At 35.0% G+C, this 111,152-nt stretch overlaps 2 protein-coding genes across 6 annotated transcripts; one reads left to right on the top strand and one right to left on the bottom strand.

Annotated features, from left to right (window-relative positions):
* Positions 1–1,821: 1,821 nt before the first annotated feature.
* Positions 1,822–51,375, bottom strand: LOC121425589 (QWRF motif-containing protein 4-like). Its single transcript, XM_041621690.1, has 18 exons — positions 51,094–51,375; positions 47,812–47,906; positions 47,298–47,439; positions 46,191–46,311; positions 43,856–44,025; positions 38,105–38,286; positions 12,042–12,162; positions 10,649–10,701; positions 9,902–10,242; positions 8,917–9,202; positions 8,363–8,434; positions 7,794–7,879; positions 7,050–7,127; positions 5,799–5,837; positions 5,116–5,235; positions 3,844–3,985; positions 3,089–3,239; positions 1,822–2,296 (listed from the first exon to the last, which is right to left on the bottom strand). Exons 1-18 carry the CDS (start codon positions 51,159–51,161, stop codon positions 2,206–2,208), a joined length of 2,358 nt encoding a protein of 785 aa, XP_041477624.1. The 5' UTR covers positions 51,162–51,375; the 3' UTR covers positions 1,822–2,205.
* On the top strand, positions 39,150–108,025 carry LOC121425587 (SH3 domain-binding protein 2-like). Of its 5 annotated transcripts, XM_041621687.1 has the most exons (17): positions 39,150–39,164; positions 48,625–48,760; positions 59,303–59,384; positions 60,933–61,183; positions 83,624–83,867; positions 84,122–84,236; positions 91,377–91,438; positions 91,993–92,234; positions 93,021–93,110; positions 98,830–99,039; positions 100,911–101,136; positions 101,529–101,589; positions 102,593–102,688; positions 103,255–103,340; positions 103,771–103,834; positions 104,556–104,618; positions 105,454–108,025. In XM_041621687.1, the coding sequence occupies exons 4-17, from the start codon at positions 61,057–61,059 to the stop codon at positions 105,574–105,576; spliced, it is 1,809 nt and encodes a 602-aa protein (XP_041477621.1). In that variant the 5' UTR covers positions 39,150–39,164; positions 48,625–48,760; positions 59,303–59,384; positions 60,933–61,056; the 3' UTR covers positions 105,577–108,025. The 5 variants fall into 5 exon arrangements, with proteins under 5 accessions (XP_041477621.1, XP_041477620.1, XP_041477619.1 ...); XM_041621686.1 differs by lacking the exons at positions 39,150–39,164; positions 48,625–48,760 and adding an exon at positions 53,771–53,902; XM_041621685.1 differs by lacking the exons at positions 39,150–39,164; positions 48,625–48,760; positions 59,303–59,384; positions 60,933–61,183 and adding an exon at positions 65,739–66,967.
* The last annotated feature ends 3,127 nt before the right edge of the window (positions 108,026–111,152 follow it).

Genomic DNA, 111,152 nt, shown 5'->3' with positions numbered 1-111,152 from the left:
GATTAAGTAAGGCCAACATATCACCCATAACAAGGAATTCAAAGTGAGAAAATTGTGTGTTTTTTTAAAGCAGTAATAAAATTTTTTGTTTTGTTTTTTGGAATCTAAGAAAAGTATTGTAAAATTGGCCTTGTAGAAAAAAAGGGTCTTTCTGCTCCACCAATGTTTGGATCAACTAATGTAATAAAATAGAAAATTCTGCAAATTTACAGTAGCAATGTGCATGACTTTATTCATAATATATAACTTATCATGGAAGCCATTATATCTTTAATCTGGAAATAATGATGATTATAACCTGAATGAGGCATTTTGGAGACAAGATATACACACGTATTTGGTCTGTCTGATTAACTCAACACAAAATACGTCACAATGGCCAGCCAAAGGTTCAGCTGTATGAAAAGGGAGTGGGACCATAATATTCATGCACCCCTCGTCCAAGAATTTATCAATTTTTCTATTGCGGCCATGTAGTAAATTATCGGTCCATAAGATCTGTATCTCCATTCATCAAACCCAAGTGCAAGCCTTGTGTACGCACAAAGTATATGCACGCGCCATGCATGATGCACGACTGTGTTGTATACACTTATGTCACAATAACTTAGCCAGGATTACTTCATCAAATTCATGAATATCCTGAATTCAGAAGTACAAACAAGTAAACAAATATAAATTGCTACAAATAATAGCTTGAATTACACATCACACAGCTGTAGGCTTATACATCTTATAGGTAAAAATAATGATGATATTGACTGGCTTTGAGGAAGATACCATATACATTTATATTACCCTCAGTAAACCAATATTGACTTTGTCAACACTTAGGCAATATGAGACTACTTCGGGAAATATGAATATATATGGTATCTTCTTCACAGCCAGTCAATATTATATAAATATACAATCCATCTTGTACTGTTTTAATACCACTTTCTATTACAACTTGACATAGTGTGTCACATGTGGGTGCAAATGGTCCTAACTGAGCACTTCGAAATGTTGTTCAAACACGTAGTTCTGAACTGAAATAGTATTATTGATAACGACCTCACCAGGACCTCATCTTTCAAGTAATGTACATGCTAAATATTTTGCATTGTCATTTTTACGAATTAAACTGTGAAACTTCTGCTTCCTTACAAGCCTAAAGAAAATGAAGAATTTAGTAACATGGCTACTATCTTACACATCTCTTGGTTATAATTAACTTTCTTGGCAACCTATACTTCCAATTCACATAGTTTCCTATGATGTACAACCACAATGTAATCCAGGGCCACCAAGGCCATGACAATAGATACCTGTTTAATTTGCCTCATGCCCCACTCACTGGTCTTAGAAGTCTTTGTTGCTCTTTTTCTTTATCTTATTTATACTGTAATATTCAGATGTTCCCTTTAGAAAGGTAGCCTTTCCCGGAAAACATTAATAATTCAGGCCTGCAACTGATATGTATGAATGCAAAAAGCATCCATCAAGTGAGCGAATATAAACAGTCAGTATTATCTGCCTGTTGAATCAAAGATCATGGGTTAAAGAACACCTTTGGCAGATGAATGAAGCCCACGCCGTGTGGTTACATGCCCTCCCTTGTTTCATAGATGCTATCTTTCATAAGAAAATATTCCATTCCTTAGATTGGAGGTTAAAAGGAGATCCACCACCTATGCATGCTTAGATGAAAGAACCCACTGCAGTCGTCCCTCGGCACATTCCCTATCAATTACATCAGGGGGTGTTTCATCAATATTTTTGTCCGACAAGTTGTCAGATCTGACAACTTTTCTGGATTCTGATTGGTGGAGAAGCACTGTTACTATAGTAACTGTCGAGTAAACAGGACTTGTCGGATAAAACGTCTGACAAGTCCTTTCATGAAACGCTCCCAAGGAGGAGAGATCTACCGGTCACAGCGATTCCCCCCTCCCAGGCACAAGTAATGCCAAACAAATATTAATAAAGAGTTTGGTAGGTTTCTGTGGGTTCACATTATGAATTTCAATCTCTATAGATGATATGCTGAAAAGTCTCACAATTAAGACAATTTCCTTACACTTCACAACACATGGATTTGTGTAAACTTTGATCATCCAAAGTAGAATTCAACAATCCAGCAAATCCCTGTCGTTCGATGTAATTTCATCAAACCAGTCTATCATATTTGTTCATCAATTAACACGATTGCATCAAGCTTGGCTATTCAGCAGATCGTTGCTCTAAATCCTGAATCCTTAATGATGTTTCGTGCGTTGCTAACGACGATGTGGCAGCCAAGAGTTCCTGACATCTGTGATAAAGAAGAAAATTATCAAGAGTTTAAAGAATTCATAATACTGCTTGGTTTGATTGGTTTGATATTTGAAGGTTTGCAGGATAGAGTGAGGATAAGGTCACTTTGGTTTGGTAATCCTGAAAGAACTGTTGTTATTCTCATGACCCCTGTGATGTCACAATTACCATATGACCCATTTCCAATTTCATCCAGTTGGCTCTTTATTCCAAAATAGCGGCTTTTCAGTTACCAAAAAATAAAATATTAATATTTTTCTCACAGACATTTTGAACCATAAAGTAAATAATTTAAATGTTCAAAAAATATAGTAAATGCATTTGTTTAAATATCAAATCATACACAAATTATAATGTGTGCATTGTTCTTGACGCAAACATTTCCATATTCCCATTTGCTCCTCACATGACATCACACAGAATCATACATCTCCCAAGATGCTTTTCACCACACTTGGTAAAAGAACCAACATAACTGCTTCTGCCAAACTAGGATCAACCTACCCAGTTTATTTTTTGCAAGAAGCAATCTCTAAATAACTTTCCCAAAACATATCATGATTCATTACAACAGCAAGATTCTTAAGCAACATTTTAAGTGACATTTTCACAGCTTTTTCTATTACTTTTTCCATGGTTGTGACAGGGTGTGAAGGATGTGTACATGTTGTGTGTGGGAATAAATGATTGAATCCAATGACCTGGGTAATAATAAATCTGTAGCACCTAGAAATAACCAGATTATTATCATTATTATACTTATGACACACTTATTGGAGCTTTGTCTTACCTCCTCAGTTCTTCGCTCTCGCTAGCTACTGCATTCTCCAGCATGCTGATTGCAGATGAAAAGGCCTCGACCTTGGGTTGTTTGTTTCGTGTTGCCATGGAGATTTCACCCAACAAATGCTCACTCTCGTTTAGTGCTCTTTCTAGTGAATCTAAAAGAATGAAGGTAGAAGACAATTATGATGATAGAAAGAGCAGAAGAAGAAGAAAAGAAGACAAAGACAAGAAGGAGGAAATGGAGGAATAGGTGAATGATAAGATGAAAAATAAGAATTGAAATTCAAATTTAAAATTCAAATTCAATTCTGTTTTATCGAAATATAACCATCAAAATGTCTAAAAAGAGGAACAATGTGAGTTCACAATCAAATTCATGAAATGAAATAAATAAAATGATATGAGATGAAATGTGAATAAGAATAAGAAGAAAAAAACAACATAGAGAAAACAGAGAAAAAGAGCAATTCCATGAAATAATGAACTTCCACTTTCAACGTCCAACCCCAAATTATTCCATTCTTACTTCACTTCATGATCTGCTCAAACCATTTCATTTTCATCATGTTTATTTCCAATTCTCATATAAACATTCAAATACAACCATGCATAACCATGATTAATTGAGGGCAACACATCCTTTCATACGCACTAGAAAACAGGGACAAATCACTTCATAAAGGTCCCTGATATAGGGGGAGGTAGGACAGGTGCTTTATGGAATTGCCCAGACGAAAAAGATAAATTTTAACAACAAACCATGGAATGCATCTTTATCCTGCGGAAGTAAGATATCTGTCATTTCCACCTGGTGTCGTGTGGTGTCCAGAGCATGGGCTAAGGTACTGTATTCCTGCTTGAACTGAGACAGGTGAGCTGTGACTGGTCCAAGACCAGTTTCCTATCAATAAAATTATGTGAAAATAAAATCATAAACTTTGATTAATCAGAGGCTAGACTACAGACATTCTGATAAGTCAATAGTTGATTAGTTTATAATCATGGTTTCAATTTTTATACAATATATTTTGTGTTCTTAAAGACCTTGGAGCAAAAAACATATAGCTGTGATTGCATGCATCTGTATGTAGAAGTTGCTTGAAATTATTGCTTTAAAGATCATGGATTCAACTGTGTTCCAATTCTAAAATAAATATAAAATTGAAAATATTTATCAAATAAGTGGATGGAAAACAAAGTTCTAAACCATTTTTCCAGGCCAGTCAGATGCATAAAAGAGCCCCTTTTCCAAGCTTCCTAATTTGAGTGTTGTTCCTTAATAAGCAAAATGGTTGCATTCTACTGCATTATACCTTTACACTGAGATATGTAGTTGAATTGGCTTCTGATACATGCTTTAACACATGACCATCTGGCAAGATACACTGCAATATTGCAGATCTATACAATGCCACCAATATTTATTGTTCATTTTATGTATGACTGAACATCTGTCTTTTAATGAGTGTTTTCATGTTGGGCACTTTGTAATAATTTGCTTCATCCTGAACAATCGATGGGGGCAAGGGATGCCTTAGTCCAAAATATAGTACTAAACTATCCTGAGCGCACTTTCAGTTTGCACAAGTTTTTGCAAAAATGGGCTAGCAGCCCCATGGATAGTCCTGTTCTAGCTAAAGTAGGGCTACAAAACCAAACTGCAAAGCCAAGCAAGGAGATTATCTTTTATTTAGTATTCACACAACCATTCAGATCTTTTGAGAATATGAATTTCAAAGTTTGAGTGTTCATGTATTATAAACAATTGTAAAACTAGAAGAAAAAAGAAAAGAAAAAAAAAACCCAGATCACAGACAGAGTGTGCAGTATGAGAAGGGCTTTATAAATGCAATTTTCTCTTACCATTATGTCTAGATGATGGTCTAGTGTATTAGCGTGTTTTGATCTGCTAAGCTTCAATTTTAACTGTGAATTCTTTTTGTGAAGTTCATCATTCAATTGCCACATACCATACAGAATATATAAGTGTGTAGTATAAAGAGGGCTTTAATAATGGGATTTTTCTCTTACCATTATATCTAGATGATGGTCTAGTGTATTAGCATGTTTTAATCTAGCTAGCTTCAATTCTAACTGTGATTTCTTCTTACAAAGTTCATCATTCAATTGCCACATGCCATACAGATGATTCTGTAAACAAATTGAAAAATAAAACGACAGTTTTTTTATGATAGAAATTCAACTTATAAAAAAATGTACAATAAACATTTCATCTGACATCTACGTTTTTTACCTTCCAAGAGAAAGAAATGAGATATTCATAAATTGTCGTGTGAAAGTCTGAATAAACAAACATTCAGATTTTTTTTCAATGATACTAAAATAAATCATCACATGACATATACCTTATGGTTAAAAGGGAAAAAATTGACATATTTGCATTGACAGACATATTTACATATACATGAAATTTGCTTTAAAATAAGAATAATCAGCTAAGTTCCCAAATATGTTACTACTCTTCTGTCATTTCAACAGGATTGAACTTCAAGGATATAATTTATTCATAAATCTTCTAACTCAAAAGGAAAAAATTGCCAATAGATATTTCCAATTAAGATCTCATGGTCATATTTAAATTTCAATGAATTGACAATTGTTAAAATGGACATAATCAAGACAGACAATGTGGATAAAGTTTTATTAATGACACTTCTTGTGATTGAACATTACAAATATAAAAAAAATCTTACCATTGCTTCTTTCTCTTTGTCTGCTATCACTTTCTTCATCTGTTGAAAAAAAAAATGCAAGTAGAGTATCATAAATAAAAAGGAAATACAACATAAGTTTAATGGTCCCATGCCATTTGAATTCAAGTTGATTCCTATTAATTTTGTTGAAAGTTGCGTACTTTGTCTATCTGTTGTTTTTGTAAGCATTTCTATTCATTGTTTCGTTGTTTTTTGACTGATAACTGTGCGATTTTGATGTGATTTTCATTTAATAGTGGCAAATTAATGAATTGAAATTGAATTAATTCACTGTGCTGAATACAAATCATATGTTACTATTAAGTATGCAATTATGCTTTATGGAATTTTAACATTTTTTCAAAAAAAATACTTTTCAACTGGCAAAACTCCATCCCTAAAAAAGAGAGCTCGGATCTCATTCCCTTTTGGGATATCATAAGTTAATCTTCAGTCGATTCTTAGTGAGTTAACAAAGGGACAGTGGTATCCTGTTGCAATGCTCTTTGTCTGTTTAAAGATGAATAGAGTTGTGATAGGGTTTTCAGTTCAGAAATACATGTATATAACAGGGATTAGGGTAAGGTTTTAATTAATATAATAATTAGTATTACTATTGTCATTACGTTTATTGTTTGGTTTTAGTTTAGGTTGTAAATGATGTCATAAATCAACACTAAAAATCATTATTATTATCATTATTATTTGTTTGGCGTCATCTGTGCCTGGGAAACGAAAAGTGAACTGAATCACTGTGACCCGCGGGTCTCTCCTCCCGATATAACTGATTGGGGGGAATGCAGGTGGACCACTACACCGGGGTTTCCCCCTACTCCTATACAAATAGTGCAATGGGTTCTTAACGTGCAAAGGTGGTGACTCTCCTCTACACGGGGCCTCCATTTAACGTCCTATCCGAGGGACGGAGTGTTTTCCAATGTAACATAGCCAGCATCTATGAAACATGGGAGAGCCGTTTACACACAACGCACTGGCTTCAGTCATCCGCCCGGGGTGGACTCGAACCCACGATCTTTGGTTCGATGGGCAGACGCGTTACCGACTAAGCCAATAACAACAAATAATCCTGTTATTTTCAATTGATTTTTGCTAAACCATTACTCCTGTGTTTAATATATTTGTCTATTTTCATGAAAACCAAATTAATATCACGGTAAACTTTATCTATGCCACTTAAATAACTTTAAGAATGATTGCAGCTCTTGTTTTGAATGATAGGAATAGCCTTACCTTTGTGTCTAGGTAAACAGCCTGTAAATACCTGGCATACATCACATCAAGATCTGATTGGCTCCAATTCTTCACTTGCTGAAAGATCAAGAAAATACAAGTACAATAGAAAGGCAAGTAATTATTGTATAGTTGCTGGAAAAAAAAACCTAGAGTAAATATCAAAAGATAACTGAGTGTAATAAATGTATTATCATTAATCTGAAGAGAAGTGTAAATTCAAATTAATATAAGAATGTAATGCGAATTCAACATTCCAAAATCCATATAAACTAGTGCAAACTCAAATGGAAGGTAATGTTTTATGGAAATGTCTCCCTCTATAGACAAGATATGAACTGAATGTCCTATAGCCCCCCCCTCAAAAAAAAAAACTGAATGAAAAAAAAAGTATATATATATATCTAATGATAGTTGACAATAAAAAAATAAAATGAAATGGATTAAAAAATGATGATGATGACAATGATACACAAATATCCTGCCATCTAAAATCGAAAAAATTTGATCAAAAAGTAGAAACATTTTTGCAGAAATATTTGCCATTCCCACTCATGTTTCTTGTATGTTTCCAATGGTTTAGTAAAATCATGAAGGCAAGTCACACAATGTAGACAGACTGTCCAGGGATCTGTAACAAATGACAAGGGCCAATCAAGATAATTGTTGCATGCTAATTTTAATCAAAACATAGACCAGCAACCAATCAGAATGATGCTATCATAATTGGGTTACCTAACTAACCTTATGTCCTAAAGAGCTATAGGCTGAGTCTTGGGTTGGTGAGACTGAGAGACCAGAGAACTGTCCAGTCGTGTCTCCTGACATACCTGAATGAAATGGAGAATATGAATACAATAATGACCCAAGTCCATGAATGCTCATTCTTAAAAGGCAAAAAATTATTTAAAAATACTTCAAAATTAATAAACGTCATCCCCTTCCAGGCCTTCCCCTCGATCACCCAGTCATTCCATTCCCTCGCCAAGTCTACTGCTTTTTCTTTCATTGGGGTTTCGTGGTCTAGTGGGTACGACTACCGTCTTTCAATCAGAGTGACGTGGGTTTGAATCCGAGCCGTGGCATGTTCTTAGTCAGCAAGTAATTTAAACACACTGTGCTGCGCTCAACCCAGGTGAGGTGAATGGGTACCCGGCAGGATTAATTCCTTGAATGCACCAAGCACCTTTAGCAGATATACAGTGTGTCATTGAATAGGCGGGTAGATAATCAGCGCCTCATAAATGCTATATATTATTCATAAGAGTGTAATATTTATCAAGTTTATAATTGGGTAAAAAAAAAGATGTTACCTCTCTCTCGTCTTGAGCCATCCCTCATATCATGAGAATCTCTCATTTTATCCGACATCAGTTTGGAAGAATCTGGGAGGGGAATTAAATAACATCAGTCAGAGTGAAAAAAAAGCAGTATAAGAAACATTTTACAATGATATAAAGAAGAGGAAGAGAAGAATGAGATAAAGAAGAAAAGGAGAAAGGAAAAGGAGAATTAATAAAAAGAAGAGGAGGAAGAGGAAAGAGAAGAGGAATGAAAAGAGCAGAAGAGGAAGAGGAAAAAGGGAGAATAAAACGCAGAAGGAGAAGAAAAGAAGAGAAAGAAAAGGGAGAGAAAGAAGAATAGAAAGAAGAAAAGGGAAAAGGAGGAACAAAAGGAGAGAATGAAAAAGAACAAGAATAAGGTTGAGCATCATTCGTAGTGTAAACAAGTCATCAGCATAAACACAGTTTCAGCTTGGCAACATAAAATAAAGAAAGGAGTTTGCAAATCAAAAACGCTGAAGCAAAATAAACAAATAAAACACCATATCAACACTAACACTATCTCAAATTATCATGGCACTCACCAACGTGAGCAATGGCGGACATATTGGCCCCAAGAATGGACGTACTACCAATGGTTGATGCATTGATGTTAGGGGCACCAGGAAGATGAGAGGTATTGACAGAAGGGGTAGAGGCAAACCTCTTCTTGACATTGACAGGGGTGCTAAAATGACTGTCTCCACCGGTAGAGGGGTGTCTGTCCTGGTGGGTTGAGGTTACAGCAGGTGCAGCGGTGGTGGTGGTGGTGGAGGGTGCAGGGGCAAAGGATTTGGTAGCTTTCATTGGAGCTGGTTTTCCACTGGAAGCCTGAGGAAAAATGATCATTTACGATGGTGGTAATGATGACAATGATTCACAGCATGGGTAAAGTGTCATATATCATTGGTGGATCCAGCAAGATATGAAAGGAAACAATACGATTTCAGGGCCAGTATTGTTTGTGCACAACAGTCGACCCCTCTAAATTATTGTCTTATCCGGCTGGATACATATCTGTCATATGTGGCTATCCACCTCAAAACCCACAATAAATCATCAGACATGGTTCTCTGTGACTAGCCGACAGAATAATGCTTCTCCTCCTACTGTAAAAACTAAAGTTGCAAAGATTAACCAGAAACAAGTTTCATAAGACCAATTTTTTTCTCTTGGAGAGCTGAATTTTTCATCCACTCTGCACAGTAGTAAGCTTTTCTCCTTAATTAGTTTGTGCACTCTTTATAATAAATCAAGTAATTTCACTAGTAATATCAATAGCTATAATCAACTTCATCCATCTGTAAAATTAATTTCATCTCACTTAAATCAATTTCAACTACTGAAATGTGAATCATGCAATCAAATGCTATATCCTGGGAAGTATTTCATCAACGTTTTTATCTTAAAACTTTCCTTGATTCTAATTGGCTTAGAAGCACTGTTTCTATGGTAACTGTCAGATAAAACAGGACTTTTCGAATAAGTCCTTTTATGAAATGCTCCCCTGTATTGAACCAGTTCAAATACCTTTGATCTTCCAGCCCTTTTGACAGAGATATTGTTCGTAGCACTGCTACTGACACCAACCCCCGACCTCACTGTTCTGGCCCCAGCAGTACTGGCTGATTGGGCTCTAGCACCACTGGTGTTAGACCTGGACCCACTGGTGATAGACCTGGACCCACTGATGTTAGACCTGGACCCACTGATGTTAGACCTGGACCCGCTGAGGTTAGACCTTCCTCCTGTTACAGTGATATTAGACTTGGTCCCGCTCATGTTACGCATGGGTCCAGTCGTGGAGATGTTAGGTGCTGATGTTGCAGGCTTGGACAGACTCTGCATGTATCTGGACTGGACAAACTTCCCTAAGATATGATGGAAACCACCAAAACAAAAACTTGAGTTTTAGCGGTGAGCAATAATCATTCCAGAAAATCTTGAAATATTAAGAAAAATTTCATTGTATCATCAAAGTTCTCAATGTAGTAAGCATTGACGTAATATGAGGAAGTCAAACATTGCAAAATAACAAAAATAACTGCCAAATTATCCCAAATCAAGATTTAAAAAAAAAGATTTGCTTCCTTTTGTCATTGGATGGTAGTATTGATCTTATCCATTTAGTAATTCATGCAGCCTTCTATTCCTTCATATTGCAATACATTTCATATGGCATATTTACATTGTTACAGTATGCCTAATTATAATAATAATCATTTATGATTGGCAAAGACTCTTCATGTCTTGCACAGCAAAATGTTTGAGGCTTACCTTTGACCTTTTTCTTCTTCTTTGTTGACTCACTGCCTCTATGCTCGTCAATGCTGAACAGAAAATAATACAGATTTCATTCAATTCTTCTTTAACTTAAAAAGACTAATAGTAATAATAATAATAATACATAAGATTTATATAGTGCAATTTCCATCTATATCAGATGCTAAAGGCGCTTCAGAGCAGAACAACAAAAACTATTTACATGTAATACATGTCTGAATAATAAGTCAATGTCTATCAATAAACAATTATATACAGGTATGTTTTCAGGTTGCCTTTGAAGGTGGTCACTGAAGTCTGGGTTTTCACACTGTGCGGGAGAGAATTCCACAGGCTAGGCCCTGCATGAGCAAAGGCCTACTCCCCGCATGATTTCTTAGCAACTGGAATTTGTAAGAGATTAGATGATGAGGATTGTAAATTTCTTGAGGGTTGGTAATGATGCATCAAACACCTATTGTAATTGGGGGAAGTTCCATTGACTATATGAAAAATCAAAAGAAGGATTTAAAAGACTATGCGTTCCTTCAGGGGCAACCAGTGAAAAGTTTTCAATATAGGGGTGATGTGGCTGCACTTGCTAGATAGAGTTACATTACGCGCAGCTGCATTTTGCAACCTTTGCAATTTTCCCAGTTGAGAATCTGGTAAGTTGTAAAGGAGGCTATTACCAAAACTAGGCTATTTTGTACTTTAACAGCTAACAAGAATTGGGAGCAGTCAACTATTGACCATATGATCATCATTAAAAATTACACACTTGCTGCCTTTGGCGTGATTAAAAAACAATTTTTTTCCTGGAAAGTCATGTATTTTCTTGATTATTTTCACAATGCTAATCTATGCATGATATATTTTTAGGGGGCCCTCATTTATTAATATTAATACTAAAAAAGGGCTTATCTAAGTAATCTTTTGTTCAGACATGATATTCCCCTCTGAAAAAAATCTGAAAAATAGCGAAGGGTTGCAAAATCCGAGATGCCCCGGTCAGGGTTACAAGCTCTTGCATAGTAAAGAAATAGAAAGTAATTTTTCAAGGTGAGTCTCTGCATGTTAGCTTTATTATTTGACTTAAAACAGTGCAGTAAAAAACAGCATGTGAATGTTCTTGGGCAAATTATTTCATGTAAAAAAAAAAGTTTATTTTATTTATCTGAAAAAAAAACAACGGAATTCTGCTAGTAGTCAGGAGAATATCATGCTTGTTTGTTGCATCTACCAGAATTCACTTTTTTTTAAAATGCAGTATCAAATTACTCTATGCATTTTATTATTAATGTATTTCTTGGTTTTTTTTTAATCATCTTACTAGTATCAGTGTTTATTATCCAATCTTTTTCCACATTACTATTGTAGGGAAAGTAAATGAAAGAATTCCACCTACCTCATAACTGAGCTTGGGCGCTCTGATTCTGACATGAGATCATGCAGTGCATCCTGGGATAACTGTTTCTCATTCGGTTTGAGGGTGCTAGCTGTGGAATCAGAATCTCTTTGCCTTGAAGCTGTGAAGGAAAAGAAATAAAATTAAACATTCAATATGGTTGTTTTCAAATCCAAATGAACTTTGAATCAAAATAAGGAGTGAAAAGTTTATTTAAAAAATTGATGAAAGATAAAGATTAGAGCATATGTTGTTGAAGTGATATGATGTGGTTCAAAACATTACAACTAGTCAATCTTACACTAAAAAAGATACCACAAAATAAAAAATGGTACATGTATGTATTTAATATTTACAAAACATATTGAGACAAGAAATGAACTTAACTTTCAATGATTAATTTTTTACTGTCTAACTACCCCAAAAAAAATCTGTCTACCTAGCTTCTCTTTATTGATCCAAGAAATATATCTGATTAACTTCTGCTGTATAACTATTTGTTTGATTTTAATAAAAATTTTACTGTTAGTTTAATAAACTGAACAATGAATTGAAGACCAATAAAAAGTTCACTAATGATCTAACCATGATACTCATACTACAACCCAAAAAGAATGGTGATTAGGTATAGGAAGGGAGAAGAGACACTACGTTTCACAATGGAAATTGTGGGTGAAAGATGTCACGTGCTAACGATATTATGCTTGAAGAAGGATCACAAAATCATTTACTTGAGAGATGACATGAAAATAGAACAAAGGAAACTCCTTCATCCCATTAAGTTTGCATCCAATTTGTTGGAGGAAGGTTTCCATTAAAAACATGACAGGCCAATCAGGGGGTAGATTCATACCTTAATCTTGTTTTCTAATAATCTTTTTTAAAGGCCATAAATGAAGCCCACCTCAACAAGAAGTTGATTAGAAATAGAACTAAAATAGTATAGGTCAAATAAAAAAAATCATCCAAAACAGATGTGAAATCAGATTTTTAAACACATTTTTAATATGTGCTTAAATTCATAATATGGCAATGTGGCTTTTGCACAACATGGTCATTATGAGAGAGTTGATAAACTTGATATCACATTTTATTTCATTAAATTGAACATCAAATATTTCATTTTTTTTCCTCCAATAATGTAAACTTATTGTAATTCATTTCTAATTTTCAGTAAAGAAAATAATTATAGTGTAGTAGGTCTCATGGTACACCATGTACCTTTCTTGGGAAAGTGTTGGTCCTGAAAGGACCGACAAGTGTGTTCTTGACGACAAGAACAAACTTGTCGAAACATCGAGATTGGGTGGTCCTTTTCAGGACCAACATTTGCCCAAGAAAGATACATGGTGTACCGTGAAACCTACTACACTATTCTTCTTCGCCATGGAAACCTTCAGCAGTTACAAGTAAATGTACAGTGTGTTACATCATTAGCTCTCTCTTTTGCATAGCGTTCTGCCTATAATGTGCATATCACTATGAAACTAAAGCAAAAAAAAAACCTTTCCTAAATGTCGATTCCAATTTTGATGAAATTTACGATGGAATTTTCTTCATTTTATCAAATCAAAATATACACATACATGTAGTTTGAGTTGAATTGGCCTTTAAACATGATAAAAAAAATGATATTGAGTAATTAAAACTGAGTTATCATAAACAAACTCTGTACAGACTTTCTGACAAGACTGCACTAGGTCTCATAAGCTACCAATAAGGCTACCAATATAAATTTTAACGAGTTAATGAAGATGTCTCGTTAAAATAAGGGTGAGGTCTATACTACTGACAGAGAATAAATCAGATGAGTGCATGTTAATACGTACAGAGGGAAGGGGTGTGGTTATACATGTAAATATTCAACATTAAAAAATGAATGATGAGGAAGCAAACATACAAACTTAGTTACAGGATATTCATTGTACAGGTACACGATATTGAAATTTTACTTTTCTAAATATTTACAGTATAGCGCATTCATCATCATTTGAAAATAATTAGGAATGAATTTCAATCTATGATTGCTATTCTGAAACTGTTTCTTAATTGGGCTATTTCGGGACTATTAAAGACTTGAACAAGAAAAGAAACTTAGAAGTAACCTAATTTTTATGGTGGCAATATAAAGCATTTACTTACAGTATTCAGTTTTGTCACTATGGCGGTTGATGACACTCAAAATCACACACACACACACCCAGCCCGGCACAAAATAAATTTCCCTCTTAGAAAGAATATGATATGAAGATAATGTTTAATATTGAAGTCCATATCATATTCAAACCCTCAAATCCGCCTTCTTTTTTGGACCCCCTGAAAATAAAATGGCAGGTGATAAAATTTCTATTCATTTTCAGAAGTCCCTGGTGACAACCCTGATAGTAATACTTAAAAAAAAACCCAGTAAACTCATGATAAAAGATGGAGAATCAATATGTACATGTTTCTATCTACATGACTTGAATACAACTCATTCCAAGCATATAATAAATAAATAAATGAATAAATAAATAAATAAATAAATAAATAAATAAATAAATAAATAAATAAATGAATAAATAAATAAATAAATAAATAATTAAATGAACAGGGTTGGCGGATTTAAATCACGTTGATTTAAATCGTGATTTAAATCGCGATTTAAATCACCATGATTTTTTTAAAAAAATCATTGATTTAAATCACTTCCATTGAAACATGTACAAATCATGGACAAAGTATTTGTTCAATGCAGTTTTAATTCTTCAAGTCAACTGAAAAACTTTGAATTACTTTATATCAATAAAAGATCAACAAAGTCTTCATATCTACTTAAAACAAATTAAAATCAAATTAATAAAATCAGGTAATTCCTTAAAAACTACAGATGTATGTTCTCAATAGGTACTCATTTTTTGTAAATTATGTCGAGTTTTTCTTCTGAAATTTTACATTCTTTGTCAGTTATTATTAGTCAATTTCTTTCTTAACGTAAAGTTTTCACATAATCCAAAGACTTTTCAGAGAGCAGTTTGTAAAAAAAAATATATAATATATAAAAGTCGATGAGAAAAGGTTTGTTGGCAGTTTTCCAGTTTTGATCCTTCGCCTACACATAACTACTTCTGTCATGTAAAATAAAAAATGATACCTGCATGTAATCAACATATTTAACATGCCTCTTATTTAGTATTATTACATTTATCATACATTTGATGTTTTGAATAACATAATTATAAAAATCACATTAACATAATGCAGTACAGTCATAATTTGACTGTTGAGAAAAGCTTTCTCTTATAAACCTTTTAAGTCACTGCAGCCCATTTTATGTTCAGTGCTACAAATAATGGACGTTTTGTATCTGCATGTAATAATGGAAAGAGCTCTATAACAACAATTTGCAAAACTCAGAATAAACATTTAACACTGTATTTTAATGTTAAGATGCAGGTGCTTCAGTTACAATCATTGGCAGTTGTAAGCTGTGTCTCATTTAAAATAAAATACTTCTTTTTGTAATACATATGTTGTAATTTAAGCAGTTTTGCAGTTTTTATCCTTTAAGTTAAAAGTAAGTAGATTTTTTTTCATACTTCATGGATCAAACAGATATTTTTGTAAAGAATATGGGAATAAAAATTGTAGATTAATGTAAAAAAATCACAGTAACAGAATGTAGTATAGTCACCCTTTGACTAAGCTATCTCCTATATTGTTCTCCAAAACTGAGAGTTTTGCATCTATATCTGTAGCAAGAGAAGAGCTTTTTATCAAAAAGATCCTTAACATATACAGTTGTAGTCTCTCTTTGACTATTGTAAAGCTGTGACTAATTGAAAAAAATCATTGATGAGAAATAATTCTCTTACAATATACATGAATACTAGTAATTGGCAAAGGATTTGTTGGCAGTTTTGATAAGGGATTTTTTCTCTTGGATTTTTTAAAATATTTGAATGAAAAATCCCAGAGGGGAATTTTCTCTACTCACTGGGAATTCCCTATGGAATATTCCTTCATAGGCCTATGTATGATAGAATTAAGTTCAGATACATGATTCCTCAAATTTATTTTTAATTGTCCATTTTTACTGGATTTTAATTACAAAATATGTGGTTAAGAACAATATTAGGGGTGAAATGTATAACATCAATATTGATGTCATTGTAAGAGTAAGGGGGGGGGGGATAATTACCCTTTTTTTCGAAGGAACTTTAAAAAAATAAAAAAAATCAAAAAAATCTGATTTAAATCAAAAAAATCTGATTTAAATCAAATAAATCCGATTTTTTTGATTTTTTTAAAAAAATCAAAAAAATCGCCAACCCTGTAAATGAATGAATGAATAAATAAATGAATGAATAAATAAATAAATGAATTAATTAATAAATAAATTAATTAATTAATTACAAAATGAATAAATAAATAAATAATGAATGAATGAATAAATGTACTGGATATGTTCAATTCATTTCAAAATAGATTTATGATTATCAATTAAAGCAAACATGATGACTTGGTATAGAATTTTAAAAAGAGAAATTACATTCCACTGGACACTATGGATCATCAAATTAATGCAATAGTTTGATATTTTTTCATAAATATCTTGAGATTTTATTTTCTACAATACTGATTGATATTCAAGTTCAGCATGACTTGCATGTAATCACTAACCTTGTTCAATGATCTTTCCAGATTTCATGACGTCAATATTAATTCTCTTTATGAGAAATTTACATCATTCCATCAACATCAATTTCTATTTCACCATGGCAACAAGGGAACCAGGACATGAGACAAATCATCTTTAAATAGATCATAATCCATGTCTCCATGGATGCATTCAAGTCCGCATTCAAGTGGCCATTTGTTAAATTTATTTTTTTATTTTCTTGCTACAGGTTTCACTATTTTAAAAGACAAACATGACCATATTCAAGTGATTTCTTGTTGGTCAAATAATCATCTTGAAAAATACACATGAAACAGTTATTATTATATCCCTTACTTAAGATTGTCGCATAGAGAGTGTACACAAGAAGAAAAAGCATAGTTTTACTACGAAAAACGTTTGCCATGATATTCTTCATTTTCCTTGCTGACATCACGCATAGTCCACTTTTTCCCTAGGGAAAAAATGAACTATACATTTTTTCGACCCCCCCCTACTTGATTCGCGAGCTGTGTGCCGAGACGCGCTAGCTGAGCTAGTTTATGTACTCATGACCGGTACGGTATACGCGCTGCATGCCACGGGAAAGTTTCGGCGAGCTGCGCTGGGACGGTATGCACTAATCAAGTGCGCTTGCACTTGCAGAAACTGCCATCTTTTGATCATCGAGAGTATTTGATCGCTTTATTCTGCAACTTCATACAGGATAATTAAATTGAGAAGCAGCATAACAAGGTGAGTCAATTAAGATCCGATGTAACTAACGTTAGCCGGCCAGCGCGTTGGAATTTGACTCGAGTGAAAAAGCAGCTGCAGCAGCGGAGCGGACCTCTCAATAACCGGAGTCAGGTAGAAGCCGCGCACAGCCTACCCCATAGGAGCTGGAGCGCATTAGCTCAGGCGCAAGGTCTAGACCATCTGTTTTTAGCCAGGACGGTCTAACGTTTTTTGGTCCAGATTGGTTACTCAACAGTTCTCACTAAAAGAAGGGATATAAAAAAAATATATCAGGCGATTTCTTCGAAAGCACAGTGGGAATTATCAATCCTCGGTTGGACTGGCAATACTACTATTTTCGGGAAAAATAGTAATTGCCAGACCAACCTCGGATAGATATTTCCCGCTATACTTTCTCAAAGCCCGATATATTTGTATATTAAAGAAGGGATTTCTGTAAAATGATTCTGCAGAACCACTGTTGCTGAAAATTGCTTTGAAACAATCATGATTTAAAGATAAATTCCAGTTTTGGTAACGATCTGACTTTTTACAGAATCTAATATAATGACCACCCAAGTGTCTGTTTGTATGAATAAAAAATATGTGCCAAAGGATTCTGGAAGAAATTGTGTAATTGCAGAGAAATCAGCAAAATAAGCGCGGATTCGGTCACTTCCGTCGGGTCTTTATTCCAGCAATAATAATACACTGTCCCACGTGTGCCTATCTCTGTTGGTTATCTTCAGTGTGAACATTTTCAGCGTAGATTTCAAGATTTCACAAAGTTCAGTTAATGTAACTGTACCAGATCTAGATCCTCGATGGTATACTGACAATTAAGCCTTGTTTTACAGACTTTCTCATGAAATCAGTGTTTACTGCAACTGCTGGAATTTCTCTTTAATCTCACAATAGGGCCCTGCTTTGGGTTTGGATAGATCATGGTCCTGGAGAACCCATGTTTTATACTTACAGAAGTCAGTTCTGTATTAGACCTCTATTATGAGGTTTTGTAAGGCACACCCAGTCTATGATAATTCCAGTCCCCCCCCCTGAAACAAGTTAGTGATTTTCACCAACAAATTTACTCTGAGCCAATAAGATGAAAGGATATCATTTCAGTAGCCTAAACAAATAATCAGTGAAAAATCACATACTACTTGCTTAATTAAATGCTTCTCAGTTATGAGGGAAAAATGCTTGAATGCATCCCACATCAATAAAACAAGAGCAAGAAAATGTTGTGTCATGTCCTTTGAAAACTAAATCACATTTCATCTTCAATTCCTGTGTACTTGTTTCCTCTATGTCATACATCTCATGTCATACATCATACCCAGCTGGCAAAATTTTGTCACTCTCTAATCCCCGAAATGCAATGTATTTTCAACAGAGATTTGGACACACTTATGTGATTACATTTGTGGTTTTGTTTTGGAGGAAAGCAAGTTCATGTTTGTTTGTGGGACTATAGCAGAATGACTCAGTGTGAATAAAAGCGTGATGCATTGGTGATCTGTTAAAATCCGCAGGTACAAGGCTTGTCCAGCTCTGGCAAAATGAGGGAAACTGTTGATTTTTCAATGAGGATTATTCATAATAATCTGACAATGAATGAGATAGTTCTGTATCATTTCATAACAAGAAAGAAAATAGTTGTGAAATTTGGAAACATTTAAAGACCAAGCATGAACCCATAGAAGAAGTCAAATGGAATAAACAGATATTAAAACCCAACAATCATTTTAAATTGATTTGAGTATTATACTAATGTAAGAACTGGTGTCATGCACTCATGAATTCTAATCCGTTCTAATATGACATGAAACATTTCTTTGTTGAGTTAAAGGTAGAATTCAGTAGTTGCAGCAAGCAATTATTTTATGAGAAAGTCTTTTAAATCAAGTTTAATGGAAAAAATATTACAATATATCTAGATCTGGTACATTAAATAAATGAATAAATAAACAAATAAATGAATGAATAAATAAATAAAATAATGTTAACTTATATTTGTAAAATTATGAAATCTTTAATAGCTCAAAATCAATAATTCTGATGATCACTAACATAGAAAAGCATATGTGGGACAGAGTATCAAAATTGCTTTGAAAAATACCCGACATTTGATGGAATTCTGTGCTTATTTTGCTCATTTCTCAGCAATTACGCATTTTCTTTCAGAGCTATTTGGCACATACAAATACTTTATTATTAATTTTATTCATCTTTAAGGTTGTGATGCGGATTGGCAACCAGTAAGTGATTTGGGAATTTTATGCATTGATTGTTTCTGATTGCTAATTAGTGCTTGTAAGCAAGCAACTAAAGGATCAAAGGCATTAAGTCCTCTCAGAGGGTCCTGCCAGCCATCGTACTAAACTTAGCAATTGACCGTAAAAACTGATTTTCATGATTGATTGTACACTGACAAAATTGAAATCAATTGTAAAAATGTCTTCTCCGATCAATATTTAAGTTTTGCACTATGGAGCCCAGGTAATGAGGATAAACCGAATAAGCTGCAAATCCAAGCAAATACACATTCAGGAGTATTCCGTTCTCCCTCCCCAAATGCGAGCAAATTTGGGAGGGATTCAGAAAAAATCGTGGAGGAATTCGGCTCGTTTTGAAATGTTCAAAACCAGCCAAATACCCTCCAAAGTACTCCTGAATGTGGCATCTTCATTCAGGCCATATTAGAGATGTATTGGGATGGATTTCGATTGGATTCTGGGAGGCATTTGGGGGTTTCCTGGGCAGTCAATTCTTGGCGATTCTGCTCTGATTCAGGACCTATTTGTCTCTGATTCAAGGAGCTCCCCGAATCAGAGACAAATAGGTTCTGAATTCACTGAATCCATGCAATTCAGGCCATGTTTGGGCAGAAGAGAATTTGGTTCTGGTGTAACCATGGGTTTACCAAAGGGTACAAGCACACCAAGTGAGTGGGCCATGAAATGGATAGTAGGCTAAGCTTTGGGATAGTCCAGCACTATGAGTGGGACTAAGGCCTCCCTTGACCCCACCAATATTTGCGTGACTAAGTAAACATTTTTGCAAATCCTGATTCTTACCTTCGCACGTCAACTTGAAAACAATAATCAATATATGGCTAAAATGACAATGTGACCTGACCAAATATGTTGCTTCCCCCGTACCCCAATGACTCACATTACTATTCATTTTGAATGAAACGCAGAGTTGCCAAATGTTTATTTTATCAGCTTATGGAATAATGTCATATTAAGATGATGTCATCATGACAGTCAACATAGAACACAAAATGAATCATGGCAAGGGATTAATGTATGCTCAACAGAATCAAAGAAAAAACAGCCGTCGGTTAGTAAATTTCATGATTTTCTTGTTTTTTGCAAAGAAAGAACAAATATTAAAATGAGTCACATGAGAGATTTATTACTGAAGAGCCCAGGGGCATAAAGATATATGAAATGAAGCATGCATTGTTAAAATGAAGGGCTACTGCGATGTTTTTTGCATTCAGAATTTTGTTCTTTTATGATTGTTTCCCAGGGTACATTGTTAGAACAATTTATCATTCGAAGCGAAACAAATCAGTTTTTCTTCATTTTACTCTTTAAGAAAGAAAAACAACTGTTAATAGATTTACAACTTATGTGACGATGTGAAAAAACAATACCAAAATACAAGTAGCCACACACCATTTAGAATTTGTCAACCAGTTTACAGTATCAGTAAATGTTGGGAACATCACAAAGGTGCTAATAACATCTGGTGATTTCTTCTGTAGAACTCTTTCAAAGTACAATAAAAGAACATTTATCGTCATCATCACATTATCACACATTAAAACTGTTGTCTGTGGATCTATGAACCTGTGGCTCGTACTTTTAATTACAAAAGTATATTTGTTTATCTGACAATCTCAGACTGGTAATCGTGTTCCTATTGTCTAGCAGTCTTTGTACCACTGTCCTTGACTGGAAAACATGTCCTACAAGTCAAAGAATTTCTCCCTACATGTGTGTCATTCTCCCACATTTTTCCTCACCCTCTGTACCCTCAGCCCCCCAAAACCAAGATAAACAATTGATTGCAACCATACCAGAGAGTAAACTTCATGAAAGATAAAAAAAAAAAGCTTAAGCACTGCTGACAAAAGAATGACCACTCCATCAGCAAAATAAAGTAAAACAGACTGACTTACAATTGAGAAATAAGTTCAATATGATCATTGTTTTGTTTTTATTGCATCTTTTAATATCATATTCCAATATTTTTCAATATCACATTTTTTAACGACATGCTATAGGGCAGAGTTGTAAGCACTTTTTGACTGGATTGAATGCAGTCAATGTACTTACCCTGTACCCTTGATTTAAAAAAATGAATAAATACATAATTATAGAAAATATGATTTTATAAATTAATTAATGAAATGATAAACAAATAAATATGAATATACAAGTAACATAACAATGTAAAAACTATCAAACTCAAGATCACGTCTATAATGAAAGGAGAAGCTTAATTTAATTAGCACCAGAGTGATACCAATTTCATCTCCTTGTTAGGGCTATCACGACTCATTGACTCAGACACAATTCTGACAAAAGGACACAGAATCAGCAAAATTGCTGAGGAAACAACAACTGAATCTTTTAATTACATTGTGCTATAAGAGGTTTCGATTTTAATATATAACAGTATAGACATCAAGGCCTATACATTTATCTGATTCAAGATCACGTCTGCAGGGGAGGTACGGGGATTAGCACTGCTGAAATGTTTTCTTTGACTCTCTCTGATGTCTCTAACAAGAGGGCTATAGGCTTTGACAGTGTCAGACCGCTACCGTCCGAGGGTGTCTGTAAAACGGGGGACAGTGAGCGTCTTTCCACACAGCCATACCCAATGACTGTCACAACATGTTGTGTGGCGGGAGCAGATAGTCGGGATCTGCCGTCCAGTGTGCACATGTATGTACGAGGGGACTAGCTAGCTCGCACGCGACAAGGAATTAACAACTTGCCAAGCGTCTGAATGTTTAACACCAAGGACAGTGATCCCCCTCACAAGGGCTCTAATCGATACCTTCCTCTCAAAGAGGCTTCCTTTCATCCCTCATGCACCCCTTTTAATCCAATTTAGAACCTCGTGGAGCTCAAGTTTTACTCTTATGTGTCAATGTTGTTGTCGAGGAGAACAGAGAGGAGGTAAACGTGAAAGTTAATCCATTTAATGAAGTTTGAGGTACTTTCAGTTGACATAAAGTCGTGCTGTCTTCAAGATTAAAAGAGCTACGGGGATCCTTTCAAAAGGCTCTGCGTGAGATATATGAATACTTCAAGGATAATAGCATTCTCAATTAGGGATCATTCAGCTTGTTTTTCTCTGGAATAATTCATTCATAAAAGCATGGAAATATTTTGATTTTGCTTTCACTTTGAAGTGAGTGTTCACATCTCTTCAAAAAAAATAGTTCATGGAGTATCTTCCACCACTTCCTAAAAAAGTAAGTAAATGCCATTAAAAATGTTCTTTCTTTGAATCAAGCATGAACATAGAGTGTTACATAATAAGCATGCATGCACAAGCAACAGTTGATGAAGATATGGGCCCCGTTGCATAAAAGTTACCATTATGGTAACTTGCATGGAATCCTTGATTTTATATGACTGTTGATCATCATTTGGTACTTACCATTGGATGGCAAAGTTCATACCATAATTGTAACTTTTATGCAACAGGGTCCTGATGCAGTGTTTGTACCCTGTGGTACCAAATGAAAATACATCATTTTGTTGAATTATTTTTTTTCTTTTTTAGGGCATTACCCTGGCTACCCCAGAAGTGTGAAGTTATATCATGTCTGCTTTAGTTATGTTCCAAATTCATTTGTAGTGAAAGATTGATAGTAACATTGCAATGCAGCTTTGCATTTAGCTGACTATTTGTGCACGCAGAATATACATGCTCGTTTGGACTTATTTACATACGTATTACCAGCTGTCTCCATGATTTTTCAGCATTACACAGTTTTACATTGGATGAACACAATAAAGTGATATCCAATGTATCCCCTTACATCATGTCATTTTGCTTTACAAAGGCGGTGCTGCACCATCCCGAGTTTGCTCAATTTCAAGATTTTAGCCCGATCGGTCCTCTTCACGATTAATCTTGAAATTAAGAAACCCCATCTCCACTACCGCAAGAAGAGCGATTTGTCTTTGAGCGAGGCATCGATGCATTATGAAGTGACGCCGGGAATAAAAAATTTGAGTGCGTCTGCACCTGCGAATTAGCAGGATGATTTGTAAATAGCGCACAATTTTGCAAATAATCCTAGTTGACTTATGATTGCAATCTCGAGATCCAGCAAACAATCCCGATGATTGCATCATTTATAATCTTGAGATTGTTCAGATCAGGATAAGTTGGTGGATCAGAAATAGCGTGATTATTTGAAAACTCGGGCTAGTGTAGACAGACCTTACGATGGTTCTTTGTAACATGATGTAATGTACTGCATGGTGCACCATAGGCTGCTTGAAATAAAATGCAATATCCCATATATCTTGTCATTTTGCTTTACAAGAGAAAAACAATGACCTTATATTGTAATTCTATTGCATAACTTGTTTAGGGGTTCCATAAAAGGGGGAATGACATGCTGAGACAATGAGGTTCCTTCATATGAATGAAAATAATTATATTCATTTACAGCATGTTTCCAAAAGTTTGGAAAATCAAAAATTTCTAATACATACATCATGAGGATAATCTGATATTATTTCCCCAAATTCAGCGTGTCCAACATTGTTTGCTAAAAAGTCTACATTTATAAGTTGCTGCATGTAAAAAACAATTTATACATGTACCAAAATTCTGAGTACAACGAACTATAGGAATATATATATGCAAATTTGTTAAGTTCAAAATGGTGAACATACATGTACATGTATTATATCTGCACTAGAAGTTTGGGTAAATTATGTAAGTAAAGGGAATGAAACCTTTGAAACAGATAAGCTCGTGTCTAAACAGAAAAATAAAAGAAAAAGAACAAAGAAAATTTGAGAAAAATCGGACAAATAATGAGAAAGTTATGAGCATTTGAATATTGCAATCACTAATGCCATGAAGATCCTCCCATTGGCAATGCGACAAGGATGTGTGATGTCACATCTGAACAACTTTCCCTTTGATGGACTATAAAAAACCCAAAATGTCTCTTTTTGCCTTTTCTGATGATACAAACTCGTTATCCATGATGTATTCTTTAAAAATCTGTATTACATGCCCTCCTATAGAAAGAACACATGATCTACTGATAGATGTGATAAAAGAGGCAGTTTAAAGATCAAGTCCACCTCAGAAAAATGTTGATTTAAACCAATAGAGAAAAATCAGATGATCACAAATTCACAATGCTGAAAATTTCATCAAAAACGGATGTAAAATAAGAAAGTAATGACATTTCAAAGTTTCGCTTATTATTAACAAAATATTTATATGAACGAGCCAGTTACATCCAAATGAGAGAGTCGATGATGTCACTCACTCACTATTTCTTTTGTTTTTTTATAGTTTGAATTATACAATACTTCAATTTTTAAGAATTTGACGATTAGGACCTCCTTGTCTGAAGCACAAAATGTTAAAATAATGGAATTCCACGTGTTCAGGGAGGAATGAAACTTCATTTCACATGACAATGACGAGAAAATAAAAATATTTCATATAATAAAATACAAAAGAAATAGTGAGTGAGTAATGTCATCAGTTCCTTATTTGCATACCGACAGAGACAGAGATACATCTGATTTTGATGAAATTTTTAGTGTTATGCTTGTTGAATTTTTCTCTTTTTATTCAAATCAAGTTTTTGTTGGGGTGGACTTGTCCTTTAAATGAAATATATTCTAAAGTAATGGGAAGAGTTGTTCACAAGTGACATCACACATCTTTGTCGCATTGCCAATTTGAGGATCTCCATAGCATTAGTGATCGCAATATTCAAATGCTCGTAACCTAAATACTTGTCCGATTTTTCTCAAACTTTTGTTGATCTGTTTCTTTGATTTTTCTGTTTCCACACAAGCTATCTTGTTCCAAAGGTTTCATTCTCCTTTAATCTCCAAGCTCTGCTATCAAAAATATCTATTATGCAGACAGATGAATTTGTACCCATTTTATTTTCCTTCATGAATATATTTTGCTCTCTCTCTCTTCTCCCTCTTTTCTCTGTGACATCACATTCAAGATGCTCTACATGTGACCCCTATTAAACATTTATGATTGAAAAATAGAGATGATTTTGCTTAAAAATAGTGAAAAATATATTCCCCCATAACTGAAACTATGAAAGAAATATTAGGAAACTCTTATTCAAACAAGAAATATGAAAGGAAACATTTCAAATTCTTTTCTACGAATTCAGAATGGTTGAAAGGTCTGTATATTGTATGCTGTGTAACATCTATTCCATTAAGTATCAACTGCAACTTTTAAAGAAAATTGTTATTATTCTCACCTGCAAAAATATACACATTATACATGTGTGTATACAGTCAGTACTCTTCTATTCATTCATCCTTAACCATAAAAAAAATATAGGAACATGAAAACAGCATATCAGAAGTATTTTCTTACTTTCTCCACTCCATGTTAAAATTAACTTGGCAATGGTTTTAAGTTTGGCTTGAAAGAGTCTTTTAAGATGGCCCTTTGGAGAATAGCAGAAAACACAACTAGAAATTATATAGAGGAACTATGGATGTACTACAGTACCCTGGTGGAAATCCTCACTACAGCTTTGTGTCACAGATGATTCCAAGCTTTTGTTAAAGGGGAAGTCAGATGTCAAAATTGTTTTTAATGAAAGCAAGAAATAAACTAAGAAATTAACATTTCAATAAGGTTTTTACACACAAAAACAATACAAACAAGTAATTTGATGATTTCTTAAAGGATTTCTTTTGTAACATGCAAGCAGTTTTAGTGTAGTTCCATAAAACTATCTTCTCAAATTGTTTTTTTTTTCATTTATGAAATTATACATTTTTTTACTCTTCTATGATAAAAAAAATCAATTCATTCATCATGAACCATGAAAATGACAATCTATGACATTACAGTATAGCACACCGAATATTATCATTGCAATAATTTGACAGATTTTCATTTAACCTTTAATAATGCGTTTCTTTAATTTTTCTGCATTTTGCAAACCACCTTGACAACAAGGTAAATTCTCCCTTTAATGATAGCCCTTTAGAGTATCCATTAAAAGGAAACACTAAATTTAAGTGAAACCCTTATCTTTAAGCACAATTTAAAGCTTTTTCATCAGCGAAACTGAAACATTTTAGGAAAACCAATATATATGAAAACAAGAAATGGGGGTAAGCCAAGAAAATAACAATCAAAGTCGGTTGAAAGTGAGAGAGTTATGAAACTTTAAGTCTAAACTCAATGCATTTTTTATGGGTTTGTTCAATGTCAGGGGTCAATCTCTATATTATGACTTTATGCTTATATTACTCATCCATTCTTATTAAATCATTATTTATTAGCAATCATCTTGCAATGTGAGCCCTATGCAATTACATTAAAGTTGTACTGCAAGTTGATGCGAATGTTCCAAGTTTATTTTTTAATATGGATCAATAAAAGTATCAAATCTAGATGATAAACTAATCTAATCACCATTAATCAAGATTACGTTTTATAATTAACCACATTCACCAGTGTTGCACAAAACAATAAGATCAGAGTCCACTGATGAGTAGCACGGCAAAGAGTATCAACACCAATGCATACAATACATGTATAAACATAGGGGGATGTGTCCCCCCTAAATTTTTTTTCGATAACCTTTTTTTTTTGCTTGTCAATTTTTTTTCCTGTGTCCCCCTTAAATTCACGTGGACCCCCTGAAACGTGTGTTGTCCCCCCCCCCCGCCTAAAATTTAGGTTGATGACCTTTTTTCGGGGGGCTTGTCAAAAATTTTTGGTTAGCCACTTTCAAAATTTAGGTTTTTTTGGGGGGGCTTGTCCAATTTTTTTACCTGTGTCCATCCCAAAATTTCAGGTGGACTCCCCCTAAATTTTTTGGCTTCCGCTGCCAATGTGTATAAAGCATTATCATAACATTTCAAGCTTTTTAGTGATGCATTCAAAAAGCATATTTTGGTCTGCATCAATTGCCCATGCAGTATCAGAACACATCCCTAAATAGGACCGAAATCCGACGAATATCTCATAGGCTCCTGTACAAAACTTGCCCTGAAGTATGAGACCATATTTTACAGTCTAGTGCGCATGCACGAATGCGTGAAATATACAACGCGTACAACAATGAAAGCAATGCCATGCACAGAAAAAAAATCACAATTACGATCAATGATGTCATAATGAACAACATGAAAGTCACATATCAACAACCAAAATTGATCCTATGATAAGTGACATGACTAGTTAAATCAAATTTCTCCCTCTTTTTTTTTTTGGGGGGGGGGTGAAGGATAGATGATAATAATTAGGATTTTAGATGGCTATATTTCATGAAATACCAGAAATAGTCCACTCGTTAGGGCCAATATTTACTTATCTGCGATTCATGAACTATTTTCCCATACTCTTGGAATATTTCTGGTATTCCATTCTGAGCCAATATAAATATTAACAGTGAAATAAATTAATTCAAATTAAACAGGAATAGTAGAGGAGAGAAGGGAAATTGAAAACAAGGAGGGATATAATAAATTGATGAACTTAACTAATTACAATATGTGCATGGCCATGGCATTAAACAAGTTAGAACATTTCAACCCTGAAAATAATATTGTTGCACGTGTAGTAATTGTGAACTAAATGAGCCTAATAACAATAATAATAATCAATAATAATTAACATTATTTGTATCACGTTTATCACAAAACATGTCTCTAAGCGCTTAGGAAAAAATAGAAAGAGGATAAATTTCAGCAAAAAATTAAAGTAACTGGTAAGTGGTCACAAATAAAAAGATCTGAAAAAAGGTGAAGAGTATTGAAAAAGTCTGAAATATAAAGAGCTCCCATACTTTTTGTACAATTCAGCTGAAAAAAAAAAAAAAATCTGAAATCAGATAAAAATCTGAACACTCACACCCCTGTGTATAGTTCTTCACAGTAGACTTTAGACAATTGAGGGGCTTCACATGCGAAGGGAAAGGCTTTATAACAAAAAGTACTTTTCAACATGGATTTGAATTTCTCTGTTGAATCTGCTTGTTTTATACTTTGTGGCAGATTGTTCCAGAGTTAAAGGGATGCTGAATAAAAAGATTGTAAACCATAAGACTAGGTATTGGTGGCATGAACTACCAAGAGTGATTTGTTTCTTGAGCGCAAGTTGCGGGAGGGTGAATATTCTGATATCAACTCTTGGAAGACTATTGCACTCTAATAATTGTCGCAATCTTTGAAGTCAAGTTTTGAAAATGGGTATATCATAATACACAAGGGTTTATGGAAAGTATTTGAACTCAAGAAATTAGAACGTGCCAAAGAAAGTAATGTAAGGACTCTCAAAACTTACATAAATCTTTCAGCTTGCATAAATCTCTCAGCTTGCAATAGATTCTGGTGTAGCTCTTTTAATTGCATCTTAATATCCTTTTTATACCTTAAAGGGGTACCAACCCATAAGCTGCGAGCAATATGGACTATGAAAGCCATGAGCAATCATTTTCCAGAACTATGCAATATTAGATATGTTGCACAAAATCTGAAACATTATTCATGCATGCTTCTAGAAACAGCAAAAATTATCTGTTTCATCCTGAATCGGAAAGATTGAAATCATGGTCTGGCAGACAAGCTATTGGATAGCAGCAAACGTGTGACAAGAAAACACAAAGTTTTATACAAAATCATTTCCTCTCTAATCCTTTGTTTATGGATTCCCTATCATTTGCTATTTTTAAAACGATGCTTTCATTTTGGCTATTTCTGCTTTTTCACCAATATAACATCAGGGTTGACTGCCCCTTTAAGCAAGATTTTCCCCAGGGTTATGGCTTCCTTTAAACCTTTTTGAGTATGTACAGACAACTATTACATCATGTCATTCCTCAACAGTAGGGGGGCAAAGGGAAACTTTTCTAATTTCCTGTTTATGAGCTCCCCTCCTAAAGTAGCAATTCATTAACGAACCACCCAACCCCCTATAAATGTACATGGAAGAGTCCAACCTTGTGTGCCAAACCACAGGAATCTACATGGGGGTGTGATCATTTTTTTAGGAAAAAAGGGGTGAAGTTGGATAAGAGTAGGTGGTTTGGATTCGATCGTGTGTCGGATCTGCGATATGGAGGCCCAGCTTTCCACTCACATTTCCTTTCCAAGACTTTGCTCGAGATCCCTTTATGGTAAAGGGCAATATTTCATTAAAGGATAATATGGAAATCAACATTCATTTTGTACATACACAAGTACATTCATTTCTATACATTATACAGGTCGGTACAGTTCAATTACAATAACTTGTATTCTTGCAAATTTCACAGAATTAACACCCCTTCTTTCCTCTTAAAATCAATAAAACATATAGCAATGACTTAATGAAATCATTGATACCCTTATTAAGATCTTCCTCCCCCTCCTACATAAGATGTTTGTAATTTACTGGGGGAATTTTTTTTTAATTTCGCTTCTTACGAGAGACAACAGTCTGAATTGGAAATTTACCACTAACATGTTCAGTCTCTAATTAAATTTTCCACCCACATGATGATGATGAACACCATTTGTATAGCGCCACTCATCTGTATTAAAAAAAAAACATTCAAAGATGCCAGCTCCCAAATATGTCACACATGATTCACAAGGTTGCTGGAAAAGATGTATGTATCAAGAGTGCTAAGGGAGATTTTGAATAAGGATTCTGTGTGCAAAAAATAGTTCAACTTATCACTTTAATTCATATCTTAAGACACATCCTTCCTAATAATATTAGCTGCATTGTATCGCCCTGATGACTAGTACTATTTTTCAGAAACCCTGGATGAAATAAAAAACAAAATTGTATTTAGCAGGGGAAAAATTTCAAAGGGACTCTGGGCAAATTTGCCCCCAAAACGCCAACAAGAGCCCAAGAAAAATAAAAATGAGCCCCTGAAATTCCTTTAGGGTCCAATGTCAACTGGAATGCAATGTAGCAAAATCGGGCTGGTGAGACTAAAAAGTAGCCTCTGGAAATTTACATTATTTATTTTCCTGATATGTACACCGTCACCCTTAGGAAAACATTTTCGTGCTCTGCATCAGTGCAGAAATGCCCTTAGCAGCACGCATTAGTGCATTGCGGTGCAAGAAAAAGTGATGTTAAGGGTGTTCTTGAACTGACACTATGAATTACGTATGAAGGATAAACAATTTACATGGTCAATAAAACCAGATAGCAACATTGTGCAACAAGTACAAGTAAAGTAAATTGTATTCATTAGAATGTGGCATTTGCTGTATGTAATGGCTATTCTTGCTTTACTTTAATGAACATTTTGAGTTGTATGATGTATATTCTTTTTTATTATTTATGGCTTCATTTCAACATTAATGAGGACTAAAAATTAGTCCAATTATTGCGTTAAAAATGTCCCTTGTGCAACTTCCTTCTTCCAGACGATTCTCTCCATTGCTGCAAGGATTAGAGCAGAATCTAAAACCTTGGATATCTTTAGAATGACAATACTTCCTTGGACTTTAAGTCCTTAGTCAGTATTAACTCACCCCCAAAACCAACGTAGTGGCCCCCCATCCAGAAATGGTTTCTCTGTTGCCATGGAAACTGGCAAAAATGACTAAACCCAATGGATGGCTTAATCCTTTTGACAGTGTACATGTGCATGCTTTATATGTGTGCTACTTGTCAACACATGTGAATAGCATAGCCACCCTCTCAGGCAAACTGAAACAATTCTTGTACGAATTACACAATTACTAATTGCAAGCTAATTGCCTGTCCCCCTCCCCCTCCCTTCTATGCTGGCATCAATCACACTTACATAATGCAGCATTTTGCAGATTTTGATAATTTATTTTCTTGATTTCCCTTATTCCACAATGATATAAGGGTACACTTAAAGAGATTAAACCATCACAGGCTGTTTGTTCTTATGTAATGCAAGAAATACTACGTTCTGGCTCCAGATCCCATTTGGCCTCCAGGCTAATGAAATAGATATAAATATATTTTTCCCCATAATAAAAATAATAATAACAATAATAATAATTATAGGCATTTGCATAGCACCATCGATCCCGAAACAATCTATTCCGAGGCGCATTGTTGTTATTATTATTATTATCATTATTACCCCGGCTTTAGCTCAAGCTGCCTTTCAGTGCTTGTGCATCCAAGGAATTCATCCTGCCGGGTACCCATTCACCTCACCTGGGTCGAGTGCAGCACAGTGTGGATACATTTCTTGCTGAAGGAAAATATGCCATGGCTAGGATTCGATCCTACGACCCTCTGTTTGAAAGGCGAGAGTCAGAACCACTAGACCATGACACGCCCCACCCATATCCGTTGAAGCAGAGTGTAGCTAATAGTATCAGACTACGTAAAATGTTCAGTCAATTTTTAATGTTAATGTTTTAATGTTCTTTTGCAGTTTTACTTTTCTTCCATAACATAAGAACTTAAAACATGCATGTTTTCACCTTTCTAACAGCCCAAGTTCTCCTTTAATCATAAGTTAATTAAGACCACACCCCTATATGAAGTGCCTGTTTACAACTCATGCATAAAGTACAGATTATTTCATTCCTGCAATGGAAAGAGTCTGTACTTGGTAGTTGGTCCGGGAAAATGCTCCTGTTGGAATTCTAATTGGATATTGCGGTGGATTTAATGATGTTTTGAAATCATGCCTTTAAATTTAGCCGAGTCTGGTAAGCATACAGCACCTGTACCAGGGTAGAATGAAGGATATTCTAATATGTAATTGTGCAGGGTGAGTGATACTAAAAATATATGTGATTGTGAATACTAGCGCTGGTCGATACCGGCATTTGAAATTGATTTAAAAATTTGTTGAATACTGCCAGCAAAATATCGCTGACAACACAATACATCGCCGAGTCTGAAAATTCACTACATACTCAATAATATTTTGGGCATATCATATTTAATAACGCAATCAAAATAGTCATAAAACCATTATTGAATATTCAATATTTTGGGGGGATATTGCAAATTTGCAAAAATATTGAAATATCGCTCACCACCAGTCAATACAAAGTTTAATATCTCACTGAACTGCTTGATTTATTATCTCTGACATGAATACTGAGAAAGAATAAATCTAATGATGAAAACAGGGACTCTCTTTAAAGGTCAAGTCCACCCCAGAAAAAAAGTTGATTTAAATAATAGAGAAAAATCAAACATAAAACACTGAAAACTTCATCAAAATCGGATGTAAAATAAGAAAGTTATGACATTTTAGAGTTTCGCTTATTTTTCACAAAACAGTTCTATGCTCAACTCAGTGATATGCAAATGAGAGAGTCGATGATGTCACTCACTCACTATTTCTTTTGTTTTTTACTGTTTGAATTATACAATATTTCAATTTGCACGAATTTGACAATTGGGACCCCCTTGCTTGAACCACGAAATGTTAAAATAATGGAATTCCACGTGTTCAGGGAGGAATGAAACTTTGTTCACATGACAATGGCAAGAAAATAAAAATATTTCATATTATAAAATACAAAAGAAATAGTGATTGGGTGATGTCATCGGTCCCCAAATTTGTATACCGAACAGGATGTGCATATAACTGTTTTGAGAAAATAGGCGAAATTTTAAAATGTTATAACTTTCTTATTTTACATTCGATTTTGATGACATTTTCAGTGTTATGCTTGTTTGATTTTTCTCTTTCTCTTCAAATCAGCTTTTTGTTGGGATGGACTTGTCCTTTAACTTTTGTAACATTTGTTTAACCACATGGATCAAGAATATCCTTGAAGCTTACTCGAGTGCATTCTCTGGACTAAATTAATCAGATTTCAATCCAAAACATTCTAACCTACAATTTCTTGGCAACCATACACCAAGATATTTCTAAGCCTCCCCAAACACGCCCTAAAAAAGACTCTTCTGACAGCCAAAGATCTAGTAATATCTCATATCGGAAACATCTATTATCTCCTCTACGGCTCGGCCCACTCACTTTTTGAAAGCTTGTCCCCGAATTTTGTCATTTTTGGCAGGAGTATGCCGATCACGAGCGATTAAATATAGTAACATGGGGGTCATCCCAGATCCAGCAAGATGGTTTGTTTCTTATTGAAGAGATGACAGCGTGAGGAACTGTAACAGATTTTGTTTTAAAGCGTCTGAGTCGTTCAAAAAAGGCAATTTGTCAGACCGGTTTAAGCTCATTCACATTGATGAATAGCACTATACACAAGACCATAAGCAACTGTCTTTTTTCTGAAGTTCATAAAATGAAAATTAATGAACTGCTTCACTGTCCTTATTTCAGTGTGTCAACTTCCTAATCCTTCCTTTTATCAAATAAGAATTCATTTATCTTTTAAGTTTATTTTTTTTTTATAAATTTGATAAATTGAGATGAAAGGCAAGAGCTCCATGTACAGGCATGCTGTCTGATTATTCATCATTTGTTCTAAAATAATCATTTTGTTCTATAATAAATATTCTAAAATAAACTATTTATTGAGATGGATTGATATTTAGGGAAAGGGTTTACTCAGTTATCAACTTCAAGTGGAATGAATAGCATCAAAAAGCAAAAACAAAGAAGACAATTTTAATTTTCAACATAGACTGTAAAGTTTGACAGGTATGGGTTGGGATATACAGAAATAATTATATGGGCACATACTTTATACATGCACTTTCCTTTTGTATATTTTTATCTCATTTTTCAATTGTTTATAATGCAATTTTAATTCAAGAACACGAATCATTAATTGACATCTCTCAAAACTGGTTAAATTATTATTGAAAAAGTAAAAGAGAATTCTGTTCCACTATGTTCACAATTCTCTTCAAACAAACATTATACATGTAGATTGTCTTGCAAAGATTAAGAATTACACATAGCAATAGAATCATGCAGCCATTTCCAAATAAAGCAATGCCCCTAATTAAGACTTTTCTTTTAAAAAAAAATTTTCTAGGGGTAAATCTGTGCTTTACTTCCTTTAAGACAGTATTCACAATCATCTACATGTAATATCAATATTCATATGTACATGTATGCATGTTACTTCTATTAAACAGGGAATGAAGTCCACCGTCACCCAAATCTTTGACCTCAAGGACAACACAAATATTAATAGAAGGGACTGGAGGAAACAGATTGTATCACAAGTCATGAGGGAATATATTACAGTGATGAAAAATTCCCGTCCAGACTCCAAGAATTGCTTGTGATGTCATACCTAGTTTGTCAGATTTTTCTGGAAGATTATTTTGATGACGTAAATCCTCAGACCAAGAACAAACTCTCTCTAGCCAGTCCGACTACATGCTGACAGACTGGGTGACTGGAATGAGAAAGAACTGGAAACCTATTACAGATGATATTCTCTTACTCTCATAGCACTGAAGGGATAACCCTACGTATGCAACCCATTTTACATGGAAAGATTTTCTTATTCCTCAAGTGAAAACTGTCTAAAAGTCATTGCACAATGAAATAAGAAGAAAGTTTATAATGAAATCTGTCAATAAAAACACCTCAATAAAATAAGAAATTCAGTCCTTAAGAGTAGGTAATACACGATCTATTGTCAACGGAAAAGCAAACATTCTATTAGAAAAGGTTAGAAACATCATTGAGAAGTAGGTAAAATAATAGACATGCACATGTACACAGAAAAGGGATAAGACAAGAGTGTGTCAGAGAGAGAGAGAGAGGGAGAAAAAAATAGAGCAATGGGGGGGGGGGGGGGTGACACTAGCAGAAGGTGAAACACAGATACCAACATCATAGAGACAGATATGCTTTTCACACTGTACTTTTTGTCCTAAATTGGTGGGGCTAAGGGGGGTCTTAGCCCCACCAATTTCCCGGGGTTAAGCTTAGCCCACTTCGTTTTCACACTACGTTTTAGCAAAGAGGGCTAGCACGGTAAATAGTACAGTACTATCTGGCCCTGCAAAAAAGCAGGGTTAGCCGGCTTATTGTGGTGCTAGCATCACAATTGCAGTGCTAAGAGATGCAGTGTGAAAATGAAACAGGGCTAAGGGAAGTGGGGCTAAGCATTAACCAATCACAGAAGTCGAATTGCACGTTAATCACACTCTGTATGGTAAAATCATCAGTATTCATGAGCTGAGGGATAGTCCGGGGTTAAGGCATTAACCATGGTTGAGCAGATAGTATGGGGTTAAGAAAGACAGTGTGAATCGAAAAAAAGATAGTATGGGGTTAAGAAAGACAGTGTGAATCGAAAAAAAGATAGTATGGGGTTAAGATAGACAGTGTGAATCGAAAAAAAGATAGTATGGGGTTAAGGATAGTCCGGGGCTAAGGATAGTATGGGGTTAAGGAAATGCAATGTGAAAAGCATATTAGAGATAGAGGGAAATAGTGAGTGATTGAGAGAGATGTACAGTTTATTTGTCTAAGTACAAAATTTGACTAAGCATGTGATGTCATAATGAGCCTGAGGTAAATTAGATCTATGAAGTATGAACATGATTATGGCAGATATGCATCAATAGACCTACCACAAAGTATCACTGTCATCGTCATCATGTTGACAACATTAGAACTAGGTGGTCTTCTGAGCTGCTAAATATTACAAATAATCTTTTATATTGTAATTTACAACAGTAAGTACTGACAAATTTTTTATCTTAACCCTAAATAGACTGGGCTATTTCGACGCCTAAGACGGGGGGGGGGGGATCGATGGCTCGATCGCGACGAAAATTGGCACACGCGTTACCCATGGCATTATCTACAAAACTATAACATCAAATTCTGCAAAAAATCTCATGTCTCATTAATTATGCTAATTTATGCGTAAAATCATAAGTTTGCCCTAATCAATAAAATAATGCCCCTGAAATGCTAATTTTTGTTTCACATACTCTAGATAAGCATCTGATCAAATTGATTTTTTTTTTTAATTCAAAATCACATTTATTTTCTTATGTATTCTATTGTTTTCTCAATTTCTTATGTATTTCCATGTTTTTCGACTTTTTGTTTTTTTATTATTTTTCAAAGGAAATTGTCAGGGACTTTATTTTGACCATAAAAAAGATAAAATTAATTGATTTTAAGCAGTAAAAGGAAAAGTAATGATACATTTATGAATTTTGGCTAAGAACACTATTTGCATTGGATTTGTACACAAATTCACATTTTTTAGTAATTTTGGGTTTGCATGCTCTTACAAAATGTTGCGTAATTTTTGGACCGGTTACCCGGGGGTCACAATTTTGGTCTCAAAAGTTGCACAAGACTTGAAAGTAAAAAGTCAGCGAGCAACGCGGTTAAAAAATTTTCGCGCGGCGGATTTATCGCGAAAAATGTCGAGGGGGGGGCTGATTCAGCCCCCCCCAGTCTTTTCAGGGTTAATGCATGGCACTAAATGCAGGTGGTCTTAATTTCTAGATTATTGACATTTATCACGTAAGATGGAAACGAGCCGTATCAAATAGTACAAGAGTAGATGCAGCATCAGAAGCAGCAACAGTTGGGCCCTTTTCACAATACAATTATGGTAAATTTGCCATTACCATGGAGACCTAGATTTTGATTGGTTACCGAGTCCTCTTACCACAGTTGTCAGCATAACGGTAGAGTTACCATAATTGTAAGTAATTAACCCTACCTTAAAGCTCCTAGAAAGCTCATTTGAGGTGAAAATATTCTTTAAGGCATTCTTACAACTGTAAAAGAAATTTTGGAACTAAAATAAATTCCTCGTGTATTTTATTCTTTTTTATCTGTTATGTATTTCTTTGCTTTTCTATCTTTTTAGTTTTGTCGACAAATTTCATCGTGGAAAGTAAGGGTTAAATGAGATGGCCCCTTAAGTAAGAGTAGAACCAGCAAGGATAATAGTTCGAGCAATATAACAATATAATAACAACCATTACAGACAAAGGTGATCCAAATTACTATTCTGATTCTATTCACTGGCCAAAAAATGACCTCAGAAGTAGTAGTAGCAGTAAGGTGTAAAATATTGTGTAAAAAAAGTTGTAAAATATTGTGTAAAAAAAGAAGGAAGAAATCAGAAAATCATAAAACTTGATATGGCTAACCAACTCCAAGATCTAACAAGAGTTGATAAGCAAAACAGAAATTGACATCTCCAACTTATTTATGATGACCAATATGTTTGTTTACAATTACATAAAGGGAATTCGCCCTTCACTTCTAGAAAATTCTTGAAGAAGGGGTCGCTGTCAAACACTGTCAGTTCACAAATGGAATTCCAAGAAAACATATTGATGAGTTCGATAAAAAAATCTCCTAATACTATTGTGTTTCATAATGGCTGAGCTGGTATTACATCACAGGAATGCTAAATTTAACCTTGCCAAGTTTCCAACCGGAAGCCCCTTGCAGGCAACAGGTAGGGGGGCTACTGGGTAAATTGAGGGGAAAGGCGACTTACAAAAACGAAAATAAACTTACCAGCCATGGACGATTCCCGCGAGATGACGGATGATTCGTCGTTCTGCCCTGGGAAGCGTCCCTGAGTGCGCTGGTCGAGCTCGAAGGAAGCCCCTTCATCGGGATCTGCGTCAGTGAGGACCGTTACCGAGGGAACCGAGTCGATATGTACCCTGGCGGCTTCCTCTGTGTATCCCGCATTTCTGTGGGGTAGGAAATATCAGACTTGACAGGGGAGGATGTTATGCATTTCATAATGTACACACAAGATCTCACACACACACACACACATATAAACATGAAACCCACAAACATGTGCACAATTTAAAGAATCCCAAACATGATGAATACATCAACAACATATTTATTTAGTTCTCCACATATGTTCTAGAGCATCCAACCCGCCCACCAAGTACCAATAAGCAGTAGTCATCCACAGGTCTTTACAAAGTGAGCATTTGGTATCAATGCCTGTATTTCTTGGAATAATGTGGATATCTCTGGAGTGTAAAACAAGCCATCGCCTACAATCCTGGATTCTGCGAAGTCATTTGATGGAAACGAGTTTTGAAAGTTAGACTTCCCACATTTGCTCTACTCTGAAACCGAATGACCTATTATTTCAATTCGTCATAGAAGGACAACATCCTAGGAGTAAGTGAGATAGTTTATAGTCGGATGGCAGGATTATTGTGTGAATGACTGCATTTTATTGTCCACCACAGTGCAAAAAAGGCCTTTATAAACATAGTCTTTGGTACCAAAATTTCAGGAGATTCATTAATAGGACTTGCAAGTTCTGATTTGGTTGCTGGCTTCCTGATATATGCACTGACAGACAAATTCATCTTCTTTATTAAGGAAAGTCAATATATACATGTTCATCTTAGAAGTCCAAAGGAAACTTATTTTCAATATCATCAAGAGCTTGTGAGTGCCTTCAATGCTGTCTTTATCAGTCATTTTCTAGTGAAAAATCTTATGAAACATTATTATCAAGGATTATTGAGTGCCTTTACTGCTGTCTGAATCCTTTTTGTAGGTGATGAAAGAACAGGAAACACTTGGATTATTTTGAGAGGTACGTACATTCCTTGTCACAAATATTAGAGGTCAAGTTTTTCATGTCTCTAAAGCTATTCCACATGGTCAAGCACTCAAGCTTATCCCAAAGATTAAACTTAGGAATAATTAGATTATCCCATTTTCATTGCTTTAATTATCATGGTCATCCAAAAGTGTTGATCAACTCTGGCATAAGAGGGTCATGCCCCTCTTCTTCTCCGAGTTCAAGCCAAAAGTCAGCATTTTTAAAGTAACTGATCCTTGTCAGAACATCATGAACTATTCAACCAATTTTCTGTTCCCACTTATCTATGATCAGACCTAGCAGGGTGCTACATAAGCACTTGCCCGATTGCCCGGGGCAAGTAAAAGTTAGAGTCGGGGAAGTGTTTTGAAGTAAAGACCAAATTACTTGCCCGAATTGGACAAGCAAAATTCTCACAGTAGAATGACCAAAATTATGGTCAATTTATGATAGATCAGTTCATGTCAAAAGAGAGAAAAATGTCAATGGTTTATAAAACTGCAAAACTTTATTTTGAAGAGGTAAAACTTTATTTGCAATGATTTTTTTTTAGGCAAGTGAAATAGATTTTTGGGCAAGTATATTCCAACTTTTTAAAAATGTTACTTGCCCAACTGGGCAAGTGCTTCTAAAAAGTTATGTAGCACCCTGGACCTAGTCACCTTTGCTGTACATGGTTATTGTAGTGATGTCAATCAGCTGTCAAGGTAGACAATTACTGCAATTTTAATAATTGCTTGAACAATTTTGAACTTTTTTGTCAATTCAACAATAAGGGTATCATAGACTACAGTGACACTACCCGATCTCTCTTTTTATACTTTTCTTATCTTTTTTCTCCATTTTTATCCCTTCCCCCTCCCCCTTATTTCACTACTTGGTAGAATCATGTTCCCCCCTTTAAAGTCTATTTCATAAATCTTATCAAAATAAACAGGTATTATTCTGTATAGGGCTATGATCAAAATGTTGCATTCTGGGTAGGCAATTGTGGACAGTTTGACTATTTCAGAACAAGAGCTGATGCTAAATATTGCAAGTGGCTGTGGTGTATCGCCTTTAAACGACTGCGTGAGACCTGGTGTGTGGAGTGGGTTATTTCTTGAGGGATATCCCGAGCAGGAAATTGCCTTTCAGATCCAAGATCAATTTCATTTTGATGACTTCAAGGTGACACATGACTAAGTTCAGTTAAAACTAGAGCAAACTTGAGCTCATATCATAAAGCAGTCTCTCGAGTCATACTTTGTGTTCCATATCATTTTCAAAATCTCCTTTATTATATAAATTTTCATCAAGCCCGTCTCGTTATTGTGTCAATTTCATTAACCTAGAGAGGGATTCACTTAGCAGCCATTAATGCCAATTTTCAAAATATTTATCTGCAATATAGGTTTCCTGTTAGTGTAAAGAGCAGCATACACAATTTTGAAAAAGTTTTATACAAATAGATATACCGTATGAATATAAAGTTATAGACTCAGAGCATATTTTCTTTCATAGAAAGTTTGTAGTGTAATTCATAGCAACAACCTCCTACTACCCACCCCTCCTCTCTCTCTCCCTCTTGTTCCGCCTTTCTCATATTATCTACAAGTAAAAAAAAAAAAACCTGAAGCAATTTTTTCTCCTTTATTTTCATTCATTCTTTCTTTTTTTTTGATAGGCAGGGGGTAATCAAATTGGGAACACCACTCTTTGATGTGGATCATTTCTTTTCTATTTCACAATTTTTAACTCCCACCCCCCCCCCATGTGTTGCATTTCATTTTAAAGGAGAATGAAACCATTGGAACAAGATAGCTTGTGTGAAAACAGAAAAATCAAAGAAACGGATCAACAAAAGTTTGAGAAAAATCGGACAAATAATGAGAAAGTTATGAGCATTTGAATATTGCGATCACTATTGCTATGGAGATAGCAAATTGGCAATGCGACAAAGATGTGTGATGTCACTGATGAACAACTCTCCCCATTACTTTAGTATATATTTCACTTGAATTGCCTCTTTTATCACATCTATCCATAGATCATGTGTTCTTTCTACATGAGGGCATGTAATACATATTTTTTTAAGAATACATAATGGATATAGAGTTTGTATCATCGTAAGAAAAAGCAAAAAGAGACATTTTGAGGGTATTTTATAGTCCACCAAAGGGAAAGTTGTTCATCAGTGACATCACACATCCTTGTTGCATTGCCAATAGGAGGATCTCCATAGCATTAGTGATTGCAATATTCAAATGCTCATAACTTTCTCATTATTTGTCCGATTTTTCTCAAACTTTCTTTATTCTTATTCTTTGATTTTTCTGTTTCTACACAAGCCTATTTGTTCCAAAGGTTTCATTCCCCTTTAAAAAAAGGGGGAATCATGGTTCTTTCATATGTTCTGTAACCTTCTTCTAAAAAGGGCGATTCTATTTTTAAAAAGAAGGGGGGTCCAGTGATGGATAATAACCCTAATCCAGGGTTTGGACATATTCATTTTCTTGCAAGGAGATACTACAGAAGTCCAAAACCCTGAATATAACACCAATAAAAGATCAATAACAAATTCCTAGAGAGTAATTTACAGGTAGATTATAAGGATTTTAGACAGGACATTTGACATTTAAATGTAATTCAATAATGATTCTCCACTCCCAAAAATTCAGACACAGAAACCTGTTTAAATGAGGATGTCAATAGCTAAAACCATGGAAATTATTTAAAACCAGTCAATCTATGAAGAACCAATGTTTATACATGTATCTGAATCTGAGTAGGAATGCAGACGTTGTCAGATTCAACTCCACAACATTTGGCAAAATTTTGAAATATAGCCTCCTTAATTGTAAAGTAATTTTGGAGCAATGAAAAATAGCTCTCATTTAGATTTTCTTAGTTATGTAGGCTACACGTAGATGCAGCAACCACAGGATAGAACTAGATAGGCTTTTATGTAGGCGCTCAAGAAAAGGACATATATTATGAAAAAACAAAATAAGTAAACAATACCAATACAAAGTGCGCAGTCATACCACCCCCCCCCCCCTCATATAGAATTTGGGGCAATTTTGAGTTTTCAACTTTTGAATCCACAACACTCCTTCTTCTTCTTCTTCAAGTTTTAGAACTAGACTTTTTGTGTGTGTCTGAATGGGCTGTATGTTTACTATATTACACTTTGATAGAGGCATAGCCAAAACAAGTATCAAGTATCTGCTTCATAGCTACAAGGATTACAGATAAGCCAGACATAAGCCCCCAAACCAAGTGATTCCACGTAATTTGTATACCAAGTACCTGGGAAATGTGAACCAGACCCTGTTGAACAGGTTTAAAGGGGTACTCCAAGTTGAAAATATTAATATCTATAAAATAAATACAGCAAAATTCACTGAGCAGAACACTAAAAAATTTCATCAAAATATTTAAACAAACGTATTGAATTTCAAAGTTTAACAATACTTTGTGAAAACAGTTACATGTTCATGCCAATTGCTCCGGGCTTAATTTCGAATGAGATGTAGGGTTAGGGTTGCAATCGGGTTTTATGTAGGGCCTAGTTTTAGGTTAGGTTGAGGTTTAGGGTGGGGTATGGTGTTAAACCAAGGGTAGAAGTTGGTCATTTGATTAGTATGTGGAATATAGAGCGGAGCAATTGTCCTGGAGCAAATATCATGGAACCGCTCCCATATCGATGTAAAAGTGTAAATTAAAAAAGGCCAAACTGTACATCATGTGTGTAAAGCTTATCTAAAAGGTTAGAAGCATTTATCACCACATACTAGTAGTGGGTCATCGTTATTAGTAATGTAGACAAGAAAGTTTGGTTGGAGACAAAAGATGACATTACAACTCATTGCTGAGTTTTCATTAGTCACATCATTGGCCTGTTTCATAAGGACTTAAGAGTTATAATGACATATGCACGATTTCCATAACAACTACATGTACATTATCATCCAATCGAAGTACATGTAAATGCTTCAGTAGTTATTGCAAATATGTTATTGTATATTTTTTATGACACAGGCCCTATCTGTGTACATACTCTAACAACAATCACAACTAGAACCATCACTGAAGATGATTAATACCCCGCCGTATGCCATTACCATGGCAACAATTTCCATCACATGGAAAAAATATGTCTTGCCCAAGACCAATGTGTGAGCTAAATATGAGAATTGGTTAAAAACAGACAAGTACATGTAGTTAAACTGCAAGATTTTTGCCTATTTTTTTACATGTTTCCATGGCAACATGATTTCCAACACAGGGAAAAATATGTTTTGCACATCTTTACCTCAAGACAATGTGTGAGCCAAATTTCATGAGCATAGGTTGAAAACTGATAAAGTAGTACGAACTGCAAGATTTTTACCTAATTTGGGGCATATATGTTGTTACCATGGCAACTTGATTACCAACACATACAAAAAATGTGTCTTGCACATCTTTACCCCAACGACGTCAATATGTATATTAAGTTTCAGGAGAATTGATGAAAAACTTAGGGAAAAGTTCAAACTGAAAGAATTTACTTTATTTTTGCCATAATATACTATTACCATGGCAACACAATTTCTGACACATACAAAAAATGTATCTTGCACATCTTTACCCCAACACCAATATGCGTGCCAAATTTCATATAGAATTTGTTTGGCATTGGTATAACTAGGCCTTACCTGATGTCATTGTCCAAGCTGGACAGAGTGTGACAGACAACCTTAGCTGGAGATGAGACACTTGCTGTCCTGACTGCGACCTCTGTTTGACCCTCTCCAAGACGATGATCGCTTGCATCAACCACCAGGACTGGAGATCCGGGTGAAGCACGATGGTGTCTAACTGGAGTCTGTAAATAATGGACGAAATGTATTTTTTAACGGATTACAGCAATCTGTAGAAGTGTCAAAGTCAAGGGATTTTCACACTCCGTATAAATCATCTTTTATTTTATGATAAAATAGAGAAGACACAATTTACCCAGGTCTTTTGCCAGAGATGATTGGTTTAATCCCCCTTCCTATGCTTCTGCTGGAAAATGATAAGTTTGATTTCTGACCTTTGAGTCTTGGTATAGCTAAGTTTCTTCATAATCATGATTTTTTATTCACATCAAATCTATGTTTTGTACATGATGGTATTTGTGGAAATCACTAAACAATATTTAATTCATGTATGAAATAAAATCAATTATATTTTGCAATGTTCTGATTTGTTTATTTCCCTCAGAAACACAGACACACTAAATATAATGATTTCAAATTGGGTAAATTATAAATTTCATTATCAGAAATAGAGGAATTTGATAGTATTTTTTTTACAATTCATAATTGCAATCAATCCTGTCCAATAAGCAATGTCACTTTGAGAGTTACCTCAACGTTGTGACATCACGTAATTGTTTCAGCTATAAAACCCTTAAAAGAAACAGGTGCTGATGCAACTACTTGCTAATTAATATATCAACCTGTTCTGGATCTTGACTTCAACTATGTGACATAACAGAAAGTACAAGTAACCTCCCTTATGTAAGTTTGTTGTGTAATTATCATTCTATTCGACAAGAAGCTCTTATGTATACAGGATCAACAGTAAAAAAGCAGCCCTATGATCGATTCGGGGGATTCACAATACGGTGCGCGATCTATTAGTTGCAGTGGACAGGGTCGACATCGCGCACAGGCTGGGCTGTAATGTGACTATGATGCTTCAAAAATGAAAACCATACGGCAAAAGCAAAGGAAGAATTCAACGAAAATGGTCTCAATTTCACAAATAAATATGAGGCAAATTTGTCTCCCACCTCCTGGGTTCCGTAACACAAAGGTTAGCGATTGAGCGTACGCTTGATTTTCACGATTGATTGTACATTGTAGTCAATGGAATCAAGCGTAGAAAAATGTTGTACGATCATTGCTAAGCTTTGTGTTACGGGCCCCTGGACACAGGTAAACAGCATAATTTTATGCAAGCCGGCCAAATAGCACCAGCCAGTAATGAATGTAGGAGAGCATGCAACAGATTATGATGACTTTTCCCCATAAAGCATTGCCAATTTCGGCCTGTCTGCTGAAAATGATAGGTGGCGCACCGTATTGCGAATCCACCGAATTACTAAGCTTTTAATAGGTCACAGAGCCAAGAACCACGTTATAACTACTTGACCTTACAATAACCATTTCAACTATGACGAGTAGCTCATGTCATGTAATGGACCCAAATTTTGCTGATATTTATTTAATCCACCCCAGCGAACCCCCATCATGAGTAAGTGATGAGAGGAAGTTTGGGGGTCTATCCTCACTGAACTGTCATTGATGATACATTGAGACATCTTCACCCTGCCGAGTGATTGGCATGTTCAATACCTGACCTTGACAATTTCAGGAAGTCAAACAGAGGGCAATGTGAATTAGTTCAAGGGGGACTCAATCTCAAAGACCAATTCCTAGTATGACCTTAAAAACTGACCTCTATCATCAGTAAGATTCCAATTTGTGCAAATATATCATGGATAAATCCACACAAAAATTAACCGTTTGTTATTTCCTGGGAAGCATTTCATCAACATTTTCATCTGGCTAGTTGTTAGATCTGACAACTTTTCTTGATTTCAATTGGCTGAAAAGCACTTCACTATGCAAACTGTCAGATAAAACAAGACTTTTCCCATCCGACAAGTCCTTTCATGACACGCTGCCATGTACTATGACATGAAATTCTCAATGGTCATATTTATCATAGTAACCTTGCATTAAAATTGATCTTAATTCATGTCTGAACCAATATTACTCACATTGATCATCAGAATAAGGTGGTAATATTCCATTCTCACTATCAAAAAATATTAAACAAAAAGAAAAATACAAAATGTACAAAGCGAGGAAACTCCTGTGGGACCCTTATCTTTTATAGCATCAATTATCAATGACTCACAGGACATAGTGAACTTAAAATGGTCAGATTTCTGAATTAGACAACTTATATTCCCACCTGCTCTAATGATTGGCTTACCATATGACGATACTCTCTGTCCGAGTCCGACAATTCCAGGAAATCTGAAGGGGAGGGCTTGGAGGGGGACCTCGGAGGGGAGTAACTAGTCCTATCCACCCTGTAGTGATGATTTGGAGAACTGTTCCGGGGATAAAAAGACAACTTACATTACAATAATTTCTAGATTGTCTTGTTTTACTCTTGGTGCTAGTTGTGGTGGTGGTGGTGTAATGATGATGCAGATGACAGTGATGATGGTGATCTTAATGGTAATGATGACAGTGATAGAAAGGATGATGATAATGCTGGAGTGATAATGATGGTGATGATGTTGATGGTGATGATGATGATGGCAACGACGATGATAATGACAATGATGATGATGATAATGTTTCTAACGATAATGGTGATTATACAAGATGGTTCACTAACCACGAGATATGATCTATGACCCCTAGATGACCTTTGACCCTATCATTCTAAAGAACACACATGTGGTATTACCTAAAGATCATTTGTACAGAGTAATAACTCAATTGATGCAGATATAAGAAAGAGAAGAAATGAGAGCAAGTTGAACAAAAACTTGACAAAAAAATGGACCTGACTTCATATCATTTGAGCTTTAAAGCCCTAGATGACCTTTAAAATCATTATCTTCATAAACACATGTGATATTTATTACCCAAGGATCATATGTACCAAGTGTGAACATAATTGATGCAGAAAGAAAGAAATGAGAGCAAGTTGAACAAAAACTTGACTTTTGACTCCTAGATGACCTTTGTCCCTACCTTCCTCAACAACACATATGTTGTAATACCATTGGTCATTTCAACCATGAGAGCAAGTTGAACAAAAACTTTAACATTTTCAGGGAGGAATAGACCAACAGGAAAAGTGAATAACTAGGTCTCTGCCAAATTTTGTTCAGGCAAGACAAAAAAATTGGTTTGTGGATGACAATGATGATGATGATTTTTATTATCATCATAGTAATAACGAGGTTGTGATGACTATGGCGATTAAACTAAGGAGTACAGAAATGTAATGATGATAATCATGATTTAGATACAAAAGTAAGTGAAGGATTCTTTGGGGCATACATAGCGTGATCCTACCTACCTCCTTGGTAGAGAGGTTGAGATGTCACTTGAAAGTGACGGGGTGTGGTGACTGATGTTAAGACTAGCCATTGACTGACGAGGTGGGGTCATTGAACTTTCATTGAATCCTGAAGTATGGTGAGATATTCTTGCCACTGTGTCTTTTATTACAGAGAAAAAAAGAGACAATACAATTGCAGTTTTGAGATAGAGTATTGTATTGAAAATGCACATCAGTCAGACTTATAAAATAATATATAAATTTATAGTCAACTTTAATTTTTATGCACTAATTTCCCCACACTTACCAATTACTTAAGCAAACTAGACCTCAATCACATAATTACAATCTTTCAAAAATCTTTGCTGGAATAAAGTGGGCAATGGGCTAACACAAATATATTTGACATAACAGTCTGAAATATTCCATGAATAGAAATTATTCTTATCCCAGGTCATAAGTTTTTAGTTTGGAGAATGATACTTGAGTCTTTCTTGCTTTTTCACTACAATAATATGAAGTCTGGTCATACCTGGGTCAGAATGAACTGCAGAGGGTGAAGCATATACAGTAAGACTCTCTGGAAGAACAGTATCATTAGTGAGACGTCCTTGGGCCAAAGGTCTTCTGTAACAAAGAGAGAGAAAGAAAGAAAAACACGTATGGAGGATAAAAAATGAAATATATGCAAGGACCAACATAGATGGGTAAAATGAAGTTAAGGTACAACGTAGATAAACATGTAAACTGACAAGATGGAAAAAATCCAGCATCATTCATCTTTTAACATTGTGATCCAAGGGATCATTTGTGCAATCATTAAGGATTGGTATTAGAATGAAATGAAAAATAGTTAAGTAACTTGGAAGCTAATTTCACTCAGCCATGTTTTTCTCTATAAGATAAGGCTTTTTTAAGAAAAATTAATTTTTCAATGAATCTTTGAATTATGTAATCATGCATTTGGCAGACTAAAAACACAAAATAAAATATGGAAAAGTAGACAAATTATGTCTTAATTCTTAACACTCAAATTCTCATAGCAAATTGATGGCAATTTCTTTTAAAATTTGAGGCAAACCACCTCTATGCCAATTTCCTACCCAAGTATTTAAGTCCCTGAAAGCTGTAGCACGGTAAAAGTCATCATAAATCCAACCTCCAGAAATATGTTTCAAATACTAGAACATATCTACAGTTCTAATTGTTAATGAATATCAATCAGAACATACAGTTCACTTCAGAATTAATTGTTGTGGAATACATTAAAAATTATTCATGGTAGAATCTCCCATTGTAGATTCAAGAATTTCAATCTCTCTCTTATTATTTTATTATTCAACAGATCAATCTTAGATCACCTGGAATGCCTATGTCCTTGTAATCATCACTGACATCACATGTGGATTAATATTATCTTGTGAACATCTAGAAGTAGATCATTTGGATGAGTTTTCATACAGAAAAGGGATATATCAGAGGTAAGGATAAAAATTTGATATTTCACATTCTAAAATGTTTTCCAAAAGCCTGTGTGTGCTCCATCCCCAATGGAAAAATTCAGACTTTATAATCTGCCAAAGATTCAACTTTCCTGTAATGATGTGCTTAATATTTCAACTACTATGATTCTAAACAATATTTGCCTACTTTTCTCTACGTCAGAGATAATACCGCGTCTTTCTTACTGATTAATGTGAACACGAAATAGCTAGCACTTCAAAAACAATCTTGAAATATGTTCTGAACGATCACGCACTCTAACTAGATCTACGCCGATTTTTTCCTTCAAGGGGCATGATCGAAGATCGGCAAGTGATCGCCGGTTGGGGTGAAATCGAATGGAATCGGTTGCCGATTGCAAAATCGGTTACAAGCTTAACGGGGAGAATTAAAAAAAAATAAAATGTTGCAAAACTCCTTCTCGAAACAGACGGCTGCCATCTATTTATTTTCATTTATGTAATTTTCATGATTATTGTCTTTTTGAACTAATTTAATTTACAGTACAAACATGACAAACAACATGAATTTAAAGATGATCAATCATCAAATAACAATCTAGAGTCTGAGAGTAGACCTACACTAGGAAATCAACAAAATTGATTGTCTCATGTCACATCGGATTTTAGTAGTGCAGACATCTGGATCAAGCTCCAATAACACGCAAACCTCATTTCAACATCAGACAACAGCAACAAACATGACAAGCATGACTGTGACAAGCGCCTGGGGGGGGAGGGCACTCAGTATATAATGCATATTGGGTATGTGCCGCGGAGGAGACCCCCATTTTTACACTCAAATTTCCGTTCCAAGGCATAGCATTTTTGTCTTATTGAGAAAAAGAAAAAAAAAGCCGCTCCACGGCATAGCGTTTTCTTCTTATCGACAAAAAAAAGAAGAAAGAAATCCGCTCCAAAGCTTCGCATATTTTTCGTTACGCCGCTCCGATCGCATTGGTATGCTACAATGAGCCACAATTTGGGTGAAAAGCGGCCGCAGAGCACACCCGGCGGAGGCCGCGCTAGTTGCATGACTGTTCCTGGATGCATATACGCACTCACACGCCCATGCTGGTGATCCGTTCCAAGGACCCCCGTTTTCACAAACATTTGTCGTTCCGAAGCCCCTTCCGAGGACCCTCCTTTTTACAATAAGCCCACTCCGAGGCCCCCGTTTTTTGTCTCGCCTGCGGCACACCCCCACCATTTTTTGGTCGAGTGCCCCCCCGGGGACAAGCTCAGCTCAGACCGAGCAGGGCATAGGCTAGACCAAAAGCTTCGGTCTCTGTTTTGTTGGTTGTTCAGCTGAACTCCGTTGGCTTCACTCACCAAATACAGAGACCGAAGTTCTAGCGCGATCTGTACAGGGATTCAATGGCCATTTGTATATGTACTTAAGATCGGATAAAACGGGGAAGTGAATTTGCATGACAGCCGAGGTAAGTCACTGTTTTTGTTCCTTTCAACTTCATTTTTCTCTGTTTTTTGGCAATTAATGCCAAGTCCAAGAGGGAATATAATTATATGGTCAGTTCCCCCATGTCTGCGCGGTCTCCCAAGTCTGCGCACCCGCGTATCTGCGCGATTCTAGTAAAAGAAGATACGCAACGAGCACGAACTTTACCATGCAATACAAAGACAGGTATTCATAAAAAAATCCGACTCAAAATGATGGAAAAATAATGAATTCAGGGCATTTCATGTGACGGCCTCAAAATGCGGCCTTTCTCAACAAAATCCCTGAATCGTGTGCAAAGTGAATGAGTGCGCAGTCATGGGGTACCAATTTTTTTTTCAATCTGAAAATGACTGCCCGAGGGCGAGGCTTTTTAAAGAAAATCCTACATTTTCTTTCATTTTTTAATGAGAAATTTGGTACACTTACTCATAATAATATAAGGAACATTATTAACTGAAAGATTTCGTGAAATAAGAAGAAATTCATGTTAAATCTTAACTCAAATTGTTAGGTGCGCAGACTTGGCCCACAATCATAAATTTGCATTTTGGTCACGCGTCGCGTTAATTTTCAAATTATTTATTCATTAAAGACAAAAATTGAAGAGCCCCGATGGGGGATTTTACATTGCAAGTCCCCTAATGGTGGCTGCACGATAGCGAGCCGTCTGTGTATACGAGGAGAATAAAAAAAAATGTTAAAAAACTCCTCGAAACAGACGGCTGCCAGCTGTCTAGGCATAGGCCAACACAAAAATGAACAGGTGGGACTTCCGATCTAGATTCAAGTTAACGTTTTTATTATTTATTTTAAAAAGAGTGATGATATTTTATCGATGAATTATACATACCTTGGTTCTTTTGCGTTAAAATTTTCAATCGGTGCTGGTCTGTAGAGAGATCGTTTTGATGAATCCATGATAAAAAGGAGAATGTTAAATCGGTTAGCTGCGAAATTGTTGACGAATTTCCCGCTGATAAATTGACGGGAGAGGGCGCTTGACCACCGTTCGAAAATATTCAACTCGAGCTAGCTAGCGTATAGCTTCGATGTGAAATTGCTTTGATTTTCTTTGAGTATCGTTATGATTCAGCATTTTGTTTTCCCTTTTTTTATCTTCAATATAGCTTTGTATCAAGTTCAATTCATTTTTACATACCCCCCCTCCCCGAACACACCCCTGGGGTAGTCAACTAAACCATGGACCTATTACAAACAGGTCCATGACCATACGCCTGTTCTTGATTCAGATTTTATTTTTTAGATACTTCCCCTTAATGAAAGAAATTAGTGAGGTTTTTGTACCCCATTATTGACTTTTACCAAGAGAAGCCACCTGTGTATGTATTTAGAAGAAAAGTTGGCCGAATTATTAAAGGACAAGTCCACCCAAACAAAAACTTGATTTGAATAAAAAGAGGAAAATACAATAAGCATAAAGCTGAAAATTTCATCAAAATTGGGTGTAAAATAAGCAAGTTATGACATTTTGAAATTTCGCTTCATTTCATAGAACAGTTATATGCACATCTCGGTCGGTATGCAAATGAGGGAACTGATGACATCACTCACTCACTATTTCTTTTGTATTTTATTATATTATTTATTATTGTCATTTGAATGAAGCTTCATTCCTCCCTGAATACATGGAATTCCATAATTTTAACATTTTGTGGTTCAGGCAAGGGGGTCCTAATTGCCATTGTATAATTCAAACAATTAAAAAAAAGAAATAGTGAGTGAGTGACATCATCGACTCTCTCATTTGGATGTAACTGACTCGTTAATATAACTATTTTGTGAAAAATAAGCGAAACTTTTAAATGTCATAACTTTCTTATTTTACATCTGAATTTGATGATATTTTCAGCATTGTGCTTGTCTGATTTTTCTCTATTGATTCAAATCAACTTTTTTTTTCTGAGGTGGACTTGACCTTTAAGCTAATTCGGGAAATATTTGTACTCTAATATACCCCTGATAAAAATGTTTCCAGAAAATGCCCCCAAAGACTCCCCGTATGTCAATGATCCCCTGAACTGAGCCCCTACTTATATGCGGTGCAGAACACCAGAGTATTGTTGGGGCGGAGCAGAAACGTGACAATTTTCAATAAAAAAATTGATAACCACAAAGAAAGAAAAAAAGACTCTGACCTCCTCAAGTTTTAGTATTTTTTTTTTTTTTGGGGGGGGGGGGGGCTGATGCTATGTATTGAAGAAATGGGACACCCTTGAATCCAAACTTTTTAGGCGAGTATAAGAGCTACTTGGCATTTATTTCAAAATGCTCAGTTAGGGAACAATGCTTTAAAATATATTTGAAAAAAAAAATGCAAAATTTGCATTTTGTTTCTTCAAATATTTAATTCGAACATTTATAGTTTTTACTTCATAATGTCAACTTTGAGTAAATTCACCTATACCTATCAAAAAGAAATTATCACACATATCACCACAAAATTATTCTCCTCAAAATTCCATGTGCCAAAATCTGTCATCCTAAGATGAAATTGTGTTTACTTTTCGTTCAAGTGTGTCACTATCAGACAGAATTAACTATCCTATTAAGATGGTCGATACATAACAAATGGTTGTGTAAATCCCGAATAAAAAAAAATGATTAATTGAAATTTTTACACTCATACCCGCTCTCTTACCCATCTCTCAGTCCATAATGACATTTCGATTTTGGAGTCAAAGTCCCAGTCCAATTAAAGGGGACACTGACCGCACTGACTGAGTCTAATTATTGATAGGATAAAAAATGAAAACAATTACGACGGCAGGCAATGTATTAATAGACAAAAATAATAATAATTATAAATAAGATTGAGGAGCTGCATATTTTTATGGCTGCTGATGCATAATTTAAGAATTTGCGAGCTTGTGGAAATGAACAATATTGTGAAGGACTATGATACAATATTCAGAAAATCATTATTTATCTCCTTTTGTTTCCCTGAGTCTTTCGTTTTTTCTTCAGTTTCTTTTTTTTTCTTGGTCGTGAGGGGGGGGGGGGGTCCAGTGCAAAGGTCCAGGTCCTAAGCCCTACATTCATACGCAGGGGAGGATCCAGGATTTTCCAAAAGAGGAGGAAAAATTTGACAAGCAAAAAAATCTTCATTTTCAAAAGGGGACACACTTCTGTTTACATTACAGATTTAAATTGTGCCTCTAGAAAGGGCTGGCTTTGTCCCCCACCCCCCCCCCCCTCCCTGGATCCGCCAGTGTTCATTCGCCACAGATGGTCAACTCCTCGCAACGTTTTGCAGCTCCATGCTCCTCCCGTTTTCTTGAGAGGGGATTCCCCATAAAATTGGTTTACATATTCAGACTACTATTCAAATAATTTTTCATATTGCTTCCTATTTTAGTCTCCAAGATTTCATAAAGGGTGTATTTCATTCAACTTATTCAATATTTGGTATATATTTTTCTGAAATTCGTATTATATTTTTTACTACAATAAAACATTTTGAAAATTGAAAATTCTTATTTCATAATCGGCTTTTCTTGTGCAGACTAGACTATCAATTATCCCCGAATATGTTGTTTTTCGAGATTTGTGAATTTGATTTGGAATCACGCCAAATGTTATCAACATTAGATCCTTTATCTATAGTGAAAACGTTCAAAGTTCAATAGTGAATCTTTTGGGTAAGTTCCGCTTGTGTGTATTATTTAAAAATGTATCATGATAAAGTTAAACTTTAAAAGAATGAAAGTTGATGAGTAGCACAGGGCCACAGACTAAAAACCGCCGCGACTGAGAACGAATCTGTGAGCCGGGATTAGCTCCCGGAGCAAGATGAGCTCGCAGCAGGCTCAGTGGTGGGGCTGCGGCGAGGCTCCCAGCAATTAGGCCTGCATGACTGCGTCTTTTCGTACGAGGCTTGCCCTTGCTGCGAAAGGAGTAAAATGGAAGGAGATGAATCAAGTTGGTTTCCTTTGTAATTTGACCTAATGCTCCAAGCTTATAGTAGTGTTAGAATGTATGCAAACTGCAAATGCAATTTTCCAGAGTGGACTTGACCTTTAATTAAACTTTAAAGGTCAAGTCCATTTCAGAAAAATGTAATTGATATGATTAAGCCAGTTCGTAGTTCCTTTCTGCGCATGATCAAAAGATTCTACGCATGAACAGAAGAAGGTCATTTGTACTAAAGTGACATGGTGCTTTAAAATCTAATGAGATAAGCACCAACTTTGATGTCTTGATTATTCATATATTATGAATTGTCGTTTTCATTACATCCACAAAAAACAATGCTTCCACGAGCGACTGGTATTTCACAGTTTGTCAAGTACATTGTGGGACATGCTAAGATTTTCATTCACAGTAGGAATGCAACAAATACCTTCATTAAGTGTTCATTGATGTGCTATTCTAGTCACCTGCTCTATTCAATTTCTTCATCCTGCTATGTAAGGCAAGCTTACGTAATATCTTGCTTTGAAATCTGCCTATCATGATGAAAGAAATGAAAGGTCATTTGACCAAAATTGCCCATGAAGTAACTACGAACTGGTCTATTAAGACAGAGAAAAATCAGACAAGCATACATAATCAAAATCAAATGTAAAATAAAAAAGTATGACAGTTTGAAGTTTTGCTTTATTTTCGCAAAATATATGCACAGTTTAGTCAACGGCAAATCGATGCTATCTTGCCCTCACTTTTTCTTTTGTTTTTTTATTGTTTGAATTAAACAATATTTCTCTTTTTACAGAATTGAAAATAGGACCAACTTGATTGAACTATAAAATGTTAAACAATGGTAATTCCACATTTTCAGGGAGAAATAAAATTTTGTTTCACAGGACAATGAGCATGAAGAAGAGAAAATTAGAATATTTTGATATTTCACATATCATAAAAAAACAAAATAAATTATATAAAGTGATGTCATCAGTTCTGTCATTTGCATACTGATTGGGATGTGCTTATAACTGTTTTGTGATATTAAGCGCAGCTTAAAAGTATCAGAACTATTTTATTTTACATCTGATTTTTAAGAAATTTTCAGTGTTATGTTAGATTTTTCTCTTTTATTCAAATCAACTTAGGTTTAGCGAGATAGATAGTATAGACAGGGCTCCTTGGCAGAACAATACTTGATATTGAAAGGGCTACCCTGTATACAGAAGACCTAATAAATAAATATAAATAAATAAACTTTTTTGGGTGGACTTGTCCTTTAATGAAAGAATCAGTATTTTTCAATATTGCATGTAATTTTGATTATATAAAAATATCACCCAGCACTAGTCACTGATGAGTAGCTCCTCCATCTGTGATTATGAATTCCATAAAAATGCAATAAGCTCAGAAAATTGAAGGTGATCATATTGCCCGGTGGACATATCAATTATCATCACATATCATCAGATAGATGATTTCATTTTCATACCCCAAACTATCAGAAAATAGTAGTTTAATTTATCATCTTCCATGAAGGTCCATGTAATTTACATGATGTATGGGGGAGCACCTTGCATATACAGTGCATAGGATGCAGCATAGGAAATACATGAGAACAATGGGCAATTTCACTCTCATGACAGCCCAAATAGCCCCCACATTCCCCCTAAATGCATGTTATGGGGTGACCATTCTTTCTGGATTCACCCCAAGATCTGTTCAATCCAATATTCAATATTATTTAGAAAATCAATATTCTAACTGCAGCAGAAGAATATACTTTTACTGCACAATTACTTTTTACCCCTAAAAAGTAGCCCTTCAAATGAAAGAAAGGGCCCATAAATTCTGCAATCACCGCAATGTGGAAAAGGAAAATAAAATAGTCCCTAAAAATGAAATTATTTCCTACCCTGATATGATGTCACAAAATTAAAAAAAATTCATAACTGTTATCCTTTGTTTGATTTTCTGCAACCTTCACAAGTTCACGATATTCTAGAATTTTTCTGGTTTTATTAAAACCGACTTCCCACCTTCCCCTTTGATGTATAGATTTGTAAAAATTCAAACTCACACACACATACATGTAGTACCCAGTTTCAGACAGGGGGTTGGTGGACATTCCACATATGCCCCCCCCCCCAAAAAAAAAAAGAAGTAAACTGATCAACACTTGGAAACTGAGAAGATAGGCCTGATATGCAAAATTTGTAGTCCATATGAAAGTGAAGTCTCTCAGATGAGAATTTTTTTTAATGAATGTACATGTAATTTGTTGATATATTTAGCTTTGATACTGAAAGAATAATCACAAGTGGGATATGTTTATCTTATCGTTTCTCCTTAATTCCTTTTAAAACCTCCTCCTTCAGAACAAACTATTTTTGCTATATCAATTGTATTGTAATAGATTCCTATTAGCCCATAGTAATTGATTCAAAATATGATTAATGTTAATTGTCAAAGGCCCTTGAAGGATTTTCATTAGTTTGATTGGATATATTGCCTTGATAAGTGGTGTTGTAAAGCCCCTTTCACAATTGGTTGGGGGACTGCTTACAACTGTTGCAATTGTGTGCAACATCTATTGTGACCAAATGATTGCAAACGATCCCAAGAGCAATAGTGAAATCCCCTTAAATGTAACTTTAAAATGTTAAAAATACCTGTCTAAGCCATGATAATTGTTCAGTGATATAAATTATATTGAACAATTATTCTAACAATTTTTGCAATCTTACAAATTAAAATATATTTGTTTTGATATTTTTCTTAAATAACTGATTCTGCATGTATATGTTCAAATTTTAATCAGAGGTTATTGTTAGCATCTTCTTGATTGTTTCTATATAAGGTCCATTTGAACACCTACCTTATAAGGCTCTGTCACATCGTTGCAGGCAATCACCTGTAGCAAAGTTTTGAGCATGTTTTAAACTTTTCTGCATGCAAATCAGACTTGCGTTCTCTTCTGCAAGCAACTTTTTGCGAGATACGTGCGATATACTGTCAATGCGGGTGATCTGTGGGCAACCTGCTGGTAGCAAATACTATAGTAAAACACAAGTCACACACAAAGCTTGCACATAACAATGTGACAAGGACTTAACAAATCCAATGAGGCAATTACAACATACATGTATATATCAGAAAGCTAGCCTACATTGTAGGCCTATATTGTATCCAGCATTTTGCTTCATGAACTGTGCTTCAGAAGTTGGTTTTAATATCAAATAAGATAAGAACCAGTCAGAAAGATTTTCATACATTCATTCAATTTCCAATGGTAAGGTTTGTATTTAAGTTTATCTTGCACTTTAAATTCATTCATTTCTTCAGGAGATTATATTCACACAATTGAGTTAAACGATCAACTACTAAAACTTGAATTCATTCAAATTCTACATTGTAGAATCTATTGATCTTGATTTCAAGGAAGTTCAGTCTATTGATGCTTCTTGTTTATGTAGACAAAATGTAAATATTGAGATGGCTGATAGCAAAGTTTGAATTTCCACGCATGTTTGCTGTGTAAATTAGTATGAATGCTAGATTGTGTCAGGATTCTGGAATGTGGGATTTTTTAAAGATAATTTTGCAATAACTTGAAAATCTGTTGCTTATTGTGACTGGCCAGTGTCATTTTCTTTCAGATTATGCACCCTGCCCTCCTCTATTCCCTCTATACCCCTTCTTTGTCCCATGATGAAGCCAATTTTCTTTGTACGTTTATTTTTTTTACTCCTTGCGAGGCTTGCACTCATAGTGTAGTCCTAACTGGTCCTGAAAAAAAAACGGGGCTAATCCCAAAACAGCCACATTGCAAATAATTTGACTTTAACAGTGAATGCAAGACTTAAGAAATAATAATCTAGGGTCAATGATATAACAGTGTCAGAAAAAGCAATTATTGAAATTCTATTTAATTGTGTTTTAATACTATATCAAGACAAAATTTTCTTTATCTATGACTCTTCACATAATATATGCTAATCCTCATACACATTGTTTTTCTACTCTTACTTTTTGAAAAAAGTCATCTATACTTTTTGACTTGCATTAATGTCTTGTTCCCATTGACCCATTCACAAAATAAAGGCATGGAAACTACTTTGTTTTGTTACATGTATCTGCTCACCATTGAAATAAAAACTACTCTTGTCCCATTGAGTGGATTTGTTACAGCACATTTATGGTCTTATTAAATCTACTCTTGATATGTGATTATTAATACTGCATTTAACCAAGTTAAAAGGAGATGTGAATCAAGTCTTCTCTGTTTACTACATTTCAATGATTTCATAATTTGTGATTTAGATCATTTGAATGCATTTTAAAAGAAAGGATAAATATACTTTGTTGATGTACCCATGACCAAGTGTTAATTCTCAATCTATGTCTAATTCTCTACAGAATTCTCGAGGCATCCAACCTTTGCAATTACATGATGTGAAAGAAATAAATATTAGGAAAGCAGATCAGTGCTAGTATTGAATAAATAAATCTTACAAAGAATTCGAAAATGAGATAATTTAAAGACATTACGAATCTCCAATTGGCAGTTTTGTGAGTTGATTTTTGTAAGAAGAGCTCCCCCATTTATTCTTGGTATTCTAAGAACCTGGGGGTGCACCAGCTGGGAGCCTGAGATCATCACACCAGCAACTTCTTAAGACTCCCAAGACACGTGTAGCATATGGTGCACAAGCTTGCCTCGGCACCTTCTCTCTGGAATAATTTGCTGTTAAATTTAAAATCTAAACTGAAGTCTTATCTTTTCTAACAGTATTAGTTATTGGCACTTTGACACTCATCCAAACTTTCTCATTCTTTCTTTTCGTGTGTGCCTCGGAATAGAATATTTCTAGATAGATGGCGCTACATAAATGCCTATTATTTTTATTATTATAATTATCATACATGTGGCAATATGTCCTCATAAATGAGAGGGGGGGGGGGGAGTCAATAAAAATGAAAATAAGATCATATAATGGTAGAATGCTGGAGTTGTCTCTACTTCATAGCATCATTACATTTGTGGCCAATTTGAAAAAAAAAATTGAGTTGGATTACCCCTTTTAGTGTGTTTTCTAAGTTATATCAATTAATGGCTTTCTCTTTTCTCTTTGCAGGTAAGATGCTTATTTCCAGCCGTGAACCAAATTTCTTTGTTAAGGACAGCTCGTGGATGGGATTTCAATAAAGAAGTAAAAGGTATTTTCAATTCATTCAATGCACTCAAGTCAAAATAACAGACATTAATTTTATGAGCAAATTAATCATCCATTTTTTAAATAACTTTTATTGTAAATTTGATGTAACTGACACTCTGTATAAAGTGGTTTAAGGATTGCAGTATTGTCTTTCTTTAATGAGCGTCACTATTGTCTTTATGCCAGGATTGGAATGGGCAGTTGGCAATAATGCACTTGCAAGAGCTCAATATAATATCAATATTGATGTCATTGAATTTTCCCTGAGAATACTTACAACTATATATTTACTCATCACATTGATAAATTACCTATTCATGTAATTATTATTCCAACCACCAGGTGATTGTTAATTATGATTGAAAAACAATACACATTAATGTCTATGTACAATTTCTAACTTAAAATAATGACTAATTACTAAAATAACTTAGGTTATTATTCATTCGGTGAATGAGTTCCAGATTTTACATTATGAAGTATCCTAAGTTACTCACTTTGAAGATAAAATGTGAAACATTTTGATGATTTGCACCTTTCTTCGCCTGGTGGTAGATAAAGATATTTGATATCTAAAATTAATTCTTAAAAATGAAAAAATCCAAACATGTTTTAAAGATAAAGTCTGAAATGATTTAAAAATGCACCATCTCCATCAGATGGTAGAGATAAATGATGTTTAAAATTCTACTAAGTTACATTTTGAAATGTAGGTTCAGTTGTGATAGCTAAACAAAAATTGACCCAAAACTTATTAAAAATAAATATTGTCTGACTTCTATGAAAAGATTCATGTGAGATCATCTCTGTTATGGACGATGTTTTGTCATTGAAAATGTACACAGCACAAACCTGAATTCAGTTATGCAAAGGTGAATTCCATGAATTTTTACATGAAAAGTATAAAAACCAAACAGAATTTCTGTTTTATTTACCGGTAAAACGGAAAATAACAGTCCCTATTCTGTATACACATTATACAGGTACATGACATTTCACTATATAGGCACAAAGGAAATGATGTGAGTCCCTTTTTAACCTCACCATCATACTCAACTTTGCGTGTATATTGTTCAAATAAATAACACTATTTATTTTCAAGCTTCTGATTTAACAAAATATAAATACCAGTTGTGGTAACGATCTCAAAATGAGTTCGAAAAGAATACAATAAAATTACCACCCAAGTGTTTGTATGTTGTGAATAAAAAATATGTGCTAAATAGCTCTTTGGAAGAAAATGCATAATTGCTCAGAAAGGAGCCAAATAAGTATGGAATTCCATCAAATGTTTGGTATTTTTCCAAGTACACTGTCCCACACATGCTTTTTCTGTGCTGATGATCATCAGAATTGTTGGTTTTGAGCTAAGATTTCATGATTTTACAAAGATAGGTTTAGATTGATGTATAAGATCTAGATATATGATACTATAGTGACAGTTAACCTTGATTTAAAAACTTTCTCATGAAATAATTGTTCACTGCAACTACTCTCCTTTTCCTTTAAATGCAGTTAATCAAATTCAAGAATGTTTGATCGGTTACAGGGATGTAGCAGACTGGCATTGGTTGGCTAGGGTCTACATTGTGATTGCCACCTGTACAAGAGTCTAAGGTTTCTAACCAGAAAGAGTTTTTATCAGAGAGAGAGGCTACCACAGCAGCGATCCTATGGCTTGGAAAACGGGTAGGGAGTCGATGATCAGCATCAACTTCCCAACAAGCCTTCACCTACAACCCCTCCAGAGAACGACATCAGAATCGTGTCTACACTCCAGGGAAGGTCTTGAAAACATCAGTAAGTAGATGTAATTAATTTGAATTGAGAGTGTTTTCAAGCAAATTCATGTGTTTTATATTTACATACACGTATACAAGTGTGCCCTTACTATGACATCACTCATTTGTGTTTAATATTCTTGAGTGATTAGTCAAGCACAGTGTACTCAACACCATGCATTAATCACATTGTTCCTCTCTTTCAAATGATTACAAATTTCATTTACTGTCCCTTTCACACAGTAAAAAAAATTCGTAATTTGAATGATGATTCCATTGAAATAATAAGACTAATGACAAATTTGTAGCACATGTGAAACCAAACTAGAATCATGAATGCTTATCACAATCATGAATTCAAATTCTACCTGGGAGGTGAATTCCAGTTAAGTTTAACTCAAATTACGGTACAAATTTTCTGTGTGAAAGGTCTGATGATTCTAAAGACAAACTGTAATCATCATAACTATGATGATTCAAGATTCATGTGTGAAAAGGCCCTTGGATACTAGAGTTTTCCCGTGATCTCCCCTGTAGCTTTTTAACTTGAACCTGATTCTTCTGTGCTTCAGAATTATTAATTCAGTTAAGTATTAATGTAATTTTTCAATCCTCACTCACTGTCCATGTCTCTAGAGGAAAAAAGCGTTCGACCCAAAAGCCATGATCACTGGTGGCTCATGAAATTTTGAAATGCACAAATGAAAGAATCATGATTCAAGATCAAAGCAACAAATGTTTTGTAATCATCCAGGAGCTCATTCTTGCAATTTTATTCCAGTTTTGCTAAATTCTATGTTAGGTTTTTGCAAAAAGTAGTGCAAAAATTGACCTTGTGAATATGTATCAACTTCTGAGCACATGCTCTAAGTTGTATTATAGAAGCCTTCTTTGATGTCATTATGAACATGATTGATTGAGCAAAATCACTTAAAACAGTAATTGATATTAAGATAAACAAAACCAAGTTCTAATCTGATCCTTTCATAAAAGTCTTTTTGCTAACAGATCAAAAGGAAAAATCTGTCTAATTCAACCCATAGACCCACAGATTTATTAGCAATACAAACTAGCAGCTTTGTTTTGCACTGGGGTTTCGCACCATATCAAATCCACTACTATGCTATACTGGCCAGGTTCCTTTCTTCTTGCCAAATTATTTCCTATTTGGAACCATTGCATATGAAATGATGTACTGTACATGAATAGATTTTACACACAGGAATTGCAATAAATTGATTCTTGAATTATCAGTCAAAAATCTTAATTTTGTTTTCTCTTATATGAATTATAATCATAACAATAGTAATAGTCATTTATATAGTGCAATCAATCTAGAAATAATGTTATTTTGATGGGCACTATTATCGTTACCCCAGAGTATAAGCTCTAGTTACTGTTTGCAGCACAATGTGTATTCAAGGAATCAATTCTGCCAGGTCCCCATTTACCTCACATGGATGCAGCATATGTGTGTAAATTTCTTTTGTGAAGGAAAAAACGCCATGGCTGCAATTTGATTTTGAACCCGCAAACCTTAAAGGAGAATGAAACCTTTGGACCAAGATAGCTTGTGTGAAAACAGAAAAATCAAAGAAACAGATCAACGAAAGTTTGTGAAAAATCGGACAAGTAATGAGAAAGTTATGAGCTTTTGAATATTGCAATCACTAATGCTATGGAGATCCTCACATTGGCAGTGCGACAAAGATGTGTGATGTCACTCTTGAACAACTCTCCCCATTACTTTAGTATATATTTCACTTAAATTGCCTCTTTTATTACATCTATCAGTAGAACATGTATTCTTTCTATAGGAGGGCATGTAATACAGAATTTTAAAGAATACATCATGGATAAAGAGTTTGTATCACCATACGAAAAAGCGAAAAGACACATTTTCAGGGTATTTCATAGTCCATCAAAGGGAAAGTTGTTCATGTGTGACATCACACATCCTTGTCGCGTTGCCAATGGGAGGACCTCCATAGCATTAGAGATTGCAATATTCAAAAGCTCATAACTTTCTCATTACTTGTCCGATTTTTCTCAAACTTTCGTTGATCTGTTTCTTTGATTTTTCTGTTTCGACACAAGCCTACTTGTTCCAAAGGTTTCATTCCCCTAAGGATGAGAGTCAGAACCACTTTTCTTTGACATGTTCTAGTTTGAACTGACTGATGCTCAAATTATTTTTATGTGTTTTTTTTACAACTTTTCATCATGTATCATGTTTACAGTCAATATTCAAGTTTTTTGGCCTACTTCATGCAGAATTGTTTTTGACAATGACACCCTGCCTCCCTCCTAATTATTTTGATAACCAACACTTTTTAAATCTTTGAGCTATAGGGCCAAATCTCAGCACAATGCATAATTTACCCATCAGATTCCCACTAAGGAATTGGTTCCATTCAGTCATACATATAGGTTATTTCACACCTCCGTGACAGGAAAATACCTGATATCTTGTCAGAGTGAACAAAGTTGTAAAAAAAACTTGTAGATGATAAAGATAAATTAGTACATATATACAGTACCTCTTAAAAAATGAAAATGTTCTCCAAGGTCGCAGAGACAGTCTTAAAGGTCAAGTCCACCTCAGAAAAATGTTGATTTCAATCAGTAGAGAAAAATCAGACAAGCTCAATGCTGAAAATTTCATCAAAATCGGATGTAAAATAAGAAAGTTATGACATTTCAAAGTTTCGCTTATTTTCAACAAAATAGTTATATGAACGAGCCAGTTATTTCCAAATGAGAGAGTTGATGACATCACTCACTCACTATTTCTTTTGTATTTTATTATATGAAATAGGAAATATTGTTATTTTCTCGTCATTGTCATGTGAAATGAAGTTTCATTCCTCCCTGATCACGTGGAATTCCATTATTTTAACATTTTGTGCTTCAGGCAAGGAGGTCCTAATCGTCAAATTCGTAAAAATTGAAATATTGTATAATTCAAACAATAAAAAACAAAAGAAATAGCGAGTGAGTGACATCATCGACTCTCTCATTTGGATGTAACTGGCTCGTTCATATAACTATTTTGTTGAAAATAAGCGAAACTTTAAAATGCCATAACTTTCTTATTTTACATCCGATTTTGATGAAATTTTCAGTGTTATGCTTGTTGAATTTTTCTCTTGTTATTCAGATCAAGTTTTTAATGGGGTGGACTTGTCCTTTAAGGTCTAATTCTTAGAATATGTATGGAATGTACTTTCTTATATTCCTTGATGCAGTTCTATGAATTATGAAAACTTCTGGGGTGTGAAATATATTTGTTAGTAATTTTAGGCATCAAAGATCTGGTAATGTATTTTCCAGATTGGGAGGGTGTGAAAGTTCTTTATATCTTTTATAGTTCATTCACAATACACAATGTAGAACACTGAAATGGTAATGCTAATTTCTACATGTATGATACATCTTCATTTACTGAAACATTAGAAAGCTGTACAAAAATGTTACAATATACATAGCCATATTTTGAATAAAACTACATGTAGATACCAAATGAAGGAGCTATTCCAAAATAATTTAGATTTTTTGTTTTCTTCTGGAAAATGTGCACCACTCCCCCCCCCCCCCCCCTTTGACAAATCCTAAATCCGCCCCTGACAGGGATTCTGTATTTTTTCCAAAAACAATTATGCATGAAGTAGGCCAAAAAGCTTTTCGAAAACTTGAACATTGACTATAAACATGATACATGATGAAAAGTTGTAAAAAAAACCCCACAACAACTAATAATTTGAGCATCAGTCAGTTCAAAAGTAGAACATGTCAAAGAAAATGAATGCTCTGATCAATCTTAAATTTATTTGACATTGCTTTGTTTGAGTCTTGAGATGTTAATCTTAAACAGGCTATTATAGAGTCCATAGTTCATGTTTGCACAAATAACTGTTATTAAGTTTTAAAAAATCATGTTTTGCATGTACTGTACATGTATGTAGAGTTGATCAGAAATTCTTTAGTTATTGGCCTTTATTAACTTTACATGTTCCGGTAAAAGATCAAAATTGAATCATATTTCACTTAGTTTCTATGATGATAATTAAAGCACGTGTGGTTTTTATGCAGCTCAAAAATGTATGTGAGAGATTTTTGTCTCATTTTACAGTTTTATCTTTTGTTTTTCAAGTCATTGCCTCCTGGAAACTGATGGTTCCCGTTCAAAGTATATGGTAATCACAGAATTGTGAAGTCAGTGTGTTATAATGAAGATCAATGCACAGAGTTATACTTTCAGTTTTGGGGTCGTCTGTATGCTTTTATCTCAGTTTCTTCCAATTCACAGTTCATTAATGAGTAATTATTGATTGGAAAACACTTGACCATATCCTGAATTTGTGACTAAAGTATGTCTGATCAAAGTTTTAACGACCTTAATTCAAAAGATATCAGTGAGGAGGAAGAAAATGATCGCTGGGTTGTTGAAATACATACATGTAGGTGGGGTTTTCCCACTAAGACAGGTCTCATAAAACCTTGGACCTTGATATCATGATGAAATTGTGAACTGTACTTCCTGTGTAATTGGCATTCCTTTTCCATTATACATGCATGCGGCTGGATTATTTCATATGTTCCTGGAGGTATATTATCTATTGATATTGTATCCCGGTAGTTTATACATGGATGAGTGCAAGTTCATTGAGAGCACATGGAAGCAGGGTGATATTTCTGTATATTGCCTGTAAAGCAAAATACCTGTTGAATAGTTAGATATATATTACAAATGGGATGCATTCAAATTGGTTTTTATTGTGAGGAATCGGCCTGTGGAAATTCCTTTGTATGGGGATTTTATCTTCTCTCAGTTAATCATGTACCAGAGATGATCTGAGATTGATCGCTTTTAGAACATGTGAAGTTTCATGTGGCAGCTGAGAGAGGTGTAAAAGGACACGGGACCTTCCATCAGGGGTCACAACCGGGTGTTTGCTGGTTTTGATAATTGCTTCAGGTTCACAGTTGATCGTGTATTGCCGTATGAAGAGGTTAGCACTGATATGATATGGATATCCTTCTGCTGATATACATGCAATTGGACCGGTTTTGAATACTATGATACAATTTTGTTGGATTTTAGTATCTAAGAGTAAGAACAATCTGTGCTCCTGGATGGAAGTTTCTACTGATCATGTTTTGTGTACATTGAAGAAACAGATCATCTAGTGAACTCTTATAGTTCCCATAGATGTCAAGTGCATAAAAAAAGTACTGTCTGTTGTCATGTGACATCATCAGTATTGCTAATTTCAATCAAATGATTGAAATTTTTTCCCAAACGTTGCTAGTTTCAATTCACCCGACTTTGTAATAACCAAGGTTGGATACTTATCATGCGATATGTAATCTCAACTACGTGTACTGTACGAACTGATACCTCTGGATCCAGAGTCCTCCATGGTTTGTACTGCAGAGCAAAGACCTAAATAATTTGTAAAAGGCTCTCCAAAGCTTTTAAAACATTTGATAATATCTCCACAAGTTCTTGAGGATCACATATTTTGCAAGCGGAAGCTACGATGCATGGAGGTTGGTTTTGTTCTGACTAATAATGGAACTGTTAAATTTTAAATGAAGTGATTTTGTGCTGGATCATATTGTCTTGTCTTCCTGTCTGCCATGAGCCTGGATGGCTGAAGACGAAAAATGGAGCAAGATTATTATTTAGATCTAGATCCCGATAAAGGGGATGACGTGGAAGATGAACCAAAGTGCGATCCACCCTACGTGAATGCGGTGGTCCAAGGATCATCAACAATGGATCTACTCAAGAGAACAAGTATGACGCTGTAGTAATATTAGTTTAGTATTAGTAATAGTAGTAGAAGTAGTAGTAGCAGTGTCGGACCGTGACCCAGAGGAGACAAACCATTAGAGGGGCACAGCATTACCCATGAGCAATACAGTGCCCCTCTAATTAATGCTTTGTCTCCTCCGGGTCACGGTCCGCCACTGAGTAGTAGAAACCTATGAAGTAGATTGAGTAGAAGTAATGGTAGTAGCAGTAGTACATGTAATTCAAAAAGTGGAAGAAGAAAAGAGGAGAAGTGGTGGTGGTGATACTTGTAGTCACATGTGTAAATACATGATGTACATGATGCCCGGGGGCCACTTCCATTCACGAGTGGATACCATGCGCGACCATGGGGTCTCGAAAAGCACCCTAAACACGTAATTTCCATATTCTGAAAATGCACCCCTTAACAAGTATTGGCGTATGAAACCCTACCCTTATTAAGTATAGCAAACAAATCGATACTCTTGGTTGGCAAATATTCCTGAAATGAACCCCTAAACAAGTACAGGAATGTTTTATTGTTACGGGTCCTTCGGTCGTCGGCTTTACCTTATTTGGTTTGGTACGACCCCACCTTTTACACCTCGCGCAAATCGGACTCTAAACACGAAGTGTTTGGGCAAAAAGGACGTCCTTTATAAAAGATTTTAATTTTGTTTTATCATCCCCGCAAATTCGACCCTTAACACGTAATTTTCCTAGCGAAATAGATACCCTTTTTTGATAATTTTCGTGTTTTTGACACCCTTATCACGTTACGTATGTAACGTGCCCTATCGTGAAAAGGACATCCTTTTTACGTGTTTTTTTGGTCGCGCATGGTATCCACTCGTCAATGTAAGTGGCCCCCCCGGGACATGATGTCATACTTTTCAGGGGGGGTCAACTATTGTGTCACCCCCCCCCCCCCCGAAGAATAAGTTTGCTGCTTGATTATGCCAGTGCTTGTAATGAAGGTGTTGGTCGTAGAAGTAGTAGTGGTGTATAGTAATGGTTGTAATATAAGTATGTAGAAGTACTAGTAGTATCTAATATTAGTCCTAGTAGTAGTAATAGAGGTGGTAGGAGTAGTAGATGATCAGACACAGTTGTATAAGAAATAGTCATTATAAGGATAGGGAGAAGTAAAGTACGTAGCAGTAGAAATTGTGCCGTGGTAGCAAAAGTGTGTAGAAGAGACGGGGGGGGGGGGGGTGAAGAAGGAGGAGAATGCAAAGGAGGAAGAGGAGAAAAAGAAGAGCAAGAGAAAGAAAACAAGGGAGGAGAAGGAGAAGATCTAAGCAGAAAGGAGAAGGATGAGGAGGAGAAGAAGAATAAGGCGGTGGAGGAGAAGGAGAAGAAGAAGAAGAAGAAGAAGAAGAAGGAGGAGGAGGAAGAGGAGAAGGAGGAGGAGAGATAGAAGATAAAGGGAAAGAACAAGACAGTGGTCTGATTAGGAGGAGGAGTGTGAGGATTGGGAGTAGAAAAATTAAGAAATTATAAAGAAGAAGCCTATAAGGGAAAGAAGAAGGGGTCTGGGGCCTATTGCATGAAATGGTCTTTCGTAGAACCATTCTACGTAAGAACGAGATATCGCTCAACTGTTTCACAAAGCCGATTTGGGCGATACGAAGAATGGTCCTTGGAAAGACACCTTCAGACATGTCCTACGTAGGCATGATCTTCTTTGCACACTGCCCGCCACCGTCGGCATTGAGAGAAAATGCGTTTACGGCAGGCCACACTGACATATCACCTTTAAACATTTTTTAGGGGGTTGATGTATTTGATCTGGAATGGCGCCAAGTTATTCTTTTTGTGGGGGCTAATTGTCATCAATTTCAGGTCGACAAGACGACCAAAAACGGATGTAATTTTAATTTCTCCGGGGGTAATGTAGGCCCAAATATGTTTTTAAATATATTTTCTTTTATTCTCCCTCCGTCCTATCCCCACCCCTTTTCCATTAAAAAAAAGAAAATAAACTTGAACTATCAAAATGGGCGGCACTGCACTATCTCTCTGACCACTCATGCTTTCTCATACATTGTAGACAATTAAACAACGTGAAAACAAACTAGTTTATTTAAAAGAAATTATGTAAGGAAAAAACGTATTTATAACGTTCAGCAAAAAAAAAGAACAGTACAGAACTAAGATGTTAAATATGCTAAATCATTTATTTATTTTTATTTTATTTTCATTATGATTATTATTTTTTGATGAGATTAATTTTAATCAATGAAAATTAATTCTTGGATTTGGGATACAGTGAAACAAAAAAAAATCGGCAGTAACAAAAAATTGAATTTAAGATACAGATTAGACCTAGAGCTTACGAATCCATAACAATAATTACAAATGAAGATAACTTCATCAAAGAAAAGATTAAGGAAAGTCCATGCGAATAGGCGCATTACAAATCATAGGGTAAGCCCCTTTCGGCTCTTATGTCATGTTAAAAGAATTGAACATATATATTTTGTATATTCTTAAATCTTATACTAGTAAACTTCCATAAATTAAGTGATCAACTTAAAAATGACCAACGTTTATGATCGTTGTAATTTTTGGCATAGTATTTTTTCCATTGCGGATTGCACAACTTTTTCTATGTTTTAATTATTATTGCAAAGCACGACTTTATTCACTTGGACATGTTTGCAGCAAAGTTTATGTTCCTTGTCTTCAATTACTTATCATGCAACTGAGGTATGTTTATACTCTAAACACTCACATTTGTATTTCTTGCGTTATATCTGACATTTAAAATAAATAAATTAGATTTTTCACATGCAGCCTCTCATATTTTCCTTTTTAGTCTCATACAATCAGACACTGTTGATTTTGTTTACTCCATTCAAACCCTATTTCTACCTCAACAAATAACATATTAACGCATAATTTGAAAAATTATCACTGTATATCAGTATTCTATACAAAAACAGAATATTGAAGAATAAAATGTCGAAATTACTTAGTTAAATCAATTTTTATATCGGACAAGGGTCTCTTTCCTTGAAATATCAATGAAAGGTGTCTCTAAAAGGACACCGTGTTAAAGAGAAGGGAAATAATGAAAATTTCGATTTTATTCAGTTATTTTTGTGAATCTTCAAAGTTTTTTCTCTTTTTACCTCATAAAGTAAGCTCCATACATCAATTCTACAATCAGTAATAAATAAAACATCATTTGATCTCCTTTTATTGAAATAAATGATTTTATGAAAAGTCGTAATTCCGAAATAAAAGGTTCAGGTGACAATGAAGACCATTACGAAAATTTCCCGTTTGATTCTCGACCTCACTTCAGACTGCAAACTGTGGTCGCATACCCCGTTTTGCGTTTGCAAATCTCAAACAACTTTTCCAACCCCGATAAACCCATCTTGGCCAGGTAATCCCCTTGTCTCGATTTCACCACCACGGGCCAGCTAAACGAGCGTTGAGCCAAGGACGAAATGATAAACAACAGCTGTGCTATTACGTAAGACTTGTCTGCCTGTAGAAAGATCTTCGGAATGAAATTATTGTATTCGATATTAATCACGTTTTCAAAGGCATATTACATTCAGACATCCAATACTAGTCCATTTTCAATTTCGAACGAAGAAAATCGACCTCGAAATAAGGAAAGTATGCGGAATAAAAATTACGGTATGCTTAGCATGCAAGGACCGCGATGCATCCCATCTAGTTTCTGTCCGTACAGCAAGAAAATATGGGATGCATGCCGTTCACTCGCGCAACGATACAGTCTTAACGAAAGAAAGGAAGGAAGGAAGAGAGAGAAAGAAAGAAAGAAAGAAAGAGAAAAAGAAAGAAAGAAAGGAAGAAAAAAGTTTCTATCAATGCGTGTATACATGGAACTCCATGCACTCACCAGAACATACATTGCAATCCATCGTGTGTGGCCCCCTGCTGTGACCGTTGATGCTGGGGTGTATTATCTTCGGACCGAGGTCAAGAAACACAGAGATGCCAAGTTCAAAAAAATGTTATGCGTGAGATTTTCATGACTCGACGTCTCTGTGCGCGCGCGGCCAGTAAATACACTCGTACGTTGTGAAAAGGCGCGTGCGCAACGCGCGCGCGCATGAGAAATGGGCTTCAAAACCGTTCAAAACCATGCGATGCACGCACGCGATTCATCGTATCACGTACTAGCTGTGCGCTGACCGCACTCTCGATTCGTCTCGCGTGCCGGGCTAGACGAGAAGGCGGTCGGCCAGTCGTATAATCTGGCGAATAATGCTACTTTTTTTCTTTTTTTCTGTCGGGTCCCTAATGCGTGAGAAAAATGGGTGCCATGCGTGAGATCGTGAGACGGACCCTGAATGCGTGAGTCTCACGCACAATGCGTGAGACTTGGTAGCTCTGGAAACAGGTGTTTCTATACTTAAATTTCATGCTTGAGGGCAATAGGGTTTTGAGAAGAGATTTGATGATAAGGGAAACTTGGGGTATACTGCTATTAAACGCAAGATTTTCGTCATGTAAATATTTTTTCGATACTATCGATATCAAACGATGTCGCGGACTTGGAAGAAGAATTTGCCTTTGTGAAACGGAAAGCGCTGATTTGTCTCCAATCTTCCTATCTCGGAAGAATGGTCCTAGGACGTTCCTACGTATCGCTCATCTCGTCATGCAACAGGCCCCTGGAGTCTTAGTAGTAGTGACAGAAGTAGTTGTAGAAGTACTTAAAGGTCAAGTCCACCTCAGAAAAAGTTGATTTTAATCAATAGAAAAAATCAGGCAAGCATAATTCTGAAAATTTCATCAAAAATCGGATGTAAAATAAAGTTATGACATTTTCAAGTTTTGCTTATTTTTAACAAAATAGTTATATGCACAATTTAATCACGCAAATGAGAGAATCGATGATGTCCCTCACTCACTATTTCTTTTGTTTTTTATTGTTTGAATCATAAAATATTTCAATTTTTACATATTTGACAATAAAGACCAATTTGACTGAAACATAAAATGTTAAACAATGGTAATTCCACATTTTCAGGGTGAAATAAAACTTTGTTTCACAGGACAATGAGGAGAAAATTAGAATATTTCATATAATAAAATACAAAGGAAATAGTGAATGTGTGATGTCATCAGTTCCCTCATTTGCATACTGACCAGGATGTGAATATAACTATTTTGTGAAATTAAGCGAAACTTAAAAATGTCATAACTTTCTTATTTTCTATCCAATTTTGATAAAATTTTCAGTGTTGTGCTTGTTGGATTTTTCTCTTTTTATTCAAATCCACTTATGGTTGGGGTGGACTTGTCCTTTAATAGGCTTTATTGGATACTATTTAGCACATGCACACATAGATTAAAGGCAGAAGCTATTAATCTTGGTAGGAATCATCCCAACAAACCATACCTGCCACATGGTCCAAAGGGCAATGGCTTTGTTTAATAATCCATTGAATCAATAATCACACAATTTTGAACTTGCTCTCATGTTCAATTTGTTTCTAAAAGCCATCTTTGTTTTGCTTACCAGTGCAAACATTGGAATACATGTAATTTGGCGTGACTCAGATCAATATAAATTTGTATTTCAAATGACAAGTTTTGAAGAGGTAGTATTATACTGTATGGCGTATGGGGGCTATTTCTAAATACCCTGACCTTCTAAACATGATAATCTAATTTTGTGACAGATTGTAACATAAATTCCAGTTTATATTAGTATTTCATAGATTACCATTTTCTCTTTAATTTTCTTTCTTTTTCCTGTTTCCCTGTATTTTATTTTATTTATTTCTTATTCTCAGTCATATAACTTTTGGAGCGATAGGGCAAGTGCCCCAAGCCCTCAACCATCTGTACACCAGTAAATGTGGGTATAGTCAATTCACATGTACAGTGTATAGATCCTACTCATGTGCAACTTGATTGCATCATAGCACTGAAGAATGCCAAATTGCCAACTTACATCCACTTAATTATTGTTGAGATGAAAAGTCACAACTCTAATCAAAGCAATGAATGAGACCAATAGTAGTTTAGATATTCTTTTTATTTTCTAAAATCAAACAGTGCACCAACGTTGGGTAAAATTAAGAGGAAAACATTTTTCTTCTCAATTTTTCTTTATCTTTTGATTCAGCTATCCTCTGCAAAAATGAACATTTTAAAGGCAAAAGTCTTTATAAAGCCTAACATTTTGACTATCAAAATCTGAGCTACAGGGTCCCACTTGTCAACAGTGTTAGTGATGTTATAAAAATGAAGCCCTTTAAATAATCTTGGTTGAAAAAAAGTGAAATATATATATATATAATTAACTGAATACACCATCTTAATATCATCCCATTCACGAACATACTATTAATCTCCAAAAAGGAGGTTTGGTGAAATTTATGATTTTTCAGTCACGGATATCTTAAAAGAGTCTTCTCAAATTTGATTTTTTTTTCTTGCTTGGTGATTTTTACATCCATATGAACAGTATTGTTACATGAATCAAATTCAGATTTGTTTAAATATGACCTTTAACCTACATGCCCGCATTTAAGAGTGGGCTGAGCAGAATGAAAGAAAACAAAGAGAAGAGAAAAAACAACTATTTTTTTTTTGGGGGGGGGGGGTGAAATGGCAAGCAAAGATCTGAATAGAATAATTAGTGTTCAGTATCATAGTAGGTGGTTTCAGACCGCCTCGAAGTTCGTCAGTTTCAGATATTCTCTGATCGGAAATTAACCCTGATCAGAAAATACCAGGTATTTTGGTAATGTGAAAGCAAACTACGCGTAATTTCCCCGAAAGAAAATACCCGCTAAATAGTAGGTACTTGGCGAAATTACGAGAAGTTTCGCAGGGATTTTTCCAAGGTCGCAGGTATTTTGGCGATGTGAAAGCAATTTATGGGAACTTTTAGCCCAGCGTGTCGTTGGGCGCGGCGGCGTGGGTGGCTGCTGGGCTAGTGATTTTGAATCTTGTGCCTTGCCTGCTTAAAGTGCTTATCAGACCATACTGCGCATGCTCATAACTTCGGGAAGTTATCCCGAAGGGTATGTTTCGGGGCGGTGTGAATGCAGGGATAATTAATGGGTACTTTTTAGCCTAAAAAAGTTCTTGTAATTTAACGGGGATTCTTGTGATCGAGGCAGTTTGAAACCAGTTAGTGATGCCATGCTTCAAGAAGCAAGAATTTCCTGGTGAATGATTCAGTGAAGTAAAGCACACAGGATGGTTGGCAAATGAGTTTTTAATAGTTTGGAGGAACGATGTAATTTAATCAGGATAGCGTCTATGGATCTCAACATGCGTTGATAGGCTTGATCCATATCCTGTTATGTCTAAGGTCCAATCGTTTGATTACTTCTCTGTAACTCAATGTTTTGCATGTCATAGAGCGATGGAACAATTGCTAATTACATGGGTAGATATGATTTGAGATTTCTAGATGATGAGGACAGTGATGGAGACATGAATGAGCTGCCCAGCTCCAAACAGACAATACTCTGCTAGTCTCAAGATGTGGGTTTGTGTATACAGCAGAAATTGTCACTTGTATTTCAACAGCTGTTAAATATTGGGCTGTATTTGTTACGTTGCCCAGCCACCACTAAATCAACAAGATCAAGTGAATATGTGTTGAAATTCACTATTATCTAATTTCAATGTAATAAACACTATTGTCAAAATTATAATTCTATAATTGAAAAATTATATTATTAGCCACCAACAGCAAGATTTTTAGGGCATACGGTAGTCATTTACGATAGTGCAGCATAGAGTTTTAACTCGTACCTTAGAATTAGGCCAAACGACCAGGAGTAATTGCCAGTAGAAATTAGTGTTCTAGAGGCTTTAGTGTTCACTATTAAGAAATTCTGTACAGCAGGCAGGAAAAAAATGGTGGGGGGCAGTTACTTTTCACAACTTCCTGTCTATCATCTGGAACATTGGATAAGCTTTTACATTGTAGTGAAGGGAATTTTCAAAAAAAAAATTAAAATCCATAATTTGTTGTTCAGAATAGACATGAAATGAAATACTCCGAAAATTTGCTTTGCCCAATTGATCGTGGGCCGGGCAGCCGCTGTGCAGCGCCAGATCGAGGAGGCTCTATCCCTTTAATCATTGAACGCCAAACAGGGTAGCGACAACTCTCATCTTTTAACGTCTATTTGTCTGACACGGCCAGAGTTTGAACCCCCGACCTCCCAGTTGTGAGATGGACGCTCTACCTACTGAGCCAACACACCGGTGGTACTGCGCTTCAAGGGCTCTTTTGTCAATTTTCCGGGGCTCTTTTGAGTATTTCAGGGGCGAAATCACCCTGAGCCCCCCCCCCCATGTACTTCTCCCTGGTATACACATTTCCTCCCCATCACTCTAAACTTTTTTTTTCATTATCCTTGGTGATTCACTAATGATATAAATTACATTAATGATTTCTGTCTTTTGTCCTTTCAACCATCAAAATGTGTAAAGTTATTAAATTCAATCAAATTTTGCAAGAAATAAGAAATTATAAGACCGTGTTCATGTTGAATATTGTACAGTAAATAAACTTTGAATGCTTGGGTGCACTTCAATTTCGAGCACTATTTCTTTTCTGAACTCTGTCAATCTCTTCCCAAAATGCTTTTGTATACTAGATTTAATCCATTTTGATAACTTAGAACAATCATTTTCAAGTTTAGTATCTGCTCTTTTTATGCTTCCCACGTATAATTAATCCATGCATGTGCTTGAGTATTACATGTATATATATTTATTGGAAGTTTCCTAGTGTACTGGGTGATCAGCTAGTTTTGATTGTTTAAATGATGCCATAACTACTGTAATACACTGATACAATAACTATGTATCCCTTATAGCACTATGCCATAGATAACGCAGAAAATATATAATTTGCGAAAATAAAATTGTGACTTTGAAATTTATTGTTCACTGTGACCATTCAAACAATATCAAAACACCTAGTAAATACATACATGTTTGAATAAACAGAGTAGGGGAAGGCAGGGTAAGTTGAGCATAGGGGCAAGTTGAGCCACCAGCCCCAGGCAAATAATGAATGAGTCAGACATTGTGGTGGTGTCATGTATTGATGACCCATAGCATAACCCCTAACCCCACCATATTGTTTTCAACTTTGAAACAAAAAATAGCTTTTTAGAGGGAAAAATATGAATTTCAGCCAAAAAAGTAAAAAATAGTGTGAAATAGATAAGTGCTTTATAAACACACATGCTCATTTTCAAACGTGAGTGACACGACAATCGGAGAGGTTTAAGGGCTCATATCTTCAAACTTAAAGGTTATGAATCAATCATGACTACTATATTATATACAATGTAGGACTGGCATGGGCCACTGCGAGTTTGATTTGAATTCAACAAGTCGTTTAGTAGATATGATTAAAAAACGGTGCGTGAGTGACACGACAAATTTTGGACATGGGTTTCTGACCACTAACACGTATGGTTGGAATCGTGCCCAAGTAATTGTCATGGAGTACTGTGAGTACCAGTAAATGGACATAAATAGTGTACCTATCTAACACATATAGTCAAAATCAATCAAACCTTCTCTATGGAAAATGGTACCCTCCTATATACTGTGAGTGACACGACATCCAAAACGTGAGTGACACGACAAGTGCAAAAATACAACATTTATCTCAACATCGAAAGTATTTTTTGCATGATCTAGAAGAGTAAAATACCATTAACCAAAAAACAAGCTTAATTAAGTTCATAATATGTCATCCTGATGTTTTATTCTTGATTTATGGTCATATTTGCCCATCAACTCACATTCTCACACTAGGGCTTTTACCACTCTCCTCTTTAGAGGAGGAGGGGGCACTTGAAGGAGGTGTTATGAGGTCTTGGCATTGACATCAACTCAAACATTCTTTTTGTGGCCTGATATCATTCAAAATTTTAACTCTTTCTCCCTATCTGTATATGAAAGTTTACAGGTTCATACAATTCAGCATCCACAACGGATGGACTAATTTTTCCTTGTAAGAAAGGTATTCTCAATAGTCACTAACATCAACTGGCATGGTCTGGTAGCCAATGATGTCATGTATGACTCCTTTTTCTTGAAATATTGGATTACAATATTATCCTCCTTTAATATTTTAGGCATTGTCCAAATAGGACATGGCAGTTTCAATGTCTTTTTTGGTACCAAACCCCAATCACGTTGCTGCACACTTCAGATGGACTATCAGCAAATCCTTGAGAAACTTGGGAATTCATCTCAACAAGCAGTTTTCTCCTGAACACTGCTTGTATGTGGACCCTCCCAAGGCAGTACATGTAGGCACTGTACCAAAATTCAGAGCTATGCTTTTAGCTGGAATCTTGTAAGCACCTTTTCATTGCTAATTATTTGATCATATACCATACCACGGGAATCCAGGGAAAGCCACAAGGTGGAAGATGCAGTCAGTACCTGATTCTTGCAGTCTGCTACTATTACATAACAACTACAAGTCATTAGCCTTTCCTTTTCTAAGCCCTTGGATGTCACACTAAAATCCAATTCAGCATCCCAACTAGGCTCCCTTTATACCTCAGTAGCTTTTTCCCCTCGAGGTCCAGCTCTGTTCTTATCAGGGTACCCCCCCAAAAAAAAATGATCTACTGGTACATGGCAACCCATCAAAAGTTGCTCAAATCAAAATGCGGTCTCGGTTGGGACTTGTTGGGACCTACACTGTACATGAACATGCATCATTTTGTTGTAATGAATATGTGTAAATGCAAATCTGCTCTGAACACACATCGGCCCGCTTACGGTAGTTTGCTGTTCAGACCCTACATGTAGTTAATCACTAGCGGTATGAATGGTGGCCGAACAAATAATAATTTTGAACTTGGTATGTAGCTGCTTCAGGCAATATCCAAAATGTTCTATCAAATCTCAGTACATTCTCACCTGAAATGTTTATGTTTTCTTGCAAATTTGTTTATTTCATGTCCTGGAATACAAGCTTCATGGCAAATGAAAAGGTTGATTTAATCAATCAGAAGGAAAAGAAAAATATTTTCTTTTCCGAATTTGAAAAAATGTTTGGTGTTCATGGTGATCTCTTATATCTCATGTACACTACTTTACCACTAAATTTCTGCAAATTTCAAAAAAAGGATCCCTGACTTTTCTAAAGCTCTATGAGTATAACAAAGAAATAACATTGCTCAAAAGAAAGGTGAACTTTCTGCTCATTTCTGTAAATGGAGACAGAGAATGTTCGAGTAATACCTAGGTATGACTTGAAACATCACCATCACCAACCCTTTATGCATTGTAAATATGTCCATTGCTAAAGTATAGTGGTTTTTCTCTTGATACATTCATAATTTTGTGTTGATTGATTATGTTGTTATATTCTTAATCACGGTACATTCACCAAAATATAAATTAGGATCCGAGTCTTCACACCAATGGAAAATTGTCAGGATTTTTTAAACCAAAGCAACCACGGAGAGGAGAGAAAATAGATGAACTCAATGTCAAATTCAATATTTCCATAAAAAGGAGTAAAATTAGGAAGATGGAGGAAATTATTAGCCTAAAATAGGCCTAAATGATGTCAGGAACAACATTTTGACTGTATCCCTGGTAAAACGCTTCAAAAATTACTGGATGTCCTTTTTTATACACAATATAATACCGTGAGTGACACGACATTTCGTGAGTGACACGACATTGTGAGTGACACGACACAACTTTAACAGTTAATTTTAGCTTTACCTTAACACATTGGACCAAGTTACTTTATATACAATAAGGTACAGATAAACTGTATTTGCTCCAGTACTGGGATAAATTAATTTTCAGAATACACAGCTCTAGAAAACTTTTTGCATTTAAAATGTGAGTGACACGACAACCAGTTTTGAAAACTTCGAAACCCAATTTTTTTTAAGAAAAACACTTCACAGAATTTTTTTTGCTATTTAGGAGTTAGATACAATACACAGCTTGTATCTTGCCAACAAATGTGCTTCTAATACAAATTTTATATTGTGATAGGCAATATGTGAATTTTAATGCAAAAATCAACATTTTGTAACATTTAATTTCCCTTGCATATAATTCACTGTATCTCAAGACATAATTAATACTTTTATGTAAATGAAATGGAAAAATATACTTTAAGATGTCTAGTTTCAAAAAACATTGATGCCTAATGATTTCTAGCAAGTTTTAATTTTCACCCTCATGTCCACTTTTGTTTGAAAATGACCACATGTCTTTTAATATAATAAAGACATGGTAACAACATTATTAGTCCAGGTATGGATCTTCATTCTTGTCATCGTCTTTTATATGATGGATGCATAATAAATGTGTGGATACAAAATTATCGCACTAAGTTCGGACTGGGGTAAGTTGAGCCAAACAGCATGGGGCAAGTTGAGCCATGGTAATTCCTATGGTAATGTGTCTTAAAAAACAAACAAACCATAAAAATCAATTGAAATGCTGGCTGAAAGGAGCAAATTTACATGACTGCTCTTTTCCTATTAAAGGATGTTAGAGAATTAGCAAGTGAAAAGACTTTAAACAAAAAATTGACATGCTGGTTCTCCCCTCATACATTTTGTACATAGTTTTTGTTTTCTTTTGTTTTAACAGGATTCTGTATCCTGTAACTTTTATGTTTTTATAAATAAAACAAAAGATGTCAGTTTTAAATCAATTTACAGCAGCTTGAAGGCTAATATTCAATGAAGGGAATTTTTATAGATAGCCCTCCATTATGATCTAAAGTAAAAGTAAAACCAACTTGAGCTTGGAGTGAACTTGGCCTTTAAGTCTTTACATGTGTATAAATCTAATTACCTGTAAGTAGACTCGCAATCAATTAAACATAACTATTGAACAGTTAATGTCCCTTTGGTCTCAGGCTCAAAGCAAATATATCATTTAGGTCAGTTTCAATCATTTGATTCTATCAAAAATTACATGAAGTATCAGTTTCAGTTTTTAGTGAAACTGACATGGCTTTAGGTTTGAGGTTTATGTACATGTATTGTTTCTATTAAACTCATCCCGTCCTCTCTTCATTTCTCTCTCTTTCTCACCCCTCTCCCCATCTCTCACTCTTACTCTCTGTTCCTGTCTTTTAATCTCTCCCTCTGTGTACTGATTGGTTGGGGAAATTGCTGCAACTATTTACTAATCAGTTCCACTTCCTTATTATCACCTCCTCTGTTGCAGGAGAAGTGAGTAAAAGGGTCTTTAGGTATACCCAGAGAGAACCATCTCTCCCAAAGACACTGCTGAAAACACCAGTAGGGCACCTGCTTCGATATTTCCCACAATGCCCTTGTGGAGACTTGACTCCTATCGAGAGATCGAGCTGGTTCGGGAAATTGAACAATTAGGAAGTTTGGGAGAGACTCACAGCTGATGGCTTGGATTGTGCTTGTGTTTCGAGGAAGCATTCACTAATCTTGGGATCCGTTGGGAGTATGCTCTTGTAATTCTCATTTGGTTCGCAAACGCAGTTCGGGACTTCTTTAGTGTATGCACTCTGTTATGCACTACCCATCATTGCTTGAGATTTACTACCAGTATATCGTGGTCCAGTCCAAAGAGAATTTTCATTACATTTTCAAACTTTGTGGTTACCAGGAAGATATATGTCTGGATGGACTACAGAGAATTTTCTTCAGATTTTGATTGTTTGTGTTGAACAGCACCGTATTGCCACTGCCATCTAGTCAGTTTACTTGAACAATACATATCCAGGAATGGTTAATTATGAATATAGTCATCTTCCATAGTACAGCAATGTTTTTTTTTCTTCAGTTAAGAAGCAAGCCCCTCCAAGAAAATTGGTTTCAGGATTGTGAGAGAATGATTTGCCATTGAGCAGAATTGGGCATAATCAATGTTTTTCTTTTCTTCAGTTTTAGCGTATTAATGATATTTTGTGTTTATGGCACTTGCAGACAATTAAGCAAGTGGAAAAAATGTTGACTGTTTGCAAGTAAAAATCATGGAAGTGACTTTAATAGAAGCACATTGTTCACCTTTATTAGCTGAACCGTAGTGCCTGTTTGGGGTCTGCCAGCTTTTGTAAGGTTTTAGCACTTGGAACATTGCCATTTTACTTTTGTGCCTTCGGTAAACTACAATTCATTCTTTTCCCCTTTATAATTATAAATAAACGGCCTTACCTTTGATTGCACATGGCCTTGAACAGACAGTGTAATGCAACACAGAGCTTGACAAAATTTTCTATTAGAATCGTATCACCAAACAATGCTCTTTTTAGGGGTCTCAACATTTTGAAGGCAGTTTAGCATTTGCTAGAATGCTGTACTTCCTACAGTAAGACAAGATACTTTATATACGCTATTAGTGGATTTTTATCAGATGCATCCTTGATAAATGCCACTGGATTTCAAGGTTTCTATCATTCATTAAAGAAGGATCTTCTGCAAGAAAAGTACATGAATATATTTTCCTAAATGTGACTGAAGTGCCAGGTTATTATCGAGGATGTGATCGTCGCAAATATAAAATGAATGTTTGTGGTAGGCATGGCCAACTGCAGACAGTTTTTAGAGCAGTAAGTCAGAGAAGTTCTGATGACAATTCAAGCACTGGATACAATAAGTCTTCTAGTTGTGAATGAGATTTCCTTTGAGTCTTTTAAGTGGTGATTGATGCTTAGTTTTTTTTCAGAGGATCTAAAGTGGAGAATACATGTAGAATAGAAAACAATTGCAGACTTCGGAAACTGTTTGGCATCTCCGTTTGTTCAATGATGAAGACACATATATATAAAATGCCTTTTAGGAAACATCTGTCAATAAAAATTGTATGAATGCTTTGCGTTTGCATAATTGGATATCATGCAACTTATTTCTTGACAAGTGACCTGATCGAAATTCAAGATTGAAAACTGAATAATCAGAGGCATTTTGACATTTATTTGGTGGAAAGGATTGTCTACAATGCCAAGTGACATAGTATCCTTCTCATTTGATGGATGTAAGTTGAATTCATTATGATATCACTTTAGAAATTTACATCAGATTTATTCTTACTCTTTTTAAATGTGTTTAATGTATTCAAATACACCACAGCTGAATTTCCTTTTAATACTATTTGTTCATTTGTTGATACATAATTCAATAACATTTGTGGCAGCTCTAATGAAAAGCAATATCCATATTAATACCCTTTTTTAAAATGAGTCCTTTTGTGTAAAAAAATTTATTCAACTCAAGACAAAAATATATTCCATCGCTGCTACCCTCTAACGCAGACCATTGTCAATCAATATCTGAATTATTTTTACTCTTTGATAACAAGATGTATTTTTATTATATCTGTTTTACATAATTCAAGAGAATACATGTATCCCACTGCCACCAGAAATGAAAACCACACCATGGTCAATGTCAGATCTAATTATACCCTTTGTTTATATGATGTATTTGTGTAATACATTTAGAGAATATCCCACGACACATTCCACCATGGAATGTAAAGCATGGTCAACATCAGACCTGTTCAATTTTGATGCCCTTGCTACCTTGTCATTTTATGGTACTTGATGATAATTACTCTAATGATTCATCCCACTGCTGCCACCATAGTAAATGAAAAACAGGCTAACATCCAAATTATCTGCATGTTCTTTATATTAGTGTTTCACATAGCAAGTTATTGTAAATGATTTATCTGACAATAATTATTTATACCAGGGTAATTGGCAAAGAGCTTATTTGTAAGTGAAAATCACTGACCGGGTGCTTTATAACGAGAGCCTTATTAAAATATTAATTAAAATGGTATGAAACCTTTTATATCATATTTCCTCACTGATATTATTTATTGCACCTGGAAAATGTGCCCAAGCATGACTTATCAAAGTGATAGTGTGCAATAATAAATTGACAGTATCGTTGTCATAAACTGATCTGTATTTTATGACCGAGTTGGTGCTTAAAATGTCCTATAGAAAGAATATTATGCTGTAATAATAAATTGACTGTACTATTGTTGTCATAAGCTGATCTGTCTTTTATGACTAAGTAGGTGTCTAAAGTTTTCTTATGATATTTTTTGTCCAGTTGACTATGATTGAACTTGTAGGGAAGAAATCCTATTTTTAAACTATTAGTTTTGTATTTAATGCATATACATACAATATAAACTAAAATGAGTTGGTTTATAATTCATATCTTACTTGACAATGAAACAGTTTTAATATAATATCAATGTATTATATCCCCAATACCATCCTTGAACATATCATACAGTATATTCTTGAATTCCTGTTGCACTAGAAAATATAGTATTAAAATATTTAAAATTTTAGAATTTTATATTAAAATAATATTGCAATGTGGTTCTGATAACATAACTTGACGATTCATTTCATTTCTTTAACTCAAATTTACACATTATAATTTAATGGTTCTCTATTGTTCTCACCATGTGTGAATGTCTTATGAAATTTGTCTTCTGTATCATAGTTGGTGGGTTGGACAGGGTGATATACTTGTACCAGCATTATTTCTGATATCATATTATGTTTGTGACTTCTTGACTACTTCTTGGGTAAGCTTCAGTATTATAATTTTAAAAAATGAAGAAATGTGGAGTAAAAGATAACCAATATATTAAATCTCTTTCTTCACCTAGGTGCTCATGACATCCTCCTTCGAGATGTCATGCACTGCGGGTTCCTCTACAAGAAGGCCCAGGATCGTAAGGTGGACGTTCTGGGAGAGGTCGGAGAGCAGGTGGGTAGGGTTCTAGGGTTCCAGGACCGGTCTAGGAGGTGGCAACTACGCTACGTCATCATATATCAGCACTATGTATTGTACTTCAGGGACGACAAGGCTAAGAAGCCGCAAGGGGTCTTCTCCCTTACGGGCTACAACAGGTAAAGTTTCATTTCTTTGTAATGATAATATTGTCCCGTGGGAAGGCGTTAATATATTTTTGCCACTCTTTACCCAGGTGTAATAAATGGGCTCATGGTAGGAAGGAATTCCTTGAATTTTTGACATTTTAAAATATTCATCAGTGATAAGAACTCAATTACTAGCATAACAAACTATTCAATAATCTTTGAAAGAAGAATAAAAAAAATATTTGGGTTTTTTAGAGATACCATATTTTGTATTTGACTCCTAGGGTAATGCGTGATGAGGCGGTGTCAGACGAGCGAAAGTGGTCTTTCAAGATCATTGGATTAAGGTCAGACTCAAGGACATGGTACTTCAATGCGGCATCAGAAAAAGAAATGAAGGTTTGTTGTAATGCCATTTATTTTGATGCATAATAAAAGCTTTCCATTCTTGTAAGGGATGACTAACAGCTAAGTACCTTACTCAAAATTTTGACAAAATTTGATAATTTTTCTATAAAGCAAATTGATTCAGTACTCAAAATGTAATTGTTTTTATTGTACTCATACAGTTTTTACAACCTGTTTTATAGACCAAATACATTTGAAAGTGATTTGCCATGTAATCATGATGAAGCAAATCTGTAGTATCTACAATATTCGTATTGTCAACCACCATGCAGTTTACACATTTTGTTGCTTGGTTTTCAGTCCAGGTTTCAAGTGAAATGTTGAAGTAGTTTCTCCCTGAATCATGACTGGTCCCATCAGACATTCGTACATAGTCTGTCATCTTTCTTTCCCATTAAAAGTCAAGTGCAGAGCCCTAACCGGAAGCTAGAGTGTCCTTAAGACTTGAAAGTTTCCCTTCAATTTTTTTTTTCATTTCTCAAGTTTAACTGGTCAGGAAGTATTCATTTTTGAGCTTGAGGCTGTATGACTCAATTTTTTTGTTGACCACGTCTTGGGTCACTTATAAAAAAAGGAGGGATAGTGTTACCCCTACCTGATTGTCTTATTACTAGGTCACTTCCGAATAATTTGTCATGGGTGACACACACGGAGAGATGACCCCAAAGAACAAGTGTTGAGATGATCTTACAAGAAAAACAAGTGATGAGTTCATGAACCAAAATTGTTGTCTCTTACTTTTCAATAGTTGTTTTTCCCCAGCGAATAAACTTCTCTAGGTAATTTCAGACTGTCTTTTAAAAAAAAAAACGAGAGTACCAGGTATTCTCTGATTGGGAACTTTACCCTGATCAACCTTGATCAGAAAATACCAAGTATATTTGCCAATGCGAAAGCAAAATACTTGTTCTGTTCCCCCGAAAGAAAATACCTGCTAAATAGAAGGTACTCAATAAAACTCAACAAAATTTCACAGAGATACTTCCAAGGTCATTTTTAATCTCGCGATATGAAAGCAATTCCGAGAAGTTTCCAATCCCAGTAACGATGCTGAACATGGGTGCCATGGAGCACTTAGGTCGCTAGTTTGCTGAGCTAGCACTTTTGAATCTTGTATGCTTCCCAGGCCATACTGTGCATGTGATAAATTCGACATATTCTCCTGAAAAGGTATGGATTTTGTTGATGTGAATGTGGAATATAATTATGGGGTATTTTAAGGCCTGAATAAGTTCTCATATAAATTCGATGGGTTTGGTGATTGAGTAAGTATGAAATGGCCTGTTGATCATGGTGACTCCAGAATACCTATAATGGATGGGACAGATTAGGCTACTGTCTGGATTATTAGAAAGGTACAAGGTGTAGAAAAGAAAAGATATTGGAAATGTGAAAGTAGAAGCTCCAGCAAACGTAAATTATCAAGGGAAGAAAGAAAAAATGAAATTCAACAGATAATTTAAGAAATGGTGGACATAGAGCCGGAAACATTAATTTGGAACAAAGCATGCACTGCATTTTATACAGTTTCAGGATAGTAGCACACAGTTCCCTTGTAGCAATTATAAGTGTATTGAAATTACAGCTAAAATGAAAAACTTGCTTGGATATCACAAACAGTTTAACATAAATACTAATGACTAAAATGGAGATATTCGCTGATTATCAAAATTTTAGCACTTGCTTAAAAAGATGACTAGAATTTAATTTGCATTACAACAACATTCATATAACCAATCAAATAGCAAAAAATAATATGAATTAATTTATTCAGTCTAAAAATGGAGATACTTTTTGGACTATCAAAATAGGGAAATAAGGAAGGATCATATATTACTGTACATGTATGTCATACGAGACTGATTTGCTATCTTTATGGTTTTTGACTATATTCGTGAAGAGCGGTGAGTCAGATAGTACCCCATTTGGAATGATCATCATGGGGGAACATGTGACTTGTGAAACAAGTGTATAACAATGTGGGACCTCTTAGTAATGACCTTCTTCTAAAGGCTTCTTGAACTGTAGTCGATAGCATGCCAGAGGTCCCTGTATAATAGTCTGAAGTTGGGTTGTATTGAGAGGGATCTTAGTAGTTAATTAAAATAAGGCAGGGAAGTTTATTGAGAGTTTGGTATGATTAATGTTTTAAAAATGATGTGGAGGTGTTGGTGGGGGTGGGGGCAGTGTTGATAATGATGATAAGAAAAACAATGCTGATGAAGATGATGATGGTGGGGGTGGTGATGAGGAGGTGGTAGAGGAAGTTAGAAGAGGTGAATTATAAAAATGGTGGCATTAAAACAATTTTTGTTGGGTCATAAAAGTATTAAAGTTCTTCCAAAACGGGAACATGATAAAATGCTATAAAGGGTGCATTTTGTAACGTAATTCTGCAGAACCATGGATGATGTGGAAATTGCTTGAATGCAATGGAAATGTAAATTAGAATTCTGTGGGGTTTTTAGGGTGAATTTTCCAATTTGGGCATTAATTTAATACATTCATTATTGTCGTATAATTTCCTGGTTTATTCTAAACATTACACCGCTTAATGACCATGCTTAAAATGAGGGGGAATCTTTGATGAAAAGTCACTTTAGTGCTCATTAACAGTAAATGTGCTTTTCTTTTTGTTTTTGTTTTTTATATCTGGTTGTTATTTTTTATTTTAAAGTGCAGGGTTGCCCAAGGTGGAAAAATGGTTTGTTTTATTCAACCCCTATTCATTCAAGTCATTATTTTCAGCCTGGAGCAGCGGGCCCTTTATGAAATCCACTTTAACGCTCCCTCGGTAGACAACAGTTGTTTGGTCATATCACATGTCACATGTCGGAGAAAGAGATGAGTGGGATCTTTGATCTTTAGCATGGGTTTCCCTGGGAAAGCGGAAGCTTGTCACCCTAGTTTGAGGAAAGGGATTCCATTACCAACCCAATGACTGACGTTTGTTGGGGCTCCTATCTTAAAGGGAATGATTCACTTTGTTCAAAGTAGAAAATTGCGCTTCTGATGGAATGAGAATAAATACTTCTTATTAGTGTAAACTCAGTGATACCTGAGAAATTTATATAAAACAAAGGCAGGGAATAATTTTCCTGATATCGCATTGCAATTTGCTCTGCATTTTTGAAAGACTGCTATGCATAAAGTCTTTTGTATAGCATATGTTAGCATATTTTTACATAGGACTGTACATTACTTTATATAGTTGAGAGCTTTTCTCTTATGACCAAAATTGCTATTCAAATTTGTAAAGCAAAATTACTCCCTGAAAGGTCATTAACTTAAAAAAATTTATTAAAAAAAAAAGAAAAAAAAGTGACAAAATAATCTAAGTTCATCCCACACCATCCCACAGAGTGCAAGTTAGGCAGAGCAGTACAAAATTTGTCACAGTGGCAAGCAACATACAGACACTCTGCTTCCCAGAATAATTCTAAATGGTACAGTGGTATGCTATTGCGACATGAATTTTTAATTAGTTTTTTAAGCTCAGATAAATTCCATCTGACCGTAAAAGTTTGCAATTAATGATTACAGCATTAGTTGAGTGGTTATTCTATTGTAAAATCTTTGACAAAGTCACTATTGACTTTGGATTTAGTAGAAGATTTCTCCTATTATAACCACCTCACTCCATTCTTCCTCTAAATAAAAATACCCCACTTTGTCTATTTTCTGTATTTTGCTTCAATTTTCTGGAATTTCCACTATTGAGCAAGACACACAAATATAGATTTATCCTTTTTAACCTATGATTTATTTTGAGTTTAAAAAAGCACTCAAAAGAAGGAAGAAAATATAAATATCTCAATAAAATTTGATATTAATTAATTTGATATCTTATTGTATTTTGATAGTATTGTTTTAGCAGCTGAACTAAACATAATTTTGAATCTGTTTTTGAGAGGCTTCTTGATATATTAGTTCACGTACCTCCTATTTCCGTCTGAATAATCAACACCAGTTGTAGTGAAGTTTTTATGTTTTAATTAGTTATCTTGGCCTGTGATATCATTTTTCTTTCTAAGAACATTTGTATCAAATTTTGAAGGTATTGATGTTTAGATTAAGGAAATGGCAGAAAATGGCAATTTCTTGTTGTTGTTGATATTGGCAAATAACTTTAATTCAAATGCTGAGATTTCATTCTCAAGTACTGGTAAGGGATCAGTGACATGGATTTTAATTGTAACACAAGACATTTCTGTATATCTATTTAAAATAACTTTTTTATTTCTGGTCTAGTTAGCCATTCATCGAAATTCAAATTAGCTTTAGTCATTATTTTCCTTGTTTTGGTATGCCAACCATCTAAATCAAATTTAATTTTACTGAAAACAGATGGCCACTCATTTGCATTGCATCAGAACATTACAAATAAATCATGATGCATTGTTTTTATTAAATATTAATCAAGAACCAGAGTTGAGATCAGAAAGATACATCCTACTGCCATATATTAAGCAGTCATTGAATATTGCCTTGAATAAGATAGAAATGCAGAAGAAAGAAAGAAAATTGGAAATAAAGAATAAAGGAAGGGAGAAGAGAAAGATAGAGAACAAAAATAGATAACTGATATCGTTTTAATTTCAGTTTAAAATGTGGGGAAAAAAAACAAGATGCAGGGCATTGCAATTATGAACAATTATGGTAGTGATTGTTAATTGTTAAGAAAGCATGAATACTTTTAAATATTAAAGCAAATATATAAAAGCAATTGTAGCAACAAACAACAAAAAAGTATAAATGTTTTTTAAAATGTTATATAAATGATTATGTGAAAATCAAGAATTTTATACTGTTGTGAAGGGGGAAATGTGAATCTTTTACCCATATAAAATAAAAAAATTGACAGTGATGTCATCCTTGTTGTCAATGCCTGTCGTTTATAATTACCATCTCACCTGTTTGCCCTTTTAATAGTTAAATGATATCTTAGTGAACAAAATATTGCACTGCCCTTAACTCAAAATAAAGATGTAAAATAGATATTTTCCATGAAAGAGGGGTGTTACTATTTAATACATGTAGTAAATCTCAATTCCATCAAGTATTTTAGCTATGTGAGTAAGGATCTTATTGTGATGGCACCACTTTACAAGTCAAGGGGCTGGGGGAATTCTGAACCTTTCAGAACATTTTTCCCCTCTTTCGTGAACTTACGGGCCGTATTAATTTGAGATCATTAAACATTTTTAATGGATTAGAATAGAAATTAGGGGCAAACCATTTTAGGATTGTCATACGTGTGGTTAGATATGCACGATACATGTACTTCATGATATTGGCATATCAAATACAAAGCTGATTTAGTTGCTGATGATAAAAACATATATCTGCCCTATTTTAGATGTAATTGAGTGGTGTTTACTCTTTCAATTGGTTTCTATTGTATTTCCCTCTGACTCTTCTGAACTGTTGATAATGAGTACACTCGATGGAACTTCTTTAATACACTAAACCATTCAACTCAAACATTGTTCTATTTAATTCTAACCCCGACTCTGGAATGAAGTGTGCTCTGAATAGATTTTTAATCCCTCAAGACAATCATTTAAAAAAAATCAGTTTTTAAAACTTCATGAATGAAGACTTATTGCCTCATCTGATGTAGTCGTTGCATGTGACTACAACCATTTTAATCAATAGTTTTGATCTTGAAGAAAGTATAAAATGAGTTAGAACAAACTTGTCAGGTCTCAGGGTTAAAATCTGGAATATCATGATAATGTCAGCGCAAGAATGTACTTCATAATAGTTTTGTTTACAGTGAACAGTGTTGATAGTTGGCTGTGTTGCCAAGCAAAATCAAGTTCTCATATTTTGTTTAGATTAATGACCAGATTTAATTGCTAATTGTTTCACTTCATAGCTTTCACTTTCTATCATTAAATCTATTACCGGAAATGCTGACTGGTCTGATATGGACAATACCCTAATTGTTTTATTATGATTATGTGAGACATGATAATTCTTGGTTTATATATGATAATCCCCTGAAGATCATAAGAACATACTTGTCGAAAGTTGAGTTTAGCTGGGTCCTTTCAAGACCAACACATCCCCACAAAAGAATGCATGTTGTACTGTGAGACCTCTAAACTGAATTTGATTGAGGGACGTTGCATTATGTGGAATATATACAATTTTATTATATGACTGTATTATACTTTTATTATTATTATTTATTCGGAAAAGAAAAAAAAACAATTACATTTCGGTATATACAATACAAGATACGAATGCCAGGGAAAGAAAAGATTAAGTCAATCGAATTGAATTGAATTTTATTACCTTGTAATAACATGGAATAGTACATCACATATGACCTAAACATTTGGTGTTATACAAATAATGCATGTAAGCGTGTGCATGCAGGGCCAAATAATGAACAATGTGCGAGAAGGCATACGGCACCAAGTTCCGTAGGACCGAGTGCGGTATATCCATTTGGTAAGTTGAGCAGAGTTCATTATTGGGGTCCTCTATGCACAAGTATGTGTGTATTGTTTGTTTTATACAACCCCTCACAAATGTTACTGAGATGCCCCAAATGCTATATTTGATCCAAATTCTAGATAATTCCAGAACTCGCACTATCCTGCACTCTGATGTCAGAGTGCAGGATAGTGCATTCTGGATGCAACAGTGCAAGTCGCTGAATATCATGTGATCCGATTCAGATTACAGAACCAATCAGATTACAGAACATTCTCGGAGTTGTATAAAACTATGAATAGCCAACTGTGACATTAATTTCTAGTCTGTTACACTGGAGGCTCAATTTTTATCACATTGTACAATTAGATAAATGTTTGAGAATAATAACAGTGTTAAAGTGAAGCATTAGCAACTAAAATAATTCAAGGGGTAAGGGTTCTTATGAACTCCCTCTGACTGCTTACTGAGCCTAATTTGCAGCCTTGACAGCCAATTACAGGTCATCGTTCAGCGTCCATTGTCTTTTTCGATTCTATGATATATTGTTTATTTCTTGCATTCTATTCAGTCATGTGATTTTACTCCCGATAATTGCATTTCTAAAAGCTTCAGTTTTAATGCTATTTTCCATGTTATTATTGTGTAATATATAATATTACATATCTTCTCTCTATTGATCAGCTATGGATGGCCTATTTCAAAGTTGCTATGGAACAAGCAATCCACGGAAAGGCTCGAGAAAAGTAAGTATGGTTCCTCACTATTGACTGAAATGTAGAACAAAGTCCCTAAAATACGTCTCAAATTTCATCTCTTTATCAAGGATACAAGTACTTCCTGGAGGGGAAGTTCACCCAAGGCCTCACTTCACAAAATGGGCTATCAATAACAAATGCTCAATTTGCTATGACAAATTTGTCCTCAGCCAATCAGATATTGTGATTTTAGTAGCTTATAATAAACACTTTGTGGTATTGTATGTTAAGCTCATAGATTGTGATTGAATGAAATAATATATGTACTAGCAAAAGAAATATACCTTTACAAAAGGGCCTAAACTTGGTTAGTTTTTGTCAGGCTTAATAACTTTGTTGTAAATGAACGGGGGGGGGGGGGACTTTCACTTGGTCAGATCATACTGAGTATTAATAAGATCATCATGAAACTGGTAGCATTTAAGCATGACTTTTAATCAGATAGTACTCTTTGTGAAACATGGCCTGACATATAGGAAATTCAACCCATACTGAGAATCCATACCCCTGATAAATCAAAAATCTTTTTCTTTTTTTTTCAGGTCATTGAAAATCCTTCAGGATCTGAAATACAAGAACAGCCACCGGGACACGCTCTTTGAGGACGAGTCCCGGCACTCGGGGTCAAGCAGCGGGGGGTCAACCAGTGGGTCAAATGACCCCTTGGTCTACGAGGATATTGAGATGCCCCTTTATGATGACACGGCTAGTCCTACCAGTCCTAACTCACCGCTCCATCGGCCCCTCCCATCGTTACCGCCATGTATTGATGAATTTGATGCAAGTGAGGGGTTTTTCATAGAAATAGCTTTGGTTTTCATAGTAGTCTGTTGTTTGATCAAGAATGTCAATTTTCAAAAATATGATTTTATGGAATGTATGATTTATACAAATACAGAAAGATATAATTTATTTTTTTCCTTCGTGTTCCAATAGACACTTTGTAGGTGATTAAAAAGTCTACCAGGTGGTACCATATAGGTCGTCAAATCATACCTTATATCTATTTTCATGGAATGAATGTTTTTTTAAATAACTTTCTTTCCCTAAAGTGCCCAGAGACACACTTGTAATGCATCATGTGTCAAATGAAATTGATTTTGATTATTGTTATTCTGATGGATAGACAGAATTTTCTATAAATCGAAATCCTTTTAAATCGTCTCTCCCATTTTAAATCAGATTCGTAAATTCCCTTAATTTTTTTTTATTGACACGTGTAAATGGTTTTATTACAACAATACACATGAACACTTTACATGCTTTGTTAAAAGCTCATATTCAGTTTAAATAACAAAGTGTTTATTGATCTGAATGTGATGAAATGTGGTGTAAAATTTTCAACATTGGATATAAAGATCCATGTAATGGATAATATAATAGTCATGCCTGCTGACATTTTCATGTATTTCTTACATGGACCATAGGCCGTGGCATTCATGACCTATTATAGGACAAATTGACAAGCTTTTATCAATCTTCTTTTCTGTAATAAGTCTATAATTTGGGCCTCATTGACAGGAAGGATAGTAGATATTGATACGGAATTTAATCTTGATTTATTCATCAGGTCCAAGACGGTCGTCAGCCGGTGCTAGGTCAGGCATTCAAAGACCCGATCAACTCTCTTCAAGGTCAACCATGGATCCTGATCAGGGAGGTAAGAGAATGTTTCATCAAAAAATTATAATCGCTTCTGAAATTTATAAGACGTGTTAAATTTGTCAAATATTCTTTGCCTATTAAATCACTATATTTCTGACATCCCTCTGTTGTGTAATCATGTTATTTGATCCCCTTTTTCTTTTTATCTTCATTAGTGCTTGATTCTAACTCCTCCTCCTCCTTACTTTAACAATTTTAAACCACTATATTTCTGTCATCCCTCTGCTGTTTACTCATGTTATTTGATCCCCCTTTTCTTTTTATCACCATTAGTGCTTGATTCTAACCCCTCCCTCTAACTTTGACAGTTTTAAGTAAAAAAAAATATCAGTTTTAAAATCTAGAGATTTTTATCCCTTTCCCATAGTAATGACATTCCAACCATGATGGAAGCTTCAAAATGACTGAAGATATTCCAAGCTAGGAGAACCAAAAAAGGGAAAAGGGCAATGCGTTTTGTACATCTGGTTTTCTGCCATAAGTTACATTTAAACATGCAAAGTAAGAAATTAATTCATACGGAGATTTGACCATGGTTCTTAAAAATCACAGTGATAGCCTGTGAAATATTCTTTCCAAAAAAATTATAATATTTTTATTAGGAGGCTTGAGGATAAAGAAATTTAAAGACAAATAATACTTGGGATAACAACATACCCACAACTACTGGTGAGTTGCCTACTTTAAAATAGCAAATTAAGGGATATCTGAATCCAAAAAGGATATGGAAACAATTTTGACAACATTGCATCTCAGATAAAAGAGATAATTTCATTCATCATCACCAGGAATATATGACAGATGTGATAATATCTGAAGCTTATGTAGATATAAATATCTGTCTTGTCATAATTCGAATATGTACAATGAAGGGATCTCAACAGGATATTTTTGTTGAAAATCAACTTCTTTTCTTCCATGTATGAGTTTGCTGTTTTCATTGTGTCACACTCCAACTCAACATGAAAATCTGTTCACATGAGATTTATGAAAAGGTTCTCCTTCCGACGGATTAGATTATATCTGAAACTGCATTAGATGGAAATGTCAGATATAATAGCTCGGGCCTAACTCCGATTTCAGAGATAATCTTAGCCTTCCTGAATAACATTTGGCAATTTATGAAGATTTTTACTGCAGATGTGGCAAAGGTTTTTGAGTTATGATTCTGATATTGATGATGGTGTGTGTTAACTGCTGCCATATGAAAACATAAATTTTATACATGTATTTTGTTAATGTTTTGTATGTACCTTTGTTATTTTGTTGTATATCATAACCCCAACCTAAACTTGATGTCAAGTTGTTGACTCATTTTTCTGTGCCACCCTGGCTATTGTCATTGTACTAATATGCCATTCTGTGTCATTTACATATAGAAAACAGATTGATTTTTGTTGCAATTTATAGGGAATATTCATTTCATGTCATGCAAAATGCACAAGTTTCAAATATCATTTTTGTACAGTCCACAGAAACTTGGTAAATTAATGGCTTCTGAAGATCGCTTGAATTGAGTGTAACAAATTTGATTGTGGTGTGAGAATTCTGAAAACAAAAAGAACAGAGGAAAATAAAATGTATGAAACTGCATGTCTTAACCCATTTGTAGGTTTGTAATCCCTTTATCTTTCTTAAACTTGTTACATGTTGTGATTGATATTTGTAATTGTTTCTCTTGTTCTTATTTTGCTTGTAACCTGATTTTTTTTCCATGAAGTGTCTATCCTGTGAAGAAGTCACCAGTCCTGTGGATTTTCCCCCTATATGCTGTTTATTGTTCTTCATTATGGTGTCTTTTCGTGGTCGTTTTATTTTTTCTTGTCTCGTTCTGTCATGTTGTCAGTCAGGTTTCCTTCATTTCAAAGGCAGTCTGTCTTTATGGTTACACTTCGTAATTCCGAAGCTTCGTAATTCCGAAGGTTCTTTATTCCGAAGGTTCGTAATTCCGAAACACGTAAATTGCCTATACCTCGATGTTCGTTAATCCGAAAACGAAAAAGGGTTCGTTAATCTGAACATTTGTGGCGTAATTCCGACGATTCGTTATTCCGAAGGTTCGATAATCCGAAAACGAAATAAGGTTCGTTGTTCCGAAGGTTCGTTAATCCGAAAACGAAATAAGGTTCGTTGTTCCGAAGGTTCGTTAATCCGAAAACGAAAAAAGGTTCGTTATTCCGAAGGTTCGTTGATCCGAAAACGAAATAAGGTTCGTTTTTCCGAAGGTTCGTTAATCCGAAAACGAAATAAGGTTCGTTTTTCCGAAGGTTCGTTAATCCGAAAACGAAATAAGGTTCGTTAATCCGAAAACAAAATAAGGTTCGTTAATCCGAAAACAAAATAAGGTTCGTTAATCCGAAAAATGAAAACCGGGAAAGCAGAGGCAGAGGCAAGGGAGGGGGGGGCGGGAGACACTATTGTCGTTCAATTATCATATGAGGATGGGAAGGCAAGGGCGGCCGAACGAACGAAATGGGCACTTTGGTGATATTTTCACCTTAAGATTATCATCTGCTTGAAGTCATTGTGTGTTTGATAGTGATTAAGAAGAGAAAAACTTTTTTGAAGTGACTTCTTATTATGGCAAAATGTATATTTAGGCTTTATTTTTCGGGAGAGAGTATAATGAGCGAGCGGCTTGGTCAAACAAATTCAAAGGTGAAGTTGTATAACGTTTTTTGTGGTCAATTATTCTTAAAATGGCATTATTGCGAGGTGTTGCGAGCGTGAATCACAAGCTAAACCTTAGGTTATTTCAATAAAAAATGAAAATTAGTTTTTAAAAATCCGAGCAGATTTCTGCTGTCATTAAAAAAGATGTGCATCTAACTAAAGAATTAACACGAGCGCAAAACGCGAGCTTAAACATACTGACCAGAAAAGGAACCTGTTACAGAAAGCATTTAGTGACCTCTTTAGGATGAATATTTCACCAATCGAATGAGAGTGCGAAGCGCAAGCTGAAATTTTTCAATATTCCATCCTGAAAACTTAACTTAACTTGTATACTTTAAAAAGAGTATTTTATTTCGAAAAAATCATGAAAAACGGCATATTTATTTTTGAAAAGGAACTTTCCCATTTTGGAAAATATTAATTCCCCTGTTTTTTATTCCATTTTTGATGCCCCCTGCCTCCCTCCCGGTGGATCCAACTTTCGTCAAATAGAGGGGGGGGGCAATTTTTTTTAAGCCATATTTTCCTTGATCGGCAGTTTAAAGTTGATATTTGTTTGTTTCTTTGAAAGGGTAGTCCTAACAGTCAATAATTAGCTTTATCCTTATAAAATAAAGTAAATATGTAATAACATGATAAACCCTTTTTAAAAAATGCGAGCGCGAGCTATATATTTTTGTTAATATGATGGGCAATATGTTTGTGATCTTCAAAGCGAGATGCCTATGTAACTAAAATTAGACAATAACTGCTAGCAAGAAGCGCGAAGAGAATTTTTAAATATATAAGCTCTGACCTGATCTAAAGGGGGCATTTTAAGAACTTTTTGCAGTTAGCCATGAAGACGATGCGTGTTTTAGCCAATGGCGGCGGAACGTTTTTTTTTTTTTGGGGGGGGGGCAAAGCAAAAAAAAGGGGCCAATAGGGGCAATTTGGTGCAAACGGATATTTTCACCATTAGATTATCATCTGTGTAAAGAGTTTGTGTGTTTTGTAGTAACTAAATTGAGCACAATTTTTTAAGTGATCACTAAAGTTATATATTTACGTTTCATTTCTGCGAGCGTAGAGAGCAAGCGGTTTGGGGGAAAAAGTCAAATCTGAAGATGTAAAATTCACCTTTTTGGTCAATACTGTTAAAAGGGCATCCTTGTGAGATGTTGCGAGCGAATCACGTGCTCAAACTTTTGGAAATTTCATGTGGGCCTAGAATGATAATATTGATATAGATATCATTTACCCAGGGAAGCCACTTCAGTTCTGAAAACTATTCTCCCAGCTATTATTATTTTTTTTTAAGAATGCTTAGAATGTCCAGTTTTCAGGTTGGAAAATCGGAAAAATTTGGCTCACGTTTCTCGCTCGCATCAAGTATTGTTTATTGAGGAACTCATTCTATTCCTGGTTACAAAAAAGAAGTATGAAATGTCCAGTTTTCAGGTTGGAATATCACAAATTTTAAGCTTGCGGTTCGCGCTCTCATTATTTAGTTCGTGAGATATATATTCTATTCATGAGTCACTAAATGCAGTCCTTAAAAGATTACTTTCTGAAGCCTGTTGCATAAAACTTTTTACCTGAGAAAACTCTGGTAAAAACTGAAAACTAAGGTTAGTCTGATTTCCGCCAATGACTTTAGTACAGGGCAAAAACTCCTGTAAAAACAACCTGAGTTTTCTCAGGTAAAAAGTTTCATGCAACGGGCCCCAGGTCAGTATATAAACAAATTACAGCTCGCCCTCGCATTAATTCTTTAGAAAGATACACATCTTTCTCACGATTACAAATAATGCTCCGAATGCTCACTTCACGTCTTGTTACATGAAATGTCTACTAGTTTCATCTTGCGATTCGCGCTTTCAACATTTCACAAGGATCATTATTAGTATTATTTTTATTTTTATTACCAGCAGAAGCTGTTATTTAAAATGACATCCCCTCCAATACAAATCCTATTATCTAGAGGTTGCTCGCACGCTTCCAACACACTTGATCCCCTGCATCTTTAATTAAACCATTTGCTTATAGGCAGCAATTGCTCAGATAAAATCGAAATTAGCCTATGCTTGATCAGGGCGCCATTCTTAATGAAATGCATGCTTTGGGCCCAACACACGCATGTATCATCGATCGTTATTACTATCATTGCATAATATCGTGTAATCTTGTAATAACAACATCGTTTTTGTTACCAAAATGAATTATTTTCATTTTCGGAAATACGAACCTTATTTAATTTTCGGATTAACGAACCTTATTTCGTTTTCGGATTAACGAACCTTATTTCGTTTTCGGATTAACGAACCTTATTTCGTTTTCGGATTAACGAACCTTCGGAATTACGAACCTTATTTCGTTTTCGGATTAACGAACCTTCGGAATTACGAACCTTATTTTGTTTTCGGATTAACGAACCTTCGGAATTACGAACCTTATTTTGTTTTCGGATTAACGAACCTTCGGAATTACGAACCTTATTTCGTTTTCGGATTGACGAACCTTCGGAATTACGAACCTTCGGAAATACGAACCTTCGGAAATACGAACCTTCGGAATAACCGAACCTTCGGAATTACGAAGCTTCGGAATTACGAATGTATGCGGTTTTTATAAGCTGTCATTGAGAATTGTTTATAAATTTGCAAATAGAGCTCTAAGGTTATTCTGAAATTATGGGTAGCCAAGATTATAAAACCTTTGTTAATTGTGCAAATTTCATATTTTACTTGGCTTTTATGTGATGATATAACTGGGGAAGTTTGTGAATAAAACTTCTGTAGTTATCATTCCCAGACATTTTTTTTCTAAATAATCTAAAGGTCAATTATGCTGATAAATTGAAAATATACAATTTTAATATTGTGTCACATTTGGCTTTCCATAATTTAACCACTCACAAAATTAGACTGTAGATTTAGACTGTGAACCTGATTGCAGAATATGGCCAGTGAGTCTTTGAGAAGGGGTTGTATTTCTTTTATATTGCATATTCAAGTTGCTATATCAATGCCATTTTTTCCCCTCTTGCAATTGAATAGTAGGTCTAGGAGCAAGAACTCATTCAGATCCCACAAAGCAGCAAAATGACCACTCTTCGTCATCCTCCTCCTCCTCATCATCGTCATGTTCATCATCTGGTTCGATCAGGGGATCGTCCATGCCGGGAAGCAGGCATAAGATCAGCTCGAACTCTGCTCCAGGATCACCAAGCAGTCGACCTCGCTGTCCAGAACCGCTTAAAATCCCACGTGAGTTTGGGAAGATCCTCCCCATCTTGAAATGGATCGATCCATGGGCACGTGCAAGCTTATTGGTCATCACAAGTAGTGGATATGGTAGATTGAATGTACCTGTGAGACGTTGTAGATTCATGCCTGAGAATTTGTACATAAACAGCATCAATTTTGATGTTTTTTAACAGATCTGGAAAAGACTCTGCTCATCAGAAAGAAATATGGAATCAAACACTATCTCTTCGTCAAGCCTACATACATACACTTAGGAAATCCTTTACCTTGATCTACTTTCTCTCGTTTGTGTACATATTTTTTTGCAGTTGATGGAAAGTCTTCATTGCTACTCCTGCCACAGTCACACTGACAAAATGGACTCCAGGGGCCTGTCTTACAAAGAGTTGAGATTGATCCGATCAATTGCAACAATGGACGGCCACCAAGGTCACCATCTATTATGCATGTTTGTTCAAAGTATTTGCTAGCTATGATGTATATTCTTGCATTCATTGTTTTCTTGAAGATTCACTGTTCTTCTCTTTGCATACAAAGGACATTGTGAACATTTTTCGTAGAAAAAAATTATGACACTGATGGATTTCCTTAGAGTTACGATTGATCGGATCAATCTTAACTCTTTGTAAGATGGGGCCCAGACCGACCAATCTATTACGCTACTCCAATGGCATGCCATCGTCAGTTTAGAGGTGGTTTTGTTGGTGTGACTAGAGTACTACCTGAAATCACTATGATGGCAAAATCATCAATGAATTAGTTTTAGTCACGCATGACATGGTTTTCAATCCATTCCATTGCATGCCATTAGTGATATCTAATCAAATATTCAAATCACATATTTGTTTTGTAGTACATCAAAGATCATTCTCACAATTCATAATAATGTGTCAATATTGAGTTGGTATGTTTCATTTTATGGTAGTCTTTTAACATTAATTTTTGCTTCATTCATTCAGTCACAGTGCATGTCAGGACTATAGGAAATACATTACTAATACATGTATGTTTTCTTCTTCAAATTCACAGGTTATGTGTTTGGATTAGATGGATGTACATGTACCTAGTACAATGCATGCTTTTATTATGCTTGATTTGTGCCTCAAAATCTAACTAAAAATTACATTTTCCCCCTCCAGTTTGGAGTGTTCTGAAGAACACGAATGCTTCTACAGCTAGTGAACATTGTTGATATTCCAATATTTATGAGGGAGTACATCTACACACTCTTTTCATAGTTTTGAGGATGATTTCTTTTGGAAGGAAGTTCTAAACCAATTCCATATTGATAATCATTTATTGATAATGATAAGTGCCTTCACTACTGCATTTAATTATGCCACATTTTGAATAGATATGGAGACCCTAAGCCAACGTAAACCTTCAAAGTAGGATTTATGTGGTACAATCATGTAATAGTACAGCTTCCCTTTGAAACCCCATGATAAATACCTTTGGGTACATTTTCCCAGGAGGAGAGTTTATCAGAAGGTAATTCTCTCCAAGGACACCTTGCCCACATGGAGACTCCTTCAAATGCAACTTGCCAGTTGCCAGGGAGTTGCCTGAGAACTGCGAGAATCCTGGTTGGTGCTTCATAAAAATGTGTGTAAAGTTACTCACAACTACATACAACTGGAACATGCTCTTAGGTACATAGGTATATATCAGGTAGCACAACAATGGTTCACCAGTTGTGTGTGAAGTAATTGGTAAGTTCCAAACAGCTTGATGAAACACCCACCTGAGGCTGACCCAGGGATGATGGAACTATAGAGTGTTTGTCACTTCCTTTTATGCCAATTGAAGCATGATGTTAATGCTTGTAAGTTAATTCACCATTTCATCCTTTTTCTTTTTTTTAATCGTAGACTTTGATGAAGATTATATCACCCCAGAGATGGATGCTCAGTCACCGAGCAGACCTCTTCCACCCACCCCTGGAACACCCAAGATGGGTCAGATGATCATACCGATAGGAAAGAGCCTTCAACAGGAAATAGAGAATAGGAAGAGGAGAGAACCCAGTAGTAAGAGACTGACCACCAGGCAGCCATCAATCGATGAGGGACTGGAAGAAGACAAGCCAACATTGAGGTGAGTGGTTGGGCCTACCTCAAACAAGCACTGATTCTTAACTGACACTTTTCTAACTTAAAACTTATTCCAGAGATCTCAAACAAATCCAAAAGTGACAGATACCAAAGAGATATCAAACTGATCCAAAGGTGACTTCAAACTGATTGCATATTGACAATAGCCCCAAACCAACTTAAAACTGGTTTCTAACTTTTCTTTAATTCAAGCACATGTCTTGTACTTGATGGTTTAAAAACTGGTCCCTATTGAACCTACAAATAGTAATGAGTGAATCAATCATTTTTCCAGAAAATTTGAATTCATTGAATATCAAATCGGTATCATCTTTTATTTAGATATTGTAAAAAGACACCATGATAATTTTTCTTTTCAAATGTTTCTTTCTTCAGGAGAGGACCAGAGGGTAATAGTTTCAGGAAACCGATCACAGAAAGACCACATTTTCCTGAGGTAAGAATGGCTGATTCATTTGAATTCATCTGAATTTTGATTAATCTGGGAAGCCGCTTTTCAGGCTAATCAGCTTATTTTTAGGTCATACATTTTGGTGTACAAAGAATATCATTCTAGATGATTTTAGGATTTTTTATTCAATTTTAAGGGGCATTAATGATTGAGGTATTATAGAGGTATTGTAGTAAAAGTCAGAATTCCTTATGGCATTGTCATTTTGCAGAAATCGTTGCCAGTGCCCTTTCCCATCTAATCCTATTGTTTTGTCTATCATGACGTAGGAGGATCGAAGGTGAAAGAAGCTGAGTGAGATTCCTGCTCAAACTTGGAAGACAAGATTAAAAGTGCAAGAGAAAATCCACTTTTGGCCACATCTTTTATCATGGCATATTTTCCTCTAAAATCCCACTGTTTGTATGTGTAAGGAGGTTTAATAGTGAAAGAAGCTGAGTAATACCCTAGCTAAAGCTTAAAAACGAGGCCAAAAGTTAGAAGTCAGAGCCCTATTTGGTGTCGTCTTTTACCAGGAATCCTCCTCAGTGTCTTTTTTCCATTTATTTCTTTTTATTCTTCCCGTTGTTTTATCTATGTTGAGATGAAGTTAAGGTGAACACACCTTACTGACATTACAGTTGAAACTGAAAGACGGGTCTGAAAGTGGCTTCAAATTGTAATCTCATCACGAAGAGACGCACAAGAATGAATGACATACATTAAGATAATATTTCTTCATGGACACAATCATAGAAAATAATAGCAATGATTTTAATTGATACAAGGATTATGATGTTTTTTTCTTAGAATATACAACAAATTCAGTAAAGTAAGTGTACATATTTGGACCCCCCCAGAAAAAAATGTACATGCACATAATTATCATAATTTGATTTCTTTGGTTGTACAACATTGACTGTGTAACTCTGTAATTCTGTAATATTGAATAGCATAGTAGATGTTTAATAATCATACTGTTTTGTTTTTGTTTTTTAATCATTTACAGCCAGTAGTAAAGCCATTAGTATCAGCCAAACCTTCAGATGCAAACAAGCCAGCTACAAGACCAAAGCCAAAAATTACACCCAAACCACAGGTTAAGGTACGACATCCAATATAACATTAATAGTAGTAGTAGTGATTATGGTAGGGATGGTGATGATGATGATGATGGTGGTGGTGGTGGTGGTGGTGGTGGTAGTGGTGGTGGTGGTGGTGGTGGTGGTGGTGATGGTGATGATGATGATGATGATGATGGTGGTGGTGGTGGTGGTGGTGGTGATGGTGATGGTGATGATGATGATGATGGTGATGATGATGGTGGTGGTGGTGGTGGTGGTGATGATGATGATGGTGATGATGGTGATCATGATGATGATGATGATGGTTATGATAGTGATGATTATGATAGTGATGATTATGATGATAGTGATGAAGGTGATATTGATTGTGATAATAATAGTATTTTTAATAATGATAATAATTATAATGGTAATTATAATGTATGATGATGTACCTAAATCATGTGTATGATTTAATTCTCTAATTGATGGTAGTACACAATTTTCTTTACACCCATAATCTTGAAAAATATGACTAAGTTTTGCTATGAATACACAAAAAACTCAATTCAGATTTTCTAGTATATCTTCTCTTCTTGCTGTGTAGCCCAAGCCATCAGGTGGTCCAGCTACCGTGTCGCTACTTCCTGATGCAGCATCCATCCAATCCTCAGACAAGGTCTATACAGAAGGGTAAGAAAGAGCCTTGCAGATTATTCTGGGAAGGGTTGTAGACTGTCTCACTGGGTGACTTTCAGTACAGTGTTGGTGTTGACTTTGACGTTGATTTAAAAGGAACAGTTCAGATTGCCTCTGTCACACAAAGGTTTGTAAATATGAAAGAACACGTCTGATTGGTTCCTGGTCAGTGCTTTGAACAAAACGTACATACAACAATGATCTTCATTGGTCATTGCCATTTAGTGTTTGGTTGCAAACTTTTTTGTTATCGAGCCCAGAAGATAAAAAAAGTCATTATAGTAATGACCTAATGAAGTAATGACTGTATTAATGAGTTTGGACTGTACTGAGTACTTATATGCTACAATCAGTTACTTTGTGAAAATAAAATACTTGTTGCATTTTGGAAACTATTTTTGTTATTTTCCTTTCAATTTTCCAGTCTTTTACGGAAGTATCGATGTGATGGTATGTACCTTGTCCGGCTAGGCTCTGAGCAAGGCCAGGTAGGTGTTCTTTAAATCCACCTTAATTCGTTTCATTTATTTTGCTCCGCACGTAGGACCCTTTGGTAAGGCCTTTATCCCCATCATAAGGTCCCTCAGAGAAGATCTATGACTCTTGGTTCACTTTATATTTTCTTCGTACCATTCTTTCAATGTTATTATTACTATTTTTGTGTGTATTGGGTATTTTATTATGCCTCCACCCACCATTTATGTAGATGGTTGCTGAGGCATTATATTTTGTGATAGAGAGTCTCCATTCATCTTTCCCACTTTATTTCTCAAAATAAGTGAAGAACTGTTCGATGTCGATGGATCAACTTTAAATTTGGCCCCAGTGTACTGCAGAGTTGATGATATGATTAGGGTTTTTTTTTTAGAGAGGGGGGGGTCTTATAGGTCAAAAATTGCCAAAGGCCATTATATGCATTAAAATGTTTCATCCTCTCAATAAACAAAGATCTATTTGAAGGGTGAACTTCAAACCTAGTACATGTATGCATATTGAAGAGATGGTTATCTTTAGTAATGATGAACATCTTCTATTCCAGCAAGGAAAATGAGAATATTACAAAGAAAAAGACATGCAGTTTAAAATATTTCTTTATTTCAGAATATGTATGTCGTGAATATAAGCATGTTTTCTGAACAAGGTCTGTACATTGTTTTGTTTAAATGCTTCTGAAACTTACAGATCATCTTCTTCTTTTGTATGTTGTAGGTCCTTATGGTATGGGACAGCCAGAACTCTAGATGCAAACATTATAAGATATTTCAAGATCAGGTAAATAATGTTTTTATTATATATCTACCTTGACTAGTATCTATCATCAACATCATTGTCGATGTCATGATCAAAATTGTCATTGGTATCATTATGATTATCATTATCATCATCAATAATATCATTATTAATATCATCATCATCATTATCATCACCATAACCATCATCTTCGTCATCATTATCATATTATTGTCCATACCAACACCATTTTGTATATTTTTTCATCATAATTAATGGTATTATAATATTCCTTTAATCGCAAACACGTATCTTTATAATTTTCATGTTTCTGTTTGTATTGCCTTTATTCATGATATAGTGTTCATTCTTATCTTGTTTGCCCTAAAAATAATAACAATTATGAGTCAATACTGGCAAAGAAACCTATATCACAACCAATGCTGATTTTTATTTCTACAATGATCAAGAGACTATTTGAAAATGATCTTAACTTTATGTTCACTTTCATGTTGATGGGTTGACCAAAAAATTATGCTTCAAGCTTCTTTCTGGCAACAAACACCTTATGATATATTAGTGATGATTTTGCAATTTGTTCACTTCTTGGTCTATCAGTCAAGTGAGCAATTCCATAAAATATGTTTGTCTGACCACCCTATATGGATCTAGCTGAAATGAATTACATCTGTTTTATTGTTCAAATGTTATACTCTCAAATCATCAATGGCTTGAGCAGTTTATGATGTAAAAGTAAGAATGGAGATAAATACGAGTTGGATGTACACAAAGGTTGATTACTTCATGATATTGCCTAATTTGTACAAATATCTTCATCAACTCATATATTTTCGTGATGATTTTTTTTACTCTTCAGGATTCAAATCTCCACTTGGACCATGTACCAAAGTTTGACAACATCCTCAGGTTATTAGAACATTACAAGACCAATGCATTACCAAACAGCAATTTATATCTTCAGAAGGCATTCAGTGGTTGAGAGAAAACCAGCTGAACCACTGACAACCAAAATAGCCTGAGCTTAGATTCTTGGATGATCATAATATTCTACCAACCGAAACACCAGCAATCAGAGCAGTTTGAAGCTTGGATTCTGTGGTGATGATAATGATGACAGACATCTGTTCCTATGGCAACAGATGCTTGTTTCCTATGACATCGATGACTTAGCTTATGGAATGGTAGCGTGCATGGACTCTCCGACATTATCATCATGTGATTACCATATGTTCTCATGACAACAGATGCTCATGACCGATGACACCGATGATATAGCTTGCGGAATGGTAGAGTCTGATGATGCAATGTAAGGCTTGAATTCTGAAATGACCACAATAGTCATCCCATCATGTGATTAACATCCATTTCCATGACAACAGACGCTTATGATTGATTACATCTAAGACATAGCTTGCAGATCGAATGAATGGTGCAAGACACAGACCCTGTGCAATGATGTATTTCAGAGAACCTTGTCCTGATGCAAGATCAACCTGAAAGCGTGTTGATAATCTTTACGGCAGCGTGGTTCATGACTAAAACCAGGGATGCAACAAGCCAAATTATTTAAATTATTTAAACTGATGATGATGTTTAAAGTAGTGACATTCTTGACATCAACGAACAGTAATACATACTCTTCAAGTTACTTGATTGAGAATATCATGAGCTCTGCTCATTTCTCAAGACATTTTAATAGACATTCTTGTTCGTCATCGAGTGTACAGAGAGTCTTTTACCTACTATGCGCTATACAAATTTCAAATATTATTATCTGAGAGTGATGCACCATCTGGTGTAGATGTCATACCTCAATCTTGACATGTGGTCTAAATAAAAAGCATACAAGGTGACTTTATGTAATGCAGGATGTGATATGGATGGCAGAATTCAGTTATGGAGGAATGTAAAGAAGTGGGAATCGGTGTAGGGACCCGATGAGCTCACTAGCTGTTTGGTTATCATCAGGGTATAGGATTTAGTTTTGAAACAGGTGGTTCAGACTCTCATTGGAGTAAATCCATGAGGTCATGCAATTCAAGTGGGGGATGAAATAATAGTTCATCCTTCTCCTCCCTGAACAATAGATTTACTCTTTGATTAACGCATGGATCTTTACGCCAGTGGCGCTAGTTTGGAAACGGGTGGTTCATTCTTGTTGAAGTTCGTTAGTATGAGAATGGATGGTTCATACTATTGTTAAAGTGCCGTAGTATGGAAATGGTGGTTAAGACTCTTGTTAATGTGCCTAATTATGAAGACGGACTTTTCAAACTCTTGTTAAAGTGTCCTAATATTGAAACGGGTGGTTCAGACTCTTGTGGAAGTGCCGTAGTAAGAGATCGGGTGATTCAGACTCTTTTTTAAGTGCCTTAGTATGGAAACAGGGGTTTTGACTCTTGTTGAAGTACCTCAGTATGACAAACTGGGTCCCGTAACACAAAGGTTAGCGATTGATCGTACGCTTGATTTTGACAATTGATTGTACATTGTAGTCAATGGAATCATTTGTAGAAAAATGTTCTATGATCATTGCTAAGTTGTTTCCTTCTGAGAAGCATTATGGGTCAAAGTAGCCTTATGTGTACTTAACTTCTAGCAGACTGAACAAAATTGTGATTTTCCATCTAAATGCTTATTAAAGGCTGAATCAATCTTTAGAAATAAAAGTTATGTGATAATGCAATTATGAATTTTGGTATATGAACTGCCAATCTACGATTTTAAAAAATATTTGTGTATTTAAATGAAACTGCTTTAATAGGCATTGTTTGTATCTGTGTGTGTGTATATTTTGTAAAATAATCCATCTTATTTGTATATAATACTGTAGCAGTTGTTGAAATTATATAAGCTGTGTTACCATGGCAACTTATAGATATGTATACAGAGCAACATGATTAAATAGCTGTGAATATTGAGTCATATCATTCCAAATTATAAATATATACATAAGAAATGAAAAATATATACACAGAAATTAACTATTTTTGTACAAAATTGTTGGTAAATGACTTGCAAATACACAACCTGTGGTATGTAATGTGTTTGTGCATGCATAATAGTGTTTAGCCAAATTGAAGGGTATTTTAAAGCAGAAATGTATTTTTTCATTCATTTTTTAGGTCTCATGTTAATGCATATATGATTAGTTGTTTCTGTTAGCTAGATGTGTATTTTCAAATTAAAGAAAACTGGGAAAGAAAGGGAGAGAGAGAGAGAAAAGAGCCAGTTGGAGAAGAAGAGGGTATGCAATTTATTATCGTGTGCGTGTGTGTGTGTGTGTGTGTGTTAGAGAGAGAGAGAGAGAGAGAGAGAGAGATGCTAGAGCCACAACAGCAAAACCTGAAGGAGGATTAAAGATAAATTCCAGTTTTGGTAACGATCTCAAAATGACTTTTTACAGAATCTAATATAATGACCACCCAAGTGACTGTTTGTATGAATAAAAAATATGTGCCAAAGGATTCTGGAAGAAATTGTGTAATTGCTGAGAAATAAGCAAAATAAGCGCGGATTCAGTCACTTCCGTCTGGTCTTTATTCCAGCAATAATAATACACTGTCCCACGTGTGCCTATCTGTGTTGGTGATCTTCAGTGTTAACATTTTTCAGCGTAGATTTCACGATTTCACAAAGTTCAGTTTATGTAACTGTACCAGATCTAGATCCTCGATGATATACTGACAATTAAGCCTGGTTTTACAGACTTTCTCATGAAATCAGTGTTTACTGCAACTACTGGCATTTCTCTTTAAAGCTATCACGTCAAAAAAATGTTGCATGGGTTGGTTTGGAGATTATGTTAGTGTGACCGATAGTAGAGAAGGAAATATAGAAAAGTCTTTCACGATATACTACTAATATTTTCATAATAGAAAATGTGTGACGTACCCAGCAATAATGTGTAAGTGTCAAATTTAATTGAGATGTAACTTTCTGTGTTTCTTTAGAATATATGACCTGAAGAAGAATATTTAGATAAGAAAATAAATTTGAAATTTGAATATGGTGAAACCTTTAATTGCAATATACAATTCAATGTTTGTTAAATGTGGACTTGAAAATCGTGTGTTTTGCAATTAGAATGTCTTTGCATTAAGTAATTCACTTATTTATTCTCATAGAGATGGCACTTTGACAGCGTGTTTTAGTTTGTTTACATTGAATAAGATACAAATGAGAAATAACTATTTATGAATGTCATGTATTTCTGTAACTGGTGGAAGAGGCTTTAATTGTTATTGAATTTTCATCGAATTGAAAATTGGGAGTGCTACTCCTTCATATTGTGGTATGATCAGGGATGTAAAGTGTGCCTTTGAATATACTCTTAAAAAGTATTGGTCAAAATAACCAATATATTGGTCAAACTAACCATTGCATTGGTGAGCATGCATCGATCCTAACAATGAAATATGTCAAATTTGACCAATTCATTGGTTTGAATCTACTAGAAATTTGGTTGGTATTGAGCATATTTATCGGTCAGACACATATTCACAGATTGTTAACTTGGACCAATTCTTTTTAAGAGTATAAGGTGAAGTAGTGCCTTTTTAAAATTGCTGAGTTCTCGCATGATTATGTTGCCAATTTGTGTTTAGTGATTAATATTTGACATCTACACCGAAAACCTTTTTTTTGAGTAAATGTAGAGTATAAATCAAAGAAGCATTAGTCTCAAATTTTTTATTTTAAAAATTTTGAAGCTAACTTATGAATGTCATTACCACGGTCTGTGATAATGTTATTACATGGTTGATTTGCAAATAGGGAGAAATGGCGTCACACAATCACTCCATTTTTGTATTGCATATTACATTTTTAAATACTTCAAATATATGATAAAAAGAATAGTTAGTATGTGACGTCCTAAGCTCTCTAATTTGCATAGAGACCACTTTAGGCATAGATTTGATGAAAAATTTAAACTTATAGATATGCTATAACCTCATGAACTTCTATTAAAAAATCATCTTAATGTTTTGGTAGACGTGGCATTTAAATCTTTTCTTTTTTCCAATTCCCTGTCCTGTCTTTCATAAAACTTTCACATCAATTATGCTTCTATGTTTTTTTTTTACTACTGTTGATTACCATACACCTTTTTTTTTATTAATAACACAGTTTCGAACAAGTTTACCCTATATTGGTTAAATGGAGATGGGCATTTTTGTTGGGTAAAATTGAGCCAAATGTGGTGTAAATTTCACTCAATGTTGTGTGAAAATCAGTCATGAAACTTTTTTTTACCCAACAAACATGTGTTCCTTTAATCCAATATTAGGCAACTGTTTACACAATCTTTTTTGGAGTGTATATGGTATCAATCTAGCTGAAGGAGAAAAAATTGATGGTGTGTTAATGTAAGATGATGAAGATACAGAAGAAAAAAGATAAGTGTTCGAATGTTTTACTTAGCACAGATGATTTGCTTAGCCTTAGTGGATAGCTAGAAATTTTATTTATGCTTTGTAATATTGATTTTAGATTCATTGAATATTTTCATTTTGTTTTTGAGCAATTAGATATGTTGATGTAATGATTGTTATTTATGTGCGCAGTGCCATTATCTTTATATATGATGATGATTATCATAATCCCATTCACTATAGCGTATTGTTTTATCTAACATGTAAGGGCTTTAAAATTGCAGAATAATGTGCTTTTGTCATGTTAGTATTGACAAAAGTAGTTCTAGATATTTGAACTTTCTTCTTGTTCGGCATTTTTTAAAATATTTATTTTGTGTTGTTGAGGATGTTCAAACTTTTCGTGTGTTTTGGTCACAGTGGCGCTTTTCAAACTTCTCCTCAACAATGCTCAAGGTATTTTGATGGAAAAGAATGTTTGATCTCTCTTCCATGAAGTTTCTTCCTTCATTATACCGTGTATCATCTATCATTGATTTGTGAACGAATTCTATATGTTACTCAGAATGAGTAAGATTGCTTTACTCGAGTCGTGTTATCAAAATATGATACGATATGGAAAGAACAGAAGTGTGGATATGTTATTATTTTTATATGATTTTAAAGATGGAAAGACAAATGGGAATATGACAGAAGGTAAATGAGGAGGGTAATGAAAGCAGGTAGGAGAAAGGGAGCGCAAGAGAGAGGAAAATGGAAAAAGAGAGAGAGAAATCATTGTAACGAATGTCAGGTAGCATACAGTTGAAATATTGTGTGAGATTAGAGAGGTAAGGAGGGGAGAGGGGTAGAGAGAAAATAAAAAAAGGGATTGACATTCGAGGGGGAGAGGGGAAGACCGAGATGGAGGGCGAGAAGAGGGGTAATATTATGGGAAAACAAAACGATCATTGGAATGAATGATTGTGTTGTGAAGGGTTTGAACTTTGGAGGTAGCCGCGATAAAGGACGATGATAAAAATACATTCTGTATGATAATAATAAAACTATGGGTAACAATTACAACAACAAAAAATATATAAATCACGGACAAAGTATACCAAAAGGGTGGTATTGCTCGCCAAAGACAAGACTACCCACCCTCTTGACGATCATCTCTCGATGCATTGCCAGGCGTGCA

This window comes from Lytechinus variegatus, chromosome 12 (assembly GCF_018143015.1).
Source record: "Lytechinus variegatus isolate NC3 chromosome 12, Lvar_3.0, whole genome shotgun sequence".
Classification (NCBI taxonomy): domain Eukaryota; kingdom Metazoa; phylum Echinodermata; class Echinoidea; order Temnopleuroida; family Toxopneustidae; genus Lytechinus; species Lytechinus variegatus.
Note: the sequence above shows the minus strand (reverse complement) of the source record. Positions and strands in the feature narration are given on the sequence as shown.

What these genes read in the sequence shown, in the direction of transcription:
- LOC121425587 (XM_041621685.1), top strand. Translation starts at nt 66,835, where the DNA reads ATGGAGCAAGATTATTATTTAGATCTAGATCCCGATAAAGGGGATGAC. An exon ending in CACGGAAAGGCTCGAGAAAA is followed by an intron (nt 91,439 to 91,992) that starts GTAAGTATGGTT and finishes TTTTTTTTTCAG; the next exon opens with GTCATTGAAAATCCTTCAGG. An exon ending in TATTGATGAATTTGATGCAA is followed by an intron (nt 92,235 to 93,020) that starts GTGAGGGGTTTT and finishes TTTATTCATCAG; the next exon opens with GTCCAAGACGGTCGTCAGCC.
- LOC121425589 (XM_041621690.1), bottom strand. Translation starts at nt 51,161, where the DNA reads ATGGATTCATCAAAACGATCTCTCTACAGACCAGCACCGATTGAAAAT. An exon ending in TCAACCTCTCTACCAAGGAG is followed by an intron (nt 46,312 to 47,297) that starts GTAGGTAGGATC and finishes TCCCCGGAACAG; the next exon opens with TTCTCCAAATCATCACTACA. An exon ending in CTGTTTACCTAGACACAAAG is followed by an intron (nt 5,838 to 7,049) that starts GTAAGGCTATTC and finishes TTTTTTCAACAG; the next exon opens with ATGAAGAAAGTGATAGCAGA.